This window comes from Candoia aspera, chromosome 1 (genome assembly GCF_035149785.1).
Source record: "Candoia aspera isolate rCanAsp1 chromosome 1, rCanAsp1.hap2, whole genome shotgun sequence".
NCBI lineage: Eukaryota > Metazoa > Chordata > Lepidosauria > Squamata > Boidae > Candoia > Candoia aspera.
In genome coordinates, this window is record NC_086153.1 from 304,872,363 (window position 1) to 305,016,541 (window position 144,179).

Below are 144,179 nucleotides of genomic sequence, written 5' to 3' on the forward strand. Positions count from 1 at the left end.
TAGTCAAGCCACGACAAAGAGTGGAGCAAAAGGGGAAGCCAATGTTTAAGAATCTATTCTTCCATTCGCTCTTAGATAAGAGTCTCTCCATTGTGGTGATTTTCTTCAGGAACAAAATGTAGCCTCCCTATAATCCTTGGCTCACAGCCTGATGGAAAAGTCCAGAGAGCGTCTCCTTGCAACTTTCCAATCTCAGTGGTTTTTTCTATGGGACATGGGCATTTTCAAGGGCCTAGGAAGCAGCCTCCTAGCAACCAATATTCGGTTCAGAAGCAGCTGATGAAATGGTTCATTCATGATCTCTTGCCAAAAGCCCCCAAATCCTGAAGCTTACCTTGAAACCCCCCAAAGTCTCCTTCATACAAGGGTATAAAGTTGCATGTAGCTATTATTTAGTGACATACCCAAATGCTTACCTTGAACTGCAGTGTCTTAAATAATTCAAAGGTTCTATTATCCAATTCATGTTGCTTAAAATGAAGAGATACTCAGAGTGCATCCAAACCTGTCCAAGCCATGTTTTTCTGGATTTAACTACCAGACCATTGATCCCTTATAGAAAGCAATAGCAGAGTGCCAAGATACTCAGTTGTAAGGCAAAACAGAACCAAGACAGCTTTCAGGTGCCTGATAAGATGTCCTTGAAAGAGAAATCTAAATCTCCCTCTAGTGAACCTTCACTAACGTCCCTTTCAGAAGATCTTTCAGATGTTTTAGTTAAAAAAAACAACTCTCTGGTCAGCTTTCATTTACCATAAAGCAAAAAAAAAAAAATGGTAAAAACATAAAAAACAATAAAAGCACAAAACTACCATAAATCTATAGGCAAAATGATGATCATTCACTCCCCAAAGGCCGTTTCGAACAGCACTGTCTTTAATAGTTTCGGGAAAACCAGCCATGAGGGCGCTAATCAAATCTCCAGAGAGAAGCTGTTCCACAGTATGGAGGCTGCCACTAAAAAACCTTGCCTGCAATCTAACTCACTTCACCTCCCCATATTGGGGGAGGGGACATTACACAATATTGGTGAGAAATTGGAGCTGGATTAGGCAGGCCACTTCTGTGTGGAGAAGATGGTCCTGTAGGTTCTTTGGTGCCAAGAAGGGCTCTGTAGATCAAAAACAGCACTTCAATTGCATCCAGAAACATAGGGGTAGCTAATGCAGTGATTGTAAAACAAGTGTTACATGACCATAACAACTTCCCTATATAAGTATGGGATGGGGAAAACCTGGCTTGGCAGTGGTGCATGTGAAAAAGATCCCTTTCCACCACAAGTGAAACATGAGTCAGCAGTGTGATGCAGTTACAAAAAAGGCAAATGCTATAGTAGGACAGAGATCAGGTCATGGGAGGTAATTGTTCCAGTTCATGCTGCCCTGCTTAGCACTGAGTCCATTTCAAGCATCATAGTTCAAAAACAACTGTGACAAATTGGGGCAAGTTCAGAGGAGGACTACTAAGTGAAGCCATTTAGTGGCCTGCTAGAACCACCTAATGGAGCAGAGCTTAACACAGCTGAGAAGCTGCACACAGAAAAAGAATACTATCTTAAATAGCTTCAGTGAGCATGTCAGAGAAATACAGGTTATTGATCTTACACACTTAGCCCTTCCAAACATAAAGAATCACACGCTTAGACAAAGTAGGTTTAAGATAAATAAAAGGAATATCTTACTCATTTTTTTCTTGGTTGTTACATCCATCTTTGGTGGAAAATGAAGTTCCTTGTATCTTCTGTTCTTTCTAAACTTAATTCACCCTAAGCTCTCAGCCCTATAGCTGCCAAGAACTGTGTGGAAGAAAAGTGGGAATTCCAGGCCCACCACATGGTCCCTAGAAAAATGGAGCAGCACACAGCCATGTGCTTATCTCCTGGTGGGAAAAAAAGAGAGGAAAGAGAGAGGGGAAGTGGGAGTGGCAACAAACAGCTTCCGCAATAGCACAGAGAGTTTGTACCCTAGAGCAACCATCCATATGCTAATGAGGCATGCTGGATTTGCCAGGACTTTCAACACTAAGATGGTGAAAGACCTGGAAACCAAGCCATACAAAGAATGGTTAAAATATTTGGGTATGTTTACTCTATAAGGAAGGATGACTAGGAGAGCTATGATAGCAGTCTTCAAATACTTGAAAAAGTAGTGTGGAAGGAGAAAACAAGAGGCTGATGGCAAGCCCCTGTACCATCCTTCCTTTCCCTTTTGATGGTTTTCCCCAGTGGCAGGACATCAACAATGTCCCAAGAGCTGAGGTGGAAGGTGGGGGGGAAGAATGCAGTTGGAGCCAGAGTTTAGCAAGAAGACTCATAGCAAGAAGCCCCACAGAAAAGACGAGGGAGTGACAGGAAGGGAGGGAGGGAGGGAGGAAATTAAACCTCTTCCCAGAATATGCATACATTTTATTTCTAGCCAGTTTCCTATACCTGCATGCACACTCTCACATAGTCTACAACCTGACATTTCATACATTCCTGAAGCACATTTTGAACTGTGGAACACAGTTGTAGATAATAGTGTTTTTAAGGAATATTTTAAAATAACATAAAAGAGCAAACATCCTATTTTGGCTTTTAAATCAGTGAGGACCACCCATCACTGAGTTACAGAGAGAGCTGCACCTTAAGCAAGAGGCAAGGGTTGGAAGGGTAATATTATTTCATGCGCAACTGTAATAAGTCACTTTGAACTATTAAATACATTAGAAAGGCTATAGGACTTCTAACAATTTTTTACTTTTGCACAACCTACACCCAGAAATAAATGAGGAACCCTGGCAGATCAAACAAATCTATCTTGTCCAGCATTGAATTCCCACAGTGGTTCAGAGGAAGACATGAATGCAGTACCATCATTCTGCCTATGCTCCTGTCATGGACTACAGGAAAGCAGCTGGTTCTCAGGAAGGAGGGAGCACATTCCAAGGAGGGGAGCAAGATAACAGAAAACACAGTCTGGAGCTGGAACATGGGAAAACTAAGAGGTCGGAGTAGCCACACCCTAGAGCCTCCCAGGTTATTTCCCTTTAGGTTAGTGTAGAGTAGCTTTAGCTTGGCAAGATTCTGTCTATATGGTATGAGCAAATAAAGAACTGAACTTGGCTGGACTGATTCCTTGTCATTCGTGGGTTGGGCCAGACACCTCCCCAGCAGCAGGTATTCAGAGGCATCATGTCTCCAATAATGATATCAGATACAGCAATGATTACTAATACCACCATCAAGTACCTTCCATGCTCACCCTTTCTCATTCCTAAGCTGGCCTTTGCTGGACAGTCACAAGCCCAAGAACAGCCCTACCCAGCCATCACCAGCCATAGTAAAGACTGAGGACAATAAGGAACAGCATAGAATAGTTTAAAAATTGTTTCTCCTTTTTCTGGGGAAGATAAAGACTTGTGACAAGTCAGGAGGGAGGAAGAACAAAATAAGCATCCTTAGAAAAGAACAATCTGTAGTGCAGACAAAGCTAAAATACACTGTCCCTATATTCTCTCTGCTGAGACTGAGCATTATTTGGAATTAATCATGATTCTTGTGGTGTTAGCTTGGGGATAGCAACACTAATTTAATTGTACAGTTTACTCCAATATGTGATTGGAAACTGGGTCTTCCTTTGTAAAAGCTAGCATCAAAAGCAACTTAATTATGTCTGACATTCACAATCAAAGCATGTTTGAAAACTGTGACAATAGATTGGTAGTATATGATAAATATGCTACTCTTAATTACAAGGAAGAGATGAGCAAGAACATATGTGGACCTGTGTGCATAGACAAACGGCTATTCATGATGGTACTATAAGTTTTCCAATTGAAATAACCAGTGACTTGATGTTCTTGAAAAATAAAAAACACCCAGTCCTTCCCTTGGTCTTTCAGCAACTTATGAACCATTTCAATGCAAAAAGAATGTGATATCTCCCCAAAGGACTGAGTTGTGAATGAATACGTTTATGCCATAAAACTAAACGGGCAATTGTACTTGACACTGTGCAAATATCACTAAGGGAAACAAAGCCAATTCAGAATGAGGGTAATTCCTTGTGTATCATGTAATTCTCACCAGAAGCAGGGATGCACTGTATATCAGAGAGCATAAATGAGGGAAGAGGCATGTAATTGTTGTTATGGCTAATACCACTACCAAGTTTTCTTTCCACCCAGGTAATGTGATACAGTTTTTGATGTAGTTTTATTTTGTATACTCACCAAATGTTACAAAGGACTGAGACCTTGCTTCTGAATGTTCTATTACTAAAGTAAACAGGACTGTTCAAAAGTCACAGGTCTTATTTTAATCAGCATCCTTTCATCTTCTTAGAACTGTGACTTCCATTGCACTGACTCTTTAGCACCTTACAACTTCCGGACCACAAGGGGAAGGTGGTCTAGACAGAGAGATAGAAAGTTCTTCTGTACCTCATTTTGCCTATTCTTTGCCTGTGAGATTGCTAATCTCAGGCATCTTCTTTCCTGTTTTTGTCTTCCCAAGCATACTTGCCCTTCGACTCTCTGCCTGATGAGGTGCAGTAGGAGTTACAAGCCTTCATCAGCAAGGACTAGTGAAGCAGTCTCTTACAACATTAACAGAAAGGGCTATCACAGGAAATGCACTCCAATCTGATATTAGTTCTGAAAGTGTCATTGTCTGATTTTAATTAAGGCTCTGATCTCTCATGGATTCATTTTCAAGCTGGAAGGGTAGTGAATTGTCCAATTGGACTACTACAAGCACTTTCCCTAACAACCAGTTCAGTTTATTTACAGTACATATGTGGATTCACATTTCTATCATAGCAGTCTCAAAGTCAGAGTTTCTATAGAGTAACAAAAGTCCAGATGGTTGCACAATGGTAGCAAAAAGACACAGAAAACCCATTGCCATTTAGAGATCATATGGATATTTGCAGCCATATGAAAGCCCTATTAAAATGATCCAAAGATGGCACCCAAGCACAAGAATTCATCACCTGCCCAACCAGGTGTTGAGATTACTTCAGGAAAGGGAGATGTCATCTGATTCAAGTAATTAAGCCAATTCAATTTGCATTATTAACACTAAACATAATTATACCTGTATGTCAACGTATTACTGCACTGCAATCAGAGGCTGATTAAAACTAAAGATGTGTTTATTCAATGGTTGAGGTGAACTCTGCAAGTTAGATGTGCCACAATAAATTCACAATTTATTCATCATAAGGTGTATTTCCTCTACAACCAGCTTAGTTGTATCAGGCGTGTTTCCATACATTATCTGAGCATCCGCACAATCAACAGGCTGAAGATAGACCAAGGATATAGCTTACTGCAAAAAAGCATATAAACCAGTGGAGAAGAACAATGGATAAGCAATACTTTCAGCAGCTGGTGATGATTACACTGGCTTTATACCGTACCATTTTTCTTAGAGGTGAAACTTTGATCAGGCAACTCACAGACATCCAACCACTGTGTCACATGGAGCCAACAACTCTTTGCCTGCCTTGTATGTGACTGTTTGCTACTGATGAGTAAACTATTTGCAAATCAAATTGGCATGTGTGTGTTCAGCCTGAACTGGATAGATGGGAACTATAGTGGTTGACTGCCATTGAAGAGTTATATTATTTTTTCTGTGTCAGGAAGGGAGAGAAAGAAAGGATCTAACGGAAGGGAGTTGGCTGTTAGAGGAAAAAAGCACTAGATTATTAGATTGATGGGTGGATGGAAGGAGAAGGAAGGGCAGGTTGACAGGGTAAGAGCTGATATAGATAGATAGAGATATATATTCAAATAGTTCCTCTGTTAAGTTACTATTCCTGCTATCCTTTCTCTCACTGAGAACTGATTATTTATATATACAGTATACACACACACACACACAGTGTGTGTGTGTGTGTGTATGAATATAACCAGTTCTCAGTGAGAGAAAGGATAGCAGGAATAGTAACTTAACAGAGGAGCTATTTGTTGCAAATGCATTAGGGTTTTTGTCTAACATTTTTTTGTGCATTAAATGAATACAGTTGACTCAACTGCTTAGTCAAAAGAAGTGCCTTATATTCCATACAACAACACCCCTAGTAGAACCATTACCAAACACCACATGTTAGAATTAGAAGGGGAACAGTTTGTGCCTGAGTGGAGGGCTTCTAAAATAGAACCAGGGTTGTAGCCAATGTATGAAGGATGAAACTGATGCACACTTGGATGGCACTGGGCAAAGAATCAAACATGGGGTGTAAGGTAGAAAAAAGAGGGTTGATTCCACTACAGAGAGAGGGGTGGGTCATATTACCCCTACTGGCTCTGAACATACTGTTCCCAATCTGGATACTGCTGGATTGTGGGCCCTGTTAAGTGGGGTTCCTATTTCTGGAAGTGGCAGTATAGTATAGTATTTAGTTACTATATCTATGGAGTAGCCTCACTCCAGGGATTGGATTGGCACCAACCTGGCATCCTTTAGCAGAGCTATTAAAATAGACCTATTATGGCTTTTGAATGTTAATGTTGCCCAATTTTGGAGTAAACCCAAAATCGCTCATTATTTTTACTATAATTTATCTGTTTGCTTGTTTTATTATATGATTTTAATTATACTATTTTTAAAAAGTTTTACTATTGTAAATATAGTAGTTGGTTCTCAGACTGATAGAGTCAAGATCATTGCATAGACAGCCAGCTGCAACCTTCTCCATTATGAGTGAAAAGATCCACCACACCAGATCATAGGAAGGCTGTGTGAGAGAGAACCCTGCCCTAATGTACACAAGGATACATGGGTTCTAAACAGAAAATAGTTCAATTGCTGGAATTCTTGTACTCCCAACCTTTCTTTTCAATAAATCTTGCTAAAGAAAACTCTGTTAGAATCATGCTTTCATTTTTAGGCAGTGGCCAAACAGCCTGATGGTAAAGCACCAGACATTGCAAATTTCAGTAATCTATAAACATAAAATAGTAAAATAAAAGAAATCCAAGCACATGATGGCACATGATGGCAGCAAAGAGCTACAGTTTGCAGCCCAGAAATTGTAGCCCAAGACAAGAGCTCCCCAAAGGGGCTGTCCTAATAAGAAGAAAAAGTTGTTCACTACAGTACTGCCATAGAAGAAAAAGAGACATGCCACTCAGAACCAAAAAATATACTTCTTTTTCTTTTTAAAATACTGGATAGTGTACCATCTACCATTATGGATCTGGGGAAAAAACCCATTACTTATTCCATCCAATGCTACATTTATAACATAAATTTCTCACCTTCCTTCCAATGACTTCAGAGCAGTGTATTTTCTCACACTCACTCTGTTAGATGAGTTAGGCTGAGCAAGAGTGCAAGTGGGCCAAATATATTTAGTTAGCTTTGCAGGATTTAAACTCTAATATTCCCAATCATAACTGAGACCAAGAAGCTCAAAATGAATAGAATTAAAATGGTATTCTATCCACAAAGGACAAGACCATGGATGAGAATATGGTGCTCTGGAATGTTTTAGTTTTGAGCCCTATCTGCCCCAGCCAGTATTCCACATGACATACTGTAGACCCCAAAAAATAGTTCTAGTAAAAATGCAAGCTGAAGGGCATCAGATTACTTATTGTTAGTGCCTCCTGATAGTTTCTCAGGCTTCAGACGTCAAAACACATGAAGTGACTTGAGAAAATGTTCTGGCCTTGAATCTAGCAATCCATTTTTTTTCTTCCCTGAATTTTTTTTTTGTTTGTTCTTGAGGATACGCAGCCCACATCTTGTTTAATAGTCCTTGTTGTATTGTTTGTACACATAAAAACGCTTTAGAGCAAGAAATGCCTCTTACTCATGCATGTACCCCTACGGTATGAGAGAGATCATGAATAATGGAAATTCTGTTTTTCATTTAGAAGAACAATACAAACACAAATCATGAGCTATTGCTACTTGGTTAGATGTAGATCATGCCATACATTCTACCACAGTCATCCTGCAGTACCCAATATAAAGTTTTACAGGCACTTTTAGAATTGTATCTCCCAATGGCAAATATCATTCAATATTCTCTCTTTTCCTTTGGGAATTGTTTGTTTGTGTGGTGCTCTGATTATCTTTCCATTTACTAAATTTGGCATGTCAACTGCACCTGCATAATACTTTTAATTCAATATAATTTTTGTCAGACCAATTACCCCTTTGAAGAGCTAAGATCCTAATGGTACAATCTTTGGACATACTGTAAGTCTTTTCTAATATCTAGCTTTCATACATAATTGAAATAATTTGAGCTTGTGGTTTATTTTTTGTTGTCTTGATCTCCTGGATGAAAGGTGGGACAAAAATCTAGCAAATACATACATTACCTTAGATTCTCAGTTTATATACTGTATATAGTTCCATATTGTGCCACTTTGCTAAGTATCTACATTTAAAAAGAAAAAAACCTTATTTACTACACCTAATATATAACTATGTAAAACAAAATTTGAACTGCTTACAAAAACCTGTGAAAGGTGAAAGGTCCCCTCTGCCAGCACCGAGTCATGTCTGACCCTTTGGGGGGATGCCACTTTCACGACATTTTCTTGGCAGACAATAGCGGGGTGGCTTGCCATTGCCTTCCCCAGTTGTCACCTTCCCCAGCAAGCTGGATACCCATTTTACCGACCTCAGAAGGATGGAAGGCTGAGTCCACCTGAGCCGGCTACCCAAGAATCCAGATTCCGCTGGGATCAAACTTGGGTTGTGGGAAGGGTTTCGGTTGCAATACTGCCGCCTACCCCTCTGCGCCACACGAGGCTCTACAAAAATCTAGATATAATAAGGATTAAAATTAAACCCAATTTAGCTTGTTCAGTTCCATAACATGGCAGTGGAATATTCATGAATTCCAACATACTGAATTTTTATCATCTGGGAGAGCCCTGCATGGTCTTAATAGAGCCATGAATCCAAAAAGTAAGCCAGCAAAGCATTAAAGCACTTCAAATGAAGATAACACACCTGTAGTGGCAGGGCTGAGTTGGTAGAGTGAAAGGTTGGAGGTGTCAGAGCTCCTCTTCATAGCCTGGCCCTGCCTTTCTGTGTTGGTGTAGTTGCTTAGTAGTTACTAGTGCCACAACCTATCTTCCAGAGGATCACCTCACTCATTTGAAGATAGGGTTCTCACATTCTGAATGCCTTACTAACAAATAAAAGGCGGGGGATGATAAAAAGGAAATAAGTTCTATACTGCCACCTCCTGGCCCTGTAATAATGAAGTATGTTACGAGGGAAGGAATTCAATCCATCTCTCTGAGATTAAAAAGAAAAAGAAAGGAAGAAGAAGAGAAAAGAAAGAAAAGTTAAACATTCATTTTAAATGTTATGGAGTCACATGCAAATCATTCAATGGTGGATATAACAGTAGCTGACAAAATCACAGACAGCACCTTAAAGGAACCTACAGCAGAAAAACATACAGAAAATACAACGTTCTGGCAGACCATAAGGTAATATTGGTCTTCTCCTAGTTAGAGGCAATGCTGAGTAAAGAGATTCCAAGCTGACAAAAATATACAATAACAGTTTGTATTGGATATAATGGATACCAAAAGCATTAAAGCATTAACTAGCCAACAGAGAAAAGAAATTAAACTTAGTACAGTTCTTAGTGACCCTTTCCCTATTTCTCTAGAGGACAGATAACTCTTGCAACAGATGTTACCTATGTGCCAATTTGTAACACAGAAAATCTTTTTTCCTGCATATTCCATCTTGAATCTGAGGCTGAGGATAAATGTTCAGTCCCACTGGTTTCCAGCTTCTAATCCAGCAGCTTCTGTCTGATTTAAAAAGAGAAAAACCTTTTCCCAATCAACAGAAAAGGAAGAATTTAGAGAGCTGTTTATTGTAAATATGCCCAAACCCATGTCCTTCTGCTGGAGATGGAGGAGATGTATACTCCTGACCTAGGAAGCACCTGTCAATCTTGTGCATGCTGAGTGGCATCGCAGTACGGGATAGAGATGAAGCACATAAAGCCAGCCATCATAGATATGTGTGGTGGAGAAGGAGTCACATTTAAACTATTATATCAGTAAGATCCTTCATGGTCTCTTAAACTTTTTGCTTTTATTGTCTATCCAATTTGATTTTCTAACTGGGCAAATAGTAAGGATCTCTACATACTGTGATCCCCTATATATTTTAAATCAAATATCTTAGAGCCAGTGTTGCAAACAATATCTATCACTATAATTAAAATCATCTGTTATCTATAGAATTTATGAATTATACTGAAAAATGATTAAATCATAAAACTAAAAACAAAGAGACCTTTTGCACTGCTCTCAAATATAATTGCCACCTGGCCTTGCATTTCTGCACTGCCTGATTCTCAGGAAGAGATCACAAGGAAAGGTTAACAACACAAGCCTTTTTCTCTGACAGCTAGACTAAGTTTCATCGTAAGGCTTAATGAAAAGGCAGTTGTTCAATTTGTGTAAATTGACTTTCAGTTTTGGCTTCTGATTTGTATTGTATCAGCAGTGTGCAATGTAGTTATACAGAAACCTCTGCTGGGTTTTTTTTTCCTTACACTTTTAACAGCCATCAGTATAGTGGAAGTATAGACATTTTTATAGGTGTGTTGTTAAAATTTAACTTCCAGCAGTCCCAGACATTATGGACAATAGTGAGGGAGAGGACACTTTAATACAGATACCAGTATTATTTATTGTATTTAAATCTCACATTTCTTCTGAGTGGTCAGGGTAGTATACATGGCAGCCTCTCCAATATTATTTCCACAGCAACCCTGTGAGATAGATAGGGCTGGGAGAGAATAACTGGTCCAAACTCATCCAATGACTTCTATGGTTAAGATGGTGCTTTGAACTGAACCTCACCAAAGTCCAATATTTTAACAACCGTATTATGCTAGGAAGAAGGGAAATAGAGAGTGGTAAGAAACCTAAAAATCCAGTTTGCATGTCTGGAAGTTCTTTTATCACTTCCATTGGAAAAAAATGTGAATTGGAACAGGTTTGGCTTAAAAATCAACTATGTAAGAATGTAAGCAGTACTCTGTTGGATCAGACCCATGGTCCATCTAGTCCAGCAGTCTGTTCACACAGTGGCCAACCAACCTCACAAGGAAACCCACTAGTCTCTCAGCAGGTGGCCTTCCGAGGCAGTCACCCTGATGTCAAAGCTAACAGTCATTGATCCTCATGACTTTCATGAATGGGTCCAACACTTGTTTGAAGCCAGCCCAGCTGGGAGCCAGCACATCTCACCGTAGTCAATTCCAAAGCGTTATTACACATTGTGTAAAAAAAAAAAAAGGCCTTTTCTCTGCCCTGATTCTTCCATGATTCAATTTCACTGGGTGACCTTTGGTTCTAGTATTTTAGGAAGAGGAAAATAGCTTCTCCTACATCACCTTATGCCATTGGTTGTCCTGATTTTTAACCTTCTTATCTAATGAAGAATGTTAAGACACCCAAAAGCAGGCAGCTACAAAAAACTTCAGCGGGCATAATGAAGGCATATGCCTCTCGAGATTATCGTTAAAAGATTATTTCAGTTAGGTTCCTCCTAACTTTCAGCGGTTAAAAGCAAGAAGACAAATGAATTATAGCATAAGCTGTGACGGACCACTAACATTGCATCTGAAGAATATAAAAGCTTATTTTATCATTAATCCCTAAGATGTCGCAAAAAACTTGAGTCATTCTGCCGCAAGAAGCAACGCGATGATGTGCTACGCGGGACGAACAAGCTGCACGCACGCACTGACTTAATGCTGATTAAGTCAGATATCGTTAGATGCAGGTCCAAGGGGGAAAAAAATCATAGACCTATGGCTCTATGCTTTCGCTATCAACCAAAGGGTCCATTTAGTCTTTCCATCCTCAATTCACCTTTCCCCCCACCTCTACGCGACTACTATCACCTAACTCCGCTCTCCTATTTTCTCTCCTGAAAAGAGGATTGACTTTCCTCGCGCCCCGTATCGGGCTTACTTCCGCTTCCGCTCCTGTAGGAAGTCGTTTGATTTCCGGCGTTGGTCTGTGAGTGAGCAGGATGGTGAGCGAATGGGGCTTGGGGGCTGCGGGTGGGCTTCTTAGAGCCCGTTTGGAGCCCTTTCCAGCGTCCTCTGTGGGAGATGGGCCGGATCCCCTTGGGCCAGAGCGCCCTTTCCCCCCGCCGTAGGTGCTTTTTGCGCTGTTATGCGATGTCATGGTCGCATCGCTTCGCAGCTGAGAAGTACGGGGAAGCGGTGCTTGGGGGATAGGCCAAAGCAGCCCTGGATATGAGGTGGCGGTGACGGGAAGAGCGCCTGGATTTGCTTACCGCCTTCGGGTGACAGTGAGGCGGGTGCTAAGAAAGCACAGCTCCCGTGAGATTACCGGGTTCTTTTCTGTTTTTCTTAACCAACATTTAACCAGTAATTAATCCGATTGCCTGGGATCAGTGAAGTGTTAACGAACTGCACTGACTGTGTTTGCATGGCGTATTTACTCAGGAATAATTCAGTTATGATTATGAACTCCATTTGCAGAGCACAGTGGCTGTGTTTAAATGATACACGGAACCATATATTAGCCTAATCCAGTTAAGTATTGCTAACCAGTGAACACAGTTTCTAATAATAAACTAACCACATGAGTGGGATTTATACAGTCTGCTATGCTAATAATATGTGATTGGTTGGTTTGTAGTTCAGAGAATTTTGAGAGCACAGCTACTGAGCCACAGACTAGTTAAGCCGCCTTCCGTTTTGTGCAAATCTAGCATTGTCTCTTCAGATCTTTAATTGCTGTTCTGTTGTCTAATGTGCAAGTGTTATATATAGTTCTCTATGTGAATATACGTTTTCCATGTGTATATAGAGAGAGATACACACTATACATTGTATTTACAGACATGCTTGTGTGATATGAGAATGTTTATAGTTTCTCTTTCTGCATCAGAGTTGCATGAGATTGCTAACAACATTAAAACAACACACCCAAAAATTCTTACTTGTTGCTCCTTGGGCCAGCTTCAAGCTATATGTAGCAGTTAAGTGGCTCCTAAGGGTGTATTGCTATTTGTTCCATTAATTGTGTTAAGTGTTATTTATTTGTCCTTAAATGCACAGATATTCTTGTCTGAGATTTTTCAGCCAAAATAAATATAGTGCTTGTTTGAATAAATCACCAATGTCTTGTGATTTCTCCAAAAGCTAACTGATAAATTGGTTGCTGCAGGTAGTTTAGGATGCTTAAAGTATAATCCCCCTCCCCACTTTTATTATATATATTTGCCTACCATTTTGTATACAACTTGGAATAAGATTCTGTTTTTCAGAATTTTTGATGAAGTGGTAGTCACCAAAAGGACTCTTAAAAAGTCACCTGTTAGTTGTACTTAGAAGTTCATTTCATTGAAATGAATGGGACTAGGGTGAAATCCAGTGTTGCCTGTATGGGTGTCTTCTTGCATATCAGGAACATCTCCTTATCTTTTTCCTGTAGCATTTCCCACTCTGTTCTGGAGAGTTTTCAGGGCATCAGAAGAATGAAAGGGGAATTACTTCTTTCTTCATTCTGTTGAGAGTTCTGTTAAAAAGAAAAACTGAATTTGAGTTTGTACGTGATTTATGCTTAAGTAGCCTTTTTTTTCCTTTTCAGAATTTCATTGATCTTTTGTCTCTTTGCATTAGGGTCAGAGTCAGAGTGGTGGACATGGTCCTGGAGGTGGCAAGAAAGATGACAAAGTAAGGAAAAATAACTTTTATCTGGTGTGCTTTGTTAAAAGAATATTTTCAGAAAACTTCCATGCTAATTGAGAAGTTCAAAATATATATATTTCCCTCAGTTGCTCTTATATAAAAACTCAGATAATTAAGTATTACATTTTTATATATTATCAACTGATGTTGAATTTTCATTGCAGTGATCTAGTTTTCAGAATCATGTAGTTGCTTTTACTCTATTGTGTATGGATAGTCAGTCAGTTTAAATATGCCATGATTTATCTGCATTTCCCTTTCATTTTTACTAACTATAGTTTGTTACTTAATCTAGAGCCAATAAACTATGGTTCTGCTCAGCATTTGAAGCTGTTTTGTTTCTAATAACCATAGTTAAGATAAATCATAGTTTACTCCAGCCTAATGCTTTCCAGATCTGGGAGTTCAGTGTTCATACCTCCCCCGTAGGCATACTGATAATAATGATGATTTATTAAGCCTGTGTACTGCCAGACTTCCAATGAGTCTGGGCAGCTCACAACAATAAAAGAAATTACAATAAAACAGAACATGAAAGATGAAAGATGGAAAGTGTGACAGACTGGATGGAATGAAGCAAGGGGTCTCACACTCCCTTGTCAAAGGCCTGGTCTTCATGCCTCTTCTAAACAACAACAGAGTGGGGGCCATCCAGATCTCTGGAGGAACTTTGTTCCAGAAGGCAGGTGCTGCTACAGAGAAGGTGTGTTTCTGGAGTCCCAATAGATGACATTGTTTAATCGAAGGAATCTGGAACACACCAATATCTAATTGGCCAGGGAGATACTATGGGAGACAGGCAGTTCCTCAAGTAACCAGGCCCTATGCCATGGAGAATTATGGAACTTAAAATTCCAATTTATCTAGAAGGCAACACAGTAACTTCATAGTTTGGGTTAGATAATATGTTAAACTGGTAAATTTGAGAGCTTCCAATCTTGTTCCAAAGGCTGTATCTGTGGAAAGGAGGAATTGTTATTATAGTGTTGTAGCTTATTGGTCATAAACTGTAGTTTGATGCCTAAGCTAGATAACATAATCATAAAATATTGTTGCTAGTATTATACATTAATGACAGTATACATGCAGTTTATAATTGAGATTCTATGTTCTGTAGTTCAGAAACTAAACACTTTTTAAAGCAAAATAAGCTAGTCTTTTGTTTTAACTGCTTTTCAGGTCAGTACTTTGCTACCTTGGCTTTATATCCTGATAATATTTAAAACATCTACTTTGTTTTCTGTCTGTTGTTTATTATTTGCCCCAATCTGTTGTGTCTCTGGGCAGCTTATAGAATATCATTTTAAAAAAATACTAGCAAAGAATTACAGGTAGTCCTCCTTTAGCAACTACCTTGTGCAGTGACCAGTCAATTACGACTGTGATGAAAAAGTAACTTTGCAACCAGTCCTCGCATTTACGACTTTAGCAGGAAAGCAAAGGAAAGCTGAAGTAAGATCATAAGCACAGTTGCAGTTACACTTAGCCACCACTTCACTGAGAGCCAGTTTGGTCTATTGGTTCAGGTTCTGAGTTAGAAACCAGGAGTCTGTGAGTTCTAGTCCTGCCTTAGGCATGGAAGCTGGCTGGGTGACCTTGGGCCAGGTACTTTCTCTCAGCACAACTCGGTGCAATGTAGACTAACCTCCTCGTGGTGCACCCTGGGCAATGTGACTTGTCACGGCTAAATAGTCTACACATCTGGCTGCTGGACCTCACAAGGATTTCCCAGCAAGAAAAGCAACATGAACACCAAACTGCTATGCCATACGATAAAATAAAAGCCCACTTCACTTAATGGCCAAGTTACTGGTCCCAGTTGTCACTAAATGAGGACTACCTGTTATCAAAAAAGGAAGTCTGGAAAGATTTAACAATAATTTAAAGGTTCAACAATAATTTAAAAGACCAAAACTTCACACAAGGGGTTCATCATCCACTCTGGCCCAGGGCCTGGGGATAAAGCCAGGTTTTAAGAGCTTGTTTAAATAGGGCCAGGGCAAGAGGTAAATAAGGCTTTTGCAGACTGATTACTTTCAGAAGCCCTCCAGATTTTTTTAGTCACCTGGACTTTCATTTCCTAAGTAAAAATAGACCCTAGTTGAACAGTAGCAAAAGCATCTAAGCCCAAGTTTATGTGAGATTCTCACAAACTTTCTGCTGCATTTAGGATTGTTAATAGTTTAGATATAGTTTGTCTGACAGCGTTTATCAGTAACTGTTTCCAAAATGTTTGTAACTTCAGTATTTCTTGATTTCATGTTTCCATTGAAGAAATCTCTCTCACAACCCCCATCCGCCACTTCAATTATCACTTGTGTATTCATATGGTAAAGCGAAGACTGCTGTTGTATATTCGGTGATCTCCTAATATGACTTTGTTTTAGTAATCCCTTTAATTTATGAGTTACTGGGCACATTTAGAGCTTTTGAAGACAAAACTTACTGGGGCATGTGTTGGAATTATAGATGCATATTATTTCTATAAATTACGTTTTGCTTGATTTTTAAAATAAAAAGGACAAGAAGAAGAAATACGAACCTCCGGTTCCAACCCGAGTGGGGAAAAAGAAGAAGAAAACAAAGGGACCAGATGCTGCCAGCAAACTTCCACTGGGTAAGCATTCCTGGTTTGTGCCATCTCCCTGAGTAGCCATATTGAAGCGGTAGGTTAGTTTTTTCTGCATGCAAAAGGCCCCCAGTTCATACTTGGGCATCTTAGTTTTCCAAGCTCTCAGCTTGAAACATTGAAGAGCTACAGAGTAACTGGAACTGATCTAGGTTGCTCAGTGATTTGTTCTGGAATAAGGCAAAAGCTTATATACATTCATCTTCAGGGTATTGTATCATAGGATCCAGAACATTAAATTATAGAGTTGGAAGAAGCCAATTAGCTGTTCAGTCAGCTACCGCTTTTTAAAATTGATTTCAGGAATTGATTATTTTGCAAACATAAAAACATAACTTCTCTTTCCAAGAAATGATGCAGCCCTCTTAAGAATTTCTTTACATCCTGTCCTTGGAATTTGTTCAGGCCCACATTTGTAGCTACAGTTCCATGCTAAATGGCAGCTCTTCCCATCAAAAGGCAGTGCCCAAAGTAATAGGAAAAAGAAGCATCCCAGATAAAAGACAGAAATTTCAAAATCATTTTAGTTCACAGTCCCAACTCACCTACACATGAATGTATTATTCCAGACCCTTCATTTAGAAACTCTTTTATTTAATTGTAGTCACTCCTCATACTCAGTGCAGACTGAAATTATTGAAACTGGAAAGAATTAAGGATTATCTTCTGATGGAGGAAGAATTCATTAGAAACCAGGAACAGATGAAACCTTTGGAAGAAAAGCAAGAGGTATGCTTTGAGCAGAAAAAAAGCTGCTTGGATTCATCTTAGGTTGGGTTCTTTGGTCATCAGCTTATTTATCCTCTTATTTTCCACCTTCTAACTCTATTTCATTCATCTAGCCAAATTGACTATATGAAAAAGGTTTTATTTATTTATTTATCAAAATTTTATCACCGCCCATTTCCCCCCACAAGGAGGGAATTCATACCAGAATAAATGTTAAATCTCTAAAATGTCATTGTACTCTTTCACAGCAATTGATTTGAATTTTAAATACACTTTTATCTATTTGTTAGAACCTTTTGTATAACTAATGTGAATATAAACTTTAATTCTAATAATACAAAACATAGTTGCTTTATTTGAAAAGATTTTTTAAAAATACTGTTCAAGAACAGACTAGGATACAGTCTTGGTGGTATTCAAAATCACTGATAAGCTCTCAGGATTTTGTAATGATTGAAATCAATTTTACTTTATTATAAGATGAACAAAGGTTGCTTCGGTGTTCTTAAGACTGAATGCATTTTTTTTTTAGTTTACTCCAATAACAAGAGCTACACATGTACAAATTTTAGGATTTCCAGAGCAAGAGCTTCATGTTCCTAATCTGCTGTAGGTGAAGATAACATAGCATAAACAGTTCAGTTAAAACAGGCTCAAATAGTATGGGATTCCATTTCAGTTGGTAGAGTAATTTGTTTTGCACATCTCTATTTCAGGATGGCTAACTAGAGCATACCAAAGGGATCACAAACTTAGTAGTTAAGGAGAAGTAGAGGTTAGTTTGAGTAATAAGTTAGTGGCATGTCTACATAAAAGAACCTAAGCAGAATCTGTGAATTCTGTTACTCTGTTCCCGACAACATTGGCCAGCCATATACTTAGTCAACACTTTCATTCTGCTGACCACCATAATCCCAAAGTCCTTTTCCTTTCCCATCACCTCAGAACCCATTAGGTAATGCAGATTTTGTTTCACTTAGTACCTACTTGTAGTTAAATGTATTAAATGTATGTACTAATATATGTTCATCTACCAAGTGCCATTCAAACATTCTTTCCTCATGGGTTGGAAAGATCTCTTTTAGTCTGACTCCCCTAAATAATTTGGTGTTATCAGGTAATTTAGCTATAATCTTGCTAACCTAATTCATATCATTTAAATCCCAGCCCCAGTCCCATAGCTGATCCTTGTGGGAACCTCACTGTTTTCATTCCTCCCTCAAGAAAGGCAGAAATCAACCAGACCCAGTTTGACAATAGAGGTTGATACTATCACTTGAAGATTTTAACTGGTTGCTGAGAATATAATTAAAGTAGCATTTGTTTGAGGTCCTTCCTATGACAATACTTAACCATGTCTTCTGTTTTGAGATTGTTGAAGATGTCACCAAAATGGTACTTCTTGATTGTGTAATAGACATAGAAATTGTTGGGATGTGTGGCAATTTGTAATGCATAATTATAGTCTCTTTTTTTGTGCTTGTTTGCAGGAAGAAAGGTCAAAGGTAGATGATCTGAGAGGGACTCCAATGTCTGTAGGGACACTGGAAGAGATAATTGATGATAATCATGCTATTGTGTCCACGTCAGTGGGATCAGAACACTATGTCAGCATTCTTTCTTTTGTAGACAAGGATTTGCTAGAGCCAGGATGTTCAGTTCTACTTAATCATAAGGTAATCCTTGCTTTCTTTGCCTGCCTGTGATTGAAAGCACTGAAAATAGATAAACATTATGAATATCTTTATATCTAAAGACTTTTAGCTTGATCTAGACAATGTGGTCTCTCAGAACAGATTGCATAAGACCAGTAACAACTAGGATATTCCCTCCTGTAGGGATAGAGGAAAAAAAAACTACTCAGGCACCTATTATTAAATTATAAATTTCTTATAGCAACCAGCTTAAAAAGAAACAATTAATAGAAATTTCCTGAGTGGAACCAGTCCCCCAACTAAGCCAATAAGGTGGTCCTGTTGGTTTCTTACCTTCCCTCCAGCTATATGCTAGGTTTGTAGCTTGCAAGTTTCAACTCTTTTGTTTCTTTTGGTCATGATGATTTTTTTTAAAAAAGCTACAAACTCAGCAAAAATTAAACCTCAGTAGGAGAGATGATAATGCACCCTGCCAAAAAACCAAATGAAGCAAGTTAAGTTGCAACTCTGATCAGAACAAACCAGGCTGTAGCATTCTTGGACAAAAAGCTATAAATACAAATGATGAGAGGATCATCATTTGTCTACTTCTCTGTGTCCACACTAAGACATAATGAGTCACACCAAAGTGGCAGTTGAGACCAGGTCTGTCTGCTGACCTGTAAAATTATTTGTATTTGTGTGGCCTGAGTCATTACATGGAGAATATAAGATGTGACCGGCTTGTCCACGATTCTTTCTCATCCCTCCCAAAAAAGGTTGAGGTATGTCCCCATAACTTTCAGATTTGCCAGGAGGCCTTCTCTTTTCTCTGCAGTTTGGAAAAGGAATTGACATAATCCAGTTTACCAGAAGCCACAAAGTGCATGTCTCTGAGAAATAGATTTCAGGAGCTGAATTTGACCGTGTGAAATGTCCTATCAATCTAATAACGCTGTTTCTACTTTATGCCAGGCCTGTAATAGGACAACTGCTCAAATACTTTCCTACTTAATTTGATGCTTCTGCATTACTTTTAACAGGTCCATGCTGTGATTGGTGTCTTAATGGACGACACAGATCCTTTAGTTACAGTGATGAAAGTGGAAAAAGCCCCACAAGAGACATATGCAGATATTGGGGGCCTGGATAACCAAATTCAAGAAATTAAGGTATTAATATTTCTAGCATTGTCCAATAGTGGAAAAAATGCCAGAACATTTTATTACTAGATGATTTCTTAGAGTTGTAATACTCTAAGAAATCCAAGTGACTTCTGATTAAATGGCTTTAGTATTTTGCTCACTTCAGTACTTCTAATTTAGGACTTTTGTATACATTATACAAAAGCTTTGTTGTAGTTGTATAGAATTGCTAAACATTTAGATGGAAGACTAAAAGTCTCAAACCTCCTTTCCCAGAAGCCCTTTGAATCTTCACACTTTCCTATTTCTTACTTGGGGTAGTAGCTGGATCATTCCCACTGCCACCATCTGTCCTCCAGGAAGATGCTCTTGTGTTCAACGAGTGCATGCATATATTTTCCATTCAAACAAGTCTTTGTAGATCCCATGCTGAGATATGGTTATTGACTCAGCACTTCCCTCTGGGCTTCCCACATTTAACAGCCTGAGTTCTTAAGTTAGCTCTAATCTCTAGATATGTCTATCAAAATCAACCCAAAGAACCCAGAGGAAGTTTCTACCAAATGTTGGTCCCCAAATACCCTGAGAATTCATTCAGGAAATCTGTTTCCAAGATGCCGTGTGTTTGTTTGGTTAGCTGTACCAAACCCAATCCCAGGATACTCACAGCAATATCCCTGCTTGAGATACCATGCATAGCCCATCTAATCCATTTCAATCCTTCTCAGTATGGCCATGCCACAATATTCAAGCCATATCCCATTATGAATCAGACAAAGCTTGACCTTTTAGCTCTAGTTTTTGTTTTTACTTAATAAAAGTTGAGTAAAAGTTTAATACATTTTAAGTTTAATAAATTGTTATAAAATTAAACACCTAAAGTTTGATAAATAATTTTAAACCTCGACATCCCAATCTAAGGGAAGGGAAAGGAAAGACCAGGAGAAAGGGTATGGGGTATGGGTAGTAGGGTATGGGGAAATACCTTCAAAGATAATTCTAAGATGGAGTGTCTAACATTCAGCATTCTGATATTCTCACCATTCATTGTACTTCATTGATCTCTCTGAGACAGGGTCAGGGAGAGGGAAGTTGCTTGGGAGAGCAGGAAGCAATGGGCTGATTTGTCCTTGGAAGCCAGTTGCCTTCTCTGTTCTAATTACTTCTCTCCTTCAGAGCTTTAGAATGTAGCTTCATTTGTCTTATTTCAACCCTGGTTTCAACGCTTATAACTTCTCCCTGGTTTCTGGCATGTTTTTCTTCCCTCTACACAGCAGTCCCCACCTGGCATCCTCACCCTACCCCAGCGTGGAAGAGAAATTATATTCTTATAGCATGTACTGCCTTTCTGGCTATTAGAAACTAGAAATGCCAAAAAAGTGAAATAATTTTAGAATTGCAACTTCCTGACCCTGTAGCTTAAAGATGTGTGACTAGATGATTCGCCTCTTCCTTCCCTCCTTGAGAGAGAGATGAATCTCGCCAGAAATAAATTTTATTGATTCTATAATTTATCTTTACAGCGTTTTAAGTTCTTTTTGTCAACACTCTTTGTATTTTGAGTAATCTTTTGTTTTCAGATATTTTGTAACTGTGATATGATACATGTATGGTGAAAGCCAGGAACAGCTTTTGAAGCAGCTGTGTAAGCTGTGTAAAAATGGCAATGTTAATTATTTGCAGTTCGTGTTATTCAAATAAACAATAGATTTGAGGCAGGAAACAGTTGCTTCAGAATAGAAGCATTGCAGGTTAAAAGCTACTACGTGTTCATCCCCATGAATAGCATGCACATTGTATTTATTACATTTTAATATTGGCTATTAGGGCCTTGCCTTGATCTGTGATTTTCTAACCAGAAGGAGCCTTAGGGTGATAAAAGGATTGATCAGCCCTTTGAAGGTATGTTAATTTCTTCCTTGTAGGAATCTGTGGAACTACCTTTGACTCATCCTGAGTATTATGAAGAAATGGGAATAAAGCCACCCAAAGGAGTCATTCTGTATGGGCCACCTGGCACAGGTAATTTTTTTTCATGTATTTTTATATCAGTATGTGGCATACTGATGGGGACGCGGTGGCGCTGCGAGTTAAACCGCTGAGCTGCTGATCGGAAGGTCGGCAGTTCGAAACCGCGCGGCGGGGTGAGCTCCCGTTGCTCGTCCCAGCTCCTGCTCACCTAGCAGTTCGAAAACATGCAAATGTGAGTAGATCAATAGGTACCGCTTCGGCGGGAAGGTAACGGCGTTCCGAGTCGTCATGCTGGCCACATGACCCGGAAGTGTCTGCGGACAACGCCGGCTCTAACGGCTTAGAAACGGAGATGAGCACCGCCCCCTAGAGTCGGACACGACTGGACTTTACGTCAAGGGAAACCTTTACCTTTACTATGTGGCATTAATACATATATTACAGAAAAAAAATATATCGAAGTGTTCTATGTTAATAAGGCCAATCACCCTGCCTTGGCATATGTCTCATTATATTGACTGAAAGTTCTAATCCGTGTATTACTGCTGTTCTTGAAATTGGTCTTTATGGTTTGATGGTCTTCAAACATGCTTGATGAACTGCTGAAGCTTAACATATTTACATCCAGCTGGTTTGCCTCCATTGGAAAATGCTAGGAAAGAGATCAGGCAGTTGTTTTCATAATGTGTGGTGCAGTAACTAACCCGAACTGGTATTTCTCAAACAGTGGTACAGGTAACTAGTGGCAGAAATAAAGAAAGTTCCCATGAGGGAAGGAGAGTATAGCAGCCATTCTCCAGTAGAGTATGCTGGGGTAAAGGGAAGAGAGCATTATAGCAGAATATTTTGCTGGTGTTCCAGACCTGAGCATCAATGAAAAACTTGAATTTAGGAGCCAAAGTCAGATTTCTCCCATTATTCAGATGTATTTTTTTCCCTTAAACTTAGGAGAAGACTCCTTCCTCAGTAAGTAATGCTGCCTCAGTTCCTGTAAGCTTTCACTCTTTTACAGTTATAAGGAACAAAATGATCAACCTAATTATAGCAATTTTAATGACCTTAAAAATTACCATAACTGATAAATACCGTAACAGAATAGCTGTAAGTAAGCTTTTTGTTTCTACCTTCGTAGGACCTAGATTTTTTGATAAAATGGTGGGTGAACTTAAAATGTGGACGGTTAGAACCACTGAATTTGGTATCTTAAATAAATTGATATTTAATCTGTATTTATGATGGTTTATTTCCATTTTGGCACTCTGTCCAATTTATAGAAAGTGGTAATATTTGTGATTGTTTGTCTCGCAGTAACACCCAGGTACTTATTAGGTCCATTCTACGGATTGCTCAGGGTCCAATCAGGCTTTAATTCATCCATCAGACATGTGAATGCCTTCCCTTCCTATGCTGTGGGCAAATTTATCTAGGGAAGCATGGGGTATCCATAGGAAACCAGAAGACAGATACTTATTGAGCCAGAACTGAAACCCTTCCCCGTATATCAGGTGTGGGAAATTTATTAGGACACTGTGGATGATTCTGCATCCCAAGTGTTTCAGAAACTATACTTTTCATATTAATTTGCACAGACATAGTGTGTGAGATCTGCCAGTCCCTTGATGCTGAAACTAAAATAAAAATAAAATAATAGAATGAACTAACCAAATCAACCAAACTTTTGGGGAAGTATGGTTGATTTGGTTAGTTCATTCTATTATTTTCATTGCATAGGATCACCACGTAAAAATAAAACAATTTCCTCCTCCAAATATGATCGTGACAAATAGTACTTTCTGAGCATCTTTTTAAATTGACAGGAAATCAGTTTATCGGTTGCTGCTTTTCCTTCAGCATTTCAGACAGCAAATTCAAACAGCAAAAATCTGTTTCAAGCAGGTAAAATACTTCCAAGGTATAACTCCATTGTTTATTGGCTTAAATATCAAACTTGGTCCATAATAGGTAGCTGGAGGACTTCGGTCAATAATCTGAATTGCATGATTGCTTTCATGCATGAATGTGTAATACAAGTTAGAGCATGTGCTAACTTTCTGGTGTCTTGTAATTAAACAGGTAAAACATTATTAGCCAAAGCAGTGGCAAATCAGACTTCTGCCACCTTCCTGAGAGTGGTTGGTTCCGAACTTATCCAGAAATATCTGGGAGATGGTCCAAAGCTTGTTCGAGAACTATTTCGAGTTGCTGAGGAGCATGCCCCGTCAATTGTCTTCATTGATGAAATTGATGCCATAGGTACCAAAAGGTAGGGCATCATAGCCACTCCCGTGCTGAACATCACATGCATATCTGTTAACAGACTCTTCATTTTTTACATCTGGTTTTCACTAATAAGAGCTTGAGTGGTTTGCATGCTGCTATCTTCAACTGTAAGAAAATGGTCAAACCTAATTCCTGTAGGGGTACATCTGAAGAATTACTGATGAGAATTAGTGCTGGCAAGTATCAGACTAAACTGTCTCAGCTAAACCATTTGTTTAATTTATAAGATATTTAACATTGCTAGAACCTGAAACTTTTTAAAAACAAAGGGAGCAGTGCTAATGTGGAGCAGGTAGCTGGACAGCTATTTTTCTTTTTCATAAAGTCAGATTCAGCAAAGTTTTTCCCCAAATAATTATTTGTGAAGTATTATATAATTATTACTGTGTTTCTTTCCTGCATTTTCTTTCAGAGTTCTAGACTAGGAACGTTCCTTTAATTTAATTTTACCCCAACCACAACCCTGTGAAGTAGGTTTGATTGAAGCTTGAGTGTGTGTTTGGCTCAAAGACACGGAGGGGTTGAGTGGGGATTTGAACTTGGGTCTTTCTAGTCCCCATCCAACACATTAATCGCTACACTGGATTGAGGGAGTAGAGTATTATTTTAGGTTTTCAGAGAATAAAATATTAGAGGCAAGAGATGGACCTGAAAGGGAGATGGGTGGGAGAAAGAAATACCTTGTCAGATATACTTCTGTAAAAAACAAATAGTTGGAATGGAGGAGGCAGGAGAAAGAGAAAACCTGTTGTGATTACTTCTGCCGATCAGTGAAGTTATTGAGGATATTACTCCCTCCTCCCTCTTGAATGTAGAAAGACTGTTACTGGATTTCATAACATTTCCGGAGGATTAGAAGTCCGAAGCACATCTACATGGGAGTACAAGCCATTCCCTTCAATGAAGTTTATTACCGATTAAGCTTGCATAGGTTTCCATTTGCCATTTTTCTTTTCTTCCTTTCCCATAACATAAATATGTGTCATTCTGTTTTCTCCCCCTCTTATTTTCTGCTTCTGATCCAAGGAGGCAGAGTATGTGTGCATGTGTGTGGAAAAGAGAATTGTTTGTATATGCAGATGGAGGAATAGCTTTATGAACCAGTGCTTTATTTTACAGGCAGTTAATTTTAATTTGTTATTAACTTTTGTAGCTTCATCCTTTTTTGGAGTTCGGTCTGACAAATATGTGCACACATACATAAAAGGTATCATATGTGCTTGTTCGTTGAGGAAAGATAATCTCTAGGATTGGCTGAGTGAACATGGTGGGGAAAGGAAGTGATGAATTCTGTATGTGCTTATGACAATGCTATTATGAGTCAGTGCTGAAATATCTGGGGAATGAAGAAATTGCTGCTCATATTAACTTAACCTTAACTTAGATACTTTTTTCCTATTCCAAAGGTACGATTCTAACTCGGGAGGAGAAAGGGAAATCCAGCGAACAATGTTGGAGTTACTGAACCAGTTAGATGGGTTTGATTCACGTGGAGATGTAAAAGTGATCATGGCTACTAACAGAATAGAAACACTGGATCCAGCTTTAATCAGACCAGGTAAAAAGTATGATGATCATATTTAACTACTTAAAATATAACTGTTTCTAATTATTAGTGTTGTGTAAAATAGTGTGGTCTGTTCCCTATATGTCATGGTGTTTCAGTTTTTCACTAGAACGGGTTGATCCCAGCTGATCTGGAAATGGTTTGAAGAAACTTGGGAGTCAGATCACATCCAAAGCCTGTAATTTTTTGCTGTTCCAAAAGATTTACTTTTTTACTCAGATTGGCCTGGCCTGGGGGAAAAAGAGAATATTCCAGAGAAAGAATTACTGCATTTTCTACTAATTTTATAACTTCCTTTCTGGAGCTTAGTATATATGTATGCATTTGATTTATATGGCTGCTCATCTCAAATACATGCCTCTGGGCAGTTAACAGTATTAAAAGTAATAAAATCTTATACAAAGAAACATAAAACACACAGCAGTCAAGAGAACATTACAAAAACATTAGTCAACACAACCAGGAAACAGGCTTCTCACACATCTGGGGCCCAAAGCTCAAGCACAGAACCAAGTCTTTAAGGCCAGCAGGGTCGGGGTCAGTCTGATCTCCAGAGGGAAGATACTCTAGAGGGAGGGTGACATGGCAGAAAAAGCTCTCCTCCTGGGCCCTGCCAGCTGACACTCCTCAGCAGACAGAACCAGGAGCATGACCCTCTTGCTGGACCAGATGGGATGGGAAGAAACAGCCATATATCAGATTTTAGAATATTGTGTAGGCACACATACAAAGAAAGAATTCTCCCTTAGGAGCTTTTCTTAAGGGCTTTTTATCCTCTTTGGGATGGTGGCAACATACGGAATTTTGGGGAAGTGTCATGACTGCCGTTTCACACAAAGAGCTTGAAAGTATGGGATGTAGGTGTTATTTAGTCAGATTCTTTTTTTTTTCAGTCATCTATTTGCCAGGTCTTGAGCCAAGTCTGAAAAAGCACAGTGCAACTAATCGACACCAATCATTAGTATCTAATGATACTAATTAGATCTATATGTGAACGGGATTGAGTAAGAAAGTTTCTGGAGTGCCTATTCATGCTATTTAGTATAAACAGTGCATGAAATAATTTGAAATACAAATATTTGTGTGGCTAATGAAATTTGAGGGGAGATGTTTTGCTCCATTAATAAGGAGAACTAATTGTGTTTTGTGAAGTGGAGCTGAAATAAAAATGAAATTCTGTGTGTCATAATGTGACTATCCAAAGATGCACTAGTATTTTCTGAGATAATATGAAGGCTAAGTATGAAGCTTTTTTCCAAGGGAAGTTTTCTATTTTTGATTTCCCAGGCAAAAATCTGAAATAGCTGATCGTTTTTTCTAAATCCTAGGACGTATTGACAGGAAGATAGAATTTCCTCTGCCAGATGAAAAAACAAAGAAGCGCATCTTTCAAATTCATACCAGCAGAATGACTTTGGCAGATGATGTTACTCTAGATGAGTTGATAATGGCTAAAGATGATCTGTCTGGGGCAGATATAAAGGTAAAATCCTTGATAACCAATGATTTTTTTTTCTTCCAGAGGGAATCAACTGTGCATTTGTGTCATACAGTATGTTGCACCCCTTTCCACTGAAGACTTTCCTAGAAATGCCTTTCATTTGACCAGTCACTAACAAAACTGTGGCTTGATAGTTTGCTTCCAGAAAGCTCTGGTCACTGCTTTCCTTTCTCCTTTTCACCCTTTTAAAAAAGCACTGGTTTTTCTGTTTCCTGATAGTAAATATCTCATTGTTATGGCAATCTTTTCTGAGTGAAGGGGATGTTCTTTTTTATTCCCCATCTATAAATATTTGGAAGGGCTCTTTCATTGATGGCCATTGTTGTGAGGGGGAAAAACATTGGAAGAGAAAATGAACATTTGGCCACCTATCCTGAGAGTCAGGGAAGAAGTTAAAACTTCACAAGTTTGCATGCTTGGTGTAAAAAGCTTATAGAAAATTGGTGGGACTGAACTATTTTCACTGGGAGTATTGGTGGCTAGGGAAGTTGGCCTACTAAATGCTTTCATTGAGCTCTGTTGTGACAAGCACATTACACTCTTTCAGGGGAATTAGGATTAGGGAGGGAAAGATTATCAAATGTTAGTAATGATTGCTCTGCATTACAGTCAAATCACCTTTGTTTTTAATTAATGAATATTTAATGATGTTCTTTCTACACTATGTTTTCCTATAAACGTAAGGGCCACCAGCTTGTTTGAACATTATAGTTTCTTAGCCTTTCATACAAATCAGACTCGTGATTTTCTAATCAAATGCTTCCATTTCTAATAGGCAATTTGCACAGAAGCTGGTTTGATGGCTCTGCGTGAACGAAGGATGAAAGTAACAAATGAAGATTTCAAAAAGTCAAAAGAAAATGTTCTTTATAAGAAACAGGAAGGCACTCCGGAAGGCCTCTATCTTTAACTCCCCCACCTTTGTTTTGGTCATAGGATGGGGGTAATTGCTAGAACCTTTTTTTTTTTCCTTCAGAATGTGGGAGAGCAAGATGTTAGTGAATACAAGAAGAAGCTTTTGCTGCTTAAAGCATGATAATTCACTTATGTGAATTTTTGTGTATTCTGGCATACATTCATTGTGAAATACTTTGTCATTAAAAATTGATTTCCAAGTGAATTGGGATGGTTGGATTAGAATTTAAGCAAAGATGGTTTTTAATGTGTGCCCCAGCTGTTTCATTGCCTCTTACTCTACAAAAAGACGTTTTTAGCAGACTCTGCGAGTGTTCAGTGATTGGTTGTGATACTTAGTCTAAAGTGCAGCTGAATGTACGTTGCTTGAATTTACATATATCTCTAGAAAGGTACTGAAAAATATAGTGATGGAAATACTATGAAAGGACCTGATTCATGGAAAATCAATGCAGTTTAATAGAAAAAGTTTTGTGACTGATATGCTGTCTGCAGTCAAAACCATTTGGATGTCCAAGAAGAATCGTGTTTCATTTCATTCAGTCCTCAACTCTAAGGCTATGGTGTGCCAGATTCATACATTTGTAATAAGGAGTGAGATTTCATTGTCAAGGTTATTTGGGCAAAGGTAAACCATTTTTAAAAAAAAGAGCAATTCCTCCCTTGAACCACTATAGTCAGGTTGTACTGATTCAGTTCTTACAACTAAGGTAGTCACAGTTTTGATCAAAGAAATGAAAGCAGCCATTGTATATGAGAACATTTTCCAAATTGGACAGGAAAGTGGAAAATTATGGAAATAAATTTAATTATGGAAAATTAAACAGCCATTCTATCTATCTTCAAATGAGATGTTCTGATCAAATACCCAACTCAGTTCATAATGTTTTATTCAATCTAGTGGTTAGCATGCATTCCCACTTTACCAATGGGAAATTGGCAGTGCATATTCAATATTGGAAGGTTCTTATATACCATTGAGAATGCTGCTGCTTTTGGCATTATGTTTGGGATACTTCATATGCTCCAAAAGAAGCTTCATGGATTTAATGAAGTGAAAAATGGGAAATCCCTCCTTTTTTAAAGATATGAATAAGATTTGTCTTAGTAGATAATGCTTATTCAATACCATTTTGGCGTTAAAAAGATTTGATACTTGGCAATAAGCAGTGCTTAATCTTGCGCAAGACCTTAGAAACCCTTTCCAAAGGAGATTGTAGTGGGCTATATATTCTGATTTATATGCTAACTTGCTCGTGAGATTTCTTCATTGTGAATGTAGTTTTAAGTCCATCTTTCCTGCTTCAACATGCTTGCTGGGAATGAGTTCTGTAGTACAACATCTGAAAATCACCAGGTTGAAAAGCTCGGCTTTAGCTGAATGTCAAATCCTTGGTAGCTCAATTCCCTGCTTCTGGTAGCAAGCATCTAAGATAGTTAAATATCTGGTATGTGGTGAAGGTGGATACCACTGACATGAGATTTATTTTCCCTTAGGAAATGTAAAAGCAGCTTGAAAACTAAAATGAAATAGGCTGTTCAGTGCATCAAACAATACCAGTCCCTCTCTCTCAGCCCAACTCACCTCACAGAGTTGTTGTGGGGAAGATAGGAGGAGGAAGGAGTATTAGGTATGTTCGTTGCCTTGAGTTATTTGTAAAAATAATAAAAGGCGAGATGATAGGTGAAAAATGTTTGCCCCTCTGCCATTCTGCAGACAAAATATAACAGACGCCCTCTGTTTCTGAATGAAGAATGTGTTGTAAGCCTGAGGGGGAGTTCTCGTGGCTGACATGAATGATTTAAACCATGTATGACACTGGTTGCTTTCGTACTATCTCAAGCTCAACAAGACAGCCTGTGGCAATACAGGGTACTAGAAATAGATGTTGCCAGTAAAGTATAATTGCAAAGAGACAATCATAAATAGGTGCTCTTTTGCCAATTATATTTTCAGATCAAATATTATTGTCACTAGTTATTTGGTTGCCCTGTTTTAAGTGGGCTTCCTGGCCACAGCTTTCTTTGCCCATCCTTCTAAATGCAGGTGTAGGCAGCATGGTGCCCATTGAAGTTCACTTGGGTACTCCTAGGATCCCTGCTCAACCCACCTTTAGAGACTTTTAATTTTTGTAAAGGGAGAACTGGCCTGCTACAAATTTCCAGCTTCTAGCCTTACCAGGAAAGTGTAAGTGCCCCATATCCATTATCTAAAGATAGCAAGTGGTTGTAGGCCTATAATTTATTTTAAAATAGCCTTATCTGGGGATACTTTGTCTGGGAAATTGAAGTAATGATGGAAGTAATCTCACTAATTTACCTTCTAAAAATTTGCAAGGGGGAGAGGGGATGGGTTAGACTGGCCATGCCCGTGCTGTTGGACATTTAATATTCAGGCCCCTCCAAGACCAACTATTTGGTGTGAATATCCATGACATACTCTCAAAATTCTCAATTAGCCCCAAAAGCCTCATTAACAGTGAATGTTGGTTAGTGTTAATTTTATCTAAGGTATGTATTGTTATTTCAGGAAGAATTTGCATGAGCCAGAGCCAACTTCTGTAATCCTGATTCAGGAATGATATTATGCATTGATTCCATTTTGGTTCTTCAGTTTTTAACTCCAAAAACTATTACAGTATTTTAAAAGTAACACTGTTGCAAGAAGAAAAGTTGTTATGGTTGATTATAAATGGTAAATAGCCGAAGAAGTATTTTCTGTTTGTGTGTTAGTAGCAAATGTATAGGCTTTTACCCACATTTCAAGTTTAAAGCAGCGTAACTGGGTCAACCACCAGAGATTTCTTCAGTGCTCAGGTTTCTTTGGCTGTGAATGCAGCTGAACAGGCTGAACTGTTTAACATTGGCAATACCATTACCACATATAGCCAAAATTATTTATAGGTGCCAAATGCAACTCTGAACTTGAAAATGTGTTTGCTGAATTATTTACAAGTCAGACAGCCCTGATAATGTATCATACAAGCACTTTTCCAAGCAGATGAAATGCTCATGAGCAAGAGGATGCTTTCTAGAACACCCTTAAAGAAAAAAAAGCTAACAGTGAAACAGAATGCTTTGTAACTCCCCCCTCCCCTCTCCCGTTCCCTGAATTATCTCCATTAAAGAGAACATCTCTGGGAACACTATTTTGGCTCTTCGGTGGCCCGGTTAGGGTTTTATGACCAGATCTCATAACACCCTGACTGAATACTTTTACCAGATCAACTATCGACAGGCTGTGTTAGTTTTTATTTAGTTGTACCTTACAGAAATAGTTTCTCAGGTTTTACAGAATAATGAGTAATTAACCACAAGTTTCAATTTTGGTTCCTAGTTTCAGTCTCCGAACAGTTAGTGTTTTTTTGTGGTTATAAATCTAAATGCGCTCAGATGCTTTAGCAGGTTCCAGGCAGAGTTTTGTCAGTGCCTGGGTGTATGAAATTACTACTGTGACTCCAATAGCATGTGAAAGTTTTAACCATTGCACTGGAGTGATGTACGGCTTTTAAAAAAAAAGTTCCCAGGCCTGTTACTGAAAGGGCCAGAGCTGCTATCGAAAGTATGGGAAGACTTGGCATTTCTCACCATCCACGCACTGGACAAACAAGCACCAGTATAGCGGTAAAAGTAAAATAGGCTTGCTGAAGCAGCCCTGAGTCATTCTCTGCTGAGCTTTCATCTCTGAGTTGAAAGCTGAAATGGAGGATTAACTTCAAGTTAACTCTTGCTTTTGGATGTCCAGAACACAGGAAGCCCCAATCTTGGGTACATGGTGTTTCTCTTCTCTCACATGGAAACAAGCAAGCTACTTACTGTAGCAGTCCAAAACGTGGAAAAGATATTCTGGAACACTTCAAGCTATTAAACACTCCTGCTTTAAGACAGAGAGAGACAGAGAACAGGCCAGTTTGGTGTAGTGGCTTAGGCGCCAGGCTAGAAACTGGGAGACCAAGGGTTCTGTTCCTACCTTAGGCACGAAATTAGCTGGGTGACTTTGGGCCAGCCAGTCTCTCTCAGCCCTAGAAAGAAGGCAATGGCAAACCACTTCCAAAATCTTGTCAAGAAAACTGCATAGACTTGTCCAGGCAGTCGCCAGGAGTCAAGACTGACTCAGGCACAAATTAGATAGATAGATGATAATTGATAGACAGACACCCACATGCTTATGAAAAAAAAGTTTTTACATTCACCTGAAGTTTTGGTTGCAGAATCAATTTCTGCCTCCCCAACAAATATGGTGACTTTTTGTTCAGCCCTGATCTATCTGAGACATCCACACTCTGCATTTGTACCAGAACAAGCATGGCTCATCAGCCCTACCATCTCTAAATACACCAGATGCTGCTTTAAAATATAAATGCTATCTTGACAGGTTGAGTCTTGAAGCCCTTGTAGATTTTAGATCAAGGCATTAAAATATATTAAACTAGAATCTATCTGCATCAGCAGTTCACAGAAACACTGAAGGGAAACCCTAATCAGTGCTACATTAGGTGACTGTATTTCTAATGTGCTGTATGTAAATCAGACTTAACCCACCCACCCCCAATTTTCAGAGTTCTGTCCAATTTCAAACTTGTAAACATTAACTAAGGAAGACAGAAGTATAATTTCAAAGGGTAAAGCTTTAAATTTTAGAACCCATCCACATGGCTTGTTTTAATTTTTGTCATTTCAACCTATTTCAGCAGCAGCCTGTAGAAGCTAATTGCAACAGCTCCACACAGTCGTCATTGGAAAGTCCCATTTTTCTTCTGGCAAGCCAAAACAACAGTAAATTTCAATGCAGTAATGAAGGACAAATCAAAGCAGAGAATGTATTTAAGAGCTTCCACATTCCAATAGAATTTTTATAAACTACTTGTACAAGGATATTTACATTCCACCTGCCATTTGTCACAATAAACGGATAAAAATGCAGTTACACATGGCTTCATTAATGAAATATTTCTTCTAAACTGTCAAATTACTGCACATTTCCATGAGTTTAAACTCTGATGATCTGTGTGTTTCCATCTTGGATAAACAGTCACCGATAAAATCAGAACCAACTGGGAGCAAACAACTTCCCATCCAACTGCACGTTATCTTAGATATATTTGGCTTATATATCTGGACTAGCATTTTTAGCAGTGAGGCAGTTAAGAGTATTACTTAAAAGCCTTTGTAACCATACCTGCACTTAATGGAACAGATATGTTTGGATAAAAAAAATATAAACCCTTGTTCTATACATTTTTACAGATGATCACAAACATTTCCTCCCTAGCTGTACCGAAGGCTCATTAAACCAACAAGCCAATCATTTGTCTTCACATCTTTGGACCATTCTTCAGTCTTCAAGCAGCAGCTCCAGTTCTTCTATTGGTACCCGTACTCGCAGCTCTTTCTCAGCCATTAGATCAAGGATCTCTTGCAACTCATCTGGAAAGTATTCTATTGCATCCATATACAGCACCTATAAATACAGAAGTCAAGTAAAGAACTATCAATTCACCACAATGCTATGATAAATCAGAACTGGTTTTCATTTAATAAAGGAACAAGTATAGAACAAAAACAAGAAGAATAATTTATTAAACTTGTATGCTGCCTGACTCAACAATTCTGGGTGGTCACAACAAACAAATTACAATAAAATCAATTAAACATAACACTGTAGTTTTGGAAAAAAAATGCATATAAAAAGCCCATAGCAAGTCATAAGAAATCTTTGAGCAACTAATTTTTATATATATACATATTCTAGAGTGGAAATTGGAAGGCAGACTTTCTTTGCTGGTATATCTTTTGGTTGGAGATGAACTGCATACAAGCATTTTTGCATCGTTATCACAAAGTAATGAAACCTACTTTTGCCCAGGGACAGTTTTGAAGCGCTCTGTAAAATACACCTTTACTTTTTGCCTTATCTCCCAAAGTAACCTGAAAAAAGAAAAGAAAAGCTGCATTTCAAACAGGCAAGCATTTAGAAAAGATATGGACTGTATTTTTAAATTTAGAAGTAAAGAAGAAATGGATGAACATAACAAGTGGTGGATATTGAAAGGGAAGTAATTTTTTTCAAAATGCTCCATGCAGCTGGGCCAGAAAAAAGGCAAGGACAGAGTCTGTTGGCTTAGTTTCATTGACATCCTAATGCAGTGTTTCTCAACCTCAGTAACTTTAAGATGTGTGGACTTCAACTTCCAGAATTCCCCAGCTAGCATGGTTGGCTGGGGAATTCTGGGAATTGAAGTCCACACTTCTTAAAGTTGCTGAGGTTGAGAAGCACTGTCCAAGTGTGTGGAACTTAACAGCCTTCTCCAGCCTGACAGCAGCTGTGGGCAAGGGATGCAATTCATCGTCCTGACCTTCCCAATGGGTGTAGCAGGAGACAATCCCATAATACCATCAGGAACAAGTTTTATTATGTTTTTCCCCCAGGATTTTAAACGTGGATAAGATTAGGCGGCCTCTGGGAGAAAACAAAACTCCCACATAACCACACTTAAGACCTCCCAAATCCCACCTCCCAAAAGACAGATCTAAATTGTCAGTTTGAGAATCTCTGGAGGTTCTAAGAGGATGGGATGGTTTGCTCCCACTCCAACTTAAAACCTTTTTAAAAAGGCTGAAATTGGGCCACAAAATAGCTACATTTGGGGGTGCAAAGGAGGAAATGAGGGGGAAAGGCCAGATCTCCACTCCCACACTTAAATTTAAAACAAATAGTGCACTGCTGAAATTGTGATTTGGGCAGCACAATTTTGGGGTGCTGAGGGAGGTTGCACATGGCCCACAGGTTGCCCATCCCTCCCTCTCAATTACTGGAACTGATGTCTGATATATTTGCAGTGCAGTTGGTTGGGGAAGGAAGAATGTACAAATCACACTAAAAGTATATAAATACAAAAATACAATAAATACAATATAAATACACTAAAAGTATATAAATACATTGTATTTATATACTTTTGTGAACAGCATAATATCTGCTTTCTGAGATTTGGAAATCTCATTTTCTTTTTCCTTTTACAATTAACTGCATCCTCCTGACAATCTGCTCCTAGGGCTAGGAACAATATGGGAAGTTAATGGAAAATTACAGCCTCCCTTACTTTAAGAAAGTTAACACAAAATATCAAAGCTGATATATCTGATACATAAAATGGTTTCGACAGTGATTTTGCAATCCAAATACTTCCACTGCATTCACAGGTATACAATCAATTTAAAATGTGGTTTTTTAAAAGCTTTTAATCAATAATACGGTATTCAAAGATTACCTACAGGATTAGATAGAGAACATAAGGCAAATGATGATGTTCTCACCATGAAGCATATATACAGCCTCCAGAGCAATGGACAATGAGCACCGTTTTCAGTCTCAATTGCATGTTCAAATAAAGCTTTGATTCGATTTGTTAACCCAATTTCAGGAATGGTTGCATACACATCTCCAGCGGGCTCCCTGAAGAAAAGTGAAAACTGAGTAGTCACAGGAGAATCAAGAGTCTTGATTTTACAGAAATAATTGAAATTCTTATCCCTTTGAATGTATTGCAGACTGCAAACTTCAGGAGCAGAACCAGCAGCACGAAGTGATTCTTTTAAAATGGTCAAGGGGCTACACTGGGGAAAAGATGGCAGGACTTCTGCAATGCATGAGCAATTTCCACTTGTATACTGTTTGTGTGTGACACTATTTCTTATTCTCCACGATCTCTAGAGGCGATGGTGTCCTTTCATTTGCCATTTTGTCTTCTTAATAAATATGAGAAAGTTTAGGCTGGCAAACAATGGTTGCCTTACGTTATCAAGTGGATTTAAGCCTTAAAACATGTTAGCTAAGCTACAAACTAACTCCTACGTTATCTTTTTCATATTTAAAAAATTAATGTATGTTAATTTGATAAGCACAATATAAATTAATGTCTCCTTTATTTCTCTAAAAATAACATGATATAAACAGCAATGATCAGTGATTTTGAGTGTTGGATTGAGATATGGGAAAGTTGTCTCTCCAATCAGCCATGAAACTGGCTGTATGGTTTGTACAAATGCAATCTCACACAGCTATTCTGAGGATAAAACAATAGGAAATGTCTTGTATCTTGGAAAAGGAACAGATACAAAAGTATCTTAATATGCTGTTGAATTATATTCCAAAAATTTGGAATATATCCATGTATGAAGAACCGGGCCTTGGCTGATGCAAGAAATATTTTTGAATACTACAAAAGACTGTCCTGATTAAGCAAGTCAACTTTCAGCCTCTGAACAGGCTCTTCATCAGCATAAAGGAAAGACTGGACAATATGATTCCATGTGATTAAGGTTCTCCTGAGGGCTCCAGGATAAACTGCATAGGATACCCCACTTAATTTTTAACATTTGTTTTTCATTTTGTCGTATTTTTATTTACACATTTTCTTTTTCTTTTGCATTTTAATAAAGCATTTCTTTTTGACAAAGACTTTTTGCAGTAGGGAAAAAGCTACAGTCACCAGCTAATAAGAAGCAGAAAGACAACTAAGCAAAGGTTAAGGAAAGAAGGTTGGTGGCAGTGGTGGCAGAACAGGGAGAGAGAGAGAGGGTAGGCTCAACAGCCCTGCTCTATTCACCAGTAAGACCTTTCCAGAATTTGTCTTGGCTGAACCTGGAAAAAACCCAAAATGCTATGGGTTTAGGTTGTCATCCTGCCTGGAATGGTTAGGTGCCACAATGCAGCTTCAGGTCCAAAACAAAACACCTTTTCTATTTCATGCATACCTCTCCAAGTACCTTACCATCGTTATAGAGATGACATTACCTCTGGACACTTTCAATAAGTTTTTTCCTCATTTGCTCCACTTGAATTGCAAACAGCCAAGGCTCCAGTGATTTTGTAGTTCTTGTAATACCATCAAAAAAACGCCGAGCTCTGCTAGCATTGTGAGACTTGCTTTGGATCTGGATGTATGCCTTCCAAAGAGACTGGTTGCTGGGATATCTCTCTAAAACGTCCAACAGTACTTCACGAAGAGGACTCAAAGGATATACACTCATTTTCATGTGGAACCTGAGCAAGCTTACATGCATTAGGGAGAGGTCTTCAAGAGGCGTGGTAAAATGTTGACCACTAAGCCCTTCCCCAGGATTCTTGTCTTTCAGCTTTTGAGAAACCTGCCAGTATACTGCCACTGCAGAGTCAATCCCAAGAGTTAAATACTGGAAAAGAGCATAACAACCAACCAAGCCAATCAGATGGCTGGAATCACTAGTATGTTCTTGATCAGAAGTGGAGTTTTCAGTTAAACAGTCTTGAAGCAGGTTCTCGTATGTTTTCCGAGCTTTCAAAACATTCACTGATGATACTTGCCCAGGATAAGGAACATAATGTCCCCTTTCAGCCAGTCTGGTCAATATGTGTGTTGCACGTGATTCCACAGCTCCTTCTAGATTTACTAGCAATTCTGCTTCCAGTTTAGCATAAAGAAGGCTAAGATGGCAGAATTGGGGGTTTTGGATTCCAGTAGTTCCAGCCATCCCCAGAGATGTATCAAAAACCTTTCTAGCATCCTCTATATTGCCAAGTAACCACTCCAGGTAGGCATACAGTTGCCAAAGGGAAACATTATTTCTGCTGTCAGGTGCCCTAAGAAGGTTTTTGGCTAATTTTTTGCTTTTCTTGCCTTGCAATTTTAGTTTCTTTTTCTTTCCCATTTTCAAATACTGAGTGACCTGCGAAGTCAACACAATAAAATGAAGAAACAGCCTACAGAAAACACAATGTTCTCTGTATACAATACAATGATTTTCCTTATTTCTATGCAGTTCTAGCTAGGTCCACCAATCAACAGCTTTTTTGCACAATGACCGCTCCAAGAGTTTGGGGAGAAGTGAAGCTGAAAACTTCACTGGAGAAGAAGCGAATCCCCCCACACTGTCAAACCAAAGCCATTGTTTACAAACTGGAAGTCTCTTTTGCCTTCCTCTAGATGAACCTTCCCAAGAGCAAAGATCTTGTTGTAGCTCCTACTTAAATGAGGCCCATAGTGACCGAGGAAAGGACAACTACAGGCAGTCCTCACTTACTGACCACTCATTCACCGATCATTCAAAGTTGTGACGGTACTAAATGAGGGGTACTTATGACCGGTCCTCAACGTTCCAGCCGTTGCAGTGCCCCTGCAGTCACACAATCGCAATTTGGGCATTTGGCAACCAGCTCACACTTAACGACAGTTACAGTGTTCCACAGCCACATGATTGTCTTTTGCGACCTTCCCTGCCGGCTTCCCACAAGCAAAGTCAATGGGGAAGCTGGCAGGGAAGGTAACAAGTTGCTCTGGTAAGTCCCCCCTTGGCCTCCCTGTGCTTGCGCCAACCCACTTTACGACCCACACATCCTGGGGTCACGATGGCAACCAGGACTGCCTGGATTGCCACTGCTAAACAATGCAGTCACATGACATCATGCTTTACGACCACATCATTTAGTGATGGCACTCCTGGTCCCAATTGCCGTCGTAACCCAAGAACTACCTGTAAACACTCTGACTGCACAGTGCTTTATTCAGGAAAGTGGAAGAACTAGATGCTGTTTCAGGACTGATAAAGACCATTCCATTCATCCAATAGTGAATTAGTCTTCTTTCTTATTGGACTGTTGCATCTTTTATCCAGCGATAATGTTGTTTTTAAATAGTTGAAGATTTAAGGATGTACAGTAAACCATTCTGTGTGTTTCTAAAGACCAAAAAACCAAATTACGTGTAATAAATAAATTTATTAGAAACCTGTGGATGATCCAATCAAGATCTCCTGCAAACTTGTTATTTAGGGATTGTTTTTATAAGCCATTAACAGGGACTTCTCTAGAATTCCTTAGAGTTGTAGTCAGAGGTTTAAAATGAGTACACCATACTTAATGTATGTTGCCTTGAAGGGTCCCCACTTGAGACATATTAGCATTATTTATATACAGGTAGTCCTGGTTTAGCAACAGTTGGGACCGGCCATTCGGTCATTAAGCGAAGTGATCACTAAGTGAAACTGCGAGTGTGCTTATGATCTTACTTCGGCTTTCCTTTGCTTTACAGACCTGCGAAGGTCATAAATGCAAGGATTGGTCGTACAGTTACTTCTTCATCACTGTCATAACTGTGAACGGTCACTAAATGAAGGAGTCACTAAACGAGAACTACTTGTACACAGCAGGCAACACAAGATATATTCTGTATTTTTACAAATGTTGCACTATACAACTCCTGCATTCATCAACATCATCACTACTCATTCATACTTATAAACACATCTAGCACACCCCATTCACAACCCTCCATAGCATGTGCTATGCCACTGGCTGAAATGCTGGATATTAAGTTATAATGGATGTCATTTTCTACCCAGAACTGTCAACTTTAGAAACAGATTCATAGATATAATATATGCATTTGGTCTGCTATCTGTATAGATAATAGAAAGTACATTACCTTAGAGATTTCATACTGAAGCCAAAAAATGCATAGGTTAGACTTCTCTTTGTCTGAAAATAAGGGCAGCATCATATGGAAGAGATTCTGAATAAATTGCTCTCCTTCCTTAGCGTGAGTCACACACTTCTCTCCTTGGAGCATTGAGTCCATATGACCAATACTACTGACTCTAAAGAGAGGCATGTCCAAAGAAGTCAGAGCTCCTTGGTTGTTATACCCATTGTCAAAGAAATTGTTTTCATCCATTGCTATATAGAAGAAGGAAGGCAAAAGTCTACATCTGCATGGAACTCCTAAGAATTGCAAAAATGAGGAAAGTAGTTGAAACTGAAGTTCAGGACTGGAAAGTCTTACTAATGATGGTCCAAGGTCATCAAATAAGACCTATGAAACATATAAAAATGCTGTTATGTATGGACTGAATTTTAGACAAAAATGGCTCAAACCTAACATTTACAAGAAATCAGAAAACTAGTTGGTAAACAATAAAGAAATCAACATTAGACACACAATCCTTCCAAAATATGGGTGTATGCTGACAAGCTAAAGACACATTCTATCACAACATACTAGAAAAAGTAGAGTAGATACACCCGTATTTTTCACTTTCAAATATGGGGGCTGATACCTCCACATTTTCCAAGAAAGGCATGTGTTCACTAGAGAAGTTTTTGTAGTTTTGCCCAACACACCTCTTCCTAGAAGCAGATGTAACTACTCTTTCACAGTCTGCTTCCATCTTAGACTCAGGTGTGTCCACCAGCACCACAGAAAAGCTTCCCTTAAGGTAAACACGGGTCTTATTGCATCACACCAACCTGCCTCTCTGGATCGTCACAATCTTCTAATGATTGTTTCTTGTTTTTTTCAGGCCGCCAGGGCAACCAGTGCCTTACTTCCCGGGAACGTTCAATATGAAGCCAGTTTTGCCACTTTGGTAGAGATCTATCCTTTATTTCTTCTTTATCCTCTACATCTTCCTCATCTTCATCTATTCAAAATAAAAAACATATCAGTGAGTTTTTCAAAAATTGCAGCTCAACATGTGGAAATTCTAAAGAGTTTAATTTCAAATAAAAAGCCCTTTGTAAGCTGGCCCAGGATGCTCACAAGAATTAGGTCTGGGAAGGGGAAATGAGAGTGCATGCAAATTCAAACTTCAACATCCCTGTCCTCGAACTTCCCATAGAAGACAGGATGCAAGATGGACAATGAGAATGATAAGGTCAGATCAGGGCAAACAAGTTTACCTAAATAAAGTAATTCAGAGAAGAATAATATCTTTTGAATTACTTCACATCTTAGAAAAGAGTGGAAAGAAAAAGCAAAAACATTTCTAGAGTAAATTTAAATACACGGAAGTAATTCAAGATCAGGAGAGGCAGTTTGGTGTAGTGATTAAGGCACCAGGCTAGAAACTGGGAGACTGTGAGTTCTAGTCCTGCCTTAGACACAAAGCCAGCTGGGTGACCTTGGGCCAGTCACTCTCTCTCAGCCCTAGGAAGCAGGCAAGGGCAAACCCCTTCTGAAATCTTGCCAAGAAAACTGCAGGGACTGGTCCAGGCAGTCACCAGGAGTCAACACTGATTTGAAGGCGCTCCCCCCACAAAAAAAATTCAAGATCACAGCAGAACAAATGCTCACTGTTCATAATCAGCAAGAATCTTGCCATCACTACATAAATCACAAAAACCAGTATGAAAATTAAATTTAGTCCTCCAACTCATTCTACATGTTCATGTACATGGCAGTCAAAAGCTGAATAAATTTTACTGCTGAAAGTGTCTAATTCTGCCAGAACCTTTGTGTTCACTTAACAGTCTAAGGGCTTCTGCCTATCCAAAGCAATTTACAGTATATAACTCAATCCTCAAATCAAAAGGACATTGAAAAACAAACAAATGCTGTGCAGCCTTATTTTTTTTTTTTTTCCAAATCATCCCTTGGGGCTGAAAATTTATCTTTTCTTAGGCTCAGCAAGATGATTGCAAGATGGCTGTCTTCCAGCTTAGCCTTACCCAATTACTGCTGCCAGAAATACTGAAGTACAACTCCCATTCTTCTCCAATAAGCTGGCCAGTGTCTATACTGGCTGATGTAAGATGGATTTGTAATCCAATAAATCTAGAAGGGATGGAATTGGAGAACACTGCTCTAACTTGTGGACAGTGCTAAATCATATCCAGCAGAACTGAGGCAGTCTATACATTTCATAAATAAATTATCTATCTATTTCTCTTGGGGAAAACAGAACAAATGGAAGAGTGTGACTTATAACACGCCCTTCACTCATCCCAAATCTGAAATGCAAGATATTTACCAGGTGGATTGATGACCACCCAGCCACCCTTCTCCTGTTGATGCATCCAGGCCTTCCAACCTTTAGCTCCTTTTTCTCCAATTCGAGGCTCTCCACTGTCCCAAAAGGGTTCAAAGAATTCCCCCTGGAGTTGGGGATGAAAAATGAATAAATACACGAAGTTACAACTGCAATACAACTCTTTCAGCAAGAGTCCAAAACTCATTAATCAGTTTAAAATGTTCTTATAATATCTTCCATTAAATGGCTAAGAGATTTTTTTAAATAAATTTTTAGAGCAAGTTGTTTAAAAAGTTAGGAAAAGTGTCTTCTAAAGATGACTAGTGCTGCCACACATGTTCCTATTACTTTTTTAAAAAAGTTTATTTTCTTCTTCAAAGTTGCCTGATACGTATGCAAACTATACGGCCTTAAGCAATTAACCAATTATTGGATTAAAATTGATATGAGTACTCAATTAATATTTATTTGATTGAGTAATAGCTACTTATATTAATCTATAAATAAATAAATTATATTAATATAAATATAAATATAAATATAAATAAAAGGACAGGTCACACAAACAGTAGAATAACCTACTCTAACCTAAGAACTACTTCATTTTTGGACTTAAAACAAGTTTTAATCAGAGCTGAGTGAACAAAAGAAGGCAGGGGGAGGAAAGAAAAGGACAAAGCTAAAGTTATAACAAGAAGAACTGGATTTTGTATCTGATTCAAAATGGAAATGAAAAATCTACTGGTAGGGCTGCTTAAACTCACCCAGTACTGCTTGTACTGCTAAACCATAGATAGTGTTATATAGCAAGGAGCAATGGGCCATGTGTTCCAAAATTACTCCTGCTTCTCTTCTCCTCCTGTGCAGCCATGAGAAAGGAACTGGAATTTGGAAGCACTCATTTTTCTGATTTAAAGCAACCACGTGTGCCTTTATGTCTGCACTGATAAATTTATAGTATGGATTAAACCAACCAGCACCACTGATCCTGGATTGTTTTAATAAACTAGCAGCTTGCCATTTCTGGATGTAAAGATAAATCATGGTGTGGCAAAAAAAGAAGCAGACGCTTCCAATCCCCATCCTTTGGGGATGCTGGAAGAGAAAGGAGAGAGGCCGTGGCAAGTCCAAGCCTTGTTACATGACAGTAAACCATTGCTTAGTATTTCAACAAACTAGGCTAATGAGTTTACGGCTGAAACAAGATACAAACATGGGACATCTCAGCTCCTCATCATTACTCACAAACCCTTCACATAAAAGAAACATTTTACTCCAAGACATAAATAGCAATTTATATTAACTGTGTTATCTACACTGCTACTGTTGTTATAAGTGGCTTTAAGGCGTGGATCAATTTTTAATTGAAAAAGTGATTTTAGAATTGCTTAAAGAATTAAGATTCAAAAGATCTTCAATCTTTCAGTCTTTTGAGCTACAATGACAATAAAGCACTGTATTCACCCCTTAGCTCAAGCAGTGAAAACCAATAAAGAAATCAAAGGATGGATACAGTTAAAGCATACATCTGTGTGTGACATTTCCTTTTTTGTTCTTTATGTCATTGCTCTTTATATCAAGTTGGAGATGAAAACATAGTCACTACCAATATATTTTAAATTTAGCCTCACTGGCATTCAAACTACAAGCAACAAAGCAGCTATCTATCTATCTATCTATCTATCTATCTATCTATCTATCTATCTATCAATTAATTAATTAATTACATTTATATCACTGCCCATCTCCCCCAATGCGGGACTATGCTATTATGCTATTTACTGCTAAGCACAGCCTCCACCCTTCAAGCTGGCGAGGTGCAGATTCCGATTCCATTCCAGATCTTTGAACTACAGGGCATGACCCATTTGCAGGCTGCAAGTCTGTATGGTAGAGGCTTGCCAGGTTGCAGAAACACTCACCGAGCAACACAATTCATGACCACTGCAGAGTACAGCCCATGGCATGCAGTCCAAAGTCTTTTCAACTTTAACTGGTTTCCTAATTCAAGGAGCAAATAAAGGCTAACATCTCCCTTAAGAACATCTAGCAAGACCAGTGGTCTGCAACACTAACCATGCATTCCAGTGCTCATGGGACAAAAAAGCAGGCTGGAAGAAGGAGGACTGAAGGAACTAGCAAAGGGAAGGAGAAAATAGGGAGAATTAAAGTAGAGAGATAGAAAGAAACTAAGAAACCTAAATGATAGTTTTTACCTGTCCTCTTGTTGTCAGATCCTTGACATTATCTGGTTTAAAAAAGGTAAAGTCAAGCAGGGCTTGGAACAGGGACACAGCTTTTTCTGAATGGCCAGCCTGCCTAAGGAAATGACACTGCTGGAGAAAAATGGCTTGGGAGAAAAAGAAACAACATTCCATGTAACAGCTGTTCAAATACAGGTGCATCTCTATTAACAAGTCCCAGAGTTTGAATTACAACAACCACATGAAACAATGAGAACATGTATCCCTTTAAGCAATATTTTTTTTAAAAAAAAATCAAAGTTGCCAACCAATTGAAATAAATCATTGCTTTCTTTCAGTTCAGTTCAACTTAAAAGCACTAAGATTTTACAAAAATGCAAATAGAAGTAACTTTTTTGAGACCAGAGATCAAATTCATGAAGCAAGCCAGAAATATTTTGGAATGCAGCAGGCATATATCCATGTGTACATTATGCATATTTTGTTTTATTTTTAAAAAATCTTGTCACTTTAAAAACATAAGAACTCCTTGCCTGATATATATTAGCAATGGAGAAAAAAATGGTTGAATTAAAGTTTAGGAACAGAGGAAGCTGTGTCCTCCCATATCAGACTATTTTTGCATCTAGTTCAAATTGGCAGCAGCTCCTCAGGTCCCAGAGATAAAAGTTGTTTCAGCCAGATGACGCAATGACTGGGATTGCACTGGGGACCACGTACATACAAGACAAGTGTCCAGCCACAGCATCACTGAAGCACCAGGTCTTGTCCTCTGATGGTAAAGCCAACTAGGGGCATTTGGATCGACTCAGCAGTGACTGCACCTAAACCACCTTCTGAAGCATCCAACTTCCATCATGTCCCTTTCTGACAGGATGTCACTGTGACAAGCAACGAAAGAAATAACAACTAAGTGGCAGAATCCTTCCGTGTAACTTTGTTCATCATCCCCTGTTCAAAGACACTCATTTAAAGTCTGGTGTATCTTTGTAACAAGACTCAAAAACTAATGTGGTTATAAATGAATGACAACTGCGCAATATTCTTAATTGATAAATGAAACTGTCAGGCTAGATCTACCCCTCGTTAGAGGCACAATTAAAAAGGAGCTCTCATAAATTCTGGCACCCAAAAGCATTTTTCTAATCCTTTCCTATCTGAGAATGTCTAACAACTTTCATACCATGTCAAAACTCATTTACTCCAGTCTTGGCAAATACGGCTGAAGTTAGTCCCAACTCATTTCTCAAAAGGAAATAAAGCGCACTGAAGAAAGGATTCAATTAGATACCTGAAAGTATTTTTAAATACTGCTGCTAACCTAACAACAAGCTCATCTTTCAACTATGTTCACTGATATCAAAAATAGCCAGCCCAGCTTCCCTGATCTGAGGCCTCCAGGAACTATTAGACTATAATTCTTGTCAACTCCAGCTAGAACAGCACTGGGAATACCGAGGGTGACTGGAACTGTAGCCCAAGGTCAACAAACTCCAACAGAGAGAGACCCTTGGCTTCTGGTAGGTCCATTTTTTATATAAGCACAACCCTTCCCAACATGGCATCTTCCATGTGGGAAGAACTAATTCCCACAACTACTAACCAGCTTGGCTAGCTGTGAAGAGATGATGAGTCTTACAGCCCAAATGACAAACTGCAAGGCTGGAACAAAGGAAGAGTCTGCAGGATTCAGTGCAACAGCCCTTGGGCCCTGAGCAGGATACCTTGTCTGCAGGCTTATTTAAGGATTTCTGCCAAGGGCAACATCATTATTAGTGACCCCATAATAACATACTGCAGAGGACTCTCATGTATTAAAATATTTATGTTCAGTCTCTCTAAAGAGATTACTTGAGATCTGTATGGGAAAGGCAATTGCAAGGGGCTTTTTGGATCAAAAGAACTCTTGAGAGGGGAGGAACATCTGGCTGCGATTCAAAACATCTGTGTTTTTTCTTATTTATGTTTTTTCACATTTTCTCTCACTGCCCCTCATACTGGAAAAATATACAATTTTTGGCTGAGTCATGAGTTTCATAAGTAGAGTTTCTATCAGCTGTAGCATTGTCTACAGTTACAGACCAAAGTGGGTTTTTTACATTTGGAGACCTCAAAAGATATAACAGCACCCTTGATTTATGAAAGGATCACAAAACAAGAAAAAAAGAAAAGAGGAAATTGGACCCCCAGAACAGGTCAATGAGAATCAAACATGAACAACAGCAAACACAAAAGTGGGACGAGATCTCTCCTCCTCCTCCTCCTCCATCATTCCTCATAAGTAAGCACAAGTCCCCAAAGACCTGAACGTACCATGTCAGAAGAGAGGACCTGTCTTTCAAAAGGCCAAAGAAGCTCAAATGCCCTCTTACCTAGCATGGCTTCTTCTGTGCCTGGCAGTGCAGGATGTGATACCATACTGCCATCATATACAGCTGATAACGTGCTCAGACATTTTCCATAAAAGCTATGTGTTTTGGAAACAGTAAAGGTGCTGAACTGACTTTGACAGAATAAGAGATATTTCTTCCACAGAGCTGGGTTGTTTGGGTGCAAGAAAATCAGTTTCTGCCATTCCTTCACCACAGCCGATGGCTCCCAGAACTCTGTACAAAGCTTCAGCCGTGCTAGTTTCAGGTCCACTTCATTTGGGTTGCTTTCAATCGCTCTTTCCAATATAGCCAGCTTCTTCTCTAGTATTAGCTTGGATGATTTCTTTCTCATTTCCCGTTCTCCCTCACTGATGGCATAACAACTGGGATATCTCATGAGTTCATCCTTAAAAATAAAAGGAACAAAAAAGAATACAAGATATTTTAAATAAAACTTGCAGTAGAATTGAGTGTCCTTTTGAAAAATCCACAGCCAATCCACCAGCTAGTTTTGAACTGGATAATGGAGGAACTGGAGTCAGCAGCCAAGGCACATGCAAAGGGCTGCTTAATCCCCTCCTTCCAATCTGCGCAAGCCAGTTCAGTCTTGTTCTCTTGGTATGTTCCAAGAGTCCATCTGACTTTTAAAAAATGTATTTGAAGTGTATTCATTTTACATTAAGTAACTTCATATGTATGCTCCTTTTTCACAGAATGTAAACAGTGGCAAAGCAGTGCAGGAATTGGTAGAAAACTGCATTGGCAACTTTCTAAGCACCAGCCAATTTCTGCAATCTGGTCGTCTAAAAATATAGTGCAAATCTGCAGAATTAGGGGGAAATGGGTATTTAAATCAAACACATGGAGAACATTCCAAAATCCAATCTGTTCCTCTAAAAAAATTCCTTTGGTCATCAGTTTACATTCTAACACATACCCGCTTACCTGAAAAGAAACCAAATCCATCCATGCTTTGACATCCCTGGGATTCTCTCTGACTTTGCAGTTATATTCTTCCACCTTTGCCATGAGGGGGGAGTCTGCATTCTGTGGGTTCTCTTGAGGTTCTTGCTTCTTTAGTAAGCCATGTTCAGCAGGGGCCCCTTTTCCTTGTAGCCACAGCGTAGTCTGCAGATCATAAACCCCAAGAGGGTTTACCCAGCTTGTAGAGGGAGCCTCTGCTGGATCTTGCTGCACAACCGGTATCCAGGAAGCTGAGCCGGATGAGAGATCCTGACTTTTACTGCCGACATGAATGCCATCCACGTTCAGGAGCTTCCGACCACCTTTTGTGAAGTAGCGTTCAGGCCGCTTATAGGAAGAGGTTTTTCCTGCTCCTGAGCTCTCCCAAATGATACGTTGCTCCTTAGGTTGAAGGCCAAGGCAGAAGTTGCTTCGTCTTTTATACCTTTAAAAGTAATAGCTAAAACTCACCATTCCCAAGCCAGTGGAGGGAGCAAAGTCCTTCTCAGACCCTGATCATCAAAGCTTTAAGATTTACTCTTGAATATTCCTCCACATGAACTCTCCGAGCCTTCCTCAGAGACTACTGACCACTCAGACATTAGACATGCAGCATAACCCAATCCATGAAGTGGGAAACCAACTCCCACCAAATTCAGCTCCTCCAATGGCAAGCCCCACAAGACTGCCACCCAGAAGCCAAAGACTTGAGGGTTAACTATTAGTGGGCAGCTCCTTGATCTCCTCAATTGCCTTGGGTCTCTCATTAAAATGAATGTATTAATTATTTCAATTTATGCCTTGCCTTTCAGGAAATACCACTTATTTTTACCTTTAAAAAGAGGTAAATTCATTATGTATGGAAAGCATTGAGAGTACAAGAAGCAAGGCAAGACACATGGGCCATTTTAAACCCAGTGCAGAGCAAAAGCATATTTTCAGAATCCAAAATTATTTTTAAAAATATTACAGATTGGATCCTATAGCCATCTATAAACTGATCAATCCCTGCCAGGTTTATTGCCTGGTCACAAATTGGAAGGCTGTCTTCAGGCATTATATGGTTCCAGAAGACTTGTCAGCCAAAGTTTTCAGGGCAATCCTTCTGGCCTAGCCTGTCCTCCACTGTTCCCCTTCTTGCTATTAAACAGCAGGAGTCCTACTATGCTGCACATTAAGTGGGGGAGGGAGAACAGGACTCAAGACCGCTAGAGAGGTGTAAGAGAAAGTGCTGCTGAACAATCAGCAACAGAGGATTCCCAGGTGAAAGCTGATCCCTGAGCAACATGACAAAAGATGAATTGGGTACTACTGACTCCCTCCGGATATGGGGCATAGGCAGGTCAACTATGTTGCTAGAATAGCCAGCTGCAAGTCCATTCAACTGTTGGCTCTGCAGAGTCAGAACTTCCAGAATTAAAACAGGACTCAGGTGGTGATTAGGAAGCAAGCTCACTGGGTGGAATTATGGCACTTGGAGCAAATTTCTTTTCCCCTGACAACAGACTTCAAAGCATTTTTCAGGACATATTATAGATCCAGAAAGATTCTCAGAGGATTCTGCTATGTGCAAGATGAGTTGCCTATAAAAAAAAAAGCTGAATAACTTTTTTCTATAAAGGACAATCTTTTTAAAAACTCCCACATGCTCAGCAGCTTAGCTGTGATTTTTAATTCTGCAGCCACTTACAACACTAATCAGAACAACGCACCTAAAGATATTACAGCCAAGTACCCAATTGTAACTACATGGCAAGCTCCAAAATCCTATCTTCCCCTCTCACTTCCAGATCATGGATCTGCTTTGATTCACAAAATTGAGCAGGGCACATGGGCTGTTTGTTCTCACACCTAGCCAAAAAAAGGGGAGGGAGGGACTAAAGAAAGAGAATACTGCTGGGCCTTCTACAGATTGCACACAAGAAGATGCCCAAAGTTCTTCCTGAACCACAGATTCAGTTATTTTGTACTCTCAGTAATATTATCTAAATCCTTACTGCTACCAGATTCATTACCTTGCAATGTTGCCTCGATACAGTGATTTATACTGCCAATTTGAAGGGTCTGGCTTCTTATCTGTTTTGAATCCTTCTGCCGTCAACCCCTGAATGTCATCAAGCCAAATAGAGGGATAGGGCACATTTGTGGTTTTATCTTGTAAGCTGCAAAAATACATTTAAAATGGGGGAAGGAGAAAATAAGTAATAAGAAAAACAAAAATAATCTAAAACGAAGATTTAAGCAGTATATTCTAAACCAACTGAAATTTAGGCTGCCTCTTATCCCTCAAAAATTATAAAAAAGGAAAAGCCAAACTGCTAAATGAAGTGAAAATTTTACACATCATGCCATCAATAGGGTTTACAATGCCATCTATCTGTATCTACTCAAAAATAAGCCCCATCAGCTTCAGTGGGGTATGCCCCCAGTAAAGAGAGATAGGATTCAACTGAACCAAAATATTGTTTTTACTACTTCTGTATTTCATCTTTTAGAATTAGCTGGATTTGCACTAAGGTGCTGCAAACATAGTTACCTTCCCTACACTGTTATTGAAAATTGTATTGGGGCTTACTATTTTAAGGCACTCTATGCTTTTATTATGAGTTATTATTTATCCAGAGCCATCAGTCTATATTTTGGTGGCGGGAGGAGCATCTAACTGCAGAAGAGAATGTACCACAGAACCTTTTTTCTGATATTTTATAAATAACCAGTCATTAAAAGGTGCTAAGAAATACAAGAGACAGTTCAATGTAGTATTACAAAAGGATCACAAAGCTTAAAGACAAAAACATTAACACGAGATATTACTTTTATATACACACTTATGTAACAAGTGAACAAAACGACTGATGGAAAGCCAGTTTTTGTTTTCTTTTGAAATCATTCCCAGTATTTTGCTGAACCTTATTTCAAAATATTCAAAGAGTATGCTTACAGGGAAAGGGTTTGGAAGAAAAGGCAGGTTAAAGATCATCCAAATTACTGAAATTCTAAAACCAGTGCTAAATTAATACATTAAGAAGTTCAAAATTATCTTTTTAGAAAATTTAACTTCCTCTGCTCTAGCTCTCATTAATCCAAACAGTTTGCACAGGAAGTTAAGACATGCTAATACAAACTTGCATATATTTCTGGCTAGCAAAGGAAGATAAAACTATTTCTCAGTATTCCAACCCAGGATCCTCAGATTCTGAAGGCAGTAAGTGCCACACTCTACTATTTAGTACTATTGCTTGTGACAATGGAGAAGTTTTGCCCCATGTAAATAACCCACAAAAATGTGAATAACCCACAATTGTTATTCACAGAGTATAACTGAACATTATAACAGTATCTCATTCCAGAGGCTGAATGAATGATTAACTAACATTAGTCAAATTACAGCTTGACAAAAATTTAAAGCCAATTACTCATTGATTTCTGCAGTTCAGAGACTGGCTGCCAGTTATTCTAAACATTAATAATACAGCATGCACTTATGTTAACAGGCTATCATTTCAGCTTGATCTTGACACTCAAGTCAGTTTATAATAATGTATCATGTCTATTTGTTATTCATGTCATACTGAAATGATAGTAAGAGAGAAGGAGGGAAAAAACCCCAAGCTCCACATTTTGAACAGAGGACAGATATTACTAGCACCTCCAAATATCCACACGATTGTACTGACTAGATTTAAACCTGCATTCTTTCTTTCCCATTTCCAAATTACTTTCTTTCCAGTAATTCCAAACCCCAGCAGGACATGTAACTCCACATAAAGTATTATGGACTAGGACTAGGGAGAGCCTCTTGACTGCTGAGCTCACTGCGTAACTTCAGGCCAGTCACTGTGTCTCAGCCCATCTTACTTTACAAAGCTGCTATTTTGGGGACAAAAAGCAACAGATTGCCCCTAAGTGTTCTGCCTTGAATTTCCAGATGAAAGTCAAGGTATCAATGTAATAATAAAATAATCTGCCTTTTACTTTGACTCAACTGCCACCCCTGCTCAACTCCCTACCCCCATCAATCCAACAAACCACTGCTTCTTTTTCATTTCTTTTCTTCTCAGAGGGACACTTCTAATAAGATGACCACACAAATTACACTGCAGTCTACTTATGTCTTTTTGTCCTTAAGTGCAAATATGTAGCTAAAAGAAAGGATAGCAGATATCCCTTATTTGTAATGCACACTTGGTTCATAATTCTCATTGATTTGAAGCACACTCTTGTACACATTCACTTGGAAATAAATTGCACCAGAATCAGGAGGGCAAAAGTATACAAGAAAGATCTTATTCTCATATCTGAACTATCTTCGTCAACATCATCATCATCATTCAGAAACAGAAAGAAGTGCCTGGATCATTGAACAGTGCAAGTTCAGAAATAAAATGTACTTACGTACTTCAGTTCTGTTCCTCTTTTTTCACTATTTCTATCATCTTTCCCATCCTCAGATTCAGATCCACTAGTGCTCCATTCCTTTCTCCTTTTCTTTTTACTTTTTTTGTGGTCTCGTTGCTTTTTCTTTTTCTTTCTTTTTTTAGGTGACACTTGGAAACTTTTGTTGGCTTCATTTTCTCCTGGGAGTTCAAAACTGGTGGCTGCACTGCTTATAAAAAGACAAAAACCACACTACCAATGATGTTCCTAAAGCCACTGGAAAACAGAGAGATCTAGAAGGAATGCTACAAAATGTATTTTTAAAAGAAAGATGAAATCTTAGAAGATGAAAGAGTTTATACAGCACATTTTAAAGTTCTATTTTTTTCAAATAGAAAACAAGTTAAATATGAACATTCAGACTGCAATTATAAAGTTCACAGCTAGTTTACATATGATATTTTTCTGACAAAGAGGTAAGTTGTGTATTTGCCTGTCTTTCCAAAATAGGTAATATGTTCTAGTTTGAGAGACCTGAAATCCAATTATCCCAGCCACCAATCTTGTAAAATGTCTCACCCTTGGGAACAAAGATGAGAGGATTCTCTATCTTCCCTTGTGCAGAAAAATGGAATTAAGAGGTGATTTTAAGCATGCAAACAGTTGAAAGGGAAATGAGTAAGAAATTGCTTCTCTTGCCATTTTATAGCCTCTCATGCTACTTATTTATTTACACACAAACAAATAATTATAAAACTGTCTGGCTCATGTAATTATCTCAAAACTGTCACATTTTCTAGGAGCCCTCTGAAGAATCACATCATATTTTAATGACTCAGTAAACATGAGGATTTTACTTATTCTGGTTTTCTTTCGGTTAGCAGAAATTTCAAATGTAAGGTATTTTCCATGTCATTCTAAACATACGCTTCATTACATTTATAAGAATAAACACTGATCATTTATTCATCTTAACTAATTACTCCTGTATCCATCTAAAGGAACTCTGATTCAGAGTATTGTACAATGGGTATCCCCTAGGGCTATGCACAGAGATTTGGATTCAAAGGGTATCATAGGATTCAGGGAGCCTGTTTCCATGCACGTAGAACCTGTCAGGAATACCTTAAAGCAACTGATCTTTTTCTGAGCTGGTTCAACTGCTCTCTGCACCTGACAAAAAATCCAGGAAAAGGCAGATTTGGTTTAAGATGCTGCATGCAGGAGTTATGTGTGTGAAATCAGGTGCTCTGAATCATAGGTTGTTCTTCAGGTCCAGAACTCTGCACAGCTCTAGTGTGCATAACCATACAAATGTCTCTGAATAGATATTATGGCAAATGCAGCCCTCTATGCTCCTAAGAAGCCTCTGTTGAACACAGTACTCATCAGAGAAGAATCAGGATGTGAGCTTGTGACAAGTGGATAGGAGCTGAACAGTAATGACTAATCATCAAAACACCACCAAATACTTGTGAATCAATTTTGTATTAGGAAGCTTAAAATTAAAGAAATCATTCTTAGAGTTAAACACACCCACGTGTAAGGCATAGGCACAAAATGCATACTCTAAAGCAAATTTTCTTTACTGGTTTTATTTATTTGTTTGTTCGATTTCTATAGCCGCCCATCTCAACAAGTGACTCTGTTGTGAACAAGATTTTCCAAATCACTGTTCGGGGGGGGGGAATAATTTATCAGTCTGTACGGCAAGAAATGACAAATGATCATAGAGTTTCGTCTTCATCAAAGAATTGAACATACCTTCCACATTTAAAGGAAGAAGGGAATTTTTAACAGTAGTCTTTGTGATTCAGTGAACATAAAAACAGAATGCTATAACAATTATATAAGCATGGGCATCCTCAGGCTCCTGCTGCTTTCATCATCTGTCTCATTATTTGTCAGATTGACCCATTTGATGCCCACCCCCCATGGATGCTAATACATAAAAGGAACCAAATTGAAGGGTAAAACTGCCCACATTTTCCTGATTTAAAAGTGCATTATGAAAAGTGACGCTAAAGGAGGTATTATACTACCTTTGGAGTGGAGGTGCACAGTCTGAAACTTCCAAAACATTTTGGCACAATCTCAGTGCATCTTCATTGCAGAAGCTTTGATTAGTCAGCCAGTTCAAATCTGTATATTCAAAAGGCAGATTGTTTACCCAACAATAAAATTGCCACTGTTTTTTACAGCTACGGATTATTTTTTTTATTTTCTTTTGCCTCCTTTGATAAATGTTAATTTGTTTCAGCACAGATTGAAAGGTCATGGATATGAGGCTACAATCAACCAAAGGCAGGCAGCAATTCTAAATATGCAGATGGGAAACTCCAGATTTGTCTGCAATAAGACCATGTCCATTCATGAATTGGTGGTGGATGGGCAGGCAGACTTGGGCTACTAGGGTATCTTCTTCCTTGGTTATCAAGGATTTCTTTTGGCCTCTGATGGATAGGGCGATGTATAGGATGTCCTCTGCAACTTATGGGCTGGATCCCTGTCTTTCCTGGCTCCTTAATGCAGCTGGAATGGGGAGATGGTTTCCTGCATCTGTGAGATGTTACTGCCTCATTGTGGGAAGGAACGCCAGCAGTCTTTAAGGTGGCTGCAGGGCACCTACTCAAGAGGCCCTCTCTGAATCCAAAGGTATTTGGACAACTGGCCATCTGCATTTCTCAGAATTCTCACCGTGTGACCCTTTTATTAGACTAACCACAAGACTCTGGAATATCAAGTGCCCTTCACATGTTTTCTGTTTAGCCAGATTTCTTCTGCCACCTTCATACGGACAGAACATCTGCCCGTTTAAGGTCAGCTTGTTGACATGTCCAGTTTACTGAACCTTAAAGTCCTCCAGCCAGTGGGGCTACCGTATCCGGACAGCCAAACCCCGGACCGTAACAAGAGGGCAACCTTGCTGCCCCTGGCAGCCGCCCCGGCTTGCGCAGTTTAGATACGGTAGGTAGCCCGAAGTCTGCGGAGAGAAGGTGATGCTGCTCCGTACGGAACTGCTCCTTGCTTATGATACGCATTTACGCGCCAATCCCTTGAACTCTCATTCTCAGAATGCTGCATGGCCAATGAACGGTTTCGGAGGTTGTTTGCATGTTGTTTATTCGTTTAGTCGCTTCCGACTCTTCGTGACTTCATGGACCAGCCCACGCCAGAGCTTCCTGTCGGTCGTCAACACCCCCAGCTCCCCCAGGGACGAGTCCGTCACCTCTAGAATATCATCCATCCACCTTGCCCTTGGTCGGCCCCTCTTCCTTTTGCCCTCCACTTTTTTTTTTTGTTTGCATACACCAAGCTTTATCCGACAAGTATTAGCCGTCTCCAGAAACGCTGGTACTGCAACTCCCAGAAACTCGGACAGCGTGCCGTGGCCTAGCTCAGCAGGGAGGAATTCTGGGAGTTGTATTTCCATCAATCTGGAAGGACTCGGCTTGGGGAAAGCAGGAGAGCGCTGTGTCTCTGCAAAGGGTGTATGTAGAAACAAGCATCCAAAAGGAGGATTCAAGAAAGGTCCGCTTATTACTGGGGCAGATAAATAAAAACAACGTCATTACCTCTTTTCGAGCCTTCGCTTGCTTGTACGTCTCCGGCTTTAGCAGCATCGGCAAAAGCAGGAAAAAGAGCCATCACAGCAGGCCACAAAAGCCCTCAAGAACCACGACTTCCGCGGCCTCCTCCAGCAAAAGAGCAGGGAAGGAGACAAGATGGCGCGAACTCTTTTCCCGAGCATGCTGGGAAATGTAGTTTCGCTGGGCGGTGAGCTCAAAATGGCACTGCCCGGCTCGTTCGCGAGAAGGTTTTCTGTGGTCCGTCCAGGAAACGTGGGCTTGGACCAGATTCTAAAACTGCTGTGATTAGGAAATATTGTCGGGATCATTCATGTTTTCAGATTATTGGAGAGAACCTTATTAACTGAATCCAAATCTGTCTATATTTAAGCAGAACATCTTGAGTTCTAAGAAGTAGGTGTACCGTACCTGGGTTGCAAAACTACGAGATGGTAGCAAACTTTAACCCTTAACCTCTTGCTATCAGAGAGTGGCAATCTAAATGAGGGGCGTCTTGTTGAGGAACACGGGCTTGTCCAGGGACATTGCTGAGTAAATTTTGGGTTTTTTCTTCTAAAGGGAAAGTAAAATTAGATTTCCGAAACTTAAGAACCTCAAGCAAAATTAATATATTTGCACTCGATAAGAGGACAGTTTAAACTAAAAGATTACAAAATGGCAACCGGCTGAAATATATGTGAAGGAATAAGAGTTTCTATGCAAAATATGCTACGAAGCTGGTAATTTTAGAGCATTAATATGTATAGTGTGATGACAAATCATTCTGAGATAATGGAAAATTATCTCAGAAATCAACACCTTTCTTTTAAACTGAAGTATATACGTTTTGTACTCAGGATAACTGTGAAGGGTTTAGAATAACAAAACTGATTTAGATCAGGCCTTTATGATTTCCAGTGATTTTTCTATTTGCCATTCAGTCAATACATTAATATTTCTGTTGGATATACCTGAAGTAGCTGTGGATTTCCTTAACTCTGGATAGATAAAAAGGAAAAAAAAATAGGGCTACCTTATGCAAATGCAGGACCCAGAAACTGATGCTGCTCCTTTCTTGGGTTTTATACATTTGTTATTTTATAGAACAAACAACTCAGAGTCCCCGTGTATATTTTATTATGGTATTATTATGATTAAATGAGCTCTGCTTCTGACATCTGCCACCCTAAGCCGCTTCTTCATTTTGCCTAAAGGGATAGCCAGCCTGAAAATTATTTTTACTGGTGAACAACATGTTCAGATTACCAGCTGTCTGAGCCTGAGTTTTCTAACACAATGCATAATATACAGATTGCTCTATCCTCACATGGAAGATGTAATGGTGGTTGTAAATTTGATTGTGCTGCACAATACAGTGTTAGCTGTGGAACCAAGCACTGGACACTTTTGAAGTCTGACACAGTTAGATCTCAGATACGAAAAGTGGCCAATGATGCAGCCAGGCTGGTGTAAACAGCTGGGCGGGTATACCAGGCTGATGAGAGATGTGCTTTGCCCACCATCCTTTCTTATATTAAAAAAAAATGTAGAGTTGGCAGATAGCCAGGCATGTACAGTAGCAGATGCTCATTAATTTTGCTTATGAATCTATTATCCTTTTTTACAAAATAATAATCCTTTTCCACAAAACAATGTAAATGTATTTAGGGTCAGAGCAGCAGAAGCAATCCTCTTTTTATTCTTCTAGTGATAATGATAATGGTGCCATAATTAAAGGGATTATAAAGTAAGAAATAATATGCCTAGGATTTTTTTTTCATCAGTGATGGCAAGCAGGTGTTTTGGTTTGGTTATAAAACATAGACTGGCGGGGAGAGGCAGGGCTGCAACTAGGATCTGTGTCACCCGGGGCAAACATGGATACCACACCCATTTTGGCGCCCCCCAGTGCTCATTTTGGCACCCTCCCAGTGCAGCGCACAGGGCACATGCCCTGCTTTCCCCCCCCCCCCCCTGCAGTTGCAGCCCTGGGGAGAGGGGAGAATTAGTTGGGTATTTCACAGTTGAAGTAATACACATGATTATGTAAAGAAGGCCTAGTGAAGCTATTAACTCCAAGGTCTAAAATTTGGTTGCTGCTCCAGTACTATAGATAGTCATCAATTTACAACCACAATAGGGCCCGGAAAACTCATCGTTAAGCGGTGTGGTCATTAAACAAGACATCATATGACCATGACTTGCGACCTTCCCTGCCAGCTTCCCCATTGACTTTGCTTGTTGAAAGCTGGCTGGGCAGGTCACAAATGGCAATCACTTGACTGCAGGATGCTGTAACTGTTGGAAACGCACAAGGGTTGCCAAGCACCTGAATCACGATCATGTGATGGTGGAGACACTGCAATGGTCATAAGTGTGAGGATTGGTTGTAAGTCACTTTGTTCAGCTCCATCATAACTTCAAATGGTTGCTAAACAAATGGTCATAAGTCAAGGACTACCTGTACTAGGTTTCATAAATTACTTCATTTACAAAACACTGATCACAGGTTTTTTGTTTTTTCTGCTCTTTTTGGCATATTTCCCATTTTGTCTTCATTCTAAAAGTGTAAACCTTTTCTGAATTCAGTTCTTGTCCTGTTATATTTAAAAGGCCATTTGACATGGCCTTTTATTTCACTTTGAAAGTTTAATTTGCTTTTCCTTTGATTCTGTTTCCTACCCAAAATGCAGTATTTTCTTTGTATATGGCATGTAGTTCATGGCATATCTAAAAATCCCACAAAATAGATTTGAACTTTTATTTCAGATTCTAAGTTATTTTTTCCTTTTCCTCCATTCCCTTTGTAAACTTGTAGTATGTTAATCAATTTCCAAGTATTCACAATTATATATAACTATTATTATATGTGCATAACTGTCAAGCTATCCCTTTTGGGGCTAAGCAATATTATGCAAAGCATAGAGAAAGAAAGAAATTGTAAGAAATAAAGACATACAAGAGGAAGAGAGGAAGAAGAAAGAAGTACTATATAACTAAATCTAGTTTACGTCAACAGAATGTTCTATCTCTACACCAGTGTTTCTCAACCTTGGCAACTTTAAGGTGTGTGGACTTCAACTCCCAGAATTCCCCAGCCAGCAAAGCTGGGAGTTGAAGTCCACATACCTTATAATTGCTAAGGTTGAGAAATGCTACTCTACATTTTCCTATTGTTGCACAGACCATCCTGACTTCCACTGCATCCATAAACATCTTCATAAGACTGAACTGTTAGTTTGGCAGTAGACCTCCAAAGTGGACGATTGCCCCAAGAAATACAGACACTGGAGCTTTGGGGGTTTCTCACTAGCCAACCGATTAGCATTATCTGTTTACCATCACAAAACAACTGCTGGTCCTTCCCAGATCAACGGATTCACAGGAAAAGTGGGTAATCAGACATTGTGGATGTTTGGGCACTCACACATCTGCTTTGCCTGCCTTTCAGCTGGGAAACTGATGCAGCCCTCAGCGCTTGGAAGGGAGCCCATGCATTTCGCCTATGCGTTTATTGCAATTGCTGAATTGCTGAGTTCATTTTTTTAAAGATTTCAATTGCAATGCTGTATGACATGTGACTGAATCTCTTTATCAGCTGTTTCCAAATACAGTTTGTTTTATAGTAAAAGTAATCTCAAAAGTATTTGGGCATAATTCAAATTTATGACAAACTCTGTCTCAAACTGTAAGAATAAAACTCTTTTCCTGCTCTTAGCAGTAACGCCAAAACCCAGAGATACATTTTGCAGTCTCTCTGATTTCCCACCATCTGCAGTATGTACTTCAAAAGGTAGGGACTGGGGCCAGTTTTTAGTAGCCATCTTATAATGGAAGAAATAATGCATCTTGCATCTCTTTTGTCATCTCCTCTTACCCCACAATAAGAAACTTGCTTGCTTACCTGATCTTTTGTTGCCTTTATGGAGTTCTTTTCCTCTCTTTTCTTTTGTGGGCAAATTTCATGAGCAAATATCCAGCTCACCTCTTAATCATTTCTTCTCCAGCTAAAGAAGACTAACCCCTTCAATCTTTTCTCCACAGCTCTGCTTTATTGCTTTATTGCTTTTCTTTTGGCATTTTCCTGTCTGTCAACTGGCCTCTTCAAAAAGACATTTGCGACTTCACCTGTTATCACAGTTTAATATATTTCACAACAACTTAGCAATCCTGTCCCTCCAATCATTGACAAGCCCTCTCCACCTAACAGCATGTTAATACCATTACTGTAAAAGCGATGGGCATTTGATCATTGTTTATAGCAATGTTTCTCAACTTCAGCTGCTTTAAGATGTGTGGCCTTAGACTCCCAGAATTCCCCAGCCAGCCTTCTTGCCTCTCTTGAAAGCGCTGCCTTGAAGGAGACTTCTGGAGGCGGGTAGGGGAGGCTGGAAGGAAGGCAGGAATATTTATATATGTTTAATGGATAGCCTGCTTGTTCTCAGAATGTGCCCCAAATACACACAGTTCTGGAAGTGCCACACCTAATTTTCATTGAAAAGGAATGTTTGAAAAGAGACAGGAAAAGAGAAAGGAAGCAGAAAGGAGACATATAGTAGTTCTGGTGCTATTGATTACATTTTTGTTTTTTTCCCCCCACTGTATGTTTGGTTTATTTAGATGAAATGCAGTACATATTTTTCTGGCAAAAATGTGTAATGCAGAGAAAGAATTCATTTGAATATTACTGTGGATCCAGAGTGAGCTCCTAAAAGCTTTTTGAAAAGCTGTGTGAAATTTTTTTCAAGCTATTTTAGTAAATAGTCCTAACATTTTAGATCTTAACTGAGTCAACAGTTAAAGTTATTGGCCAACTGGATGTGTTTCAAATATATACATATGAAATACCAGAGAGAAATAATCTTTAAAAAATGATTCAGTTAAAGCCATTATTAATGTTATATTCATATATATCTTATCTATCTATGCACATACAATTGTTGTTGTAGTTTTGTTAATGTTACTACTTATAGTTCTTTACCAAAACTCCAAGTAAATACAAATATTTTCACTTGGGGTATTCATCTGCAATATTTCATCCTTATATCTGTAATAATTCATCTATTATATTGGTCAGACTTGCATACTAACATGCATCAATTCTTCCTTCCTTGGGGCTAGAAGCTGCTGCATGTAACTGACCTTAGGTTCCACATTTCATCACCATATATCTTGCAGAAGGTTTTTTCTTAGGTTTATAAGTATTTATCATAGAACTAATGCTTCCTGCCTAAATCCTTTTTGCCTGGTCCAATGACTATGATGAGGTGTAAATATTCACTTCATAACTATCCTGGGAAGTTAAGTTGGGGAGATGCATAGTTGGGTAGTATATAATTAGAAACCTTGAGCCAAACCAAAACAACAACATAAAAGGCTGAAAGTTTATACGCTCAGTCAGAAAATCTTGAATTTTGCTTTGTAAATGTCTGCATTTATCATATCTTTTGTTTAATTGGTTAAGAATAATCATTATGTAGAGAGGATACCAAAAAGGTCTGAAAGCCAGATGCTAGTTATATTAATTAAGTCTTCTGCAGCTTGAGCTTGAATCATGGTTACTTTACAAAGACATACTGATCTCTGCCAGGGGGCAGCTTCTTCATTGTCTTTGTTTTAAATGTCCAAGCATTCATTATTCAGCTGTGAACCTGGCTATGCAATGTTTGAGATGGAATGCTTGCTCATGGGGCAAGAAAATACACTGCTTTATTGCTTTTATACTCATTTATGATATTTTTTGGCATTGGTCACCATTCCTTGGTTTTGAGATCTCTATTTATTTTCCTCCTGTATCCATTTCACATTTAATTCTGGAATAGTTTTCAATATGGCTATGTGAATTTCTATTCTGTTCTTCATGTCTTTTTTGTAGGGAATTTAGTATTCACATCTGTTCCTTACCAGCTGCACAGGATTTTTATTTTATAATTTCACTGTATGGCCTTTGTCTTCAGCAAAGGATCGTTACCTTGTCGTGGTGCTGGAGCTTGAGCACCTCAATGATGCCATGAGCTAAACCGTGAAGGGCCACCCAAGACGGGAAGGTCATGACAGAGAGGTCAGACTAAATGCGATCCCTGGGGAAGGTAATGGCAACCCACCCCAGCATTCTGGCCCTGAAAACTAAATGGATCAGTACAACCAGAGATATGTCGGCATACCATCGGAAGATGAGACCCCCAGGTCGGAAGATGGTCAAAATGCTACTGGGGAGGAACAGAGGATGAGTTCAACTAGCCCCAGACGTGATGACACAGCTAGCTCAAAGCTGAAAGGACGGCTAGTGGCCGATGGTGCTGGTGGTGAACGGCGAATCTGATGTTCTAAGGATCAACACATCATTGGAACCTGGAATGTAAGATCTATGAGCCGGGGCAAACTGGATGTGGTTATTGGTGAGATGTCAAGATTAAAGATAGACATTTTGGGCGTCAGTGAACTGAAATGGACTGGAATGGGCCACTTCACATCAAATGACCACCAGATCTACTACTGTGGACAAGAGGACCACAGAAGAAATGGAGTAGCCTTCATAATTAATAGTCAAGTGGCTAAAGCAGTGCTTGGATACAATCCAAAAAATGATAGAATGATCTCAATTCAAATTCAGGGCAAGCCATCTAACATCACAGTGATCCAAATATACGCCCCAACCACAGATGCTGAAGAAGCTGAAGTAGAGCAGTTCTATGAGGATCTGCAGCACCTACTGGACAATATGCCTAAAAGAGATGTTATTTTCATCACGGGAGACTGGAATGCTAAGGTGGGCAGTCAAATGACACCTGGAATTACAGGTAAGCATGACCTGGGAGAACAAAACAAAGCAGGACATAGGCTGATAGAATTTTGCCAAGACAACTCACTCTGCATAACAAATACTCTCTTCCAACAACCTAAGAGACGGCTTTATACATGGACTTCCCCAGATGGACAACACCGAAATCAGATTGACTACATCCTTTGCAGCCAAAGGTGGCGGACATCTATACAGTCGGTAAAAACAAGTCCTGGAGCTGACTGTAGTTCTGATCATGAACTTCTTATTGCACAATTTAGGATCAGACTAAAGAGATTAGGGAAGACCCACAGATCAGCTAGATATGAGCTCACTAATATTCCTAAGGAATATGCAGTGGAGGTGAAGAATCGATTTAAGGGACTGGACTTAGTAGATAGGGTCCCGGAAGAACTATGGACAGAAGTCTGCAACATTGTTCAGGAGGCAGCAACAAAATACATCCCAAAGAAAGAGAAAACCAAGAAGGCAAAATGGCTGTCTGCTGAGACACTAGAAGTAGTCCAAGAAAGAAGGAAAGCAAAAGGCAACAGTGATAGGGGGAGATATGCTCAATTAAATGCAAAATTCCAGAGGTTAGCCAGAAGAGATAAGGAATTATTTTTAAACAAGCAATGCGTGGAAGTGGAAGAAGACAATAGAATAGGAAGGACAAGAGACCTCTTCCAGAAAATTAGAAACATTGGAGGGAAATTCCAGGCAAAAATGGGTATGATCAAAAACAAAGATGGCAAGGACCTAACAGAAGAAGAAGAGATCAAGAAAAGGTGGCAAGAATATACAGAAGACCTGTATAGGAAGGATAACAATATCGGGGATAGCTTTGACGATGTGGTCAGTGAGCTAGAGCCAGACATCCTGAAGAGTGAGGTTGAGTGGGCCTTAAGAAGCATTGCTAATAACAAGGCAACAGGAGACGACGGCATCCCAGCTGAACTGTTCAAAATCTTGCAAGATGATGCTGTCAAGGTAATGCATGCTATATGCCAGCAAATTTGGAAAACACAAGAATGGCCATCAGACTGGAAAAAATCAACTTATATCCCCATACCAAAAAAGGGGAACACTAAAGAATGTTCAAACTATCGAACAGTGGCATTCATTTCACATGCCAGTAAGGTAATGCTCAGGATCCTGCAAGGTAGACTTCAGCAATTCATGGAGCGAGGATTGCCAGATGTACAAGCTGGGTTTAGAAAAGGCAGAGGAACTAGGGACCAAATTGCCAATATCCGCTGGATAATGGAAAAAGCCAGGGAGTTTCAGAAAAGCATCTATTTCTGTTTTATTGACTACTCTAAAGCCTTTGACTGTGTGGACCATAACAAATTGTGGCAAGTTCTTAGTGGTATGGGGATACCAAGTCATCTTGTCTGCCTCCTGAAGAATCTGTGTAACAACCAAGTAGCAACAGTAAGAACAGACCACAGAACAACGGACTGGTTTAAGATTGGGAAAGGAGTACGGCAGGGCTTTATACTCTCACCCTACCTATTCAACTTGTACGCAGAACACATCATGTGACATGCTGGGCTTGAGGAATCCAAGGCTGGAGTTAAAATCACTGGAAGAAACATTAACAATCTCAGATATGCAGATGATACCACTTTGATGGCTGAAAGCGAAGAGGAACTGAGGAGCCTTATGATGAAGGTGAAAGAAGAAAGTGCAAAAGCTGGCTTGCAGCTAAACCTCAAAAAAACCAAGATTATGGCAACCAGCTTGATTGATAACTGGCAAATAGAGGGAGAAAATGTAGAAGCAGTGAAAGACTTTGTATTCCTAGGTGCGAAGATTACTGCAGATGCTGACTGCAGTCAGGAAATCAGAAGACACTTAATCCTTGGGAGAAGAGCAATGACAAATCTCGATAAAATAGTTAAGAGCAGAGACATCACACTGACAACAAAGGTCCGCATAGTTAAAGCAATGGTGTTCCCCGTAGTAACATGTGGCTGCGAGAGCTGGACCATAAGGAAGGCTGAGAGAAGGAAGATCGATGCTTTTGAACTGTGGTGTTGGAGGAAAATTCTGAGAGTGCCTTGGACTGCAAGAAGATCCAACCAGTCCATCCTCCAGGAAATAAAGCCAGACTGCTCACTCGAGGGAATGATATTAAAGGCCAAACTGAAATACTTTGGCCACATCATGAGAAGACAGGACACCCTGGAGAAGATGCTGATGCTAGAGAGAGTGGAGGGCAAAAGGAAGAGGGGCTGACTAAGGGCAAGGTGGATGGATGATATTCTAGAGGTGACGGACTCATCCCTGGGGGAGCTGGGGGTGTTGACGACCGACAGGAAGCTCTGGCGTGGGCTGGTCCATGAAGTCACGAAAAGTCGGAAGCGACTAAATGAATAAACAACAAATGGGCTTTGTATTTTTTCCATTCCCATTCATATTGATGGGGGACTGACCCCTTTCCTTCTTTATCCTAATCTGTTATCTCTTGTCCTGACCTACAGTATATTACCTACCTGGTGAATTGTTCATTGTTTACTAACAGGGTTCCAGCTTGTTTGAAGCATGCTTTTCTTCAGCCTTTGTTGAAAACTTCCCTGGTGTCCATGATTCCATTTTTATCTAAAACCCTTGAGAGAATTACTCTCTCACAACTGATTCCTCATTTATCTTCCTGTGGCCTTCTCAATCTACAGTATATCAATCAGGATTGTGGGCAGGCCATTCAAATGATATTCTGGAAACCAAATCTCAACACTTTGCATCAGTGCTGGTTGTTTTGGACTTGATGACACCTTTGATATATTTCACCGTCAAATATTGATTGATTACATTTTTAGACCAACATAATCTTTTGATAATGGGTAGCTTACAGACATAAAACATACATAGTACAACAAAATTAACTGAAATAGTAAAACCATTAAAAAGCATCATTAATTTAAAATTAAATACTATCCCAATAACAATTAGTAATTCCAATGGGACTGTGTTAATGAATTGATTAATAAATCCTCCAGAAGAGCTCTGTTTTGACCGACTTCCAGAAAGCCAGCTGTGGCAGGGCAAGCAACACCTCCTGTGGAAGGGGCAAACTGGGCACGGCTTTCATCATGTAATCACAGTAGCCACCTCAACTTTTTGGCTCCTCCCCTGTGGATGCCCTTTGTTCTGTTTAGACTATGAGATGACTAGGAAGTAAAATGGAATTCTTTATTTACAATAGAACTATTTACAATCAATAATTGTCCTTAAATTAATAATTCAAATCAACCCCAACCAGGCAATGGCAGAGAGCTTGGCAAGACAGCGAAGTCAGATTCAGCTGGAGAGCAAGGCAATGTAGCTGAACGGAACTCGACTGGGACCCGCGGCAAGGCAGCTAAGCAGGACTCAGCTGGAGGCTGAGGCAAGGAGGCATGACAGGACTCAGCAGGGACTGGCAGCAAGGTGACTGAACCAGCCTCAGCTGGAGAACACAGCAAGACTGCAAGGCAAAACTCAGCTATGGATCAGAACAAGGTGACAAGGCTAGGCTCAACTGGATTCTGGGGTGAGGCAACCAGACTGGACCCAGCAAGACCTCATGACAGTGCAGCAAGGCAAGATGCAGCCGAGCTTCGAGGCATGGTGGCAGGACTCGACTCGACTGAGCTTCTTGGCAGAACAGCAAGGCACAAGTGGGCTTTGAGGCAAAATGGCAAGGCAAGACTCGGCTGGATTGCATGGTGAGGTGGCAAGGCAAGGTACAGAGGACTGGGAAGGCTCTGATTCCATAGCGGCTACAGGGCAGAGCTTCGAGATCAGTGCCAGCTTTTCTTCTTTAAAAGAAGCTGTTAGCTCAGTGGAACATTTGTCTCTGGCAACCGGGTCCTTGTGCTGACTCCTTTTTATTTTGTTTCCTTTGCGCTCTTTTTCCTCTGGTACCAATCGAGCTTCCTTTTGCTTGGTGCACTTTTCGGCTCACCTCTCCCTTGCACTGATTGGCAGTTTTGAATCTGGCTCTTCGTTCTGTCCAGTCAGCTGCTCAGGACTTTCCCGCTCTGCTGAGTCACTCCAAGTTTTGATTTCTCTGAATTGTCTAGCATAAGTTTTGATTTCCCCTTCCTCAGCCTCAGAATCGATCCTTACACCTTTTAGATTTCATTGACTGTGCAGTTGATTTGTTCAAGTATTTCTTGTCTTTCCACTATTTGATTAGTAGGTTAGTACCATTTTTTTTATTCCATCTTATTCTCATTCAGCTTGGCAGTTGTTAGACTAGTACTTGTTTAATATGGATGTATATTATTGAAGTGCCCCTCCTATGCAAGGACTTAATGAGACCATAGCCACTGGGATTTTATTATACTTGGTAGTTTTTAAAATTGTTTTTAGTCTATATTTTATATTGGAATTTTATTGTATAGTTATTGTTTTATGCTGTAAACTGCCCAGAGTCCCTCCATTCAGAGGAGATGGGCGGTGACAAATTTGATAAATAAATAAAAAATAAAATAGGCACTTAGCTGTATTCCAGAGAGCTGTTAAAATGTTTGGCTGTAGTGGTTGATTGTGTTCAACAATATCTTCAATTGCTCTGATTGATAAATTGTTAAGTATTTTTATAGGATGTTTTTTGTAATTAGGTTTCTGTATCTGTACCATGCCTTGGTAAGAGCCAAAATAAATTATCTTTATCAACATCTTCATAATCAGTGTGCCTGGAGACAGAAATTGAGGCAGAGTTCTTAATTCTACCTTCCATGATGTCATGTTCATCGTTTCAATGTTACCGCTGCATCGTAACGTTTCGCATGTCATTTTGCTGATGTGTGTTTCATTTGGGAGGAGAGGAGGATTCTGTCTCATGGAATTGTTATCTGTTTGCAGCTGGATTGGAATGTGTTTGGGTTATCTCATGTGTTCAAGGTTTCTTTCCCAGGACGTCAGCAGAAACGGTTACCAGCACCTGGGGGGGGGGGGGAGTTTGAAACGGCCAGGTGAGGGGAGGGATTACGTTTGTGCCGAGGGTTTTTAGTTTGTATTTGGCGCGCTTTTGCTCATTCTCAGCTTTCTCTGTATTTGCATACTATTCTTTAATAAATCAGATATCATTAAGTTCCTGCTTGTGAGTCTGAGTCTTTTAGGGTAGGCAATCCTTACACATGATGAGTATGGTGTTCCCCATCTTCCTGCTAACCTTGAAGTGTGAAGGGGAATCAAGGATAATCTCTTCAGTGAGTTATGTTGTGTTTTAGAGTAACTTAAAACACACCCACAGTGCTCATTGCAATGCCACCCCAAGATCAGAAGAGCAGGAGAGAAAATACTCTAGCCCAGCCATTCTCAATCTTTTGACCCTGGAGGAACCCTTGAAATATTTTTCAGGTCTTGGGGACCCCCTGCACATTCAGGGTCAAATATAGGCCAGAAGTTACAAAATTATATTTGTTTCATGTATATATGCATTAACAGTGTTCTTAAACTAAAAATAAAGAATGAAACTTACCTCTTTAATGTGAAGTTGCCCAAATTTGAAATATTTTTTTTAAATAAATTGTGATCTCCCAGGGAACCCCTAGTGACCTCTCGCGGAACCCCAGAGTTTCATGCAACCCAGTTGACAAACTCTGCTCTAGCCTTTCCCTTTAGAGAAGCAGGCAAGAATGGCCTCTGCCATCGCGTGAGCCTTTTTAGGCCCTTGAAAATCCAGCACTACTGTAGGGACAGCTCCACCAGTTCCAAAGTTCAGAAGAAAACAAGCTCATTTGGATTCTGTTTCTGAAATTCTTCAAGCTCCTTAGAGCAGCATTATGTTATATTCTTAATTAATTCAAATTTTTGATTGTCTACTAGCAATAGCCAAATTTTATGATTTCTCAGTCAAGGCAACAAAAACCTGATGAAAAATTAGTAATATGATTGTGCATTGAAACACCTTCTCCAGAGAGCTTTTTGGCAGGAGACAAGTGTACAGATTAATCAATTCATAATTCAGTTTGTATCTGTGGTTTGAGTTTTCTTCAGAGAAAATGTTAAGGTTTAGGTTGTTAATTATGTTTTGCAATGTAACAAATGCATTACACTACAAACAAAAATTTCCCTTTAAACAATTTCTGATGATGATGATGATGTTGTTCCTATATTTAAATGCCAGGGGAGAAAAAGTTATTTCTGCATCAGATTTTAGGCTCAGCTGGACATGGTTTGTTTTATAAAAATAAAGACTGTAAATAAGGGATTCCAAAAAGAGTGGCTTTTTAGGGGGGAAAAACATAAAATGTGTTTTGTTATGCTTTAAATTGTTTTCTCCTTGGCACTAAGTTCAGAATCATATATATTATTACACTGCCAAGGAATTGTGTAGTCTCAGTAAGTGCCCATTAATGTTGTATAAGCTATTGGGAAAGTTAGGAAGCACATGAAGGTATGCCATCAAATGTTAGTTTACAAAGGAGCATGATCCTGCACTCCAAAATAACAATTTCTCCAAGTAAGCAGACATGACATGTTTAACTACAATGGGGTGCTGAGTGATTCTGAAAGCTGTTTTTTCTTCACTAGTCAACGGAGAATAACATCCAATCGTATTGGAACAGTGGGGAGAGGGATGCAGGAGTGAAAAGTCAAGGAATACTAACTGAAGTGTGTGATGCATAACATTCAGAATAATCGATCCCTGCACCATCATCATCTGCAATATTGGTTCCAAAGAATGGTGTCTATAGTACAGACAAATGATACATAAGATTGCAGATCTGAAGCAACATTATTGCTGTAGGCTCATTCCTACCTACATTTATACATAATGCCTCATGCTGTTAGCTTTTGGGGATAAGCAACATTATACAGAATTCAGAAAAGGAGTAAAATAGCAAGTTCCTTCCCCTGAAAATTAAAGGTCTAAGATTAAAAAAAAAAAAGGCATAGCCAAAACTAGTTATACCACCACATTCACCCTATCTCTCTATACTTTTCTGTCTTTGCAAACCCTCTTGTTTCTACCACATCAATGCATCATTTCATATTCTGCCTTTTATTCTTTAAACTTCTCTTTCTTTTTGAGGAACTCTTTAATTCCATCCAACCATGACTTTCTTCATCTTCCCCTTCATCATTCACTCTTCATTTATATGTTTGTTTTGCTATTTGATCTTCCTTCATTCTCTCTGCATGACCAAACCACCTTAGTGAACTTCTTTGGCACTGGTCACTCACCTTTCTGGTCAGTCCACATTCATTCAGCACACCTTCATTCTTGACCCTATTTTTTCTTGTTTTATTCTACCCCCTTCTTGAGTAATCTGTTCCCACTGCACTGAACTGACATATCCAAATCTCACTTTCATATAACAGAGTGAGAAGAAGCATACTTTTAGACCATTTTCATTTCTTTCTACCAACATTCATTCCTCATAACAGGCCAGATACTACCCACTACCTTTCTACCAGCATCTGGGCTTTTTAGAATTTCTCCATCCATTTTCCTATCTTGAGTATGCATTCTACCAAACTACAGTAATCTATTTACTGTAGTTTTTTTTTTTTTTGCCATTTGTTCACTGTATTTCCCCCACAGATCCCACCACACCTAACCTTGGTCTCTGATACATTAATTTTCAGATACACACTCCTTGAGGCATCATCCAATCTATTTAACATACACTGCAAATCAATCAGGTTCTCAGACAGCAATATGATTCATGTCATTATCATTCCTTTACAAATCTCTAAAATACTCCTTTTGACACTACAAAAATGCTTTGTCTCACATTCAGAACCCATCATTACCCGTAATCATTCACTAATCCTCTGTCTTCATCATAAACAATCAAATCAGTAACACACTCAAGATGTATATAAATTCCTTTGCTGTGTCTAAATAGACTTATATTTAAGCCCCTATTCCAAACAAAGAGACTTTTTCCTATCCAGATATCCCCCAAACACATCATTCTGATTCCTTCTGAGGTCCAAATGGTCCTTTCTACTCTCTCATCTCATTCCTGGGCTGGCAGGTCACTCAGCAGAATATTTTTTTCTCTGTAGATTCAATTCACTGAGAATCTTGCTCGATTTCCTACAAGATATATCTCTGGTTCTTCCATTCTCAACATTCACTGGAGCTTAACATACAACTGTCACCAGCCTATACATTTCTACTTTACATACATAAAAACCTAGATGACCCATAAAACTCTAAATGACACCAATTCATACTTTCTGATACACATTTCAGCCTCTTCTTTCATTATCAAACTACACTTGCACTTTTTTGGATGCATTCATCAACTTTACCACACAAGATCAGACTATTTTCATTCAGATCTATTAAATCCCTTCCCTTTCAGGTTCACACACATTAAACATACCAATTCCTTTCTATTCATTTGTTAATTTATGTTATCATCTACTCTTCTTACATTCCAAGCTGCAATCTTCCATGTGCCATGGTCATCATCAGAACAGCGTATGATATTGATCTCCACCACTCATCAGGACTTCTGTCAATCAAGGCTGTTGCATAATGCTTTTTAGTAAGATACAGAAGGTTTAGACTAGATTACAAGACATAACTGTATCCCTGTCAAATGCAGCTTGCTTATTTATGTATGCATATGATTTATAGTTTAGACCCCCAAGGATAAACAATAAGCCCACTCACAGAAAAAAAGCACATTGACAACAGCAGAGCTCATCTAACCACCTGCCCCCAATGCCTGGAGAAACAGCTAGCATTCCCTGTAAATAGTGAGCAATACAGTCAATTTGAGCCCATGTGTGTCATAAGTGTACTCAAAGACCAGTTTTACTCCAAGCATATTTATTCTATCCAAGCCAGGTTCAGGATGTGCTCCTTCTTAAAGTGATACTTTTAAAGGAAGCTACTTAAGTCTTAGGCCCATCACATACCAAACCTATCAACCCTAACATCCCTTTTCATTGGTACCATTAGAATATCTCGGTGCTTCAACATGTAACACAAGCAGGAAATGATCATTTCCTTTTCTTCTGGCTCTTCCAAATCCTAATAAAGCAACAATGAACAAATGATGGATTCTGACTGCTGAAGATGCCAACTCTAATAAATTGTATTGCCAGAGTATTTTATTGGTACTGAAATTATAAAAATGATTTATTATTGCACTTGACAGTCAGTACAGTTAAATGCTGTATCTCAACAGACATCTCCCTCCAGTTTGTAAACAATCAATACGACCAAGGTTTGGTGCAAGTCAATATACGTGCAATAAAACTGCACAGCACTACACTGGAATGTTTTGCACTTGTAGCCTGTTGAAGGACCTTGCTAATCTAAAGAGGGATTATTGTAATCTTCATTATTGTGGAAATCAGAGTTACATTACATCAAAACCACTGGTGTCTTATATACCTATGTCAGTATAAAATGTCAGTATAAAATATCAGATGTATATGGATAGATTGACATGGTATGTTTTCACCTAGTCTCTCAACAACAGTTTATTTGGCAGGAGAGATGTTGAAAGTGAGCAGGAGATGTAGTCCTGAATGTATTTGCTCTATTACAGTATTTACTGCTGCCTAAGAACATAGATGTTGAAGCACTAATAGTAGTTGGAATACAGCTGCTTCAGGCATAGAGGGTTCAACTACCTCATGAATAGCCCAGTGAAATATTTCAAAAAGGGGACACATGATCAAACATGTAGTCTCCAACTACATACTACATAGAAGTTAACACAGGAAACTAAACTTGCAAATCTGGGGAATATTTGCTGAATTTGGGTCAAATCAGAGCACTTCCAGGCACATTGTTTTCACTGTCCAATCTGCCACAAAGCCATATTTCACCTGCAATCATCTTCACTTATGCACTTTAAAAGATTGCGAACACTCAGGTAATACTGTGAGTCAATCAGTGCTTGCCCTGGAGCAGCCCAATAGCAGATTACAAAAGATGTCACCCAGTCACTGTCTCATCCTCTGAGCTACTACAGTTCCTGGGGCAACAAAAGCCCCATCATCAGGCACCACACAAGTTAAATAATTTTGCTAGCACCCTCCACATCCACATACTATTTCACATGCAGATTTCTCTGGCTGATTGCAACCATACATACTGTACTTAAATAAATCTGAGTTTTTGTTTAAAGAAACTTCTTGACTGCAAAGTGTTATCCTTCAGTTACATTTAAAAATGTCTTACAGGGTGTAAAGGTGAAATGCTCACATGTCAACATTTTTGCAATTAGATGCGTTTCCCAAGAATTCTAATCATGGCCACAAAAATACCAGAAACATGGTGAGGGGGCAGAGTAATGGGTATCTTGAGGCGATGAAGAGAGGCAAGAGTTCTTTCCTGCAGGGTTATCAATTAAAAAAAAAAAGTTTTGCCCTGAAGTAAGTCTGTTCAATTCCCCAAACCAGCTGACATAATGAGATTGGACAGTTTTACTGCTGTTTCTGAATTGCTGCAGAGCCATCGTGCAGAGATGCCCTCAGCTGGCCAGGTAAATTTGGTCATACCCCTTATTAAGCCACAGCATGCAGTATGTTACTGTGAGAATAACCAGCTCTTCTGGGGGATTGTGCTACCTGAAGGTATAGGGAGCAGTGGATTTTGGCAACATGTTGGAAAGCACAACACCTGGGTAAGCCATGATCTCTTTTAAAACTTTTCACAAGGAGAAATGGATATCATCAATCAATAAAGACAACTAGCCCTGCTTCTATGTCCTCAGTATAATGCCATTTCACTAAACGTACCTTTATCCTTCATAAATGAATCTACTCTTAAATTACAGAGTTGCTTAGGAATCACTAGAGTAGCCTTGCCAATTCAGCACTTTCTAGATGTGTTGGGATTGCAACTCCCAGAATCTCAGCAGGTTCAGTCAAAGACCATGCTAGTTATGAATGCTGATGGGAGTTGAAATCCAACACATCCAGAGGACATTGGATTGTGAAAACCTACATTAGAACTGTTTGAATGGAAAATTTAATTCTTATAAATTCACCAAAAAATGGAGGCATCTACATGTAAAAACTCTCATGCTCATTTGCTTGCTTTTTTATTGCTATTGTTATACTATGAATACTTTCCCAGTGAAAAGCTGATAGCAGAACCCAGTTTCATTTATAGCCAGTTCTTTACTCGACTGTATGTATAAGCTAAAACTGCTAAAACAACTTCATGTTGTTTCCGTTAAACAAGACTTTCAGTCATAAAAAATTACCCATAATCCTCTCCCATGTAGTACGGCCTATTTCTACGTTTACTTTAAAAGGCTATCCTTGAAGAATCCTCTCTCTACCCTTACAGGAAATTCTATCCATGTCATGTAAATGCATTTTATTTTTACCAAACATTCTTTGTAAAGATAGCTGATACAGGATGGTGGACGTATCAGTTTGCTTGTCAAAGAAGTGTCAAATGTAAGTGAAAGTCAGCCAAGAATCTTCCTGCATGTACAATATAATGTATACTATGTTATTCCAGTCAATTAATTTGAATGACTAGACCAGTGTTTTTCAATCTTGGCAACTTTAAGATGTGTGGACTTCAACTACCAGAATTCCCCCAGCCAGCATTCTGGGAGTTGAAGTCTACACATCTTAAAGTTGCCAAGGTTGAAAAACACTGGACTAGACAAATATTCAAGACTATCCAACACAGTAGAATAGGAAATTGTGAACTGCAGAAAGTGGCAAACAAGTAACTCTTAACTACCTAAGGGGTTAGTTTATGCTTGTTTTTGAGTAAATTGTAAAATTAAGAAAGGATTAATAGCCTGTCCTTCATTAGTTATTTAGTGTCACTGGGACAGACTGGCAACTTCAATTTTACCCCATCCCAGTGATGCTGGGTTTGGTTCCTTCCCAGATTTAAACACCCATATCTTTTTTTTTTTTTGTAGTGCAAGCCGCTGGTCAGCAGCAAAGTACAGACAACACAATGCATTATTATGTTGGCAGTTCTTTATCACCATAGCAAGCGCTGGGTTCTACTAAAGGTTACTAGTAAACAAATGTTGCTAGTGGGAAAAACAGGCCCAAACTAGCTTTTCCACATTGTAGTATATACTTCCAAGATGGTTGTAATGCAACCAGAGGGAAGAGGGAAGAAGAAATGTGCCAAAAAGTTTCTGGGGCATAGAAACTAGAATCTCCTTCCAAAGTTCACTGAGTACCGCAGAAGCAGAAAATGATTTTTGTAACCACTGGACAGGATTTCAGAAGGGCTTTGCTTTCTTACATGTACATTTGTATTTGATTTGATCCTACTTTCATATCTGGTTAAACTTTTTTTTTCAGTCAGCTGAAAAATATGAAATATCACTTTGCTAGAATGAAACATGGGATGAGTGGATACAATGGCTGCATTCCGGAAAATCCTGGCTTACTATAAACAAGCTGTGTCCATGGCAAATGTGTTCTCACTTGACTTTTTCCAACAATGGCAGCAAGTAAACCGACCAAAAACAAGATGCTTTGTATATCATCGAAGTGGGACTCCTGGTTTATTGTTTCTAAACAACCTGGAATTTGTGCATAAATAAGCCTGATTCATAACTCTGACTTCTAAGGGGAACAAGAAGCCAGAAACCCCAGCTCTGATAAAACACTAAATTTATTATTGCAGATTAATTTAGCTGCTACTGCTTGCAAGAAGAACCAAGTGAATACATTTGCCATTTGTCTTGCTTTGCAAAGGACTGCTCTGTATTATAGGCTATCAGAGGCCCTTAACCTTGTAGTTTCCAGAGAGAAAGAGCTGCATTGTTATGTTGCTGCAGAAACAACTAAAGACTAAGCATTTGGTTATGGCACATGTTCTGTTGAACTAAATCCTACTTCATCAGATGCATGATGTAGTTTTAGTATACCAGGCAAGTCTTTTTTGCTGCCAAATATCTGAAGCTACAGGCTAAGATTTAGGCAAAGAGGCAGCATATACTGGTCCCAGCAAAACAAGGGCATGGATAAGACATGTTTAATGGGGAGAAAAAATGTAATTGTTGGAATTAAAAGGCAATGCAGTTTAAGAATAATCTGTGACAACTCAGTTCAAGCTTAAATATATCAGAGACAATTACTGTACAGCAACAATGACTGACATTATTGCAATCATCTTGGCATATCTAAGTAAATTAATAACTATCATGAGACAATAAACCATTATCTCTAGTCATACCACCCCCCAAATAGAATTTTTAATAAGGTGTAAACTTGCTGTGATGGTTCTATTGGATGATTTCACTTTTTCACTGTTGCTGTTGTGTTAACTGCAGTTGCTAAACATTAATTTTCACAGCATTTTCACTTTTTGGTTATCAATGAGATTTGTGATTTTTCTTTTTCTGTTTTTAAAACTTTCCTTAGTTTCAAAAGTGGTTTGCTAAGCACACACGAGTCGGAAGATGTGGGCTTCTTTTTGAAAAGCATAAGCTTTGCTTTTGCAGGACAAATACCTTCTCCAGAACTGTAATATTCTAATATCAGAAAAAAATACTTTATAAGTTATTAGATTAAATATTTTAAAATAAATTGGCTAGTGCTTAAAAATATCCTATCGAGGAAGAAAACAAAACAAATTTTGTTTGTTCAGTTCTTCAGGATATATTGCCAATATTATTCAGTGAAATCAAATCTTCAAAACTGGGAGTCAAACAATTGTCAACTGAACTCATAGGAATGATACTTGGCTCTTACTTCAGCTTTTTGAAATGGCAACCCCCCAACACACTGGTGTTGTTCATCAAAATAATGTCACTCAGTTCATTCAACCAGTCACCTCTCTTACCCCACTGAAAGTCACAAATTTAACAATAACATGTTAGCAGATTTATGAATGGACTGATATTAATCTCATAAAATGTATATACCCACTGGCTTTAAAGCATTATACTTGAAGCTCTTCTTTATTACAAAACTTTTGTTTCCTTCTATGAAAGTTAAAAGATTGGATCCCAACTAATTTTTCAAGAATTTTTAAAATATATAGTCTTCTGATATACAAAATAAGCAACAGTATTTTATTATTGTTCAAACACAGGCCCTAATCCTATAAAAATTCATACTAAAATCTCAAACTCAGGACCTCCTTCTGAAAAAATATAATATGGGGCCTAAATGAACTCCAGTGGTAATCATACGACAATCTGACAATATAAGAAGTATAAATGGATTATCTTGATATTAATTACTGTGCTATCGTTTCTGTTTTGGTAACAATATCAAACAGGCTCCATAAAATGGCACAACTATGTATATCTAATAAATTTCAGTGATGGTGCCATTTTAAAATAATATACTAGTACATTATACCATGAGTTTTGTTTGATCATTAATTGAATAATTATCTTTTATTTCCTTTAGAACAAATCCAAGCTAATCTGAAGATACTAAATTGTGACAAATTTAATATACAAGTACAGTATATGACAAACATTAATGAAATTAGATATTTCCATGTTTTTCTGGAGGAATATATGATTAAACTTCAGCTTGCAAACTGTGTACCATGGATGTATCTGGAAGATGGCATAGCTGAGCATCCACACTGCAAAATTTTGTTGCAAGTTCCACTTGCATATACTTTTTTTTTCCCCCAATGTGAAAGTTTCTATTATCTTCATTACCTTTTTGTCAGTGACTGGTAAGGAAAGCAACATTCCTTCATCTTTAATATTTATTTATTAAAGATTTATTTATTAAAAATATTCTGTTGAAGAGGCCATTTGGCAGGGATGAGAACATCTTTTGGAAACCCCCATGGTACCCAATTTTAAAGATACCAGAGCCCCATTTTCCACTGCAGTTGGTCGTCCGAAAAACTGCAGCAGAGTACATTTTCAACAGATGCTTGGATGTGAGGGCAATCTGGCTGCGACATCTGTCACCTCATACCCCATTGATCACCAGGGTTGCTTAAATCCTTCAGGGATCTTCTGGACGTCATCAATATTTCATAAAGTTCTTTTAAAGACAATACAGAAAAGCACCTATTGTTTTAGTACCTTTATCTACCAGGAAAATAATCTGATACCACAACCACTTTTCATTTAATATTTTAAAACCACATATTGATAGAATGGTTCCACTGTACTGGGTGACATTAGTAAGTAAAATGGGGGGTGGTGCAGAGAAGTAACTGAGGAACCCACTGTCTATTCTCCAACTGATAAGTCCAAATCATAGATACTGAAAATAAGAAAGGACATAAATCTATTTAGTCTGATTTATATTCAAGTTATGATTATGTATATATACATGGAACATTTAAAGTATAAATCCAGCACTTACAATCTGATTTAGGAGGGTTTACATGAGGACATTTCTGCTTGAAGAGAGTAGTTTATTAGGTTATGTCTTACATGCATATTCAGTCATGAAGCCCTAGCGAATGCCTTACATTCACGGGCTTATTGCTGACTCCCCGTTACCCCCTAATTTTCCCCCAACCTGAGGTTGTGTGTGTTTTTGTGTGTTTACACACAAAAGCGGGTCTCCTTTTTCAGTTAGGTTGCACAACGAAAGGACAGTAAAGGATCGCTCGTGGTCCCTCTTCCAAATTTGCTCTGTCCGGTCTTATTCCCAGCCCGGCTGCGGGAGCTCCTGGTTCGAAGCTGAACGACCCCCAGGGCCAGCGAGGCCGAAGCTTTCGGGAGCGGTTACGCATCGCCCCGCGACCAAGGCTTCCCAAGCTCCCAGCGCTTCTCGGGTTGAGCGTGCAGATGCGAGCGCCGGAAAGAAATAGATTTTCCAAACGGCCTGCTTCTCAACGCAAAGCCGTGTTTTTCTCCGCGGGAAAAACACGTGGCGACCCAAGGTTGGCCACGCCGGTCGAGATGGCGCTGTCCCTAGTGAGCAACCGCCATCCCAGCTCTCAAGCCAAGGAGCTGCTACCCGAAATGCCCTCCTGGGGAGCGAGGCAAGAGAGGGCGACACCCTCCGTTTCCTCGCTGCTCCTCACGTCGTTGGCTGCCGATGGCTATCGAGCACGAGCGCCTTTTCCCATGACTGGGAAGAGAAGAACGCACTTCCTTTCCCCGAGGTGGGAGACAGCTCAGCCCTTACTGCAAATGGCCCAGGCGAGAGGAAGTCCTTCCCGTGGCTGCCCGTGCAGCCACAGGGAGACTCTGCACCACCCTTGTGCTCTTTCGGCAAACCCACCCCGTCACTCAACGCTTCCCAAGGCCCGCAGCCTCCCTCACGTTCTCTCCCGTCTCTTCGAGTTCAGCCATTCATACAAAACTTTCTCCAGCACTTTCAGGCCAGCATCATCACTTGACGCATTGCAGGTGCAATGCCACCAATCCAGGAGCCCGACTCTTCTGTGCCAACCATTGCAGGGTCCTGCCGACCAATCAGAAATCTGTTCACAAAATGCCAGAGAAGACGCCTCGGCAATCGGATGCTTTATGGGTTGGTCCAGTGATTGAAAAATCGGGTAACCCTCCGCGAGAAGATGTAATCCCTTCCCTTGAATTAATTGATCATGCAAATACTTCGCTTCTTCGGCGCGGCGGTTGCTTCGCTTTTGGATTCACACCACGGCTGCTGAGACACTACTTGTCTGACAGTCAGGATGACTGTAGCTCGGGCACTTATCGCTTGGCGTAGCTCTGGCTTATATGAAATGTGTGTTTACTAAATATAATGAACTGGACTCGTGTCGAGTTTACATGCAGCTTTATTATAGATGGCTGCAGCAAAGCCAAAGAAAATCGAGTTATCCTGTTGCAAGAACGATCCTTCAGATTGCCTTCGTGCAGATCTATCTCTGCAAAACTCCTGGAGGATTCTCCCTGCCAGATAAACTAAGCAAGATTTGCTCCTGCCCACTTAAAATTTTCTCCTTAGATCTGTCCAAGCTTGGGGACGGTTTTAAAAGTAGTGGAGATGAACAAGAAATGCATCCTACTGGCTGACGTCCCCACCAGAAAGGGGCATCTCTCCCAAGCCCCATAACGCTGTAAATATAATGGATTGGACACTCCATTACTCCAGTGTGTTGATGAGGAATATTCAGGTTTTCCTCTATGGCAGCCTTTTAAAACAGCAATAACATCTGATCCTATTATCAGAAAACTGTATTTTGAGAAAAAAACATAGTGCAAACGGAAGAGGAATTCCCAGTTCACAGATTGTAGCAATTTGTTTTTTGTTACACACGTTTGCCCGGATGAAGCAAACCTCCAGCATAAGATACGGCTCACCAATACCTTAGCTATGATGGCAGAAGGGAATCTTCAATGTTTACATTAGCCAAAACCTTATTAGTAATCATTTCAGTCATACATTTCATTTCCTTTAAATACCTCTGAATAAAGGTACTGATTTTAAAGGTGGCACAAATCACATCTGAATATTTTATCCAGATTAAGTTCACCCACATGCAGCTCTCATGGTTTGAACCACTTTTGTTTTTATCTTCCTTCTTCCCTGATGAAGAATTCTGGAGAACTAGAAAGGTCACACAATAGTTTGTGACCTTACATTAACCAGATACAGATTTGACTTTCGCAGGGTGTTCGCAGAACAAGTGCCATGTGCTTAGAAAAACAGACTCTGCCTCTGATCTTGTCAGTGTTGCATATCAATTTCCCTCCCCTCCCGAACTTAAAATAAAATCTTCAGAGTTGGTTTGTAGTACTTGTAGACAATCTTGTCTATGTGTGTAAAAAGTAACCTGGGCCAGTTGCGTGAGTGATAGGTAGATGTGTTGCCTCTGACAATCAGACATAAAATAAAGCATCTCCAGTGCATGGAGATGTGGTGTGTTAACCAGCCTTCTCTTGTAAGTCAGTGCTATGAAATCAATGAGGGGTCATCTTGTAGGCAGCAATTTTGGAATAAGAAAGAGATATCCAAAGATGCTGTAGCAGACAGGTTTATTTTTCAAAATGTTCCTCCACACAAGCTGATCTCTTTTTTTTTAAAAAAAAAGCAAGCCGGTTAGATAGAACTTTATTTATTTATTTACTACAGTTTATATGCTGCTTAATTCAACAAGGCTCAAAGCAACTTCCAACAGAAAACAACACAACATTAAAATAAAAACCACGACAAATCAAACAATTCCAAAGCAATGGCTCCCCAAGGAACAGCCACAATATCCAAATATGTAGCAGGAGGGTTTCCTTCATTGCCCATATATTATAAGGTTCTCCAGAAGAACCAAATTTTAATGGCTTTCTGAAAGACCAATAGATTAACAGCCACCTAACTTTGGGAGAAATGTTGTCTCAGAAAAGGGACAGCACCCGAGAGGGCTCATCCGTGACATCCTCAAAGATGACATTCCTTAAGACAGTGTTTCTCAGTGCTGGCTGAGGAATTCTGGGAATTGAAGTCCACACATCTTAAAGTTGCTAAGGCTGAAAAACACTGCCTGAAGAGAAAGCATCTTTGGACAGGCAGAAGCCACTGGGAAAAGGTGATGCCATAGATATCCAAGGCCTAAGCCATGTAGGACTTCAAGTTTGGTTATTTTATAACTACTTTTATACCCACACCAGAAACTAGCTGTGGTACTATCATGGACCACCAGTACTTCCCAGAGCACAGATGGGGAACCAGTGTCCTAGTTATTTCATCAGAGCTTTTGTTCAGTAAACCAAAGAAATGTGGGTGCATTTTGAGGTAACCTTTCTTATTTGGTCTAGTGGTTAAGGTGCTGGGCTAGAAACCAGGAGGCTGTGAGTTCTAGTCCTGCCTTAGACATGAAAGCTGGCCAGCTGGGTGACCTTGGGCCAGTTCCTCTCTCTCAGCCCAACTCACCTCACAGGGTTGTTGTTGTGGGGAAAATAGGAGGAGGAAGGAGTATTAGCTACGTTCTTCACCTTGAGTTATTTATAAAAATAATAAAGGCGGGATAGAAAATAAATATTGTAAAATTTGTGTTGTTGATGAACATATGCATGAAAACCAGAGAGAAAATGGAAAAGAAACAGACTGGCTACACTTGTTTCTTTTCACTGGCAGAGAAGCATTAGGTACAAGTAGGTAACAAAACCTTAGGAACAGTATTTACTATCTTTAAAAAAAACCTATTTTCTATATGGTTATCATCCTTTGCTATGTTGGGCAATGTTGTTTCCAGCATACCAAAACCAAACTAGCTGCCATTAATGCCATTTCACAGAAATACATTATATTCATATTATAAAAGATGCATGTAATTTAGGTGGTGTGCCTGGCATGGAAGAATATTTTTGAAAAATAAACATGTTTGAATCCAAATGTAATCATATTAGGAAACCCTTTCAAATCAATGGAGCTTAAGTATAGTCATTTCAATTATGATTAAATCTGAATCTAATCCTCTGCGTTCAGCTCAGGAAAACCACTTCTGGATGCTGACATAGCAAAACCACTTCATAACATTTTATAATAAGCGCAGTAGAAATACTTTTAATAAGAAAATATATTTTGCTGTGCTCAGTATTGTTCATCTACAGACTTGATACAGTTAAGGTATCTCTTTCCCTTTCTGAAGTCTTTTCAATTGATTTTGATTTTTTAAAAAAAATAGATGCAAAGATAAATTTAAGAAGATGATCATCATCATCATAATTTTGTAGCACAGTCTGCCTGAAGGTATACATGTGGACGATCAGACAAATGAATTGTTGTTCATATAATGGCTAATGCTTCTATGAAATATGCTGTGGCAACCAATAAAACCAGGACTGAGATTTTGGAAAGATGGGATCCCAGATGGTGGGGAAAAAGAAGAAAGAAAAGAAGAGTCTACTTCTATGCACTTATACCTACAAAAAAGGTGTTAAAATATACAGATATGTAAGAAATTCTACTGGTTTGAGCAAAATAGGACATGTTTGTGTGATAACTATGCAAATTGTTGTGTGGATTAGTCTTAATCCTGCTTTAGCTGAAGATCACTAGGTGGTTCAGAAAGAAGGAGATACTGGAGAATATCCTTACTGACCTCAGTGTGGCATCCCAGTATTATGCATGCATCTATTCTTTTATCTGTGCATGTATGTGGGAGGCAAGGTTGTTGTTATTATTCAATTTTATATGCCACCCAACTCCCAGTGACTCTGGAACAATGGATAATGTTTTCTAGATGTAAATTCCTGGGTTACATAATGTGTTCTGTGACAATTTGCATTCCGTAACTACATTGATTTATTTTCATGAGTAGTCATTACTCCACATATATTTTGAATTGGGTACCAAGAATTTGCTTCCTTTGCAATATGTAGCCTGGCTCATTCCACTGAGTTATCTGCTTTGGGGGAGGTTGCTGTCTAAAGGCCCATTGATTTTCCAGGGACTTGCTGCTTTCAGCCTTATCCTTCAATAAAAATATAAATGCTTAATTCTATAATACCATGTCACATATATATTGATAAACATATAACCTAATGGGTAGTTTGCCACTGGGCTCACCTGATGACATCTCTTGCTCTTTAGGCCATTTCAATCCATGTTTTGCCTTTTTTATATACAGTTGATTGTGCAAGACTGTTCTGTAATGGCTGGAGAGGCATTAGTTGCTTGCATGAGACAGTGCAAGCAAGCAAGCTCAGTATCTAAAGTCAGACATGGAGAACCTCTGGCAATCAAAAATGCCTGCTTCCAAGTCTCTTGAATGATATTTTGTACAGACAGAACCTGGAGGGAGTCGACCCTATTCGACCTGATCAGATGGGCAGATAAATATGGGAGAATGCAGTCCTGCAGATAATCCAGTCCAAAGCCATATAAGGTCTTAAATGTGACAACCAGTAAATTGAATCATACCTGGAAACCAACTGGCAACCAATGTAGCACCTGAAGAAGAAAGAATAGAGGAAGGAGAGCCAGAAGGCAGTGCAGGTGGGGCTTTCCCTCTTCAGATCTTGGCTTTTGAAACTGTATGGCTTTCTGGGGATATACGGTAAAAAAAAACTGGAAGGATTCCATTCCCCACGTATGTTAGCATCCATAAGACTTCAAATGTACAAATTTTAACCCTGCACATTATAATACATACAGGAAACCTGGTGTAATTAAGACATTACACTAAAGTATAACTTATTGTGGCAAAAATGACCACATATGAAATAATAATATTAATATTAAGTTTTAATACTTCCCCTTCCCCCCTTCCTTCATGTAGGCTGCAGAGGGGACATTTGTTTTTTGCTTCCAGCCAAAGTGATGTGGTGGTTAAGATATTGGACTAGGACCCAGGTTCAAGTCCATCATCAGTCATGGTCCTTGGGTGATGGGCCAGTCATTCTAGCTGAGCTCAACTTATTTCCCAAGGTTGGTGTTATGGGGAAAAATAGATGAAGGAGTGATATATAAAACTGCTATGAAGTCCTGGAGGAAAGGTGGAATAGAAATGTAACACATAGATATTTAAGTTATGATAATTGTTTTTATCAAAATCTAATGAGCTTAACCAGTCTTAAAAAACAGTTTATTTGAAACAAGCCAATTTTAGCCATGAGTTTTGAAGCTGTTTTCTGTCAAAAACCAAGTGAACTGCAGTTGATTAAAAAAATGGAAATTTTTCCCCCTAAATTCCTTGAAAGTGCATCAGGGGAAGAGAGAAGATAGTATGTGCACAAGCTTTGCTCTGGCTCATACTTATCATGATAAATTGTAGTTTCGTAGGAATTCTGGGCACTAGACTCAGAAAAGTTGCTTAAGCCTATATTTCTGTTGGGTTCTGTCAAAATATGGTAATAATGAGACTCTTAACATCTCAAAATGTTGTCTTCCAATTTTAGCAGACTTCTGAACTATAACAACAAAACATTAGACAGTGGCTTCTTTTGGAACTTGCAATAAAAATCTTTATAGTAAACTAAAAGTCCATTATTTGAATTTGAGAACTAGACAAAAATGCTGCAACCGTAGAGAACAACCCTATTTTAATCACACATTCTTGTTTTTCTTTATCCTTCCTTCCCCATTCACTTTTTCTAGCATTTAAAAAAATGTTTTAATAAGGCACCAGATTAGATTAGTTCAAAGGCAGACAAAGAGATCTGATAGAACTTGTGATTACAATAGATTGGCTAGTATTTCTGACTCCAAATTATTTAACAATATCAACAGCAAAATGACATCTCAGTAAGTTAGACTGTTAGAATACAGAGGGCTTGGTGATTTTTTGTGTGGGACCATGAGCCCTGTTCAGTTCTTGTAATTAAATTAATTTTTCTGGCTTAGGCTTCTTTAATTTAAAAGAATAAGATTTGTTGAAGACTCAAGCTAATGGACCTTTGGTTTGCAGAAAGAAAAGCAGAGCAGAGGATGTATGTATGAGGTCCATGCTTCTCTGTCTAAATTATCAGGAAAGACAATTAGCTGGATTTTAAGATTTATTATTATTTGTAAAATCATAAAATTTTCAAGTATAGGAAAGGGTAAGAGTAAGCCATAAAATAATGGCACTTTTGATATTTTATTTAAAGAATAATCCAGCAGTTTCCTTACATCTACTGTATGTAACCAAGGCTATACAGGTTTGTACAAGAATAATTTTTTTTTTTTTGAAAAAGCTAGTTTGTACTAAAATATGGAAGCTGTGGGTGCAATATAATGGTAACATTGTGAAATGCAGGAGGTCATTGTGACAGTGTGCGTACATCGACACGCATCAAAGAGCAGGAGTATTTGGCATATCAGCCAGTTTATTAAAATCAGCATGACTATGATCTATGCAGAGTTACCTGGGACTGAGCTGCATGGAAGCCAGCAGGGCTTATTAATGATTGCATAAACTTGACTTGTGGAACATATCAAAGATCATCAGCCAAGTAAGCTGCAACCTTTACTTTTTCATTAGAACTACAAACAGTTTTGCAAAGAAATGTTACCATTTAAAGTACTTATATTAAATTCAGTCAAAGGAAAGAAAGGAAGTATCCAGCCTCTTATTATTTGCTTTATTATTTGGTTTCTGTTATTTTAAACTGTCAGAATTTCTCACAAACACTGCAAATCTGTCGGGGGTGGCTGGCACCGTGATTGTGCCAAGCAGAAGATCCTATTGCCATCTTGAACTTTATACTTTATACTTTTGTATTTTTATACTTGTATCTGTTTTTATGTGTATTTATACTTGTATTGATTTCATATTGTAGTGTTTTTACTGATTGTCATTTGCCACCCAGAGTCGTCATATACAAGATGGGCGGCAGAGAAACTTGACAAATAAACAAACAAACAAACAAATAATATAGACCTGATATTAGTCTTTTTAGATTTCTGGCATCTCAAAGACCAAAATACTTGAAAGCCTTGTTCACCTCACTTACTGGCCAAAGCAAGAAGTTCCCCTCAAGAAGGTCATTATCCTGACCTTCAGACAGCATCTGAGCTGTGCTTCCCAATGTTCCACCTTCACTATACTGCTGGCTACTGTCAAGGGACACAATTGCAGTAGCTTAATCTATAACCCTGGAGAAGATGCTGATGCTAGGGAAAGTGGAAGGCAAAAGGAAGAGGGGCCGACCAAGAGCAAGATGGATAGATGATACTCTTGAGGTGATGGACTCGACCTTGGGGGAGCTGGGGGTGTTGACGACCGACAGGAAGCTCTGGCGTGGGCTGGTCCATGAAGTCACAAAGAGTCGGAAGCGACTGAACGAATAAACAACAACAATCTATAATGTAATTAAACAAAATTCATTTTTGTAAAGTTTCAAATTTTCACTGGCATACTTTCAGATGTGTTGGACTTAAATTTCAGTGATGGTTGGCACCTTGGAGAAATTGCTCAGCTGACTGTGGCAACATAGCTCAGCATTGAACTACAACTGAAGTTGTTGAGAAGCTACAGAGGGTACAGGCTTACTTTGTAGATCATAATTTGTAATCTATAATTGTTCTTTGCAGATTATAAACAAGTTGATATATAATTTTAAGTAATTGCCTAGATAAGTTTCTGCACTATTGCATTAGTTCTCCCTTGGAACAGATTTACTAAGCATAGACTCAGTGCCTGAAGTAACTCAATGGATCTTCTAGTCTACTAATTATAAAATTATGCTGGAGTGGAAAGCCTTGATAGCTGTACCTCATACCCTTATCATCATTCATTTGGACTACTGCAATGTGGTCTACAAGGGATTGACTTTGGAGATGAGCCAAGAACTGTAGTTGGTTCAGAATGAAGTGGCTTATTGTTGAATGTGAATCATCATAGCCACATGATATCTATGCTGTGGGCCCATCATTAACTGATAGGTTTCTTGGCGTAATTCAGTGTGATAATTTTAAATTATAACTCCTTATATGGCTTGGCTCTTATGAACCTTCAAGACCTCCTATTCCTAGTAGAACTGATCCCATCTTGTGCCAGTGGTCTCCCATTTTCAGGAGGTTAGGGAGCAGGGGCTCATAAACAGTGTTCTTCAATTGTGGCCACTATTTAGCACCTACCTTAATGACTTTCTGGAGTTTGATGAAAACTGAACTCTTCTGGAAAGTTATCCTTTGTCATCAATATTAAGCAGCCAGTATATAGTTTCTTTTTATTTACTTTTATTTTGAGCATACCTGAAGAGCCTGCTCCAAATTTAGCTTTCCTGCCATATTTGTATGTACTTTATGTTGGTGAACTGTCCCTCTTTCCACTCCCTGCATGAATCTTTTTTTGTTTGGATTAAATTTTTGTGTACTATAGTGGTATTGGCATCCTTTGTTGTCTTTGGTTCCCCCTACCCTGCTCATTGGAATTGTTTCCTATTGTGCTTTTAAGATTTTTTTTTTAGGAACTCCTAAAAATTTTTAAGCTCCTTTTCCCATTACGGGTAGTCCTCAGTTAACAACAGGAATTGGGATTGGAATTTCCATTGCTAAGTGACATAGTTGTAAAGTGTGCCATCATTAAGCGAATCCCATGCTGTTCTTAAGCAAGGACGTTGCATGGTCACCCTTTGTGACCTCCTGCCAGCTTCTCATTGAATTTGTTTGTAGAAAGCCAGCAAAAAAAGTCACAAACAGCGACCATGTGACTGCGGGGACACTGCGACAGCCGGAACTTCAAGGACCGGTTGTAAGTACCACTTATTCAGTGTGGTTGCAAGGTCGAATGGTCACTGAATGAGTGCTCGTTAGGTAAGGACATCCTGTAATTTCTTCTGCCATGAGATCCTAATTATTATTGCCCTGAGTTTATTAGAATCCACTTTCTTGAAGTCATAATCCTAAATATTCTGGGGTTGATAGGAATGAAAATGATTTACAGATCTACTTCAAACAGCTTTGGAGTGAACAGGGAGTGAATGGGTCCATGTGAAAGTGTTCTCTGAAGGAGAGTGGGCCTGGCTAGTGCCATTGATCAACTGAGATTTGATCTGTGCAGATAGTAGAATGAAATCATGAATGAAATAAGAAGATGAATGATTGTTCATATACTGTACATCACATATTCCACTTTAGATGAAAATTTACATTTTGCTTGTTTCCCCTCTTTGAATAGTGTGACAAATATTAGAGAACAGAAAAGACTAAAAAGCTTCCTGATTAATTAATTGTTTATTTGCTGAGTTTAAGAAAAAAAATGGTGGGAATTTTTAAAAATGGTCCATCCTCCAACCGCAGTGTGGCATGGAACCATCTATTCCATCACATTATGTAGGGTAGGTTCCCTCTTTTTGGGGGAGATGGGTGGTGATAAAATTTGAAAAATAAATAAAATAAATTATCCTCTTATGTATAGAGCTCAGACCTCCCTGTGTGTTCATTACTGTATTAGCTAGTAGGCAAAAGGTAGACCACAATTTGTTAGTAGAGGACTAGATTGCATTTCATTTTATTTTATTTCTATAAAATATATAACCTACTCTTTTAAAGTATATGCATCCTCAATGCAATTGAAAGTTAGCTCCACCTCCTCAGACAACATCTTGTACCTGCCTTTCCCATCTCTTAACTACTTGGTTCCACTTAGAGAAACTCAGTGTTCAACTAAAGAAAAAGTAAATGTTTGAAGCATGAAATTTGTGCATTTGTGCCAAAAAACATGACCCAAATATTGTATGTGACCACTTCACATTAGCTGATGAATTGATGTGAGTACTGCAAATGTTAGATATTAGGTTGTTTGAAAACCACTGACTGAATTCAATCTGTCATCTAGACACAGAATATTCTAGGGTCAAACTATACCTGGCATTAGTTGCAAATATGCACTTACATGAAATGCAATTACTATATTGTCACAACATTTGTTAAAATGCTATTACATTAATGGAGTTACTGTGCACAATTTTTGTTAGGTAAATAACAGTGTTACAGGAAAAGACAAGCAATCTTTCAATGGTAGAGGTAGAGGAGCCGCAGAAGTACTTTCCAGAGCTGTTATTTGCATTTCTACAAACGCTGTCACTGACACTAGTGGAGACTTCCTGTGAAGGACACCACCATGCTAGGTCACACTAGTAAACATATTTACTATCCTCTTAAACCCCTCTTGCATGGCTCCTTAATCATGGTTGACACTTTTCCTGTTTGAACCTGGAGTGACCATCAGTTCCAATTAGTACTCAACAGAATTGGAAACCACAGTTAATTGTTGGTTTCAAATTCCAGTTAGGTCCTGTTTGGCTACTATGAATCCAAAGTGCTCACTGCATGAACACTTTGGATACCTCCCTGCACCCTGCTGATGCTGCTGAAATGACACTAGCTTCTCTAGAAGCATTCAGACACGCAGTGCAAATGTTTGCAGGGCAGAAGTGATTGAATTTCCCTCTTTTGAATGTACAAATGCTAACAGGAAGCCAATGTTATATAAGTGGTATCAGTAGAGGTGGTGCTTAACTGGACTGCTCAGAGGATGAGTTTTGAATTTAGATAAGGCTGGACTGGAGCTTTAATATCTCCATCCCCACCCCCGGACATTAAAATGCACAGTTTGGTGAAAAGGTTTGGAGGGCTTGGGGAGGGACTATGCTCAAGATCTTTCAGAATCACACACAGTCCTCCAAGAGCCATTCTTACCATAATGTGCACAATCTACCTGTAAGACTCTGTAAGGAAGATGTGTAGGATATCTGGCACGAAGAGGATTTGTAAAGGTATTGAAAATAAGTAACCATAGCATTAAGTTCAAGTTTCAGCTTTCACAATTCACAAAAGCTATGACAAATAAACTAATTAGTGCTAGGAGTATATCAAGTTCCTTTTATGCCATAATGCTTTTGTATCTTATTTACTGTTTTTCTTCCTTGTTAGGCCACATGCCAAGACTTTAAGAAAAGGCAGCCGAGGCATGAGTAAGGAAATACTATTTATAGTGTTTAATGCAGTCCTGCAATCACTAAAATAGTCTGATTGAGTGTTGCGGTGTAAAGAGATACCCCCTTCATTATAAATCTCTTGTGCCCTTTCATGTGTGACATGGTGTTTTAACAGTATTTTTATTAACAGTAGTAGTAATAGCAGTATATATCACAATTAGCCATTCTGATGATAGACAGAATACAATAGTATGTTGTATTACACATCAAATACAACATACCTTGTGATCAGAATATATATTTCTTCAAGCAGATGAGATTGCCAGTATTTCACTGACTTTTCTCCTATGCTTTCGGCATTTATTTTATTTTTGTATTTTAGTTATTTTTATAAAATCTGTGTGCTGTCTCAATCATAACTGGCCAAAGTTGTCCTGTTTTTGGCATGAGGTGATTTGCCTATTAAATTTCTACATATGGGAATGCTATCTGATGCCTATGAGCAAGTAATAATATAGAATCAAACAAAACAGTATGATTTCTAAAAAGTAATACCTTTTGAACCAATCTGGCCCACCCCATTGGCTTTTCAGTATGTTGGATTACAATTCCCAACAGCTATACTCCGCATGCCCACTTCAGAGGATACTGCTTATCTCTCAGGACTGAAATCTGCCACAGATAACAATATCTTATATCTCCTCATCAAGGAGTTTGGAAACTTCCAAGCTAAGGGAATGAGAAGAAAATGCAAGATGCACCTCTTCATATCCCTTTGCCAAAAGGAAGGGCAGCCCTCAAACACCAATTTTCATTAATCTCAAACTAATCTAGTAATGTTTTGGCAGTTCAGAGCTGTATGTGACATTTTGGGCTGGAGTAATGGCAATTGTGGAATGGGCAATGATGTCAAGTATGGGTTGAGTCTCAGACATCAGCAACGCCAGGAATTTCCGGGATTCATACGGAGTTTTAGGCTTTTATAATTTTCACCTGAAAATGGAAGGAAAATGTGTTGCTAGTTTTTGATAATTACTAGGTCAGAGGGAGTTCTGGGAGCCACAGAATCACAAAGGGGCCATATGTAGCTCCGGGACCCCAAGTTGTCCATCGCAGATGCAATGTTCCCTAATCATGGCAACTTCCAGAATTCTCAGCAATAAGTATACTGTCTGAGGAATTCTGGATGTTTCAAGTCTGTAAGTCTTGGCTTTCTCATGTGTTTATTTTGATTTAAGTTCAGTGTTTTAAGATTGGTTATGTTGTTTTAATTGTTGCTATGTTTGTATGATGCCCAGAGACACGTTGTGTGAGATGGGCGGCCATATAGATTTCCTTAATTAATTAAATAAATAAATCAGGAGAGTGCTCAGACTGGGAAACATAGAGTATAAAGAAAGGGCCATGTTTTAAGGGTAAACTAGATATAACTGCAGAGATGTGTGAATACATTTCCCTAAAATTTAAAAAGGCTAATGACAGTGATGTCCTTCCCCCTGCCCTGCACTCTCATATGGATTAGAACTGCAGTACTGTACTGAAGAAGGAGGACTGACTTCGGAATGTTTTTCTTACTGTTTCTTTCTTCAAACTGTTATATATTCTGTGGATTAAAATATATAGGCACTGTATATAAAATTTGCCTCTGTACTATAAGACCGGGGTTAAAAAGAACCCCTAAGCTTGTGCTTGTATGAGTATTAATGTATTTCATTTTTCCTTACCCTGCTGAAGCCATGTTAGTTCCAAAACCATTCATGTCCTTCAGTTCCCTTGAAAGCAGCCTGTATGTAAATAGTTTAGACTGAGATTTCAGTGCTAATTGCTAGAACCGTCCAACTTTAAATATCCTTATTGACTTCAGTGCTCCCTGCCAAACTCTCCAGCTAGCTTAAAAGTGAATTCCCCGTTACTTGTGTTCCAACCCTTAAGGCATCTTAATTTGATTTGATTTTCTTCTGAGTTCTCAACTGCAAGGAACAGGGAAGTCAGCATCCTAAAAATGAGATAGTAGGAAATTATGCTGGTTTTTTTTAATGTCCCTTCTGTTGAAGTCCTCATGATTCACAGATAACAGGAATCATTGTGTTCCGTCCTCTGAAAGTGTTTTTCTCCTTAACGTGAACTGGCATTCCTAGATTCTTGTGTTTCTGCTATGCATCTCTCACAAATATATGTTACTTTCTCTTCCTTTGTTCTCTAACTCTTTCTGTGTGTTTGGATAATGGGTTCCAAAGAGACCACTCTGCCTCCTGGCTCTTGTTCTGTGAGTCTACGCATTAAATCAAATGAATCTCTGACTACAGGGTTCAGTTATTCAGAACAACTGAATAATTATGAGCATGATTGTAAGTTTGTTATGGCTCCTCCTTTTAAAAACATTATTAAATTGCGTGTGTTTGCCCTCAAGTATTCAAAGCAACTGGACCTATAAAGATTGCATGACTGACTTGCATTATCAAATGAGTTTCCTGCTGAGTTAAGGCAGCTGAGACTTATATAACCAGGCTAAAATAGAATGACATGTCAATAAGATAAGACCATAAGAAGAATCATACTGTATGAGATGAAAGTTCTAGTCTAGTATTCTGTCTCCACAATGACCAACCAGATGCCTCTGGAGAGCCTACAGCAAGGCTATCCATTTCTACCACCCTAACCGTAACAGTGTCTGGCTTTAGCATGTCCCCCCTTATTTACCTTTTTCCTAAGTCAAAGAGCTCTCAAATGTTATATATCCTTATTAGAAAAGTTTTGCTCCAGCTTCTTGATTATTTTAGTAACACACCTCATCCTACTCTGGATCATAGATTCTAAATTATTCCTGCTATGTCTACAAGAGCTGCTGAATGCACTGCTTATGGGTGGGCCTTCTCTGTAACACACCCCACACCCTGGAATCCTCGTCACTCTGAAATTCAGGAGGCAGGGCCAGCTCTAGACATTTTGGCGCCCTAAGTAAAGTCATATTCTGGCACCTCCTATGGTTTGGCTCATCTTCCGATTTTGTTAGGAATTTCAGAAAGACGCCCTCTTATTTCTTTTTTTCTTCGAGTTTTTGAGCTTTACACTTTTCAGCCCTGGACAATTTTTTTTTCTTTCTTTCTTGGACATTTTCACCCTATTTACACTGTGAAATTATATTTAACCCTCAAGCGGGCGCACTGGCTCATGGAGTGCACCATTACTGCTTTTTTGTTGTGTTTTGTGGAAGTCTTTTCAATTTTGGCACCCCTTAAAACTTGGTGCCCCTAGGCTGATGCCTACTCAGCCTTAGCTTAGAGCCCACCCTGTTAAAAGGTACCTACTCTGCTATTGTTTAGGGATTAATTGAAAACCTACATCTTCATCCAGCTTTCCCAGTAGGAAAGCTGAAAAAATGTTTTTCCTCCTTTCCCCACCTTGATAAATTTTATTTGGCATTATTTTGAAGTGTTCTTTTCTACTATTTTAGTATTATTTTATTGTCCATGTTATTGTGTACTTTTTTTTAAACTGCCTTAGGAAATTTTTTTAACTGTTTTTAACTGCCTTAGGAAATTATGCTATATGAAGTAGCATATAAATAAATACATAAATATTCTCATATGGAATCCAAATTCTGTTCATGGCAACAGATGATGGTTTAATCTTCCATTGTTATGCCTGCCAAGAAGTATATGTTAAGGGTGCTAGTTATCTTCCCTTTGGGAATGTCTGAATTGGCCGAACCCCTCTACACTAGGGCTTTACACCAGTTCAGAAGCAGTTCTAACTCTGTGTACTCACTTCCATGGGGTTTGGGTTAAGTCAGCCTATTTTTGGCTCTGCTGTGGTGTATTTGAAACTGGAGCAAAGCTGGTATTTTCATTCCAGCACTTGGCTTTGCTGAGCATTTGGGCAGAAACTCTTCCTTGCCCTGCCTCTTGGCCTTAAGATAGCCTTTACTCTCTTCCTGCCCTCCCTGAGTGTGGTGTCCTGTTCCTGATGCCTGTTTGTACCTATGATTTAATATATATCTCTCCCTTTCCTCCACTGCAACCACTATTAAAGCATGAAATCATGGTTACAACTACTAGGAATAACCCTAGTTGCAAAACTGCCAGCATGCTGTAAAGTTTCAATTCAACTTGCAAAATGTTCTTAAAAGCAGAAGAAAAAATGGCTTTTTACCTGGAAAGCTTCTCCTGTTTTTGTTGTGTTTTTAGGTAGATGGTAGATGGAAGAGTGAAGGAGCAGTGGGGATGCTAACAACTTACTTTATCCCTACTCTTTTTGTGCAGAGTAGAATAAGGTGACTTCTGTTCCTCCAGACTGGCAGCAGTTTGGGGCAGGGCACCAGTGCTGATGCTGTTTAACCATTCCTATTGGTCAGATGAAGGAAGTCCTAACTGGCTGCTAGTGTTCTCTGTCTCTTTTCAGTGTTTCAAGATTGGCAGCAGACAATTACATATCATCTTGAGACTGCTTTGGAGGAATTAGGAAACTACTAAAAATAACCACAAGTCATTTGGGACTTGTGTTAATCAGGTAAACAAAGGAATACAGTACTGCACAGTTTATGCTCATGTGCATAATTTATTCTGCAACTTATTGTATTTTACATAATATCTAATGCTTTTGGTGGCCATTAGAGAAATGCAGGTACTTCAGTTGGCCATTGAAACCTCATCTCTTTCCTCTGGTCATTTTGTTCAGTATCCTTTCTCCCTTTTGAATGTCATAAATTTATTCCAAATACTATGTAAAAAGTGATTTTGCAGATTGAACACTGCAGAAACAGCTACAACTATCAAGCAGCTGAGGCAACTCCCTCTAAGAAAAGCTACTTTCTTTCGGGCATTTTAGATTGTGCTCCTACTTGTACCTAACCACAGCACAAACATGCCCTGGCAATATCTTCTGCCTTATCCCCGATACTTGACTTAATCTGATTCCCAGCCGAGGAATGGGGCAGTCTTGGATCATCCTTAGTTCCATCATCCATAATATGATCCCCTTATTTGGACATTTCTGAAGAATAGTCTCAAAGTACTGTATGTAGAAACTCCTATATTCTGTCACCCATTACTTTGGAGAGAAGTTGGGTGACTGGCAGTGACTGGGAACTGAGGCAATAGATTAACAATGAGGCTAGCATAGTTTATGCTGGTTTCGGTTTCTGCTGCTGCAACATGCAATCTGTTTGTTTGTCTACTAAGTCTAAGGGATGGATCTACACAAGGCAATAACTGAAGATAAAGCAGTGACACTGCTGTTATGGGACCACTAAGCCCAGCCCCCAAAATATAACCAAATAATGAGAAGTAGCTGCATTCCAGTTTATTGAAACTACAGTTCATTGCATATAGCAAATTATGCTACAGTAACAAACAAACAAACCTGGAAAATTATATTCCCATTTATTACTGAGCTGTGTGGATTGGACCAAGGGTTCATAGTATTCATGAGAATGTTAAACTCTTATGATTTTCTGCATTTGTTCAATGCTTTACAGTATCTACAGTACATTGTTTCGGCAGTGTTACAGCAAGATTTTGAAACTAAACTACAGTTTTTGATAAGAGATTTAATTTTTTTTAAATTTATTTTTATTAGAATTTTTGAATATAATAAAAGTATAAAAAATTAAAGGAAAACTAAGAAAAAAAGTAAAAAAAAGAAGTGGAAGAAAAAGAAATATAGACTTATGACTTCCTCCCTTCTTTCTATCGAGTAGTTGCTGCCTTACTCTTTCCCCTCCCTCTTTAACCCTTTTTAATCCCCTAATCCATAAATCATCAATTCAACCATTTCTTCTTTTAATAAAAAGTCCATATAAGGTTTCCAGTCTTTCAAAAAAAATCTTTATCATTTTTTCTCTGACCAGATAAGAGCTTAATTTTAGATCTACACCAGTTTTTGGAAATAAAACTTTGTTCTGCATATAAATATCCTTTCCTGTAGAAATAAAGTATTTTTTGAAAAAAATAATGGTTCTGAGAACAAAACCCCTCGACCAGTGGCAGGACTCTGAATCTCACTGTATTTTCGAGCATCTTGTGGTCTACAATTTCATATAGCACTCAAACCCCCACCCACCCCACTTTTCCCATTGATAATTCCCATTATATGACAGACAAGAGAGCTCCTACATCTCTCATACATAAGAGAGGAAGGAGAGAATGAGTTTGGGAGGTGAGAGGCACCTCATACAGCATAAGCAGTGCAAGTGCAACGTGATGGTGTCTGAAGCACCAACAGTACTTTGGCCAGAAATCTGTTCAGTTGTGGCTGATTTTCTATTTATGCTGTGTTCTTGTAGTAATTTGTTATGATGGACTTCTATTCAAGGTCAGAACAGTACACACATGGCATTTTTGCAATATTAATTTATTTTCAAATAAGTAAGGAATAGAAAGGGACCAGCAGTACAGCATTTGCTGCAGAGAGTAGATCTACAGGTTCAAATTAGATTCCCAGACAGGGTACAATCATTGCTGACAAATATTGCTTAGATCTCTCCTTTCTCTGTTTCTCCAAAAGCTTGAAGTGAGGATCAGGGTATTGGGGAAGAAGAAACCTCTTCCAAATGACTCTCAGGTTGAAAGGGAGAGCTTTATATATCCTAGATACTATCTCTTATTGAGGAAACATTAACTACTCAGAGTAAGCCATTATTGTTAACTTCCCTATGACCAATGAAATAAAGTAACAAAATCATAATTATTAATAGTTATAACAACAATAATAATGTGCATGCACCTGTTTTCTGAGTGGTGAATAATAAGTTTCAGTGTTTATCCTGGATTGGATTTATTATAATAAAGCCACTGGAGATTTACACAATTTTGTGATGCTTGCATTTATCAATTCATATAAAAGTTTAAAAAGTTGGCAAAATGCCACATTAATACCAAAAGAAAGTACCACCTCTTTCGGAGGGGAGATGGGCGATGATAAAAAATAGATAGATAGATAGATAGATAGATAGATAGACAGACAGACAGACAGACAGACAGACAGACAGACAGAGTACTGCATTATTTTCTATTTAACTTCCTCATTTGTTACCTGAATTTATCTTAATCTCCTCTCTTTGCCCACAAAACTACAGGATTAGTTCAGCTCCTTGTACCTGGCCAGATGGGGGATAGAAAGATCTGTTTCTGCTTTCCTGCTCCACTCATAAATTAGCCATTGATAGCCATTGAGTTCACATTCAATGAAACGTCCAATGTTTAGTCAAACTTTTTTTCCCCTCAAGCAGTTCCCCTGAGCCTTTACAACCAGTCATAAGATTGTGAAATGGATCCTAAAAATCTTTCAAGGAATTCTGAAAAATACTTTAAAATACTTTAAAAACGTAAGTTTTCTACATAGCCATGGGACAAATGAAGTATGTGGAAAAGGGTTTCTTTTTTTTTAACTGAAGGGGATATAGAACTGGATGACTGAGCAAATAATATTTTATATTGGTTAAAGAATTAATTTGAAAAACAGAATGGCAGTGCAACTGTTCTTGAGGGGAGGAGCCATGGAAAGATTGGCATTATGAAAAATAATTGGTTACCAAAAGATGACATAATATATTTTGAGGAAAGAAAAGACATGGAAGTATTCCTCAAAATTCTGTCCTTTCTTTTCAGGAAACAGATCATGCTGGAAAGACATGCATACAATGTACTTGGATCTGAGCCACTAAACAATCAAAGCAGTATAGTTATGAAATGTGCAATACAGTAAATGGCACACAACTGGGCATGAATTTAATATCACAGTCATTAGAGCCAATGTGTTAATACTTCTCAGAGGAAAAAAGGCATACAGATGAGTCTTGTTAGCTTCCAGGTACAAACATTTACTGACAGTTTCAGAGGGGGAGAAAAAGAGGAGGAAAGAGAGCTAGGCATAATAATTGGTTTTGCCTCTTAACATGAGATCTAGGAAGCAAATATTGTGACTTGATTACTAATAAACCTAGTTTTGTTCTTCATAAGGAGCTTGTTTCAGTAGCCTCACCCCCAAGAACACTGCATATGAAACTTTTGAGTTTTCCCTTTCAGAGATCTGACCTAGAAAAAAAAGGTCCTCAATCTGTGAACAGAGCAGTTTTTTGCCCCACCATTGAAATAATTAATGATGAAATATTCTAGACAGTCCATAACAATAGCTCATTAGAAGCTGGTTTAAATCTGTCTAGGCATACAGAAAATGTAAATCTCAAAAGCTCTTGCTGATTTGAGGTACCAAAAATACTCAACTGGTATTTCTGGTGAACCCAGATGATTAAAATGAGTCTATTGGTGAACTAGTTTTGTCCTTCTCCCGTATTCTGTGAATTGTCATTTTCTGAAAATTAGAGTCATCAAAATATCTTCGGCTCACTTCAGGTAATATTTTTAATAGCAAAGACAGTGTTTAAAACACTGAGCTGCCTGAGTAAATCTTGCTATAAGACAAGAGAGTATAAATTACAGGCAATACATCATAGAATATGGTGATATAATCAAAGCAGCTTGAAATACTGCTGAAAATTATCCTTGACAAATCTGTATATAAATATCAGTTAACATCATAGTGTAAGGCCACATATCTGTAGGTGAAACAAGCTCTACTTGACTCTCTTGAGATCATGGAAGTGCAAGTGCATGCTGGAATCCATTTCAAGGGGGGGATAATGGCATTTCCAAAGGGAAGTAGCAGTTAGTTTGTTCTCAGAAGACACGATAGCCAGCAGTTTCTATTTTATAAAGAGAGAACAAAGTCTGCAGTACTCAAATAATTTATCACCATTAGTTAATGGTATGTTTCAAAGTGAGTGCTTTGAGAATTGCAACTGAAGTATTTCAAAGGGCATGGAAGCACACTGATTAAAAGAACAGCCCTGATTTACTGCAAAGTAAAATGGGATTTTGTTCATTTCAGTGGTAAGAAGTCCCTTTTGTTTCAGAAGAATCAACACCCAGGACAGAGCATGTGAAAAACTTTTCTGAAGTTTCAGCTCATCTCAATAGTTTGACTGAAGGTCTTACCAAAATGAACCATGAAGTGATAGACAACGGAAAGGAAGACATTGTGATGAATACGATCAGGCCTCTTAGTTTTTATTTTTTGTACATAATAGCATCTGCAGGACTCTCCAGATTTTCCCTGCACCATTTTTCTACTTAAAATTATCTGGCATCACCTTCCAAGGGTATACAGAGTACAGGAATGTAGTGGGACTTGCAGTCACGCAATTGAATTGATAATGGACATTTTATCCCTTAACATACACAAATACATATACGAAGTCTGATTGTGAAGAAGCATCTGCTCTTCTCTACTTCCATATCAAGAATCCCATTGCTGAGAAGACTTATACACAAGCATAGATAAATAATTAAACAGAGTTATATAAATATATCTTTACCAGTCTTCCTTATTTTGGTAGCCTTGTTTGGTCAGAATATCGTTCCTAGCTTCTGTAGTATGACGAAACTAGCTGATTGGGAGGATGCGAATTGTAGTCCAACAGCTTTGAAGAGGGTCTCCTTGGGGAACACTATTGTAGGTGTGTACCCCACACCCAGCAAATGTACTGTCTCATTCTATTTTGATGCCCACTTGCCCACCCAAAACAAGCTTGTGCAAGCTTGAGGTAAGTTCCACAGAGGTGATTTTCAGGTAAGTGTGCAACTTTTAGGGTATTTTATTAGAAAATTTAGCAGCACAGCCACAGCATCCTCTTGTCCTAACCTGAAAACTGCCGGCTATGGTCTGAGGCGCCAGAACAGCAAACAGTTCCCTAAGTGGCCATTTTTCTCCGGACAATACACAAGAGCACGCAAGTTATTTTAAGTTTTTCTAGGCTTTCCTTGTCAGCCTACTGGTAAGGCCCGCCCCACGTGGCAAAAAGGTTTATTTTGCTCTGAGGCCAACATCTTTCGACAGCTCTTCCGAAGGCTGCCTTTCTCTCTGCCCAGAAGCAGAGGTGCGTGTCGGGACACTAGCAGGACCCGCAAGGCGCCTTAGTTCCGCCAAGCATCCGAAACAAGAACCCAGCAAGCTCCAGCGGGGCCGCTGCTATTGCGCCCGTCCAGCGGCCCCTCGAGGAGAGCTGCCGCTGGCCAGCTCGGCTGGCAAAGGGGAGTGAGCGGAGGAGGACTTGAGGCGGCGTGGAGGGGCAGAGATGCCTGCTGCAGTCATTCTGCTGCCGTTTGCCCCGGTCCGGGGAGGAGAGTAAGAGACAGAAAGGCGCTGCTCTGGCGGAGGGATACGCCGCTCCCTATAAAAAAGGCTCCGCGCAGCCTCACACCTACAGCATTTCTGGCAAAGGGAGGTGGAAGTGAGGCTGTTCGCTGCCGACTGCCTTTTGCACCTTCGCCAGGGCACAGACAGCCAACGCCGCCAGCCGCAATGGTAGGTAGCTTGGCTCTACCGCGTGAGGGATTTTGTTGTTGCTCAGGTTTTGTTTTAAAGCACGGACGAGAAGCTTCTGGATTTTTCGCTTGACTTTCTACAAGCTGCTGTTGGATCTTTCGACTCTTGGCGGGAACCGAACTGGAACGCGGTTGCGTTTTGCTCCTACGACCTGCCAGCTTCGAGGGCGGCAGCTTGGACTGCGCTCTAGGAGCGGGCATAGGAGCGGGCCCGGTAACGTGGGGTCTGCTGGAGGGCGTGTGTGCTTTTTGCACGGACGGTGGGAATGGGGTACCTGAATGGGGTGAAGCGTTTAGTCCTCGGCAGTTGTCCTTTTGCTTATAGTTTTAACTTCGGCCGTGGAGGAGAGCGAGAGATTGCGGGCGAAGTTCAAGCGGCCCTGAAACTCGCCGTCCCGCGGGTCTCTTTACTTGCTTTTCAGTATCTCGCTTCCTCCCTGGAGCAGCCGGCTGGGCTCTTGTGTGCGGAGAAGCTCGCGACCGCTTGCCGGAACTGGCGCTCTTCTCGGCGCTTGCTTGCAGGAGTGCAAGCCGGTTTCCTCCCAGTTAGCGCCCGAGGCTGGGTGGGGATGCTTAAGAGTTCAGAGATCGCTTGGTCGGAAAAGTGGCGTATCTGCTATTCTCGGGCAGGGGGCGATATTGCGTGGAGAACCGAGTGAATATTTGCTTGGCACCGCGGCGGTCGCAGCTCCTGTTTTGTTTTTATTTGCAAGGGCTTTGAGGCAATGATGGAGACGGGATGACAGTTGCGCGGGAGGTGCGCCCTGGTTCTCGTCTCGACATCCCACGTCATGGGGGCGAGGTAGTAACTGTGGCCGCGCCTTGCCTGTGATTAGAGCCTTCTCAAGGTGCTGTGTGCGCTTCTCCAGAACAGATTTCCTGTGCTATAGCTGGGGAGCGGCCCTTCCTCCCCCTCCAGAAGACGATAGGGCTAAAATTAAGTCTAGATGCTCAGTAAAAGAATAAATCCAGGGTACCTCCTGTAGGAATGAGTAGAGGTCTGAAAACAGGGATCTGGCCTTCTGTGGGCACAAGACCATATTAAAGTGAATTTATCTTGTACTTTGGCGGGTGCCATTTGGATTATTTAGCTGGATATGAATTCAGGAAGTGGTGGGTTTTGTTATCTGGAAGCAGCTTTCCCCTGCCCTGTGCCTTCCAGATGCGCTACTGCTTTCCTTGGCTCTGCTGGCTGGGGTTGATGGGGAATGCACAGAAGCACACCTCTGGAAGGCTCCGGATTAGAACCATATGGGATCTCAACATATGGTATTGCTATGGCTGCAGATGGAGCAGAGTTCTGGCCTGTGAAAATGCAATGTAAAGATCCATGATTTTGAGTTTATTGGAAATAGTGCTGTTGGTGATTTCATGTGCTTTTTTTGCCTTGTGGAGATAAAGTGAGGAAAGTAGATGACCAGGCTTGCTGAAGGAGGTGGCAGTTCAGGGTTGGGAGGATGGCAGGGGAAGGATGATGGAAACAGTCAGTATCTACACCAGCTGCACTGCGTAGGGAGAGGGGGAGGGAGAACCTCTGCGACTATTGCGCTGCTTCTCCCCCCACAAAAAAAATTCTCCAAACCCCTCAAATGCAGCAAGCTTTAAAAAATTTTTTTTGAAGGCTGCATTACGTCATGTCGTCTCCTCTTCTTCCTCTTGAGCCTCCACCCTATTAATCCCAAGAGGGTGGGAGGCTAGGAGAGGGTAAAAACCCATGCTGTTTTCAGTAGCAACTGGAAATTATTTCCTAGAAGCCCTGAACAAAAATCTTCTTAAAAATTCACTTACTGTTTGTGTGTGTGTGGGGGTGGGTGGGCTTATTTCAGTATTTTTTGGAATGGGGAGTAGTGGGGTAGGACCTGTTTACAAGGCAGTATCTCGGTCTACTAAAATTGACACAATAGCTGTCTGGGGTACCAAAAGGAATGGATCACAACTGGGCTGTTGAGACAAGGTTACATCTTGTGCAGCAGGATGTCAAGGGAAGCCTTTTCAACCAGCCTTTTCCATTGTGGAGCCCTCCAAATGTGTTGGACACACGTTGTGATCTGACCCACTTGGAAGTCATTCGATTAGGGAAAGCTGCTTCGTACCAGTGCACTGTAGAAATTGATGCCTCATGTTTCATTTTCTCTTTTTGTGCAGCTGGATTTTACCTTGGTCAGGCATTGCTTTTATCCCCCAAGAGCATTTATTTGATGATCTTTAGCCTTCATTCAAGATTTTATTTTAGGTAGAAGTGCTGCAATATTGTGAAATGTATGATATATGGAGAAGAGAAGGGTTGAAATGTCAGCTTTCATTTCCCATATTAGAAAGGAAAAGCCCAGGTGCTATCATGGCCCATACCAGGTGGGTCTCCTTTCCCTTTTGCCTGCTGGGAGGGGTTACATCATCAGATCTGACACCACCCCCCATTTTATAATCTGTATGGGCGGGGTGGCTGCTTTTGCATGATGTTAACTACTTTCATCAGGTAGCCATAGTAAAGCATATTTGTTCTTGCTGCCTAAACTATCAAGCTAGATGCTACATATTTATATGAAAAATGTAAAAGATTGAAACTTGAATTGTATAAAACCTGGATTCTTATCCTTCAGATCATAGGCAGAGGGTTTCATATACACTAGTTCTTTTGATTTGCATTCTTCATTTTATTGAGGTGTGGTTCAATTTCCTGCTCTGCATTGCTCTGATATGTTATGTAAATCACTATGTCAACTTGCCTCACCGAAAGAAAATCCAACTGGATTCTGGGAAGACTTCAGACAGAGTTGCTCATTAGGTGTGCACAAATCCTGCAACTTTTTTTTTTAATGAGAAGCTTACCTTAAACTTATTTTAAGGATGTCCTTATATCAGTGGTAAGCCACTGCATTGTGAAGTCAGTTATGCTTGCCAGCAGAGGATTTCAAACTGCGGAGGATTTTGACGCATTTGTTGATCTTCAAATTTCATAGAAAACTTCCAGACACATCTTCGGCATCCATGCACCTTGAATATTTAACAAGAAGTCCGTATTTGGATATGACTCTAGCAGTGTCAAGTAGCTATGAAGACAAAGCTTTAAGGAGGACATAATCAGTACTTGGAATAAGAATATAATCTCTCCAAATTCAGCATCTTTAAAAAAAAAAAAAATCTAACTTCATTGGCAGGTTTAAAGACATACTTGTGTCTTTTCCACTACACTATTAAGTAGGTTAAGCTCTTTGCAGTGTCATACAGAGCAGAAGTACCATATTTCCTAGTCTTATATTACATAGTGGGACTATTGATTAGGATAGTACCTAAAGCTTCAAAACAGCGGATTAATTTGTAAAAGTAATAGATTGGCAAGTTCCAATGATTTTCTTGACAAAAAATGAGACTATCAAAAGGTTTGTTTTTTAAATGAAAGTATTTAGCGCTGAATATATCATACCATGGCATGTAGACAGTTCCTGGAGGGAAATCACTTCATGAGTCGACACAGTTAGGTGGCCTGTGTTTTGCAGGCTTGTTCTTGTCAGTCGTTGCTTAGTGCTAGGACCAGCGATCTCATGGCTGTAATGAAACCCTGATGCAAAATGCATTTGGAGGGAGGAGGGTCTGTTTCTTGACCATCAGAGTAATAATTTGTGTTTGCCAGCTTTCTGTCTGGGTACTTCATGTTCTTCCTCCTCCTCTGCCATCTCAGTTCTGTTTGCACCATCCACTAAAGAGAGAGAGAAAAATGAATTATTGTCAATTGCTCTTGGATGTGTTAAGCACTAATATAATATTATGTCATCTTGCCTCTGAGTTGCTGTTGCGTTGCGTGCTTTGACATAGCTACAGGTAAACAGTGTTCTGAAATACTTTTCTATTCTTTACATAGGCCGATCAGCTGACCGAAGAACAGATTGCTGGTGAGTATTCTAACTGGAGGGAGATGGTTTCTGTTGGCCTAGCAACTTATGCTGAATACAAAAATATTGCAGAACATTTTTGGTGGCTGCCATTGCTTGGCTCTTTCTCAAGACTTTACATTCCTGTTGGTGTGGATTGATTTTAAAAAGAGAAGAAAACATCTCTTTAAATTGTTTTTTGTTCAGTAATTTAAATATGTTCCTGAGAGTGTATGTTTATATCCATTTCCACCTAGATAACCGGTTACCATAGGAATTGAAAACTACTGGTTGGTTATGCAACCCACATCCTTTTTTGTATACAGTTATTGCTGTATAAATATAAAGAAGGCAACTATGGAACAGATAAGTTCCTTTGACTTCCTCTGTACATTTGCTTAGGCATCAATCAAGACATGTACTTGAAGGTTAAAGATCTGAGGCTTTCTGATGCACTGGATGGTGGTTATTGGGCAGAACACCATTTCCCCATGAAATTGACAGTTTTTATAAGTTTGTATCAAGGCACGTTTATCTGAGAATAAAAGAGTTCAAAAAGCTAAAAAATGTACAGCCCAAAATTACTAAAGAGGTTGGGATTTTTCAGAGAAAAGATGGCTCATGTCAAATTTGTCTGTAAGGATTTCTTGCACCTAGGTAAGCTCACAGTACAAGACTTTGCAGCACAAGACTTTGGGTGCATTTAGATGAAGTTCCTGACCACTTACACAGAATCACAAACAAGTGCTGTTTTTTTTTACATTCCTTCCCTTCATCTATTACTTCCTTTATCAAATCACAATTTCTGCTTGGTTTGCACAAGATTGTGGCCAAATATACCAAAGGGAAAAACTAGTACAGAATAATTATGGGTCTTTAGACAATTGCATTAGCTAGCGCAAGAGTGGGCTGATAAGTCTTGAGTAGTTGTTCGCTCTTCTTTTTGTGACTTTTCTGTTCTGCTCATCCTCTGAAGCAGAATTATGCAATATTAGTTCTGAGGTGGGAGAGGTGTGGGTGTGTCAATGGCTCCTTTAAAAAGCTGCACATTTCCCTGGGATGAGATGGTTGAATTAAGGAGCAGACAACAGGGCATCCACATGTGCTTATACCTGGTTGCTGTTCCTTAGTGCTTATTTTCTTGGCACAGCTTCTTTAAGGTGCTGCCAACCGGTATAATGAGCATGCCTATGCCAGACCTCAAGCAACTCTCCCATTTTTGGATCTGAATATTGCGTACCTTGCATTCAGAGCTATGTATATATTTGCATTTCTCCTTGTGCATGTTATCCTTACAGTAATGCTGCAGAACAGGTGTAGCATAATGGCTAAGAGTCTGAGATACGACTCAGGAAGCCCCTAGTTCTGTCTTAAGGGGTGTCTCTCTTTTTACATTCTCCCCAATCTTGAAAGTAGTTTTTCCAACTAAATAATGACATTGCACACAAATATATAAATTGTGTGATTTGCATGATGACATCACCCCTCCGCCATTATGTCAGTTGATCATGCCGGATTTGGGGGATGGGAGTTACTCTTCAAGTATATGTGTAGGGCATCAAATTGAGGAAGCTTGATGTATTATTGTTGCGTATTCAGGACTGGATAACATAATTAAGCTGCAGTTTTAGTGTTAAGAGATCCCAGGTGTGAATGAACCCTTAAGAACATCACCTTGTTGAACCAAAGTGTAGTCTATTGTGTGCAGAATTCTTTGCTCATGTTCTGTTGCTGGGATTCTTGCAATCTAGTCTAGGATCCTGTTTTCCACAGTGGAACAGTGTCTTCAGAAAACCTACAAACATGACATGAGTTCTTGTACTTACATTCCATAGCAACTGGTATTGAGAGACTTACGGCATCCAGCACTAGAGCTAATAAATAGCTGTCATGATAGTCTCCATGAATTTGCCTATTCCCCTTAAAAAGTTCTACCATTACATCATATTGTATCTAATTATGTGCTGTGTGAAGTACTTTTATTTAGCTTCACTGGATGACATTATGTTTTAGTGCAGTGAAAGAAGGAGATTTTGTTTTGTTTGTTTATTCTCTATTCCGCCTTTATTATTTTTATAAATAACTCAAGGCGGTGAACATACCTAATACTCCTTCCTCCACCTATTTTCCCCAAACAACAACCGTATGAGGTGGGTTGGGCTGGGAGAGAGTGACTGGCCCAAAGTCACCCAGCTGGCTTTCATGCCTAAGGCGGGACTAGAACTCTGTCTCCTGGTTTCTAGGCCATTGCCTTAACCACTAGACCAAACTGGCTCTCAAGTTGCTACATAACTGCAAATATTATTGTATAAGGTATGATGTAAAGGTTTTAACACATCCATGTCTGCAGTGTCTAAGAGGAAACTCCTATCTTTGACCCTAATATTTATATTCATTTATTTTTTCTTTCAAAAAAGAAAAGCAGAGGGTTTTTTTGAGTTAATGAGGTTGATAATCATTAGGAATGCAATACACTATAAATATAGTTATCTGTCTAAGTATCAGTAATGTCATAGGTGTCTTCATCATGTCTTACTCCCATCAGTCTTCAGGTTTCTTAGGACATGGGACTTTGGATTCTTGTGATATACTGTAGTTTAGGATGAGGAAAGGAGACTGGTTCCATATATACTAAATGCGAGATTTTGAACCCCTTTCCATATTTCATATCAAAAATTACCTCCTGGTGTTATGAAAGTGGATGCCTTTTACACGGTTTGGATTACTATTCATTCTTTGGCTCAGTGCAGTGGTAATTGTAGCCCATAATAACTTTTGGGCCTCAGGATGCCTGCTCCTGTCTAGTTATTCCATACTAACTTTCATCTTGCAACATCTTACCCAATACACTTTGCGTCCATAGGACCACTGCACTTTTACTGATGAGGATGTTACTAAGACACAATTTTATACAGTCCAAATTTGAAAAGCTGTAGACCTATATACTGTTTGTCAGGCGTACATGTCATTTGTGTGTGTACATTTGCAAAAAGATGGAATATGCCCTTAATTTGTTCACTGTGGTATCATTCATTGGACAGATAGCATCACACACAATACTTTCACATTACTTGGTGGTGATGATTTTTTTCTTCCCTGTCCTCAGAGTTCAAGGAAGCCTTCTCTTTATTTGACAAAGATGGTGATGGCACCATCACAACCAAAGAGCTGGGGACTGTCATGAGGTCGCTGGGTCAAAACCCTACAGAAGCAGAGCTGCAAGACATGATTAATGAAGTAGATGCTGATGGTAAGCATATGAAGGGATGAATCAGCTACCATTCTTACATGAACATAATTCTTAAGTGAATTTTGATAAATGTTTAAATCACAGGATATTTATGAATGTTGTCTTGCTGCTAATTACAACTGTGCTTTATATTCCTAATAAAATCTTCTGTAGATTAATGACAGCTATGGATGTCTCTGTGTGAGCGCAATCTAAATTAAAAACAGCACATGAAGATGCACATGAAGATACAGCATATCTGCTAAGAATTTTATTTTTCTGTCCTGAAGCAGGCAAAGCTGCTGTCACTCATTTATTAAGTTTATATGCTGCTTCTGTAGCCTGAGACTAATTCAGGATAAAGCCTTTCCTGCAGATCTTTACAAGCAAACAGGTTTGTAATGGGAGAGGCAGTCTTTAGGTAAGTAGGACCTAAGCCATTTAGGACTTTCATATCAACACTCTAAACTGTGTCCAATAAGCAATTTATAACCAGAGCACATCTTTTGGTACAGACATCACATGATGTCTGTTAGTGACAGTCTGACAGCTGCATTTCGTACCCATTGCAGTTTTGACTTTTCAACAGTAGCTCCTTATAGTGAGTGTTGCAATAAACAAGATGGAATACAACCAAGGCAAACTAGCGCCAGATACAACTACCTCAAGAAGGGTCACAACAAGCACACTAGGCCTAAATGGAACCCAACTTTCAAGGGTATTAACTGCTTCTGTGGAGTTAGATGGTAAAGAGCAGTATCATGGGAAAGTTTTCTCCATATGCTGCTGGCATCCAATTATTGCCCCCAGGAGTTTTTTTATAGATGTTGAGACAAGTTATAACCCTATAGGACATGATAGCCAGCCAGCCAGATGCTGAACAATAATGTCCCAGACAGGGCCCAAGTGGAAGGACCAAAGCTACTGCAAAATGGTGCTCCCAAGATTTAGTCCTACCAGATGGTCAAAAAAGTACCATGGTTAATGGTATCAACACTTTCCCAGAAGTGCAGGAGAAGTAGCACAGCTGCACTCCACCACATCAGATACTGGCGTAGGACTCTCGCCAATGTGATCTGTTCACTTTCACTACCATCTCCCAGCCTCAAGCCTGATTAAAACGTGTCCCAATAATTAGTATAATTCAGTTGTATCTGGAATTGTAAGACCTTCTCAGTTATCTTTCCCAGAAATGGAATAATTGAGTTTGGCCTATAATTGCATAGATTGCCATTGTCGAGGGAAGGTTTATTTTGCGTAGACCACACTTGCCTTCTTTATGCAATGAGGGACACATCCCTCTCAGTGACACATTAATTCTCTTTACCACGGGGTCAGTCTTGACCTGGACAGTTTAATCAGCCAAGAAAGGCAAGAATTAAATTATCAGGTGGTAATCCTCATCTCTCCATACAGATATCCGGCCTCTTTGAACACAAGCCCTAAAGAATCCAAATATTAGGACAAGCTGTTGCTAAGTTTAGTTCCCTATGAGCTGTCCAAGTGCTGGAGCACATCTGATCAACTTTGCCCACCAAGAATAATGCTGGCTCTGCATCTCCAACAGCTTGGTGAATAAGATACCAGCTGTATGAAAAAAGCAATGTTGGCCTCTTATGTGGATGCAGTATTGGCAGAGAAGTAAGCATTTTTAATGCCTCTCCAGCTGCTGCATAACCTTCAAATAGATCTCAATCCCTGTTCAATCTGCTCTGTTCCAAGAGTTGCTCCATTTATCGGCTTCATCGTTCTCACATTCTTGCTGAAACTGGTCTGGTCTTGTGTGAGAGGAAAGAGTAGTCATTATTCAGGCCATCTCTTATGTTTCATAGATTAGTCAGAGCACTAACACAGCAGCTAATAAGTGAAATGGGAAACTCCCTAAATGCATTAGGGTAAATACCCAAATAAATTGGGTGTCTGAATTGGATTGCTTTAACTGAGATTTCCGTCAGCTGCCAGTCTCACTAGGAGGTGGTCTGTCCATGCCAGTGGAGTTACCGGAATTCCCCAACTTCAAATCACCAGCTTCACCCAAGCAGAAAACCACATCTAATGAACAAAATGCCTGGAGTAAACCAATGCCTTGCCAGAGGTCACATCAGCTAGCTCAGGAAGAGAGACTATTGGGTTGCAGGACAGACAATATGCTAATAGTATCCCTATCTCCAAAGGCAGTAGAATGCACTCAGATTTGGCAGACTTTCAAATGGAGCCAGTGAAATAGAAACCTTATGGGCAACAGCTTATCGATCTCCTTACCCTCTAGTTTTACCCTCTGTACTATGGAGTAGCTGGGGGAGAAATGGACGCCCCCTTTTTCAGCCATGTCGTAATAAACACCAAATCTAAATTAAATCCAGGGTTAAATTCTGGGTAAAAGATGTTTTAACAGCAAGTGAATTTGTAGTGCAACTTCCCTTTTGCCACAAAACTTTCTAGATAAAGGGATATAATCTCCTTGGAGTTGAGCTTGATTCCTAGTGATGATAATATCAGAGTGGCTTGCCATTGCATTCTTGGGTGTTTTTCAACATCCCACTCTATAGCCGTGGGATTTCCTGTTGTTACTAATAGCATTGACCCTTCTAGGCATTTTCAAGATCAGCCAAAGTTGGCTACTTCCTGCTACCTGCTGTGAGATAATTGTGTATTGGAGTTATGTATTTTGGGTCAAATTACACATTGCCTTAGCTGCAAAGTCTTCTCATACATTGTCATGGTACCTGCCCTAATCAGGATTGGGACCCTAGCATAGTGAGGAATGGTTGGAGAAACTTAGCACACAGAGAGCTGCCAAAGAAAGGTTATTTGCATTGCTTAAAATCTTTGAATGGCTTGCTGAGAGAGATACTTCATAAAGTAATAGATGGGCCAGAGCAAAAACTAAATTTGAGCTGACTGCATTATATGTAATTAAAGTTGGATGTGACTAATAAGATAATTCTTCACACATTTGTTTAATCATTTCTCCCTCAGTCACACTTTATGTGTTAATTTGATGATAATGTTTGAGTTCTCTGGGTATTGTTCCCTAGAGTGTGAGGGGGTCAAAGATTGCCTCAAAGTTAAAAACATACCATTCCTGGTTTGGCAATTTGTCTTCCTCCCCCCCCCCCCATTTTGCCATACCTATTCAAAGCACAAACTACTCAGGCAGGTTCCAGTATGTTTTTGTCCTTAACAAGAATACTTGTGGAGCAGAGCAAAAGTGGAATCGAAGCCCAGTCATGCTCCTGCATATCCCCTTGTGAAACAAATGAGTTCAATATAAGAGCTTGATGAGTGGTATGAATGTTGTAACAAGACAGCTTGATTAGAGGTGATCCGGATTTCTGAAAGAAGTTTCTACTCTGCAAAGAATATCTCATACGTTCATACAACTATATCATCCTGTCCTGTCAACAAAATTATTTCTGGTATAATAACTTAGTGGAAGGGATACGGAGCGCTACTGTTGTCTTCCAGATAGGGTATAACTCACTCCCATAATCCTCTGCCAGCATGCTGGTTATGAATAATAGGAGTAGTCCAACCATATCTGGAAGGCATCAAGTTTGAGAAAGCTTACAGCTATATATCGTGTGTTGGAGACATGAGAACCAACTATTAATAAAATAGTTGTCTGCTTATACTTGGTTAATTTGTCTTGTCATATATCTAAAAAATACAGAAGAGTGCTTAAGAAAAGCCTTTATTGGGGCCAATTATACTACCCCCCCAAAAAAACACCTTTGAGAATTTTGTAGATCTGTTCCTCAAATTGTGCTGACACTCCACTGACTGTAAGGAATATGCTAAACAAAACATAATGTTGACCTTCTTGACCACTTGCAGTCTAGTCTTCTACCTGTTTCCCAAGATCAGCAATCAGATTTCAGTTCCTTTGAATTTAGTCTGGCATTGAAGGAGAATATCATAGAAAGACTGTGAAGTTAAGTTAGCATTAAAACTAGAGAGAGACTCTGGATTATGTAAAGACCTAGAATTTGAGTTCATAGTTGAGCGGATAGTAGATAAATCTCATTTCTGCCTTTCCCAACCCCTAAAATTTCCACCTGTTGTTTGATCTGGAGAGCACAAATTTGGGATCAGCTATCTGATATGTTCAAAGCAATTCAGGAAGGCAGGAATTAAACCTGATTGATTTTTTCTAAGAAATTGCATCTTCTATATCTAAAACCTTTAGTGGTATAAAGGAGGTCTCCTATGGAAAAAAGGCAGAAACCGAATGAAACAGCCTTTGTCAACTAGCTAGCTAGCTGAAGATGAAGGGGTTTGTATTTAATAAACATAGATTGGAGAAAGTTGCTACTTTTCTGTATGTTACTGCTAAGTCATCTAATCTTAAGGTATAGCTGCTGCATCTTAGGTATCTATTCTAACACCCCTAAGATTTTTATTTATTTTTTATTTATCAGATTTTTATCACCGCCCATCTCCCCCACACGGGGTACTCTGGGCGGTTCACAATAAAAACAATTTAAAATTCAATAAAATCATAAATACTACCAGTAATCAATAAATGTAAAATGCAATGAAATCTAAGACACGGTGGATCTAATTCAACCCATAAGGGGGTAAAACCAGTTCTGGCAGAACTAGGGAACCAACCAGCCCCAAGAATGGCTCTTCCCCTCCCCACTCCAGGCAAGGCAGCAAAACCAGGTCTTCAGCTGTTTTCTGAAGTCCAGGAGGGAGGGGGCTAACCTCACTTCCGGGAGAAGGATGTTCCAAAGGGCAGGAGCTGCTGCAGAGAAGGCCTGCCTCCTGGACCCCACTAGATGGAATTCTCTTACGGACGGGGGCTGTAGCATGACCTCTCTGCATGATCGGGTGGGACAGGTTGATGTAACGGGGTGAGACAGTCCCTTAGGTAACCTGGACCCATGCCATGTAGAGCTTTAAAGATGATTACCTAGGATGTTGAATGATCAGATCAGTGTCCAGTCTTTCAACTAACACTTCTATTCTTTAAAAACTGATAGCATGCATACAAAGCCATATTTTTTGGCTGAGAACCCACATGATTTCTAGTGAATGTTAAATGCAACAAGGAGTATGGATCTAAAATTGATATATCAAAGAGCAGTGGTGTTTGAAAGGGAAAATGGAGTGAGCAATTTTAAGTTATACTGTACATAAATGGCGAAGAACTGTAACAAGCAGATAAATTTGTGTCCCTTGGCAGAATGGATAGTACAATTTTAAGATATGTAAATCTGATAAAAAGGCAGTGAATAACAATGTTAACAGCAGTGAAGCTTAGGTATGTCAAGAAAAGCATAAAAGTAAGTTGAATGCAATAGGAATTGGATATTTAAGTGTTTGATAAAACAAGAGATAGGTCTAGAAAAAATAGGTGAATGAACATACATTGAACACAAAAACTGAGTGAACAATATGAAAGAACTACACTGAGGTAGTTATTTCAAGTAGAAAGAATATATGACAGTCCAATTGCAGAACAAATAGGAATGGATTAACCAAAGAGGAATGGATTGAGAGGAAGAAGACAGAACAAATCGTGGTTTGATAGAGTTGAAAATACATTTGAACATGTTTTTTCTTCCTATTCTTTTTTTGACAGGCAATGGCACCATTGATTTCCCAGAATTCTTGACCATGATGGCTAGAAAAATGAAGGACACAGACAGTGAGGAAGAAATTCGTGAGGCATTCAGAGTTTTTGATAAGGTATGATGTCAAGGTTCACTGTGATGTGTGTGTGTGTTACATAACTTGCTGGTTCTCTGGAACGTTCTTTGCAGCTGAAAGCAGATGTGCTCCTAGTAAAGTCCAGTAAGCCTCACTGTTTTTGAATGTTTGCAGTTCATAATCAGATCCCTAACTGGTTGCTTTATTTGACTTATCTTTCTAACAAAACTATTTGGAAGAGCAGTGTAAGATGAGAACTGTAAAGTGTTTTGAACACAGGTAATTGTTACTCTGCAAATGCATCCTTGAAATCTTGAAAGAAAACCCTTTTACAGTCTACAGTTTAATAGATGCATATCTTAAAAAATATAGCCAGTGAAAACAAGTGCATTGTATAGATGCCTTTAACAGAAAGCCAGAATCGCCCAAGTCATATTGAGTGTGCTTAGTGGCAAACACTCTAGTATATTGCTCTGTAGTGTATAATTGAAATGACTTTGATTAAGGTAGAATTATGTTTACTGCTTGGGGAAACAAATAGTAATGCTTGCCATGCTGGTGTCTGTTTCATTGTATGAGAAGGTCATTTGGATTCTCTGGGAACACTATAGCTGAGTGAAGAATTTAATCCAGGTCTCCCTGATTCAAAGTTGTGCATCTTACAAAGTTGATGTATATATCAGAATCAGAGTTGCCTGTGTTTGGTGAACAAGTCTTTTCTCTTTCTTTGTATTCAAATAAGGTCAAAACTTGAAAAGTCCATTTTTATCTCATCTTCACCTACTAAATGAAGAGTCTGAATAATGTTTTATTTCGGCATGTAAGGTGTAAATTGTACCTTCCAAGAGAATAGATTCTTCATGCATTGGCCTGGATCGGATGTCACCATCTCAGTCCAAATAGCTGGTCATTCCAACCTGAGACCTGCCAGATATGTTGGGTCTGCAAATTCAAAAATTCTTAGGCACTATGGCTTTCTGGGAGCTGCAATTCCAACATTTCTGAGGGTGCTACGTTGAGAAAAGTTGCAATAAATCATGGCTTATTAGACCTTTAGAAAAATTACCCAAATTTCCTGTGAAATCTAAAACAAGGAGTTGTATTTTAACAGCTCCTTTGAAAGAAGCATTCTGAACCAACCCAATAACTTAAAATTCAATCTTAATTGATTTTTCAGCACATAGATCTCTGGATCAATTGGTACTGTTAGGATGCTCATATGGTACATGTTTCTTTTTTTTAAAATGTTTCTGTTCATGTTTTTTCCGTGGGAGGGAATATCTTGCTGCTCTCTAGGGGACTTCAAAGTCATTGGAGGTAATCTAGTCATCCAGATAAGCTGTAGGTGGAGTTAGAGAAACGTCCCACCGTATTAAGAAGTAAGACACGTGTTTCCATTCTGATAATTTGTTTTTGATGATGGTATACTCAACAACTTCATTGGCATTTTTGAAGTAATTCTATATTGGAGACTCTCTTTGCAGTATAAGAAAAAAAGCAATAGCACTGGGACATTAATTCTAAGGCTAATTACAAAGCTTTCATCAAGATGGCAAAAAAGAAAAAATAGTTTGAGGACTTGCATTTGAATTAAACTTTGGTTCTTCTGCTGTTTACTACATTTGCCTAACACTGACATTTTATATAATCCTAAAAGATTATTGTTCTTCTGGTAATCCTGCACTTCTAAGAGATTTGGAATACATGCTTTGCACAGTTCCATAAGATTACCTCAATATAATTAAATTCTGGATAATATGCATAGGATAAAGTTAATACATTGCCAACAACATAGTATAGAAAGCAGCCTTATTCCAAGTTTAGCTCAGAATTAGCTATTGCTACAGCACCTTTCTAAGAGATAACTTGTTCCTATTAGCTGACCTGACCCTCTGGGCTGGAGGTGTCAGAGACTGAACCTACAAACTTCTGTAACCAAAACATGTACTTGGTTGACAGGCAAATACTGTCCTGTTATCCCTGCAGGATCTTTCATTTCCAGAGAATCTGCCAGATTTGGTTGTCTTGTAGAAAATTTCTTCTGGAACTTTATATTCCTCTCAATTTGTTGCTATTTGTTTTTTTTTCCCCCCAGGATGGCAATGGTTATATCAGTGCAGCAGAACTACGTCATGTTATGACAAACTTAGGAGAAAAGCTAACAGATGAAGAAGTAGATGAAATGATCAGAGAAGCAGATATTGACGGAGATGGACAAGTCAACTATGAAGGTATAGTGTGGATTCCTGTAACTATAGCATTTTGAAAGAACAGAAATCAAAGTGGGGCATTAGAAGTTGTGGATTGATCATCTTGTACATCTTAGAATAGCTGGGTAGGGGATTTCTAAATTACAAGTTGTTTATGTTGTTTCATTTCTAAAATGGCCAAAAATGTGTTTCTTTGTTTCTTTCAGAATTCGTACAGATGATGACTGCAAAATGAAGAGACCTCCTTTCACCTTTTTTCCTCTAGAAAAATCAAATTGAATCTTTTACTTACCTCTTGCAAAAAAATGTTCATTTATTCATTCTGTTTCTGTATAGCAAAACTGAATGCTGAAATACCTTTTGTCCACAAACTGCATGTAATGGTTGGTGGTCCTGTTCCCAAAAGATCAAGTTAGCCATCAGTTTTTCCAATATAAATAATTGTACTGCCTTTTAAAAATAAGAAAGCACTTAGTGAACTCCTCAAAAAGTTCCATTTGCTAATAACTATTACTCTGTTTGGGCTGGCCAGTTTTTCATGCATGCAGCTTGACAATTGAGCACAGTCAGACATTTGTATTAAAACAGTTTTAAAAAGGAGAAAATTCTTCAAGGGAAAAAAGCCTAATCGCTCTTTTGTCCAAAAGTAGATTCTGGCTGAATCTGTAATCATAAAATTGTCATAGCTGGTTACTTTCAAATTGTTTTATACCTCAAGTGGTATGTAGCAAAGTGGCTGAGGACTGGAAAAAGTTTAGAGGCAATCCCCACCCCCATCCCCACCCAAGGTGGAGAAGGCTCACCAATATGTAGCTGTAGTTTGTTTCCAAAAGAAAATAGGTGGCATTTCTGTGTTACTACATTGATTTTAAAATTGTCTGCATTGCACTATTGAGGAACGGATGTTGGGCCATTACCGTTCTCAAAAATTTTAACAAAATCTTCACCAAAGGGCAGGAGCACCTTTGGGTACAAGCTCCTTCTCTCTCTCTCTCTCTCTCCCTCTCTTCCTCTCTCCCCCCCTCTCTCTCCCTCTCTCTCTCTCTCTCTCTCTCTCGCATTTTTAAAATTTACTGTACCAAGACTTGGAGCTGGCAGAGGAGCCGGTGGACTTCAGCACAACTATCAACATCAATGTTCAAGATAGTACAGTTATGTCCATTCCAAGTTGTAAATGCTAGTCTTTTTTCCAATAAAAGACCATTAACTTAAAGGTGGTGTTACATGCTTTGTAAAAGCCGAAAAGATTTATCTCTATACAATTTGAGAGACTAAACCAAAAAGAAAAAAAAAAAGTAAGGCGGCAGTACGAAAGGAAAATGTGTTCTGTGAATGACTTGCTGCTAAATTATAATGCACATGTATGCAATAACTTAACCTGTTTAATGTTTCTTCAAGATGGCAAGAACTGACCTCTTGTAACCCAAGACCTTTGCTATAAATAAATGAACTTGTGCTTGCCTTTCATCTTTATGACAATCTTAATTCACTGGCTTGTTTGATTCTGACTCATCTGGAGTCTGCAGGGAAGTGGCATCATTTTTTTACTCCTGGTTTATGGTAGCTGTAATGCTAGAATTGACAGTTAACAGGAAGGGGCACTTAAACATTCACTAGCCGCTAGTCTGGCGTGGAGATGCATATTGGCAAGATAGTTTGCTTTATTAAAAGGTGAGAAATTTAGCAAGGTGACTAAGTGAGGGTCCAACGAAAGAGTCCTAGAATTAAGCATATATTCAAATGGAAGAGTTTTAAGCATTCAGGCCATACATTGCTCTATAATGCAGAGTCCTAAACATATTTTCTTCAACAGGCCATAGTGGCTTGGTTCATGGACAGGTAACTTTACAGACTACAATGATGGTTTCAAATTCTGTAACTAAGCCTTGTTCAAAGAGTTAACTATGTCACACACCAAAGTAGAGGATAGGGAATGTGAGGGTTTTGGAGCTTGTTTGCTAAAATTTCTTTAGTGCATAGATTAGCAATCTGATGGCCTCCAGAGATTTTGGACTCCAGCTCCCAATAACACCAACCAGGATGGTCAATGGCAAAGAATTACGGGTCTTGTCCAAAATATGGAAGGCAGAATGTTGTCTATCTGAAGCAAAATGTGAGCAAGGGCTATGTATGGAACTATGAAACCATTTGGATTAGGAGTGAGAAGAATCTTTAAGAAGTCTTAACATTTTGCTTTGAAAATTCTGTGACAGGTTTCTAAAGTATTTAAAAGGAAGTCCATACTTGTCAAACTCTTAGTTGGGAATTCCGTGCCATAATTTGATCAGACAACCCAAAGAAATGGGATCAAATGACAAAAGGTAGCGGACAAGTATCTGAAAGCTTGCATGCTTGCAAATGAGCATTCTGCTACAATTTTCCTGCATCCATGGATTTTTACAGAAGGTCTAGATAGCATCATGATTTAATCAAGCCATATTTTCCATGCTGCTGCATTTGCCCTTTTAAAAAATTACAAAAGCATCAAAGGAACAAAATCCAACAGAAGTACAATTTTTTCAGCTAATCAGAAGAGGAAAATATACCACTGAAACACAAAGGGTTTACCTCTAGGAAGACAGATTAGTGGGCTTGTTCTTTATTGTCAGACTGGAGATGAACCTGAACAGAAAAAATAAGGGAGCAAATTTTCTTAATTATAAAACTAGAATCACAGCTCCAATGTAGCCATATTTATTGGGCCCCAATTCCCTTTCCCCTATAAGTATGGAGGTAAAAACTGAGCTTGGTTCCTAGAGATTCCTTGGAGATAACCATGTAGTTTTCTTGGCAAAATTAGGGAAGTCATTTCCTATTGCCACCTTTTGAGATGTTTTTCAACTTCTCAGTCTAGCCAAGAGGCATGGTATTCCTTAGTGGTACTTCCCTAGGCCCAACCCTGTGTAGCTTCTAGCTCAGCAACGTCAACCAAGCACTGCCACATTGCAATGCTCTTTAAAGATAATACAGGGACAATATGACACAAGTATGTGTTTCAAAAGGTCATGAAAATGAGAGCTGATAACTGAAGATGCAGCCCGCTTAGCTATATCAGACTCATTTGTGTAAATAGGACATGGTGGTTGGGTTTCCGTATCTTCCAAAATGGCAATTTACTTAATACTGTTTGGTGGATAAATGATATTTTGTTGGATTTACATACCACATTAAATCAGGATAATACTTTTTTTGGCTTGGTGATTACAGTATATCTTCTTTGAGGGCCACAGAGGGCCTGACAATGGGGGTTGCAATTCTCTGCAAGATTTAAGGTGCCCATTCCCTCTCAGATCTCAAAAAATGCAATATTGATCTGAAGCCTCAGCCCCCCTCACTTGGGGAACTTCTGGGGAGACTCTTGGTGTTGCAACCCTGCCCCTAACCATAACCCTAACCATTTAGTCCTCTCCTTTGTAAAAACATGTAAGGGATCTACAACTTCTTTTGGGGCTAAATGCAGCTACATTTGTGTGTTTTCATCCCTACCTTACATTAGATGTGCATTTTTAAAAACAAGGTACTGAAGTACAGCAATTCACCTCTAGTTTACGCACGGTGATGATGTCAAACTGACACAGTTTCCAGACAAATAACAATGGCATAGCAACCAGCAGAGCAGGATCTCAGAGTCAAAGAAATGCACTGTAGTTAGTTTCTGCTTGCTGCATTTTTGGTCTGCTTTTGTTCTTCAGCGAGATGTTCTCTCCATATTTCCAGTGATTTTGAGATAATTAAATTGCAAATCTCTCCTAGTCCTGCCACCCATGCACACTTGGCAGGAAAACATTCAGAACATTCCATTCCAGGAGGATTAGCAAAATAACAAGACTGGTGTTACGGGAGACAGTGACAGACCCTTCTAATAACATTCCAATTGACATTTTAAAACAAGAATACAGGTGTCCCTGGGGGAAGAGCCGAGTGGGAATACTCGCAAAAGCTTCAGAACAGTGGCCATTATGAATGACTTGACAGAAAACAACAGACAGGGAGAAACTGCCCACTTCCATCAGAGCTGTCCGCTATGCTACAAAACTTTAAGAGTTTGTTTTCCTTTCCCTTATCCTTTTATCTTTCCATACTATGTCTTTTTTAGATTGTAATCCTGCCTAGTTTTACAATTTTGGACTGGGACTGAAGATTCCAAATTCTGCACAATATTCTGGTGGCCAAGTCCCAGCACCTTAAAGTAATGTTGGTCTTTTTGGACCTGATAGCAGTATTTGACAAACTCCCCAGTATCTGTCTGCCTTTATTTCTCCCTACAATCCTGTTAATTCTTTATGTTAGTCTAGGCAGGGCCTTCTTTGCTCTCCCTCCATGGAAATTTGATGGCTTCAAAAGGGTTTCCAATGCCTTTTTATTTGGAGAGCAGGTCTGGTTGTTGCATCCTACTCCTATTTAGCTGACAGCTCCAGGTTAGAGTAGGGGTTAGGGTCCATTATTATGGACACTTGGTCCTTGGGCATTGATTTTTATTGGTGTGTTAGTTGTTTTAGTATTGTATACTGGGTTTTGAGTTGATTTTATTGGATTGATTTGTAATAATGAAAATAACAATTTATTGAACTTGAATGACACCTGACTCACAATGTCTCTGGGTGGCTCATAACAATAATAAAAAAAGAAATTATAATCAAATCAATAAAACATACAAAGATAAAGATGAAAGATGACAAGCTTGATGAGACGAGGGGTCTCACTCTCCCTCACCAAAGGCCTGGGTGAAAAGCCAGGTCTTCACAGCTCTTCTAAACAACAGCAGAGTGGGGGCATCCAGAGGTCAAGGGGAACCATGTTCCAGAGGGCAGAGATTGCTACAGAGAAAGTGTGTTTCTGGGGTCCCAATAGATGACATCATTTAATTGAAGGAACCTGGAGTGCATCAACCCTGCAAGATTGAATCAGCCAGGCAGATACTATGGGAGACAAGCAGTCCCTCAAGTAACCATTGTATTGGTTTTTTGTTTCGTTTTGTACCATATTTTGGTTGTTGATGATGATGATGATGATTCTAGGTGGAAGTCAACAGCAACCACTGGATAACTTTGGACAAGTCCTTATGTCTCAGTACAATCCACCTCACAAGGTTATTGTTGTGGGGATAAAACTGGGAAAAGAAGGGCATACTAAACTACTTGGAACTGTTGGAGGAAAGATACAATATAACTCTAACAAGGAACAAGTAGGACAAGTAGGTTATTATATTATTATGTAAGTAACCATGGGAGTCTTCCAGGTTGAACAGTGGGGTATAAATGCTTTGATCAATCAACAAACTACAACTATTTAAACATTACTGATATTTATTGACAATTAATAATAATGCTACTTGGAATTCTGGCAGATGAGCAACCTTCCAACAGAACAGGGATGAGGAACCTAGAGCCTTCTAGACATTCTGCCCCCAGAGGTGAGGCAGGCCTCTTCGCTCCCGGCCTTTCAGAAGAATTGAAAACCTGGTTCTGCTGCCTCACCTCGGGTGGGAGGGGCACCAGTTCTTCTTGGGGGTGGTTAGTACCATAGATCTCTCCCCAATGAATAAGATCTTCGCCTCTTCGATTATATATCTATTTTATCTTTATTTATTGGTTTGTTATATTGTAATTTGTATGCTTTTAATTTTTGATTTTATTGTAAACCGCCCAGAGGCCCCTTTTGGGAGAGATGCGTGGTAATAGGAATTTGAAAAATAAATAAATAAATAAATAAATAAATAAATATTGCTGAACTTCAATGTCCTACAGCCCCAGCTAGCATAACCAATGAGGAAGGATGCTGGGAATTATAATTCATCAACATCTGAAGGGCCACAGTTTTCCCAGCTGTGTGGTAGGACTACATTTCCTTGCTTTTGGAAATAATGTTGACAAAGGCCAATTTGAAATTACATGCTACTTAAGAACTGCCTTCCATTAGCCAAGTGACAATTCAGGGTAAACTCAATGAAATATTCACATAGTGACAAAGCGAAACGAAAGGGGAGATAAGTTTGCACTAGGCAAATAGCCATATAATTGCTAGGCTTCAAACTATGAAAAAAATCTACAAAGGACACTTCACAGAATGATGCAGAGAAGAGAACTGAATGCCATATGTGCTAGGATGTTGAGCTGAATGAGGGGGAAAAAAGCTCCCTTGGACATATGGTTGCACGTAATTCTCTATCCATGAAATCTACCAGGTAAGAACTCTCCCTCCCTTCATGTAATTGCTGTGTTCAGTAAACCAGATGGGAACTTTGCAGCATCAGCTTCTCTGAGTTTATATAATATTACATGCTCTGCTACTTTTTTTTTTAATCCATTCAATTGTGTCTGATTCTCAGAGACTGCCTGGACAAGTCCCTGCAGTTTTCTTGGCAAGGTTTTTTTGGGGTTGCATTGCCTTCTTCCTAGGGCTGAGAGAGAGTGACTGGCCCAAGGTCACCCTGCTGGCTTTGTGCCCAAGGTGGGACTAAAACTCATGGTCTCCCGGTTTCTAGCCCAGTGCCTTAACCACTATAGCAAACTGGCTGTCTCGCCACTTCTTTACCTTGGTGAATTATGGTAACTTTAACTTGATTAACATTGACTAGAAGGGCAGCAGAGTATTTTTAATTAGAGGACTAATTGTAATAATATAGAGACAAAAGATTATCAGCTGTGATTGACTGTGATAGCTCAATAGAACCTCCATATCTAGAAACAGTATGCCACTGATTAGTAGTTGCTCCAACAAATGAGAGGTTCTGTGTTCCTTTTGTGGTCTTCTCAGGGGCACTGCTGCCAATTTGGAAAGTACAAATTAGAATAAGATGAATCTTTGATCCAACCTAACTCTGGGCATCTGCAGAGGATATAAGGGGGAAATATGATGTCATGTCAGGCAAATAATTTGACCTACATATTTGCATCAGATGTCCACAAATGTACATAATTTTATCATTTGTATCATGATGTCATGACATGCATGCTATCATTTTGATGTAATTGTGGCTTATTATGGACACCTATAAATCCAATATAACTCTTCTGGAGCTAAAGTATAAGAATAGCAAGTCCATCATACATAATTGCAGCTTCCTTTAACACTGCCTTATCCTTGTTAAAATCTGCCTCCCAACTGAAGTAGTCCTAGAAAAAGAGAACGCTGCAAAATGGTTGTCCTGTGATTGACCTGAATTTTTCAATTAACACCTGGAAGAGAAGCTGCTTAAACAAGCTGGTTCTTCCTATTTACTCTTGCAAGTTGTGAGATAGCAAACTTCCAGCTCCCCAATGAGATAATTATTTCCCTCTTTTGCCATAGCAGACACCCAGTGTCTGCTAGACACTTAATCCTCATTAATATTTTGCCAATGCCTAAACTAAGCAACGCTGAGGTTGGAAGGTGAAAAAGAGACTGCAAGGCTATAAAACTTGCCCAACAAAAGCAGTCCCTTTGTGAGTTGAATTCCAGAGACCATCCTTGCATTTGGGCTCATCTGGCAGATTAAGGATGGACCCCTGGCACTGTGAGTATATTTGGGGACAAATTAGTGGCAACAATGATTTAGACTGCAGTCCCACATCTCCCTATTTGTGAGGAAGTTCCTATTGGCTACTTTAGGCTGCTGATGGCATGCCCCCTTTCTTTGGTAACTGGGAACTGCCCTCCATGACCATTTTGATTCAGTCTGCAGGACAGACTGGACATCTGGCTTCTGCAGAGGTATCTGCCTGTGTAATACCTAACTGGTACTTTCCAGAGCGCTCTCACATGGGCTTCTTATAAGCACAGGTTTAGTGCTGTTTCGAAAGAGTGCTAGACCCACTGTGTTTAAAAACAGGACTCTAGTCCTGTGTTGTGCAAAAGTCTGATTTAAACTGGGAAAGAGAGCTCTTCCAACTCTATGTTTCTGATTCTGTCACCATTACAGGTTTTTCATTGCTTCTACCAATCCAAGTTTTCAGTGATTACTGTTTATTGCTTTGGTTCCTTTGGGAGGGGATGCCTACTCCATCCCAGCTCCATAACCATCCATGGACTACTTCTAGGTGTAGCTGGCCACAAGGACAGAACTGGTCTTGCTGCCAGTCCTGACAATCCTTTGCTGTTAACAAGGATGGAGCTTGCTTGTTATCAATGGCTTCTTCCCACCTCACCCTGCCCCATTCTTCCACACTTGTTTTCAGAAGCAGTGCTAGACCTGTGTTCAGAGTTTGCCTGACCAACAGGTCGCAGGGAGAACCACACCTGCAACTGGTTAGTTGGGCAAATTGACAGGGGCTTAATGTGCCATTCCAAACAGCTGCCCACATTAGAGAGAGTGATGGTGAGGGTTTTGCTGCTGGCAGCTAACACCTGGTGATAGGGGAAATGAAGCTCAGAAAATCCTCCAAATGCCTTTCTTAACTTGTCCTTCATTAAAAATGTAATGCCAACACCACTCACTGGGCTTGCCATTATGGCAGAATAGGTCTTGGCAGTCAAGGCAGCACATTTTATGCCAGCTCAAAGACCAGGGGAAAACACCTTAATGCAGCCATCTGGTAGAGTATTTGGCCTTAAGACACTTCATCCCACTCTTTTTCTTCTAGTAGCAATTACCTAATTATTTTACAGTTGTTTTAATGGGTGCTAAAAACATACAATATTATTATTTGCTCAAATTATGTTATCAATTCATCAACCTTTCTCACTTAGCGGATACCTGAGAGAGTTTTTTTAAATTTCATATTGGATAAATTGGGTCAAGAGCCACTGTATAAACAGCAGCTTTAACATGAAACAAAGTGAAGCATAACTTGAAGAATTTTTTTTTCAATAACCACTCCTGCATCTGAACCAAAATATAGCCCTGATCGATATTTGGAAATCTTCAAGTAACTGAAACCTGGAGGTGGATCCACGTGGAGGTTCCAAACCCACCTCCCAAAGGCCCCAAGTCCCATTGCTACGAGTCGATGTCCCTTTCCTCCAGCGTTCAGTCTCTTCCTCCCTCCTCCCCTTTCTCTGCTAATGAAGCAACAGCTCGAGGCACAGGAAGAGCAGGGAGATAAAGAATTGATACTAGTGGATGGAAAAAAGAACAAGGGAGGAAGTGTTTTTCTGTGTGTGTGAGAGAGAGAGAGAGAGAGAGAAGCACAGAGCAAAATATCCTGGAGGATGACCTGGGAAACATTTTGCCCAGAGCCCCTTAATCTTGGTGGCAACACTTAAAACTGTGCTGAAATCCTACCAGGTGAAAAATGAAGGAAAAGAATCAGAAAGAATAAACAAAACTCAAATTATCATGTCAGAATAAAGGTTTGAGATAGGGCTACCAGATATCTGGCAAAAGAAGGACATGTCCTCCTCTTGGAACTCATGTCCTCCATCCAGCAGGTAAAGCCTTAAAATCAAATATTGACGTTTTTTGAGTGTCCTGGATTTTTTGGGAGGGAGGGGGGGACTGTTTTCACAATGGTAGTCACTGAAACTTTTCTGTATTGTGACCTTATAAATTGTCTGCTTCTTTCTTTCCCTTGTCATTTGACAGACTTAAGAGACTAGATTTATGTTATTCAATTTATTTTCTGATTCCAGCAATTGGTATCAATCCAGCCCCTTCAAATCTATGATCATTGTAGTTTATAGATCACATGACTCATCATATGTTTCTATGGTGAAATTTGAAAAGCGTGTTGTCATCAATTCTATATTATTGCTAGCATGCTCTTGAAACTAAAAATTTGTTGGGAAAATATCAAGATTGAAAAACCAGTCTTTCTGATGCTGGAAAATGTGGTTTCTTATACATGTAGGCCTAAGTACATTTTTTCCAGTTTTTTACTGTAATTTTTGTTGTGGATGCCAAGAAAGTTAAACAATTAGTGTGTCTTCCTTTTCCCTATCTTTGTTGTCCTTTCCAATTGTCCATGTCTTCCTTTGCCTGTTCAGATATCTGGTAACCTTAGATAAGTTCTGGTGAAAGGCTGACATAAGGCCCTTGTTTTCTTGCCAATGTTCGCTTCTGTCCATCCCACCGGACAAACATATTTTACATCATGAACTGTGCTGTAGTCAGGTACAGTGTGGAAACCATGTGTTCTCCTCTCCAGTACAGTGTATCCTGAAACCTTCAGTGGCTAAAGGAGAACCCTACTGCAGGTCTGCTGAATAAATTTGTTGAGAACCTGAAATCAGTAATCAGTACTCAACAGACAACACACAGACTCCTGCTATGTAATAACTGTGATTCCCGGGATCCCTCACTATAGGCCATGCTTCTACAGCCCAAAGGTTGCCTGCTTCTTTATAGCAATATGCAGGAGGCTGCATATTGCTATAAAGTTTATATTGTGCCTTCCTTGGACTGCTGTCAGTCTTCACTCTCTTCACTGTAATTTCACTCTACAAATAATATGCAGGAAGCTAATGAACACAACTGCTACCATAGCTGTTCATTTTTTTTTTAATCTCTGAAAATTATACTGTACCATAAGACTTCAAGGAATCAGTCAGAATTGTTGGCAATATGTGATGTACTGTCTACCAACACCTGATTATATTAGCTTTGTCACTGCTGTTATTAGTATTGATAGCAGTACCTAAACAATAACTGTGATAAAAGTCACATGTCCTTGTTTATAACTTCTAGATATGGATGCTATGAGAGAATCTCACTCTAACTAAGTGCTTTTAAGGTCCCCTTGTATTCTCTGATCCTGAGAGTAAATGATCAGCTCTCTCATTGAGCCACATACTCTCCCTGTGTCATACTGTAACTCTGCATCCCCAGACCTCTTCCAGTGATTTCATGTAGATCAGGGACATTTGGGGGACTAAGGGCATGCTATTGATCTGTAAATCTTGGCTTAAATTTCAGTAACAAACATAAACTAAATGTATACTTTGTGGCAATAAATTTAGAATCTTCCTCTTGCTCCGTCCAGTCTTCCAAATCAGTAGTATCACAAGGTGGTATCTTCCGACCATGTTCAAAGCCAAGGCTACACTATGGAAGATATGATGAGCAAGCTGTGGAGGCACAGGAAAAGGAGCAGAGTGCCAAAGAGGAAAACAACGTCTGCTAATCAAAGTGATCAGAGGCAGCACTGCGTTTTGTTGGACATGGAACAAAGAAAACATAACATTTTCTGAAGAGTGCATTGCAGGTTGCCCAAGTGGTGGTGAAGTCACATGCCCAAACTGTTATGTAGGCAAGGTGAACTGAAAATGGTTCTCTATATGAATTTGACATGTGTCAAGGCAAGATTGCAAAAAAAAAAAAAAGAAAGCTGACAACCATAGTATTCTGCCTCAATTCAGTCCACACTGAGGGCTTCAAAAGCTGTATCTGCTGGAAGTGTAGTTGGGGCTTTCTTCTCTGAAGAAACTTTTGACGAATTTCAAGACAAATCAAAGAAAAGAGTTAAAAATGTAGCATGATATTTCAGAGCAGGAACAAATTTGAGATAAACTTGGCAGCTCTCTCCAAGGTATAAAATTTGAGGAATTCCTCTAAAAGCCAAAACCTTGCATCTGTCCTTATTCTAGGGTCACAGTAAGTGTTAGGGTTAAGTTATTTTAAGGTAGGTTAGTTAAACACGTTTTATAGTGTTTGATAGATCTTGGTTCTGTAACCTGATCTACAGTATATTTAGTTCTTAGTGCTATAGATTTTAGCCTCAAAAGTATTTTATAGTATAATAAATTTAATAGTTTATAGATTTCAGGCTTATAGTCTTGTTCACTTGTAGGTTTTAGTTCATAGATTTTAATCCCACAGGCGTTTAACAGTAAATAGATTTTATATGTATACTTATAGTAAAGGTAAAGGTTTCCCTTGACGTAAAGTCCAGTCGTGTCCGACTCTAGGGGGCGGTGCTCATCTCCGTTTCAAAGCCTTGGAGCCGGCGTTGTCCATAGGACACTTCCGGGTCATGTGGCCAGCATGACTCACGGAACGCCGTTACCTTCCCGCCGAAGCGGTACCAATTAATCTACTCACATTTGCATGTTTTCGAACTGCTTGGTGTGCAGAAGCTGGGATGAGCAACGGGAGCTCACCCCGCCGCGCGGTTTCGAACCGCCGACCTTCCGATCGACAGCTCAGCGGTTTAACCCGCAGCGCCACCGCGTCCCTGCATGTATACTTATAATATTTATTTATTTATTTATTTATTATCCCACCTTTATTATTTTTATAAATAACTCAAGGCGCCGAACATACCTAATACTCCTTCCTCCTCCTATTTTCTCCACAACAACAACCACTCTGTGAGGTGGGTTGGGCTGAGAGAGACTGGCCGGCCCAAGGTCACCCAGCTGGCTTTCATGCCTAAGGCAGGAGTAGAACTGGTTTCTAGCCTGGTGCCTTAACCACTGGACCAAACTGGCTCTATATAGTAATTTTATTGATCTTATTCTCATAGACTTTTAAAGTAAATACATCATATGTTATTGTAGAGTGTTTTTATGGTATAGAAAGATTTCATAGATTTGTGATTAATTTTTATAGTTCTGTATTCTTGCTGGTCAAAGACTAAGTAAAATTGATTGATTGATTGAAAGGCTCAAGATAAGATTACATTTATTTGTGCAATTATTTAAGAACTGATTTATACCTTTTGGTTTCCTTGCACATTGCTAAGTATAGTTCAGGTTGGACACTGAATAGATCATGAAATCCATTTTAACACATGTATTTCATTTTAGGAAATCTCTGATTTAGCATCTCTGGTTTAATAATTTTTGTTTATTTAAAATAAAATTTTCATCAACAAGTTCAAGGTGGTTAGTTATGTAAGTTTAAATAATAAATAATAATTAACAACAATACATAAAAATCGCTTTTAAGTTGTACTCAATTTCATAGACATGCTATATGGTTTTCTTGGCAAAAATATGGATGTGGTTTGCCATTGCCTTCTTCCAGGGTTTTGTTTTTTTTAAAATTTCCAGGTATAGCCCTGATAGTTCTTGGTGGTCTAACCCTGCTTAACTTTTTGAGATGATATCTGCCAAGGGTGGGCAAGTGCTGCCAACCATCTGTGCTAAATTACATAAAACATCCTTAAACACTTAAATATGAGGAATAATGAGAGTAACTATAAAAGTATTAAAATGACTGGAACTACTTACGTTCCTGAAGCTTTTCTTTAGAAGGAAGTATCTGGCAACTTTACAGTGGGCCACTGCGGAGAAAAGCTTCCATTAGCTGGTAGTTGTCTGTTGGTTTCAACTTGCCACATGTCTGGGACTGCTGGGACACATACAAATCTCTGATAATGATTTTAAGAGACATGTAGGTTTATATGGGAGATGTTGATCCTTCCCAGAGAAGTATACAATTGTGGTAAGATGCCTTTATATACAGTATATAGCAAAATGTAAATAAATTATTTAATATTACATTACTTACATAAATATAGTTTATATAATAAACTTAATAGTTATTACTGGTAAGGGAAAATCATTAAAAGCAGTGAATAATCAGATATTTTCAAGATTATGTAGCTAGACTGAAAGTATATTCTATATAATTCTCTTCATTTTCTGTTGAGATTTTTGATAGATTTAAGAAAATTGGTGGGTCTTGCAATCCTCAGGGTATTATTGAACCAAGTCACAATGGTTGACAATGGTTAAAATGGTTAAAGTCATGAGAACATGGATTGCCTAGATTATTTCTTACTCAGGTTCAGACTAAATGCGAAGATGTTCCTTACACCTGATTGATGGAGTGACAAACTAAATATTCAAATTACAGCTAAGGTAAAATGACAACTGTTTTATCATCTCTTTCTTACCTTTTCATCCAAGGAGCTGGAAGCGTTCACACTAAAATCTTGTGAGGTAGATTAGGCTGAAACACATATTTGTGAAGTGGTAAATTTAAGCCTAAACTGTACTGCTTCAGACTGGATTGGGGCTCACATGATAGTTATCAGTTCACCTGAAGGATCATTCCAAGTGGGCTTCTCCTCAACAGTTTGAAGTGATGCAGTCCAGACAGATATTTTTCATTTTAGTAAAATTTAAGTCATGGCAATCAGCCCAAAATCATTCTGTAAATGTAATCGTTGAATAATACTTGAACCTAGATTGGCTATCTGTTACACTAGGCTAGATAACCTGTAGCTACCACAAATATTGAATTGTGACACACTTGGAGATGCAATGTTACTTAATAGAGTATACAAAATAAATATAATGCCATAATCCACATTTTACGATTTATAATGCAGCAAGAGCATTTGTTGTTTTTGTTGAAACAAACTAATACATTTTTCCTCTGGAACCTAATACAATATATAGTAACAGTAATTTATGATGTGTTGAAAAGCACAAAGGCTGGGCTTATCTATTATGCAAACCATAATATTGTTTATTTGGCATTGGTTTCATAAGTAAATAAAAGTTTAATATAAAATCATACAAGATTTTGATTTAGTAAGAACATTTTTATTATGATTCAACCTAACCCTTATGGTTTGTAAACCATGATTTATGGCTTGAATTATATATGGACTATGACTTCAACAAATCATGGTTAAAACAAATCATGACTTATCATAAAGTATGAACTCAACAAAAAAATTTCCAGTGGTTATCTGTGAAACAGTGGTCATCATGCTTTAGGTAGTGATGGGTAACATGTGGCAGTTTAGATTTTGTTGCACTCCAACTCCTATATACCCTTGCCATCAAGCGTAGAGCAATCAAGAAATGTAACATTAGAGAAACTACAATTAGTTTATCAACACCAGTGGCTAACAATAGCATGAACCCGTGAAACAGATTTAGTTGCTTATTTATACTAATAGTCTAAATATCTTTTCTAACTGAAAATTAATTTTAAAGAAGCTGGATATGATCTTAGGACCTTTGGTGCTGCTTTTAGTTTGGAAAGATATTCTGGCTTGCAGAATTTGTAGGTCCCTATTGACTAGACTTTTCAGAAGGCTACCTTGGCCCTTGCAAGAGAAAATGGAGCTTGTTGCGGTTAACCCTGTAAAATGATCAGTGAATAATTGTTGTCTTTGGTTTACCATTTGGTGACTCATTCAACAGTTCCTTGCTCAGACTGGAAATTGGCTACACTATGGTGCTTGCCTCAGCTGCTTGGACTAATTCGCCTTGTAACTCTGAAGTGCCAGTTCTGCAGGCAGACGGAGGAGACAGTGAAGAAAACTTTCGCTGTTGCTATGGCTACTATTCATTATTCAAAAGACCCGAACCAACACTTTAATATACCTTATCATGCTTACCAAAAAGACCTCCAAATAATGTCAATTTGTTATTTGTTTTAGAACTACTCATATGCTGTAATGAAGGAGGGAACCAATTTGCAGAGGATGCCCTGTATGAAGTGACAGAAATAAATCGCTGCAGTTGGCAGTGCAGAAAGCCAGAGTTTCTCAATTAGTCTCAGGGGCTTAAATTAAAAACCAAGCAAATGTTTAAAATGCAAAAGAGCAGATCCTCAGGCGTAAGAAGCCAGCTGTAGAAATATAGAAATACTTTACTGGACAAGGACACAGAAAGAAAGGAGAATTAAACGAGGCTGCCTGGTAACAGGGAATGCAAGTCAGGACAATTCTTGACTTTTATTAATAGGGCTGCAAAGCCTACAGATGCACTGGGGGCCATTCTATGGTTTTTTATTCGAATAGATGACAAAACCTTGGCCTTATCTGGTTTGCAGGTTCAGTGCTTCCATTCCTCCACACTGCATACTTTGTATACAATAAATGCAGTCTTCAGGCCTTCTCTCAAGATTGGGCTTCTATTGAAAGGTTTCCCATCTCCCAACTGTTCAAAGCTCTCTTTTTCTCTGAGTCTACTTGGCATCCCTCAGGATTCACAAATGTTTTATGCTTGACTGCTACTTTTATTATTTGTATGCCTCTGCCATAATTGTGCTGATGCACACTTCAGTGATGCTGGTACGGAACAATTATTAATTAAAAATGATCCAGGAAGAGGCAGACAGATGGGTGGGTAGACACACAGAAGGAGATAGGCATGATACATAATATTTTGTACCTGAAAAATAAGTATAACATTTGAGAAGAGGTTGCATCTATATATACCATTTCTTTTAAAGGAGAATTACACAAATGCTCTCCGCAAAGGATTGTTACCTTGTCGTGGTGCTGGAGCTTGAGCACCTCAATGATGCCATGAGCTAAACCGTGAAGGGCCACCCAAGATGGGAAGGTCATGACAGAGAGGTCAGACTAAATGCGATCCCTGGGGAAGGTAATGGCAACCCACCCCAGTATTCTTGCCGTGAAAACTAAATGGATCAGTACAACCAGAGATATGTCGGTATACCATCGGAAGATGACACCCCCAGGTCGGAAGATGGTCAAAATGCTACTGGGGAGGAACAGAGGATGAGCTCAACTAGCCCCAGTCGTGATGACGCAGCTAGCTCAAAGCCGAAAGGACGGTTAGCGGCCGACGGTGCTGGTGGTGAACGGCGAATCCGATGTTCTAAGGATCAACACACCATTGGAACCTGGAATGTAAGATCTATGAGCCAGGGCAAATTGGATGTAGTTATTGGTGAGATGTCAAGATTAAAGATAGACATTCTGGGCGTCAGTGAACTGAAATGGACTGGAATGGGCCACTTCACATCAAATGACCACCAGATCTACTACTGTGGACAAGAGGACCACAGAAGAAATGGAGTAGCCTTCATAATTAATAGTAAAGTGGCTAAAGCAGTGCTTGGATACAACCCCAAAAACGACAGAATGATCTCAATTCGAATTCAGGGCAAGCCATCTAACATCACAGTGATCCAAATATACGCCCCAACCACAAATGCTGAAGAAGCTGAAGTAGAGCAGTTCTATGAGGATCTGCAGCACCTACTGGACAACACGCCTAAAAGAGATGTTATTTTCATCACAGGAGACTGGAATGCTAAGGTGGGCAGTCAAATGACACCTCGAATTACAGGTAAGTATGGCCTGGGAGAACAAAACGAAGCAGGACATAGGCTGATAGAATTTTGCCAAGACAATTCACTCTGCATAACAAACACTCTCTTCCAACAACCTAAGAGACGGCTTTACACATGGACTTCACCAGATGGACAACACCGAAATCAGATTGATTACATCCTTTGCAGCCAAAGGTGGCGGACATCTGTACAGTCGGTAAAAACTAGGCCTGGAGCTGACTGTAGTTCAGACCATGAACTTCTTCTTGCACAATTTAGGATCAGACTAAAGAGATTAGGGAAGACCCACAGATCAGCTAGATATGAGCTCACGAATATTCCTCAGGAATATGCAGTGGAGGTGAAGAATAGATTTCAGGGACTGGACTTAGTAGATAGGGTCCCGGAAGAACTCTGGACAGAAGTTGGCAGCATTGTTCAGGAGGCGGCAACAAAATACATCCCAAAGAAAGAGAAAACCAAGAAGGCAAAATGGCTGTCTGCTGAGACACTAGAAGTAGCCCAAGAAAGAAGGAAAGCAAAAGGCAACAGCGATAGGGGGAGATATGCCCAATTAAATGCAAAATTCCAGAGGTTAGCCAGAAGAGATAAGGAATTATTTTTAAACAAGCAATGTGCGGAAGTGGAAGAAGACAATAGAATAGGAAGGACAAGAGACCTCTTCCAGAAAATTAGAAACATTGGAGGTAAATTCCAGGCAAAAATGGGTATGATCAAAAACAAAGATGGCAAGGACCTAACAGAAGAAGAAGAGATCAAGAAAAGGTGGCAAGAATATACAGAAGACCTGTATAGGAAGGATAACAATATCGGGGATAGCTTTGATGGTGTGGTCAGTGAGCTAGAGCCAGACATCCTGAAGAGTGAGGTTGAGTGGGCCTTAAGAAGCATTGCTAATAACAAGGCAGCAGGAGACGACGGCATCCCAGCTGAACTGTTCAAAATCTTGCAAGATGATGCTGTCAAGGTAATGCATGCTATATGCCAGCAAATTTGGAAAACACAAGAATGGCCATCAGATTGGAAAAAATCAACTTATATCCCCATACCAAAAAAGGGAAACACTAAAGAATGTTCAAACTATCGAACAGTGGCACTCATTTCACATGCCAGTAAGGTAATGCTCAAGATCCTGCAAGGTAGACTTCAGCAGTTCATGGAGCGAGAATTGCCAGATGTACAGGCTGGGTTTAGAAAAGGCAGAGGAACTAGAGACCAAATTGCCAATATCCGCTGGATAATGGAAAAAGCCAGGGAGTTTCAGAAAAACATCTATTTCTGTTTTATTGACTATTCTAAAGCCTTTGACTGTGTGGACCATAACAAATTGTGGCAAGTTCTTAGTGGTATGGGGATACCAAGTCATCTTGTATGCCTCCTGAAGAATCTGTATAACAACCAAGTAGCAACAGTAAGAACAGACCACGGAACAACGGACTGCTTTAAGATTGGGAAAGGAGTACGGCAGGGCTGTATACTCTCACCCTACCTATTCAACTTGTATGCAGAACACATCATGCGACAAGCTGGTCTTGAGGAATCCAAGGCTGGAGTTAAAATCGCTGGAAGAAACATTAACAATCTCAGATATGCAGATGATACCACTTTGATGGCTGAAAGTGAAGAGGAACTGAGGAGCCTTATGATGAAGGTGAAAGAAGAAAGTGCAAAAGCTGGCTTGCAGCTAAACCTCAAAAAAACCAAGATTATGGCAACCAGCTTGATTGATAACTGGCAAATAGAGGGAGAAAATGTAGAAGCAGTGAAAGACTTTGTATTCCTAGGTGCAAAGATTACTGCAGATGCTGACTGCAGTCAGGAAATCAGAAGACGCTTAATCCTTGGGAGAAGAGCAATGACAAATCTCGATAAAATAGTTAAGAGCAGAGACATCACACTGACAACAAAGGCCCGCATAGTTAAAGCAATGGTGTTCCCTGTAGTAACATATGGCTGCGAGAGCTGGACCATAAGGAAGGCTGAGCGAAGGAAGATCGATGCTTTTGAACTGTGGTGTTGGAGGAAAATTCTGAGAGTGCCTTGGACTGCAAGAAGATCAAACCAGTCCATCCTCCAGGAAATAAAGCCAGACTGCTCACTTGAGGGAATGATATTAAAGGCAAAACTGAAATACTTTGGCCACATAATGAGAAGACAGGACACCCTGGAGAAGATGCTGATGCTAGGGAGAGTGGAAGGCAAAAGGAAGAGGGGCCGACCAAAGGCAAGATGGATGGATGATATTCTAGAGGTGACGGACTCGTCCCTGGGGGAGCTGGGGGTGTTGACGACCGACAGGAAGCTCTGGCGTGGGCTGGTCCATGAAGTCACGAAGAGTCGGAAGCGACTAAACGAATAAACAACAAACACAAATGCTGCACCGTCTTGTATCAGCTGTCATCCATGAATTCACATGTGCATAACCTGAGACAGCTGGCTGGAGCTATGAAGCAGCCAAAATATCACACTCTTCTTCAGCACATTACTGAATACCTTGGTTTTGAAGATGTGCCACAAAGCAGAATTGCATCCCCAGTTTCTGAAATGGTTTCTACGCAGCAAAGAAATATTTGCATAGAAGTTGTTTTTGTGTAGCTTACTCGATTTCATCTGCTCAGTTGAGAAGACCTTGGTTAGTGTTTTTAAAATATGTAGTTGGATGTAGTATTTTCTCTATCAGCTTCTTAACTAATTAGCATTAGAAGGTAGCAATGGGGAGAAGAATTCATTGCTGTAAGGCTGCAGTGATTCAGCATTTAATTGCCTGGATTCTCACAACATACCATGAGAAGACAAGGGTGAATCAGTTTGGACAAGTTTGTTTAGGACTAAAACTAACTTCCTCTGGTTTGATAGTAGGGTTAACTATGTTAGGGTCTACAAACAGTACAATATTCCCTGTTGACCCAGTTAAATATTAGAGTGATATTATTAAGGAAAATGGGTATACCAGAATTTTTAGACTATAGTACGGTTGCACTGCACTTTGATTAATAAGAAGCACCAATCAGTCCTGGACCAAATAAAGGCTGGTTTTGATCATGCATAAAATCTACTGTATATTTTTCCCTACAAATATTAGAATTTGTATGCTTATTTTATGTGAAAGAAATCCTGGGGAACTATGGGAAGATAACAGACATTTCTTGAAAACTAAACTGGGAAAAAATATTCCCAACATTTCAAAGAGGGAAAGTTCTAAGTAAGTTGGAGAGTAAAATCCTTGGATAAAAGGATATACAATGATTGAACACAGATTTCCATGTCAAACCAGAAAGATGGTTTGGATTCTGGAAAAGTTTCTCAACTAATCATGTCAACAATTAAATAAATGTAATGAGAAAAAGAAAGTGAGAGACCTTTTGAAGGATCAGAGAAATCACAAGAAAATTTACAGCTAAGATAGGATAGCTCAAGCAAAATTATAGAAAAGATCTCATAGAAGCAAATGAGGTAAAAAGAAGATATAAAATCTGTAGCACAAGTGGGATTTTAGAATGACAGAAACATTTGTCAAGAGAGAATATATTCAATGAACCAATTCCTCTAAAAAGTAAGGTATGACAGGTAATAGACCACCTGTCACACAGGCAAGTACCAGGTACAGATGAATTACCCACTGAACAGTTTAAAACTGCAGAAGCAGCAGTTAAAGTGCTAACAGATCTAGGGGTCTTTCCCCATTTCCACCTAACCACAGTTCAAATATGTCCAGACAACAACTTTCCTTTTTTTGAAGATGTTGCCTTCATCTTAATACCAGGCCTTAAGGATATGCTTCCACTCCTCTGGTCCCTGGTCAGCCTCTTCTACCACCATTCTGCTGTTGTCTCCCCAAACAGCTGGACACAGTGGTGTGTGAAACACAAATTACCTGAAGTAATGTAACCATGAAATGGTGCAACACTGAGATAGCATAATACTGAAAAAGTGTATCAGTGAAACAGTAGAACACACTGAGATAGTGCAATATGGGATCAACCACACACACACACAAACACATGCTGTTGGTTCCTGAACAGAGCACTGAGGAGTCTATAAAGAAAAGAAAGGAATGGACAGAAATTTTAAGTAAAGGTGCTGCTTGTGACTCAGCTCCCTTTTTCTTTTTTTAATGTCTCTTTTTAAAACTTTCATTCAGCTGATATTACCACAGAACAGGATGTAGGAGAGTAGCCTACAGGAAGGAGCTCAGCGATGACAGAATCTTCCATCCAGATTTCTGCAGCAGTGCATGATTGGCAAATGTTTTTCCCATCAGCTGATAACATGCAGAAGAGGGAGGGCAGCAAAGTTGGAGGAATGGACCTTTCTCTGTAAAGCTTCCACCCACTGATTATTCTCCATAGCTCTTGAGGGTAGAACAAGAATCAATGAGTGGAAGCTTTGCAAAGGGAGATCCAAACTTGAAATAAGGGTAACTTCCTGACCATGAGAACTATTAAGCAATAATAGTTCTGCCTTCTGTAGGTGCTCCATCACAGCAGGTTTTCTGCAAAGCTTGAACAGCCATTTGCCTAGGATGGTATGAGGATTCCTGCCCTGGGCAGAGGGTTAGATGAGAAGTCCTCCAAGGTCCCTTCCAATCCTAGGATTCTATGAACCAGCCAATCACTTGTCTTATCATGTGCTGCTGCACTCATTAGACAGATTCAGAACAGAGACAATAGAGAAAAGACAGGGATTAGCAAGGGGGGACACAAAGTTCATGTCAATATAATTTTCTGCTAACTCAGGTACAGTAACGAACACTTAACAGTGGGGAAAGTCCCTAGGTCAGTAAATAAGGAGAAAGACTGTAGAGATTGGAAAAGATCGGTGCATGTATGAAGACAGAAAATGCAAGTACAAGCAACTGCATTAATTCCTCACCTGAATAAAGCCCTGTTTAACATCTTATACAGAAGAAGAGACCCAAACATAGACAGAGAAATCCAAATAAACAGGCACGCTTAAAAAAAACACAGAGGGGCACAAGATAGATAATATACTGTAATAATACAAATAACAAAAAGAACATGAGAATTTATTTATTTATCGTATTTTTATCACCGCCTATCTCCCCCACAAGGAGGGACCCTGGGCGGTTCGCAGTAAAAACAATTTAAAATTCAATAAAAACCATAAATAATACCAATAATCAATAAATATATAAAATATAGTCAAATCCAAGTAACAGCAGATCTAATCCAGTCTATAAGCCTGCAAGGCTGGTTCCGGGCAGGACTAGGGAATCAGCCAGCCCCAAGAATGGCTATTCCTCTCCCCACTCCAAGCGTGGTGGCAAAACCAGGTCTTCAATTTTCTTCTGACATCCAGGAGAGAGGGGGCTAACCTCACTTTCTGGGGGAAGGATGTTCCAAAGGGTGGGAACTGCTGCAGAGAAGGCCCGCCTCCTGGACCCCGCCAGATGGAATTCTTTTACAGACGGGGTCCGTAGCACACCCTCTCTGCATGACCGGGTGGGACAGGTTGATGTAATGGGGATGAGATGGTCCCTCAGGTAGCCTGGACCCAGGCTACCTGAGGGACAGTTTCCTCAGGAAAGAAGGCAGTTGACCTTTGCTTCATTGACTATTGCAAGGGCTTTGCCTGTATAGATCATGCCAGAATGTGGGATATATTAAAGCTAATGGGAATGCTGGAATGGATGGATGAAGAATGGATTATTCTTCAGAGGAATCTTTACTGTGACTTAGAAGTTGTTGTAGGAACTAAATTTGAAAAAAAACAGAGTGGTTCAGAATAGGGAAAAGAGGAGAAAAAGTGTACAGTGACAACTGCAGGAGGTGCTGCTTTCATCAGAATGACAAATACAGTGTTGCAGCATTGTGCTACAAGCCCTGCTCTTTTTGAGTGCGCATGCAATGTTGTGATTTATGTACAAAAAGTGTAGAACTTGTATCATAATGCCACAACACTACTTTAATTGGTCTGTCTCTTTTTGCCCCACTCTTGGACACCACTGAGAATGCTTATTGTCTTCATAACTGTTTAACTTATACAGCAAATCCATTATAAGAATGGCAGCATTGGAAGAAATGACAGCTGGAATCAAAATTGGAGTAAAAACACTAAACCATCTGAGATACACAGATGACACTATGCAAATAGCACAGTTTGTAAGCCACAGGTAACGAAAACTTAGAAGAACTTGTTATGCAAATAAAAATGGAAAGTGAAAAATCTGGATTAATGTTAACTATTAAGACAGATAATACCTTTGCCTAGAGAATTTAGAGTTTACGGCTTGAATTAAAGTGGTAGATTGTGTTGCTTTCTTTTAAGAATAGATAAAGGTGGAAAATACGCTGGATGAGTAAAAAGGAGTTTGATCCTAGAAGAAGACATAAGACGCTTAGCCAAGATCATCAAGGATAAGTACATTTCAGTGACAGTGAAAATCAGGATAGTTAAAGCAAAGTTTTTTTCCCCCAGTGATAATGTAAAAGCTGGACATTAAGAGTGAATGAAAGTAGATAGATGCCTTAAAATTATGGATTTGAAGATATTATTAGGGTAGCATGAACTGCAAGAAGAATCCATCCCTGGCCAGATATTGCTCCCTTGAGATGATGATAAGCAAGCAGAACTCTGACACTCTGGGCATGTGATGTGAGCTGATGATGGACTAGAAAAAATATTAGGCCTCACAATTTTAGAGGAAATAGAAAAAGGGAAAGACAATAGAGAAGGTAAATGAACAGGATGAAAAAGACTACTGAAATCTCCTTGGAAGCACTGTAAGTGACTTTGAGTGATATCAGAATGGCAAGTATCTGTCCCTGTAGTCACCAGGAGTCAAAGCCAACTCACTGACAATTAATGACTTCGCAGTGAGCTAATTATTAAAATGTTTGTCACTTGTTGATTGCTGCCATCCCTATTAAATCAATATTTTGTTACTTGTGCCACTATTTCACAAATGTGCTGCTTTATATTTGAGAGATTCTCGTGTGAGTCACAACTACACAAGAAGATGAATTAGGAAATACAAAAGAGATTCTGACACAGAAGGTCTGGGCAAGGAACAGCATATATTCATAGGGAGCACCGTTTTGCAGGATCTTCTAAAATCTCCTTTCTAATCCATGATCGTATTATCTGACTAGATTATTTTATCCACACATACTTTCAATAAACAATAATTTTCTGAAAGCCATGGATATGTACCAAATGACTGAAAGAACTATCCAAAATGAGAAAGAAAAGAAGGGGGATAATACATAGGCACAGATAGGAGTAAAGAAAACAAAACCAGGAAAAGAAAAACTGGGGGGCGGGTGGGGGGCAGGAAGATAACAGGAATTGCTAAGAGTGGCTTCTGGTGGGAATGGCAGACTGAACAGCTGTGCCCGCTGGTTCATCAGGCAGATCTGACAATGCAGTAATATTTTTTGGGCTCAGGCAGGCTTTCCTGAAGCCCAGAAACATTCTCTGGATCAAGGAGAATACCTGGAATCACCCCATCTGTCCTCCAGATGGCTGCTTGCAACCAGAAGACTGCAAACAGCATTTCACATTCAACTGGTAAGAGCTAGCTGGGAAGCGGGGATGTCATCACTTTCCAAGCCATGCTGTAGCCTTAAAGGGACACTAAGACCGGCCACACCATTTCTAAATCACCAATTTGTATTTTTTAAGTATACGTACCCCAAGAGAGGCTTTCTACAGTGAGGAGAAGCTGGTTCTCTTGGTACTTAACTTTATTTTTGGGATTACTTTTAAACAAAAAATCTTTTAAGTTTTGGATTTCATTTTCCTTCCAAAGGAAATTCCAAAGATTGAGAGTAAACAATTGTCTTCCTGTTATTATTTTGTATTAAATTTGAAGATATTAGCATTTTCCTACACATTGAATTGGCTGATTTGAACCTTCACTTTTCTGTTTTCACTTTCCCTTGTGAACTGTCTGCTACCTCACTCTCACTTTATGTAAACACACTTTGGAACTCTTCCATATCTTCGACTTTCACTGGTTAAGCTCCTAGGGGGTGCCATAATCTACTGCGTGAGACATGGAGGATTTCAAACAGATTCTTTCTGACCTTCACCAGGATTTTAAACAGATTTCTTCTGACCTATATCAAGCTTTTATGTCCAGGACATTGTGGAAAATATGAGATCTAAAATGTGCCATTGGGTTGGGGATGTGGTGGATGAAATTGAGGAATTTAAGAGTGATAGAAAGGTTTTTTTTAAGACTGAGATTGGGATTTTTATCAAGATGCTGGATGAAGATTGGATAATGGAGTTGGAGAAATCTAAGGGAGAGAGTGATATGCAAACTATAAGTAAAATTGATCTCCTGGTGGAATGCCATGAAAAGAACCTGGAATCTTTGAGGGGGACAGTTGGGCTGTTTGATTCTTTCAAGAGGAAAGCTCTGTGCACTTTGAGGGGATATGTAACTGCTTTGGTTTATTCTGAAGTGGGATAAGGGTTGAAGAATGTTCATCTGGTTTGCTTTAAGGATTTGATTGATGCTATTTGCCTTTAAAGATTTGGATTTACTGTTTTGAATTGGCTTTGTTTTTTGGGCTTATTAAGATTAAAATTATTAAAACTGTTGTATTAGGGTTAAAGAATGTTTATTGGACTTGCTTTAAGGATTTGATTGATGTTATTCCCTTTTAAAGATATGGAATTACTGTTTTGAATTGTCTTTATTTGGGGGGTTTCTTAAGATTGGGATTATTAAAATTGTTCTACTATTATGTATAATAGCAGATAACTCATGTACTTTTTAATTTGATTCTTATTATAGTAGACAGAAATGTATAGAATAGTGGTAGGAAGGGAATAATTAAATATGTGTTATCTTTTGGAGGGGAGAAAGGGGTTTAGGAGGTTTATATGAAATTTTTTCTTTATTTTAATATAAGGGGGAAGAGTAACTGTACTTAGTGATTTTTATTATGTGTTAAAGTGGAATGACTTAGAAAAATAATGTGGAGTTTTGGTTTAATATAGAGTAAGAGATTGATTATGGAAATTTTTGTATATCCTTGCTGTTAAAAGTTGGAAGCCACATAATTTGTAAAAAATGGAGGAGATGGGCAGTGAAATACATTTAAATAATAAATAAATAAATAATACATTTGAAAAAAAATTCTCTTGTGTTTCCATACTTTTTTTTAGTTTTTTTCTTTCTTTGTAAATTTTTTTGTTTTTTTGTAGTTTTTATTCTTCTCTTGAAACCTAATAAAATTTACTATAAAAAAAGGAATTGCTAAGAGTAAGAACAAGATACTGTGAGGTGAAAGGTCCCCTGTGCAAGCACCAAGTCATGTCTGACCCTTTGGGGGGACAACACTTTTGTGATGTTTTCTTGGCAGACAATAGTGGGGTGGTTTGCCATTGCCTTCCCCAGTCATCAACTTCCCCAGCAAGCTGGGTACTCATTTTACCAACCTCGGAAGGTTGGAAGGCTGAGTTGACCTGAGCCGGCTACCTGAGAATCCAGCTTCCGCTGGGATCGAACTCAGGTCATGGGGAGAGTTTCGATTTGTAGTTTTTATTCTTCTCTTGAAACCTAATAAAATTTACTATAAAAAATGGAATTGCTAAGAGTAAGAACAAGATACTAGGAAACAAATTAAGTGAAATACAGACATCTATGTTACAATATCTTTTTTTTTTTTTTGATATGGCACATGTCCTTGGGAGAAGGGCTAAGAATTGTCCAGCTAAACCAGTGTTTCTCAACCTTGGCTGCCTGGGAAATTCTGGGAGTTGAAGTCCACACAGCTTAAAGTTGCCAAGGTTGAGAAACCCTGAGCTAGACAGATGAGGAATTTTCGGGTTCAGCCTGATTAGTGACAGCCTATTGTAATGATTTTTTACTAGGGAAGTCTTGAAATAAGGAACCCTGCCAGTGAGGTTTAATTTACAATCCCTCCTACTCTGGCTCTGGAGATTGACTAGGAATGAATCTAGAGATTGACTAGGAATGATGATGATGAAGCTTTCTGGTAGTCTGAAGGGAGGCCAATTGGGGATGGCTGATCTAAGTCATCTTAGAATCTGACCTATTTCTACATGTTTGAATGATGGACATATCATTAATTAAACCTGGAGAATGCCATGCTAGTTCCACTGAAATGAATGGGAACTCTGCCCCAGAAATTAGACAGCGTGAGATTTCTTTCTGAGAATGGCAATATGTTTCAAACACAAACACACACACACACACACAAATACAGTACACACACACTTCTGCTGCTAAAGGCACAAAAGCCGAGCAAACCTGCTTGACTTTGACTTTTCCCCCCAATAATTTAATAATCCTCAGCAAGCCAAACTATGGTCACCTGATTCAATGTTTAAATGACCTTTTCTCTATTACAAATGGATTTTCCCATCATTGGAGCACACCAGCAGGAAAAAGATGGGTCTAAATGTTGTATCTTCAACTTCAGTTAAGAAGCTGTTATTGAACCCAGTATTTTAAAAGCTTTACCCAACATGTCAGAAAGAAATAGACAAATCAGCTAACAAACTGTTAGTTCCTATTGGCCTCTCCTTTCTTCCCCACTGACATTATTTGGGTTATACATTACAACAGTGCCTCTCTAATGATATACGATGCTAATCTGTCAAGGAAGCGCTATCAGTCAGATGATGTACTAGAATAAATACATCATTAAAACACCATTTGATGCAGGTATATATTATTCAACAATTCAAGATGGGATTCAGGCCAGATTAACCTCTTAAATCAAAGCTGCTGGAATCCAAACATAAAACAGAATTAAGAATTAAGATCAATTTGGACTAAGAACAGGAAGTACAGTATAGCAATAAGGCTGTTTTTAAGCAGTTTAAATTGAGTAATGAAAATAGATTTTATTACAAATGTTTCTTCTAGAAAATAAGAAGTACAAAGTTTATTACTGAAGGCAAATGGAGCAATATCCTCCAGTGGCAGAAAAAATAATGGTCCAAATAAAGAAAGCTCAAGCATATAGATTTGCAGAAACCCTGCAACTTTTTTTCCCCTAAAAGTGTACCTGGTCTCTCTTTCTGCTTTTAAAAATTAAAATAAATACCTCCATCTTTAATAAGATTGAGTACCATAAATCTTTGGTTGGTATGCTCTCACAATAGGATACTAGTGAATAAAATATAATACCCTTGCAATGTCAGGCAACATTTAAGAGTGGCCAGCCAGATGCATCTGGGGTGATTGCAAGCAGAAGGTGGAGACATACCTCTCTCCTACCACTGTGTCCTTGCAATTAGCATTTGGAGGCATGTTGTTGTTTATTCGTTTAGTCGCTTCCGACTCTTTGTGACTTCATGGACCAGCCCACGCCAGAGCTTCCTGTCGGTCGTCAACACTCCCAGCTCCCCCAGGGACGAGTCCGTCACCTCTAGAATATCATCCATCCATCTTGCCCTTGGTCGGCCCCTCTTCCTTTTGCCTTCCACTCTCCCTAGCATCAGCATCTTCTCCAGGGTGTCCTGTCTTCATGATGTGGCCAAAGTATTTCAGTTTTGCCTTTAATATCATTCCCTCAAGTGAGCAGCCTGGCTTTATTTCCTGGAGGATGGACTGGTTTGATCTTCTTTTAGTCCAAGGCACTCTCAGAATTTTCCTCCAACACCACATTTGGAGGCATACTTCCCCCCAAAACAGAAGTTAACGTTGGGACTTCAAGATCAGTATCCCCTGATAGACCTGACCTCCATGAACTTATCTAAGTTCAAGTCATCTAAGTTCGTGGCCATCACTAGATATTATGGAACACTAAAATGCCAACATTATGACATCCCATCACAAATGATAGAACTACATTATGTGGATACGATATGAACCCATTTGAAATTCCTTAGCTCAGTGCACATTTTGAATGCTGCAATTTATTAATAGGAATGATATGAGATAGCACTTACTATTGCTACATTTTTTTCTAGCAGGGCTTGCCAGCTAAGTTTGTACCTTTTATCACTGCACAGAAGGTAGAACCTTCACACACACAGCTGTGAAGAAGTGCTTTATTTTAATGTCTGCAATTATTAGAGGCAGAGGACTTGTGCGTCCCAAGGGTAAACCCCACCTGTAACATTCTTCAGGATATGACCACCCTGAAATCCTTGGATCGAACTGGGAAAAAATAATTTTCAAACCAGCAGTCCTGGGATGAGTTAAGACTAGTATCATGGGGTTTGTTGTTGTTTATTCGTTCAGTCGCTTCCGACTCTTTGTGACTTCATGGACCAGCCCACACCAGAGCTTCCTGTCGGTCACCAACACCCCCAGCTCCCCTAGGGACAAGTCCATCACCTCTAGAATATCATCCATCCATCTTGCCCTTGGTCGGCCCCTCTTCCTTTTTGCCTTCCACTCTCCCTAGTATCTTCTCCAGGGTGTCCTGTCTTCTCATTATGTGGCCAAAGTATTTCAGTTTGGCCTTTAATATCATTCCCTCAAGTGAGCAGTCTGGCTTTATTTCCTGGAGGATGGACTGGTTTGATCTTCTTGCAGTCCAAGGCACTCTCAGAATTTCCTCCAACACCACAGTTCCAAAGCATCTACCTTCTCTCAGCCTTCCTTATGGCCCAGCTCTCACAGCCATATGTTACTACGGG

At 39.3% G+C, this 144,179-nt stretch overlaps 3 protein-coding genes across 4 annotated transcripts; 2 read left to right on the forward strand and 1 right to left on the reverse strand.

The window, feature by feature from the left end:
* The first annotated feature begins 11,971 nt into the window (after positions 1–11,971).
* PSMC1 (proteasome 26S subunit, ATPase 1) lies at positions 11,972–28,916 on the forward strand. The gene is made up of 11 exons (XM_063290216.1): positions 11,972–12,031; positions 13,653–13,706; positions 16,242–16,338; positions 16,955–17,079; positions 18,570–18,755; positions 19,757–19,885; positions 21,784–21,880; positions 23,903–24,092; positions 25,516–25,667; positions 27,005–27,159; positions 27,953–28,916. The coding sequence occupies exons 1-11, from the start codon at positions 12,029–12,031 to the stop codon at positions 28,085–28,087; spliced, it is 1,323 nt and encodes a 440-aa protein (XP_063146286.1). The 5' UTR covers positions 11,972–12,028; the 3' UTR covers positions 28,088–28,916.
* A 3,857-nt stretch (positions 28,917–32,773) lies between these two features.
* On the reverse strand, positions 32,774–55,512 carry NRDE2 (NRDE-2, necessary for RNA interference, domain containing). 2 transcript variants are annotated; one of them, XM_063290217.1, is made up of 14 exons: positions 55,369–55,512; positions 53,836–53,935; positions 51,816–52,022; positions 49,432–49,578; positions 47,399–47,861; positions 46,454–46,859; positions 44,094–44,227; positions 41,878–42,001; positions 40,376–40,548; positions 39,555–39,941; positions 36,890–37,800; positions 35,410–35,548; positions 33,949–34,020; positions 32,774–33,553 (listed from the first exon to the last, which is right to left on the reverse strand). In XM_063290217.1, exons 1-14 carry the CDS (start codon positions 55,439–55,441, stop codon positions 33,428–33,430), a joined length of 3,462 nt encoding a protein of 1,153 aa, XP_063146287.1. In that variant the 5' UTR covers positions 55,442–55,512; the 3' UTR covers positions 32,774–33,427. The 2 variants fall into 2 exon arrangements, with proteins under 2 accessions (XP_063146287.1, XP_063146288.1); XM_063290218.1 differs by having other exon boundaries at positions 51,816–52,019; positions 55,369–55,511.
* A 43,833-nt stretch (positions 55,513–99,345) lies between these two features.
* CALM1 (calmodulin 1) lies at positions 99,346–116,125 on the forward strand. Its single transcript, XM_063290219.1, has 6 exons — positions 99,346–99,672; positions 103,552–103,582; positions 106,668–106,811; positions 112,381–112,487; positions 114,544–114,679; positions 114,865–116,125. The coding sequence occupies exons 1-6, from the start codon at positions 99,670–99,672 to the stop codon at positions 114,891–114,893; spliced, it is 450 nt and encodes a 149-aa protein (XP_063146289.1). The 5' UTR covers positions 99,346–99,669; the 3' UTR covers positions 114,894–116,125.
* Positions 116,126–144,179: the final 28,054 nt, after the last annotated feature.

Excerpts from the sequence above, each read along its gene's own strand:
- PSMC1 (XM_063290216.1), top strand. Across the intron at positions 13,707-16,241 it reads GTGGCAAGAAAGATGACAAA|GACAAGAAGAAGAAATACGA; the intron begins GTAAGGAAAAAT and ends TAAAATAAAAAG. Across the intron at positions 25,668-27,004 it reads TCCAGCTTTAATCAGACCAG|GACGTATTGACAGGAAGATA; the intron begins GTAAAAAGTATG and ends TCTAAATCCTAG.
- NRDE2 (XM_063290217.1), bottom strand. The coding sequence starts at position 55,441 with ATGGCTCTTTTTCCTGCTTTTGCCGATGCTGCTAAAGCCGGAGACGTA. Across the intron at positions 52,023-53,835 it reads TGTGCACCTCCACTCCAAAG|CAGTGCAGCCACCAGTTTTG; the intron begins GTAGTATAATAC and ends TCTTTTTATAAG. Across the intron at positions 39,942-40,375 it reads GTGACGATCCAGAGAGGCAG|GTCTTATTTGATGACCTTGG; the intron begins GTTGGTGTGATG and ends TATGTTTCATAG.
- CALM1 (XM_063290219.1), top strand. Across the intron at positions 106,812-112,380 it reads TAATGAAGTAGATGCTGATG|GCAATGGCACCATTGATTTC; the intron begins GTAAGCATATGA and ends TTTTTTTGACAG. Across the intron at positions 112,488-114,543 it reads CATTCAGAGTTTTTGATAAG|GATGGCAATGGTTATATCAG; the intron begins GTATGATGTCAA and ends TTTTCCCCCCAG.